The sequence below is a fragment of the Sipha flava genome, unplaced genomic scaffold, assembly GCF_003268045.1.
Source record: "Sipha flava isolate LNK unplaced genomic scaffold, YSA_version1 134_pilon_pilon, whole genome shotgun sequence".
NCBI lineage: Eukaryota > Metazoa > Arthropoda > Insecta > Hemiptera > Aphididae > Sipha > Sipha flava.
Window position 1 is genome coordinate 814613 of NW_020271760.1, and position 144179 is coordinate 958791.

The following is a 144179-nucleotide window of genomic DNA, read 5'->3' on the forward strand; positions in this document are numbered from 1 at the left end:
AACGTACAGCCAAAACTAGTTACGGGTGAAACTAGGTTCGGTGTTAGGTGTTGTCACCATGTCGTCGCCGTCGAGTCGCGTTGGATGAACTTCAAGCACGATATTTCGCGCAGGCCTTACTGTCGATCGGAACATAGTCTTACGCGATCGCTGCGGAACGCGTAAAAATTATTATTACGGTTAACGAACCTTATTTGTGCGGTTGTAGTCAATTTGCACCAAAATCGACCCAAAATATATACACCTTGTGTAATTTTCACCAAAATGTTTGAAATGCGTTTGCAATTTGCTCTAAAATCAGGATATATAATCTGCATTATCCTTAGGTGGTAAGAAATAGGAATTGTAATTTGTTCCAAAATTAATATCTATTATTTTTTCGATAGTATTTCGATAGTACCAACGTACAAGTTTCTATATATCGAGGTATAAGAAGCTAATTACACAGAATTTTAGGTTTTGCATTCTGAGCCGTTATTTAATTTATTTACACCGAGCTTTATACGGTACTTCAGTATTCATTTCGAAGCTACCTTATAAGAATAGTCAATAGTTAATGATAAGAATATAATAATTTCATTGTTTTAGACAAAAAATTATTATTATTATGCGAGTCTATCTAATTTCGATATCGATGAAGATACTGAGGAATAATCGAATATTATTATATCGAATATTCGCTAATCGATAAAATAGATTTTCATTTTGGTGCAATTTACAAATTCTACTTTTGACTACCTGAGGGTGGTGTAAATTATATATCTTTATTATGTTGAAAATTACAAACACTACTTTCCACTTCCTGGAGTGGTGCAAATTACAAACTCTCATTTATGCGCTCGAATTGTTTGAACGTTTTCGGAGGCAACGTTTTCGCGTAACAGTCCAGTGGAACATGGAAGAGTAACGATTAAAATTATAAGATGTTTTAAATACATCGGACTAAAGTTTTCTGTAAAACGTTTTATTAAATCGTGCAAAAAAAATTAAAAAAACTTACGACGAAACCAAACAAACACAAATTAATTTATTTTGTAGCACTATAATTAAAATAGTTTCCAATTTTTAAACGATGTATGAGCCAACGGTTATACGCATGAAAAATGTAAGTTATCACGATGAAAAATTAGAATTAAATCAGAATAAAAATAAAAATATATGTAACACGCGATATATTATTGTATGTTATGATAAAGAGTGACTTTGATAAAAAGAAGTAAGTATTTATAAATATAAATTATAATACTTGCATCGCAAAGAAAATTGTTGAAAAACGTATAGTTAGATTTCGTGAAAATGTGATTATCGTGAAATCTTGCCTACATGTATATCGATTTGCAATGTATGGGTCACAGGACTTTATAATGGCATTTTCGATGTAAAATAATTCCATAAAGTCTATATTTATGGGGATGAAAATATATTTAGCGAACTATAACGTCAAAACTGCAACGAATTATATACGCTTTAAATTAATTTAATTGTAAATAAAAAATAAAAATAAAAATGCTATAAACGTATAAAAGTTTCGTTATAAAAATAATACTACACAAGTCTAATACAAGTTGTACACTTAAACTGTAAGAAACAATTTTATTAAAACTACGAATGGAATTATAATGTTATCAAAGTAATAACAATTTAAATTTAAAATGAGCAATTCGAAAACATATTTGAAGCGTACTATACATAATGTCATTACAGTAATAATAATAATAATAATAATAATAATAATAATATGATAATTTATACATGTACACGTACACAAATGATTATAATTTTGAACATGTATAGTTTTATCACAATATCACAAGGTACGAATCTAGAAATTAGTCTCTAAGAAAAAAGAATTATAATAATAATAATAACACTACGACACGAACGTGCGCATCGGCGATAAGTTAAATAATACTAATCGAAAGAAAAGTACATTGTAATATAATAAATAAAACGAGAAATCGACCGCGTTTCTCGAGTCACCACACCGGCGGCGGAGGGTAAAACAATGTAAAAAATGAAACGGGATAGTGCAGCAGCAGAACACCGGGGCCCGGGAATCGCGTCGAATCATCGTCTCCGGAAGGACACGTTGTCCAGAATCTCGGTGGAACTGGCCGCGGACGAGCTGGCGGGCAGGAATTCGGCGGTCGGCACCGCCGTGGTGGACGATTTTTGACCCGGCGACCCTTCGTCAGCCGACTTGTTCGGTGATCGTCCGTCGGCTGATTTGTCAGGTGACCCTCCGTCGGCCGACTTGTCCGGTGATCTTTCGTCGTGGTCGTACGCAGTTGACACGGCCGCGGTCGCGGCGGCCACGGACGCGTCGACGGTGGGACCGCCCGCGTATGACGAGAAGAACGTTAATGCTTTCATCAGCTGGTAGCTCTTCGATATGGGTATGTTGCTGTCGTACAACTTCCTGGACGACTTGCAGTCCACGTAGAACCACCAGTTGCACTTCAGTATGGTCTGGTCGAACAGCGTCGACTCCGGGCACAGGAAGCTCTTCTGCGTCAGACCGTCATCGGTGAACGCACACACGTGGAACACCTGCGGGACGAAAACGCACACGTTCGTTAATTGTTCAAACGTGTAGATATATTTTAATAAACCAACTCCCCCGAATTGTAAATTCTAAAATCACTCCGAACCAGAATTTTGGATTACAAAACAATCGATTAGGATATTATTTTGTTAATTATAACGAAATGCGTTTAAATTAAGTTTATATGAATCAAAGCTATTTAGAATATTACTCTAAATAGTCTAAAACGGTTAGGTTCAACAATTCAAATTCAATTTAGTAGGTAAAAAGATACAGAACATGGATAACAAAATCCAAAAGTTTGGATTTTATGAACTTTTAGAAGATACAGATTTATATGACATGAATCACACACAAACCCATATAATGTACAGTGCAGTAGAAGTAGGGGCAATAACCGTTGTCAATGGATAACGAGTACTTATTTACACTAAAATTCGTCGAAGCGCCATACACGGTTTGTTCTGCCTCAAATCGTTTCAGTGCGCGTTGAAAATCCTAATAGGAAATCACCGTGTTCATTAACTTATACGATAAAGTTTATTATTGGATTGCTCTCGATTTCTTGAAACAAATAGTATTTACTTAACAATTTGAACCATTCCTAGACTAATTTACGTTCATCGCGGTTCGTATGCGATTGAGACGCGATCTGCAGTGTTATCACCGTGATGATAATATACACGCCGCAGATGATTGAATAAAAATGAGGAATCGCATCGTTTAATTATCCAAGTACTACGTCTCGCATCTATAACATCGGGCATTAGCAGTGAACGTGGTTATTATGTAAGATCGTTATGTTAAATTATTTAATTAACGTTTGCGATGATCCGTATAGATTACCAGCTACGAGTGCACGTAAAACAATACCGCAGTGCAAAAGTGTTATGTAGTAAAAAAATAAAAAAACCCCGAACAACCGAAGTCCCTGACGTACAATATTATAACGTTCACACGCTATTCCTACGCACGCAAATGTTATTATAGTGCACGCGCTGTGTTGCTTACTGTAATACGTGATATTATACTCGTATCATGTCATGATAATAATAATAATAACAATCATATTAATAATAATGCGCTGTAGTTATTGTTTTCTCAATATTATACCTCGTAGTTAACAATAATTGTACACTGTTGTGTATTGTAAAATCAATGGCACGAGGCAAAAATTGGAACTCAGATTTTATCACAACAAAAGACGGACTATCATAGTTAGTAAAAATAATAATTCGATTCCACAGGACGAGTAAAAATTTAATATCTCCGAAAAGTACTCAACATAAGCTAGCGGAATGTATCGTTTTCATATCATCGGCAATAAGCGCACCGAAAGCAACGGTTCGATCTGTGATTTCGTTTTCGTTTTTTTTTCATTCCCGCATCAATAATTCGTATTCGATTCATCGGACGGTACCGTATTGAAAACTATCTTTGCGACGTTGATAAGTATAAGAAGTATAATGCATGTCACACATGTTGCCACGTTACTTCTATCAATCGAGTCGCATGATCTTGTTACGCCTTCTTGTCGAAAAAGTTAACGTAAAACAATTCCGTAATATAGATATCCATACATTTGTTATATAATATAACCATACACAATCCCCTACGGATATTCACCCGAATCGCTTCGCGTCACCGACAGGGTTTAGTATACCGGAATGAAAATGCGCGTATTATGCGCGAACGCGGGTTTTCGGCTAACGCGAACGAAACAAATGTACATCGATAAATCCAGTACGATTAGCTCAATATATTATTTCTCGCTATTATTTTATTACGGTTTATGATATACCGCCGTACCTTATCACAATGCTCATCGGGCTACAGCACAACTCGCGAAAAGTTCGTGCGTCGGTTCAATCATTCACAGACACGCCGTCCTATCGTTAAAATCGGTGGCACCCATGTGGACGCAGCTACTAATCGTCGCTGTTTTGCGTTCACTCGACGAACACTTGATTTTCCACGGTGGGAAATCATTAACGTTCGTTGTTCCCATGTATATTTTTAAAATCAATCGCGATACGACGACGATTATGGGCGTGTACCGACCGAGTTCGTATTCGAAATCGTTATTGTCTATTATTACACAGGCACACGGCGGCGTCGCGTGTAGGCAAATCTGCCGCTCTTACGTGTACAACACATCCGACCGCAGTATCCGTCTTTCGACCGGCGCGCCGGCGGCGCGTTGACGCGCATTAACTAGAGGTTTTCAATCGTTAACTCGATCAATCACACGCTGGCATGAAAGTTAATAATCGAGAAATAAACGACGCGCTTCGGCGAACATCGAGTTGATAAAATATGCATCTGAACTCGAATGAAATAAGGAAACGTTGCCATTGCGAATGGGGAAAATAAAAAAAAAAAAACCAAACTTGCGTCTGGAACACGCCAGTAATTTACTTACTAGTAACTGCTCGGTAATCCCCGAGGCGATGACATATTTCGCAAACATTTGGCCTTCGAAAACGGGTCGAATGAAAAGAACGACACGAAAACAGTGTTGAAACATTCTCCACGTGCGACTGATTCGGAAAACATCGGCTACGCTAAAATTACGAATCGAGTTTTCACTGGGTATCTAAAAATGTAATGTTTACGGGACGAACAAAAATCACCGAGAATCGAAATGTACGAAATAAAAAAAAAAAAAACTGGATACATTTCAGCTTTCTGACTCTCGACTGTGATCTCGACTTCTGATCGGTAAACGATAAACGATAATAGTCAAGAATGTCCTATTACGACTTTTGAACTGAATACGGGTCGCTCGGCAAAAACGATGGTACACTAAAAACGTAATAACGAGAGTGCGAATAAATACACATAAACAATAATCGCTATTGGAAAACAACGGCGATTGATAGTAATTGTTGGCCATGACGGTCAGGACGGGGTAAAATGCGGTAAAATATGTTAAGATCCACCGAGGAAAATCATCTCGAATTGTGTTTCCGGAGACAAGACGGGACCAACGTTGCAGCCCGCCCCTGTGTCATTATCGTTTTTCGTTATTATTATGATCGCGATGATTACCACCGTTTGTTACCACACGCGACGTTGTAACCAACAGCGGTGCACAAGGCCAACGCGGGTGCGTGTACATCCCTGTTATCTTCGCGAAACACGCGCGTTTGCCGAGTGCTCAACCGCGTCCAACATTTACGACGTACTCAAAGTTGCGGTACACGCTATGTTTACCCGTCGTACCGGGTTGTGTGTGAGATTTGAATTTTCGTTCGTCGGGAGACCGTGCATTATCTACGCCGACCGAAGTAATATTCATCCGACCGTTTTCCGTTTAATCCAGGGACGAATAGGCTCGAAGTTACTGGAGGCTCGATTTTTAGGAAACTAAAATCTAGCGGGCCAGAGCAAGGAAAGCAAAAAAATTAAAAATATGTATTTTGATTAGCATTTATGTACACGAAAATCATAAATTCAACACACACGAATGATACGAAGGCACTGATACAGTTAAATAGTTCGGTACACACAGCTATGGTATACGTATTGTACATGACATTTAAACATTTAACGGTGTCTTAAACCAGATAACAATTATTGTGTCGATAGACGATAACTTTAAAACTGTATGATATTATTTAAAAACATAGCATGGGCCAGATGAAATGCCCCCAGTTGCCCACCCCTGGTTAGCGTTTCCCACAATACCGTACATCTTTTCTATTAAAATCGCACGTTATTACCCGCGGACGTGTCCTATTAACGCTACGACGTTGATCCGGGTGTGGTGCGAAAAAAATTATAATTATTATGATAAATATTACGCGTACGAAACACTACTGCTCAACATGCGTATACTTATCGGATAGCGTAGCCCTTCCCTCCTCACGCGTCGATGATTTATCTACCGACGTGAGAACCATAATGTCCCGTTTTAAATTAATTTCGTCCGTTTAGAACGCTCTTTATTAATACCCGCTACAGCGAATTTAATGAACATCGCACTAACCGGGATTGTGAACTTTTGAGTGCCGCTCGTACTGCAATAATTTAGCCGTAACAAATGTACAGACGTTATTTTTTTTATTTTTATTTTTTCCGCCGTCGATAATTGTAGTTTCATATTTTTCATTAAAACGGAAACTGTCGAACGCTTTAACGGTGAATTTATCACTGAAAAAAAACTAGATATGTCAATATGTTATTATTTTCTGGTGCGAATCGTTCGTTTGATTATTATTTATATAATTGCTATTAGTTTTGGTTCATTTATTTAGTTATGTACGCGTAATCGAAGGTAAATAAATAACTCCGTAGTAAATATCGTAAATCCGAAAACGAGAAATTTCTGCTATGGATATTCTTTGTTTAAACAATAAACTGAACGAGGCGAGGAAGAAATCAAATAATGTTTTTATGAAGTAAGTTACAATCGGTTCAGCTAATATGCATTTAAACATTCCATTTCATAATTAATGTTGTACAAAATTAATTGAACCTATATTATAGAAGTATAATCATAACACATTTTTGGATTGTTGTGAATATTAAAGGACAATCCTAAACTTCTCATTGGGTTATCATTAGTATAAGTGGATAGTTTGGGGTTAGCGATAATTCAGTCTCTATGAAAACCATTATCTACGTAAATATGTATTTACCTCAATTAGTATACTAATTACAGTTTAGTTAAAATTTAACATATAAACACGAAAATAATTTAACTATACACTGTCTTCTACATCAGCCCTTGATTGAACACAGTCATATTAACATTACGCAGTTTTATCAGATTATCAAAAACGTTCAGATTCAAAAAAAGTTATAGAAAGTTTGTAGTGCCTCATATGTTTAATGTTTATTTAATTTATATGAAGTGAAATTTTCAATTTTGTTTGTTACAACATTGGTTTCTCATTAAGTGATATGAAAATTATGATTGATTGTTAATATCAAAATTTATATTTAGTATCAGTAATGATTTAAACGAAATTATTATAAATAAAGATTACGAACAAAAATTTGATGGATCAGAAACGTATTTAAAAACTGCATTTTCATAACTATGGCTTATTTAAGATTATATTTTGAAAGAAATTATATTTTAAGGCAATCTTTAATAAATTTTAAAGTATATTTTATGAATTCAATATAATTAAGAAAAATGTTTTTGATTTTTATATTTTGAATATTTTAAATTTTCATAGTTCATTTTTTTTTGTAATGATAAAATGTAAATAATTACGCCATAAAATATATTATGTATAATGTTACAACTACAATTTATTAATTTATATAAAGTTTACCTCTAAATATCATTAAAGTGATTTATTTGCTATCAGTTCAATATTTTATGAAATAATATTTAATAAAATAATAATGTCTGTATAAGTAATTTTTAGTAGTGGTTAAAATACGAATGCATTAAATGTTAATAAAATCCAGAAAATATACAACATTTTAACTAATAATGTACTGTTAAAGTTTGACTATCGAATAATTGTTTAAAAAAATGAGAGCTAGAAATAATATTATATATCAAAGTATAAATTATTAATTCATAAAGTAATTCTTACTATTTATAGTTTTATATTGATAAAAATAAAATCGCACGATAAAATGTTCAAAAACATAAAACGAAAAAATTGTTATAATTTCTACGAATGGACTTTGTTTAAACTTTTAAATCCCGTTTGTTAAAACAATAAGAATTATAATAGTATAAGACATAGGAGGATCTAGATACGTGGTAGTCTCTGAGTGGAATAATAGTGGTTTCTTATGCATAAACTGGAAACTATATTTTTTACTTGTCAAATAAAATATATCACACTAAGTATTAGTAACAATTAACTCCTTATTAATAATAAAAATCATAAATTAATGAAAACGAGTATAAGTAAAATCATTATGATAGTTTTATAAGAATACGAATCTTTTAAACTGTGTAAGTATAAGTAGATAATTAAATAATAAATAATAAAAATAAACAGCTTATGCTCAAAGTGACAAATATAAAATCAACCAGATTGGGTAATTTTAGCATCGATGTTTTTGTTGATATTTTTACGAAAAAAACTTATTTTAATAAAATTATTAGTATACCGATCTTATTGAACACCTATCGTTACTAAAACTGAAATTATTAGTGCCTATGAATATTACTGCTATAAGGAACAATACATATTAATATGTGAATGTCAACGTCGTGTCGTCTACTTAAATGAAGGTAGGTTAAATTTAGTAATCGACTTTCTATTTGTCCTCACAAGGTCAGTTAAAAGTGCTATTCGGAGCAATTTGCGATTTTGTAGTGAAATCATTTTCTTTAATTCTAGATATTATAAGACTATAATTGGTGTTGAATATGGTTTGTTTTCGATTTGTACTTATAGGTTTAACAAGAACCGTTTTATTATACATAATAACAGTAATCTCGTGAATGTAACTATTAATCGTATTCCCTTTTATCTAGAATATGTTATTTATTTTACCTCTTTATCGTACAAAATCAATTTAATGTTAAAGTGAGTAATAAAAAAAAAAAAAAAAAAAATCCAATAAATTACTACTTATAATATTTTTAATATTCTACTTAGTATGCCGTAATTTTAGTTTTAGTTGTAGAATCTGATAAAAGGTTATACGTAACAGACGATAAGAACTCATAGTTTCAATTTAGATGATTTTTTTTCAGTTGCATATATTATTTTTAGATATTTTAGATAGTGTATTTTACTGAATAAAAATATTTATAACTTAATTTTTACTAAAATTATTTTGGTCGTAAAATATTATCAAAAGATCTATGAAACAATGTATGTGTATATATATATATATATATATATATATATATATATTATTATTATTATTACTATTATCTCTCTCTAAAATTAGTTATCCATTATTTTCATCCCACAACATCATTATTATTTTCTTTTAACCGTATCATTATTATATAAATAATACCTTGTAATAACATGTAATATGTTGACACATTGTAAGTTTAAATAAATAAAAAAAAAAAAAAAAACTTCCATATCATATATATCACATTTTAACTTTGAATTTTTTCATTGATAAACTTGATTTTATTTTTTAAATTTAAATTTAGAAAAAGCTATCTCTACTTCAGTAGTTATATTTTAAACTGTTCAATATTTGTTTTTATAATCTTCATTCTTTTAAAAGGGTTTTTTGTGAATACGTTTTGTTTTACACTTTGCCTATGTAAGTATTATAATGCAGGTCACGGTTATACATTGTACTGAATTATAAAAACACCTTTGTCGTTTTAAATTTAAATTTACAGTTCTAGATCATTATAAAGTGAATGCGCGATTGCTGAAAACGTAAATAATCTTGTAACTTATATTCAAACACTTTAATTTATTTATACTACTCAAATCGATTTAATTTTTGTATTCATAGAACTAAAATATATTATATTAAAATATATCATATGTTTAATTATTGTATATATTCAATTTCTATTTATAAACAATAACATTATACCTACCGGCATGTCATAAGAAAAAAAATTATTGTCATTTATATATTTATATAAATTGTATTTGTATATTTTTTAACTTATAAACTTTGATTGACAATTTAAATAAAAATTTCAAATTTTTGTTTGATCAATTCTGGCGTTTTTGATCAATAAAAAATATACCTAGATGACCTTATTTAGAATAACAAAATATTAATCTAAGATAAATCTAGACAAGTGAACACTTGTCAACATTGTGAGCATTAGTTAATATTTAACACATATTTTTTTTTCAATATTTGTTATTATTTCAAAAATAAGTAAAATAATGCATTAAATGTGCACACTAATCGTTTTTCTTCGAACAAGGTGTTCGATTATCGGAAACGCGTTCGTCTGTCATTTATTTCAATTTATTATCGCTCCATTACGAATGCCTTTGAATGTAGACTGTGACGGGAGAAGGAAAATAATTGTCGAAAATCAAACCAACACGAAGTGTTACAATAGAAAAGGAACTATAAGATGATGATGTCCGTAAAACTTTTCAACGAATACGTGATTCAACATTACATTTGATTGTTCAAAATTAAAATCGATTTGTTCGAGATCGTGCACGCGTTCGCACACTACAGTCGATCAATTGTTGTCACACATTCGTTATTTTTTACCCTCGCGCATTCACCACGATGGCACGTGCGCTCATTTATCACGCACATGATTACGTGTCATCGGCACGACGAATAAAATACACTTTTCCGTTCGCAATCCCTTAAGGAATCGTCGTCGAACAACACAGGCTCCGTGAAAAAATATGCAGACAAATTCGAAACACGTCATCGACGTGACAAACAAAATGCACTTCTATTTGCAGTTCGTTAAGCAATCATTTTCGACCGACCCGTCGCGACGTGACGTTCACAGAAAACAGACCTGTACAGTCGAATTCGAAACGTGGCGTCGGTCCGAAGAATATAATACACTTCCGTTCACAATCCCTTATTAAACCGTCATCGGTTAGGGCTAAGGGGGAGGCGAATAAATCGGTGTTGACAAAGTGGAGGTGTCACGGTGAGATGGTGAGCACTATCGTTCTTTGGACTCGAAATAAATTTAATAAGAGATACGTAGATGTATCCATATTAGGGATAGGCAATGAAAATTGTTTGAGCAATTTATTGATTTCTAAAATATCGATGTGTTCGATGCAGGGCCATGCCTAGGGGGATGCGAGAGGTGCCTGTGTACTGGGCGCCATGAACACTGGGGTGCCAAAAGATTTTTCACAAGTAATTCTAAGTAATATTACTAATAGTGAACTATATAATTTAACTTAAAATATTTAACACGTGTAATGCCATGGTATCGGTGCGTATTCGACATCATTAACATTGTCTTGATCGGCGGCGTTGCTAGTTCATTTTTAGTATTAGTATTTATTTTTGCCCTCTTTGATCGAGTTGTACGATTTTATTTTGAACCCGCCTATGATAGATAGTTTTCACATCATAGTTCATGAATGCAGAAGTTGCAAAGGTACCCAATTATTTTTCATTAGCAATTATTTAAAAACGTAAGTTATTTTTTGTACAATCGAATAAATTTAATTCGTAAATAAATTATACCGGTTTAAAATGATAAGTTATTATCTACATGTTTTGTTCTACCTATAAAGTTATTCTTTTATTTATAGAGCTTTTCAGATATACTGTTAAGCTCGACAATTATAATAAAATACATCGATTAATTAATTAAAATACAATAGATAAAACATATGACATAAAAATATTAAAATAATAAAATATTATATACAGAAACCAGTCCCGTGAATGAAGAAAATAATTAGAATGAGAGCAGATTTTTAAATTTAGAATGCTGAAGGTATTGAATGTGTTATTGAGAGACTAATAAAGATATTAAATTTGGTAGGTAAGAAAGGACAATCAAAGAGAATATAAGATAGGATACAGAATTTTTTTCTTCTAAATGGAGTGAGTAGAAAAGGGCGTAACTTGATCATAAGGGGCCAATGTGAAAATTTCCAGACTTATATTATTATTTATTGTTATTATATTAATAAAAATAATATAATATGTGTATATTATAGATTATAATAGGAATATTGTAAGGGAAGAAAAAGATAATATTAGAAGATATCTTAGAGCCCTCCAAAACTGGGGGTCTCTGTGAATTTTACACCCAACACTCCCGATAATTTCACCACTGGAAGTGAATCATTAAGATTTAAATTACAAACAAGAAGGTAATAGATGATGGCTTATGCGTAATCGGTTAAATTTGATTATTAGGGATTTGGATAGAGTAAGATCGTTGAATCATAATTTGTCTGGTATAACGGGAACTATAGATTTAAATCTAGAGTCGAAATTTCAGGGTTACTTGTTCAATCAAGTAGACCAGGGTGAGAAAACATGGCGTCAAATTATCAGTTTGAGTTATATTACTTATATTGTTCTTTAGTCGTTGATTATTTGTTTTATTAATTTAATAAATACAAAATAAGTAGTTATATAAAATCCTCTATTCTTAAGTACTCTCCTTATAGTTTTAGCTTAACTATAATTATATGGTCCAAAAAAATTTTGTAGAGGGGTCAGGGAGCTAAAATTTATATTTGTAACCGGGCGCTAATTATGATAGGCACGATACTGGTTCGATGTATCGATGAAAAAGATGTTAAGAACATCGAATTTTAAAAACATCGAAAAAATGTTTTTCCCTCTAGATCTATCATTTATTGCACATCTTTTTATCTGTATAGTGTACTATTTGCCTTATTAAATAATCAAGTCAAGAGTTAAAATATTATTGTTTAACTTATATTTTTTAAATACATATTAGATACTTATAATCTGGGCTTGTAAGTTCATACATTTACATGTGTTATTGCTACATCGGAAAATATGCTAATTGAGATAAAAATCCGTTTCATAACAATGGTAATAAAAAATTTAAAGTTTAATAGAGAATGTTTTTGCATGTTTTGTGTTTATTGATATATTTGGAATATAGTTGATTTTTTTTTTTGAGTTATTATTGCATATTATTTTATGTAAATTCAGCAAAATTATTTTTTGTGAAACTCAAAAAAAAAATTAGATAAATAAATGTTGAATTCATTCTTATTTATTTTTCCGAATTTATTTGAAGGTCTTAGTATATTATCAATAATTTATTTTTTTTTTATGACTTAAGTTTTATAAATTAAAAGCAGTACCACGGAAACAATGTTATTGCACACCAATACCAATCTCCTCTCATTTTGGTCGTAGAGTGTGTTCATTAGTTATAATTTTAATACAATGTAATGGAAGAAATAAAATAAAAATTTTAAAAATATGAATGGATAATTCTTATTGTTTTAAAAAAAAATACTTATACATTTTTTTCGTGCATAAATAAGGATTTTTAATTCATATTTGAATTCATATTTGATCAAATGTTGGTGCATAATTGCATTCTTATTTATGCAGTTTTTAGTGCATGAACATAGGATTCTGATTATAACTGTATAGTGTATAGCGTATACTATATAGCGATTGATGTACTGCATACTAAAATAATACAAACAAAAAAAATTTGAAAATTTCAAATATAAATATCGATGTTTAATCGATTAATCAAAAACAAAATATCGGTATATCGACCTAAAATATCGTTGTTTTTTTCCCATCCCTAATCCATATACACCGTTTTCGGATGCTGTGAATAGGAATCGGTGGCGGGTGTGTTCGCCGTATGCAATTTTTCACTTGCGTCGCTTACGTGCACTTTGGTAGATGAATATATATATATATATATATTTACTTCTATCAAAACTAATACTAATACATTTCGATATTCTACGGATAACTATGCGTAACGGACGGGTTTTTCCGTTTTGGATCTGAAATACTAAACTTTTCCCTCGACATCGAATGTTTATGTTTCATTAATTCACGGGCAGTTTTGATGGAACTTCAATGGTTACCTTAAGGTGAACTTAAGTGTTCGTGATAACTCGTCCGTCCTATTCCTACGAAATGATTCGCGGACGAAGCGTAAACAGCAAATCATTATGTTAACGAGTAAAAGTTCACTATGACGCTATTTCAAAACATTTTATTTATTTTTTTCCTCGAAAATAAAAATTTCCAAAGTCGATTTGAACGCACGAGTTCACAATCGCACTACGGATAATAGCCGAATGATTTACACGAATTCGTGATGAAACGAGTCTGATAACGTACAATACCATCATAATGGCGCGGATAATGATAATTTTCGTTTAAACGTTTCAGCTTTCGGAACTGCGATAAAGATGGAACTGTTTTGAGTAAGATTTTTTGAACCATTATTATTATTTTTTTTTTTTTAGATTTTTTTTGAAACGTTCACTCTCGACGTCAATGTCGCCCTCCCCCTAGCGAAACGGTCATGAAAACCCGTCGTCCGGTCCTAGCGAAAACGGACATCGGTGACTAAGACTAACCGGTTGGTTGTTTTTACTCACCATGCAGCCCAAGTCCTCGTCACCGTACAGACCGGGGAAATGCTTTTGTTCGCCGCAGCTAAAGCTGGTGTCGGGCAAGTCCACTTTGGACACGAAGTGATCGTCGAAGTTCTTGTCGTACCCGACGGGGTAGTACTCGTTGGGCGCGTTCATCACTTTGTGGCCGCTCGCATGCCCGTACCTGTACGGTTTAATGGCGATCTTCTTAGTTGCCGGCGGCTCATCCGGCATGTCGTATACCGCAGTCGTGGTCGTGGTCGGCGGTGGCGGCGCTGCGGTGGTCGTGGTACTGGTCGTGCTGGTCGTGGCGGTGGTGGTCGTCGCCGGTTGCGTGTCCGTGGACGCCGAGTAGAACGACGGCCACTGTTGCCGGTGTCTCAGTGCCATGGCCAGTTGCTCGACGCTCACGTTGTTGGCCGCGGCCACGTTGAACAGCGACATCATGGACCCGGGGTCCACGTCGTTGGTCAGCACCGCGTTCTCGGGTCGCAACTTCCGGTTGTCCGCCGTCGGCGTCGGCAACACGATTATCGGCCGCACGTCCGACGCGTTCTGTTGGCTCGACGCGAACGCCTAAAACACAACCGCACCTATCCGTTGAATCTTTCATCAAATATAAATATACATATATTTCTCGTTGAAACCATACGATTGGGATGTGTTTCGATTTGTTTCACATTTTTATTTGAGAAATCTGAAATCGATTATTGTTGTAAACTTAATTAAAAAAAAAAAACCCTATGAAATGTCAATAACGATTAACTGCGATTTTCTCCGATAATGATTTGACTTTGATTCGATTACATTTTTTACTTGAGAGCATCGTTCACAGTCAAGTTACGTTTCATGAAAATTAATAGTAACGAATGAAAATCCAAACCAGATAAAAAAAACTTCATGCAAAATAAGGTGGAATTTTTATTTTTATTCTCTTAAATATGTAGAAATGCTCTTGTGGCAAGTGTACGTGATCGAATTTCGAGCTTAAAATTTTTGAATTCGTTAAACACACACTGCTCGCGGTTCTCCGATTAAAAACCATTATTAGTATAGGCCTTGTAAATAATACGATTTTTCGATTAACGCTGTATACGTGTACCAGTTTTACTATTCAATTATTTCTGAAACATGTACTTATGTGGGGCTTTGCCAATTATTATGTTATATGTTATCGATGTAAATTATCGTAGACTAATGATAACATGTTATTAATGTCTATGCGTCGATGAATGTAATAAAATCCTCGGCCCTTCGTACCGTATATTATTATCCGTTATTAATACACTGACCGATTGAAAAACACGTTCTATGTTTTTATGTGCATGTACGAGTATAATGCCGCACTTGAGGTAGCGGTTTATCAGTAGCGCAACTAAGATCTTGCGAATGCGAGGATAGGTCTGTGCCCCATAACTCTTTAACTATTCACAGTAAATTTTTTTGTTTCGATACTGAACACTTATCTGTACTACTTCCTGGTCGTTAAAATGCGCTACTCGATTCTTTCGCGTTACAAATACCCTCCAAATTTACTATTATTAGATTATGACGGGGTAACCGTAATGTGCGGAGGGGATGATGGAAGCTGCGATACGTCCTAATGGCCTAAAAAAAATAAAAATAAATTTGTATCATGTATTTTACGTTTTATTCCGTCGTACGGGCGATGGTTCTGAAAACGTGTCACGCAGCAGTCAGTAACCCGTTTGTAAACGCGAAAATTACGATGACAGTTTTCGTGCTCGCGGACGGGAACTGAACGCGGCCGACCCGACGAAAAGAAATCGTTCGCGAGAACGTGATTTCGAGAGGACCGAGTGCTACGGACACAACGATGATAATATCACGTATCGCGTATTACCGAGCAAAACGCGAAATCGCGTAGTGGATTGGATATTATTTTTGAATTTTTTTTTTTTTTTACCCCACTGGCCCTACGGACTCAACGGTCACGACGGTAATTGTATTCGGGTGTAACACGTGTGTTATTATACTGGACGCGTCCTACCGCCGAAGAACGTGTCTGTGCATCCCATTACGGCGACGAGTATTTAATCGAATTTTTTTCAGTGAGAACTGCAGCCTACGGTAACTATTGAAAAATTAAAAATTCGTTTTCCGACAAAACGTCAACGAAAATAACATCCGTGAAATGTTACATTTTTCCGAAAAGCTACAGGGGAGTTGAACAATTATTATTATTATCAGTTTGGTCTCTCTGCAGATGCCAATGGAAATATGAAAAATACCAAAGTTAGCGGCGTACACTACATATGTCCTGGAACGTACAATGTCGACTGGCAAAAAGTGATAAGCGATCGTTTGAGGCTATACCAGGGCTGACGTTAGGGATTGGCAAAACGGGGCATTTTTCCAGGGCTTCGCGTCTTCGAGGGCCTCGAGCTTAAAATTTTCATTGAAAAATATTTTTTACGGAAATCTCATAAAATAAAACATGAAATGTGTGGATCACCTGGCAAGTGCAATTTCTAGATAAATCCGTTGGCGTGTAATAAAAAACCAATTAACAAGACAAACAATATTATATTTAACGTGTAGAATTTTTTTTATTTTTTTTGTATAAGCAATTAACTTTGTTCATCAAACGACATATACGTAACGATTAATCGTAATTACGTCCAATTTCTCATCACTTACCACATTTTATAATGTTTATAAAACAAAATATATGCTTAAAATCTGCATCACACTAGATACTAAAATTTTATATTTTATCTTGAGTATTGAGAGCATTATTTAAAATTAAAAGTATTTGTATATGATTCGTATACATGTAGTGAAAAACCTAATATATACTTTCCTTCGCTATAACAAATTGTTATCTTAAAAAATGTTCTTAAAAAATTAAATCAGCCCATCAGTTGCAATAATGACGGGCTCAGTTTATATTCAATCGATTTCAAATCCCTAAAAAAAGAATACATTTGAATTTATACCCAAGTAACTAACTTAACCAACCCTTAGGAACAAGACAGACTTTAACTGCAATAAATGTATTGATGTTATAAAAGGAGATAAGCGTCAATAATATTGACCAAGAGCTATGCGTTTATCGGTTATTGAACATAATTTTCATTAGTGTAGCTCACGCTCCCTAAAAAAAAAAAAAAACACTTAGCCTATATTATATTCATAACATTATTCTGTTCATACATATAACTTTTGCTTTAGTTTATAAATAGCTGTTTCAAAACTAAACTGTTGCAATCAAATGCTTCAGTTGTCGATGGTCCCGTAGTGAATACATCAAAGTATCCGTTAGCTCTCTTTATCGATATACCTGTACACACACATGTATAGAGGAGCTACGGCGTAGTGTAAGGGCGGGCACAAAAGCTCACGTTAAACTTAAGCAACGGTACTTTTTTTATTTTTATTTTTTTCCGGAGTGGAAGTCACGCATAAATTACTATTTACCGTTGCTAGTCGTATTCGATTTTACACCATCATTTCATGTCGACAAAACGTTCTCTTGACGACCGTTTTGTGGGGCACTCACTTAAATTTATTCGCATAATACAAGTGCAACGGTCCACGGGCATCCGATTCGAATGGACGGGCATCGCCCATTTACGCCCAACAATTAAAAATATTAGATTTTTTTTTTCGACAGCCCGTTTGCGCAAAATGTACCTGGTATAATTATAATAAAGTAACATATATTTTTCTCGAGTGGATAATCAATTAAACAATTTTATTTAACTCATAGTCAGTACTACGGTTTTTTTTTATATATATATATTTATATATAAATAATCATAGTAAATAAATTATTATAAAATAGAAATTAAGACTTTTTTAACAAATTATCCTGATCTTTATCGTAACTATTATGCAACTATTTGTTCTTAACACGTATATTTTTGTTTTTATAATCTTGAAAATAATTTTACTACACGATACCAAGTTGAAAAATTGTAAAATTGTAAAATTCTTACGCGGTTAAATATGGCGCCGGTAAATTTGGTACCCGAAACGAATTATTTATTTATTTTTTTTTTTATACGAAAATAGATAACACCCAAATTAACACAATTTTGTTGTCATATATTATCGCGGTTCCCGTTTTTTGTAAACAGTCAAGAATCGTTACTTTGCCGGTGACGCGTTATGCTCCGGCGGACTGTCCCCTCTCATAATAGTTGCGTTTTCGGGTACGCATCGTTACCCTGTACATGATTTCCGTTCAAAACATTTGGTGAAATGACTTCACACCAACAATAGCTAAGGACAATAACTAGGTGCTTTTGTACCGTTTTGTAAAGTGATTTTACAGTTTGAATCAAGGGTGTCTATCATTTTTCTACGTTGTGGTAAATAAGAATCACAAAATCGAGAATTCGCCATAGAATAATTAACGCTTATTGTTTACTTTATAAAAATATATTTATTTCTTTATCGTAAAGTTAAATTTTACATTTTTTTTTTATAATGTTTTTATGACAATTTAATTGCACTGACTTTTTTTATTTTTAATGATAATATTAAATTTACGTTATTATTTCTTGAAGTTTAATTAAAGAAAGCAAAAGTATTACATTTTTAAATGAGAATTTGTGAGTGTGATCCTGTACTTATTTTTGATAAAAGTCATCCGAAAAATGTTTTTTTAATATATACTATATGTTAAGTCAAGTATAATAGTTTATTTCAATAATCAATTCTCATAATATTTTATACTATAATTTTACATAATTAATGATATTTTAATTAATGTTATTTTGACACAACAATATTTACAACTTTTATGATTTATTTGTAATCGGAAATCATTATCTTAGAAATATTTAAATATGATCTAAAGATGGAATGATTAAGGTTAGGTTATCGTTTCGGGTTGAAACTATATTTCATAGACAGTGTGGGACAAATTTGTGCACAAACGTGCGTGAGATATTTATTATGGTATTTTGTCGACACTTTTTATTGAACCATTTTGTCGCAATGGTTATAATTAAATTTTAAGTAGGTCGAAAAAAACCTGCAACTAGAGTGAAAAAATCTAAAAGGTAACCCTTGGAAACTTCTGTGATCGAGTGCATACAGCCCTAACGATTACGTTTTCTGTGTTTAGTAATTTTGTCAATGAGAGAAAAATATACACTAACGTAATTATGTTTTTCATTTTTTTTTTTTTTTTTTAATACGTTTTTATCAAATTATAGCTATCAAAATAAATACTTTATTTACCATTTCTCCCGATATTAAATCGACAGGGGTGTGCCTAAGGGGGATGGGTGTTTCACCTCCTCAAAATATAAACGAATTTAGAAAATAAGTATGACTTACCTAATATTTCTATACATATAAATATAAATATAAATTGAATATTATAAACATTTTCCAGGGTTATTTATATAATACATTTTTCTAGTACTATAAAATTAATTATTACCAAAATTATTCTCTTGTGAAATAAATACATTTGAAATATGTAGTTGTAAAAATATTTAACCCTCCTCCAAAAAAAAAAGAAAAAATGTTTAGGAACGCCCCTGAATATCGTGATACCCATACGTAACTGTATATAACCATCGCTTACATGGTATTTTAATTTGAAAATTAACTAGAAACTGTATTTTAATATTTTCAAACATAATCACTGAAAAATAATGTTGTCTCCTATTTTATGTTTTTTTTTCTTCAAAATTATGGTCATCAAACAAAAAAAAATTCTAGTTTTAATTATACTGCTATACAATGTAAATATAATTACACTGACACTAAACTTAATACCAAGAGATTTTGGTTTGCGTTTATTTCGTACATGCAATTTAAATTACATATTATGGTAAATCTCAATTATTTTTAGATGTAAGATGATATAATAACTTTTATACTATTATAAGGGCTTTATATCATACAAAAAAAAATCACTCAATTTATTTTGAACATTTAATGGATTGAATACCGACATCACCGTTGTATATATATTCGTATATAAAAGGTTTCTGCGTAATGATAAACTTTAAAAATATTTCAGTTGATAGAAATTTTTAATACATTTTATATTTTAATAATTTTATTGTAATTTTACGCAATGTTTATTTATAATAACATATTTAATTGAAAGTTCAATTTAAACTTTATGATGTTTTATGATATTAACATCAAGCACTTTCGATGATTCATTTTGTAATACTTTATCGATGTAATAATAGTGTACATATTAATTAAGTCATATTTAAGAAATCATATTTTTAACTGTTATGATATTTTTTTTCCAGTGCATATATACGACAATTAATAACTAATTACTTCATGTCTTAAAGATTAAACTAACGGCATGACTTTAAATAAAAAAAACAAAACACAATCTCGCACAACCGAGTTGATTCTTTAGTTTGTAAGTACCAGAACTGGTCAATGTAACTTACCCAAACGAAAGTAAACCAACCCGTTCAGGTGTCATCTCATTAATGTTTTTTTTTTTTTTTTTACTTTTATGTGCTGCTTAAATAGTCGTTTGTTTAATCGCTACACGATGATTTTAATAAGATACAATGCAACGAGTTACATAACAATTCTTAAAACTGTGATATTTTACAATATGGTTAATTGCATTAACGGTTAGATACAATAATTACTGTTACCTAATGTACATATAGTACTAATACTACAGTGGGTTTTTATAAACACCGTTTAAACTCTGTAATCACTATGAAATATACAGTTGTCAGTTGTATAGTATATATATTAACTGTTTTTCGAATAATTACATGTTATATCAATTATTACTTAGATTCTATGGTATTCAATCGATGAGCATAGTACGAAAAAAATATTTGAAAACCTAATAAAATGTTGTTCTGTACAACGAGAACATCTGCGTACAATGCGTTCTATAATTATTAATTGTCATTATTTGTTGTTCGCAATCCATAATGGAGTAGATAAATTCAATAAAATTAAGAACTCGAATTATCGGAATAACTTAAGCTTAAAAGCGAAACGAACTTGAAAAAAAAAAAATTCCCTAATATTTACGGTGGAAACCGTTAGAAATGTCATCGATTAAAACGGCAAATCATTTTAAAACCTGATATCATGTTAATGTAGTCCACACCGAAATCGATATATTCGTTTGTATCGTGTAAAGCAGCGGTTCCCAAACTATGCACCGTGATGCCCTAGGGGCATCACGACCGCTTTCTAAAGGCATAACAAATAGTTTAAAATGTATAAAATTGTTTTTCCTTATTGTTTTCGTAAAAACTTTATAGTAAATAATGTAATATTTTCTATTGTATATTCGGATACTCTCATTTTAACCTTATTATATTTTTATATAATAATCATAATCATAATTACAATAATTTTTATTTATTTATTTTCTAAGTTTAAAAATACATTAATTTATACTTGAGTTAAATTTTAATAAAATTAATAAAATTGATTATCAATAAGTTTTTTTTTTTTTGTTTTGTCTTAAATGTTATTCAAAGCTGGGCACCATGGCTAAATTGGGTCAAAAAAAAATCAACGCAGAAATAAAAGTTTGAGAACCGCTGGTGTAAAAAAAAATAACCGTACGGTAAAACTTACCGGCTAAAACCACATATTACTTTTATCGACCCCTTCAATGTCGTAGTAAACGGTTTACACGTATCATTTGTACTTATATCATTGGTCATTTTCAGAACTATTTATTATGCATTACCGCTGTCAAAACTATTCAGTTACATTCGCAATTAAAAATAATAACATTCCAAAAATACGTATGATTTATTGTTTTAAGAACGACATTATATTATTTTACCTCGTCATTTGTTATATTAAAGTTTCATTACGTATTCGTTTTTAATCGGAATACAAAGGCAACGGTTATTCATATATTTTAACGATAATATATCTTTTTGGCCTAATGCATGCATTTTACGGTATTATTGTTTAGTAATTAAACTCTTTTTTTTTAAAAAAAAAAAAAAAGAACTAAATAAATGTACATTTTTCGGTCATGGAAAGACTTTTCTTTATTGTCGTAAATAAAATCGCAATAGTCTCAAATTTACCGAAAAACGTTAACACCATTTCCGTATTGTAATTTATTCAACTAATTTCAAATATTATACTAGTAGTTAAAAGTTTTTCAAGTCGACATACTTTCCAAGGACAATAATTCATCATTAAGCATTTACGGTCGAAATAAAATGTAAAAGATATCCGATCTTCGAAACTTAATGTTTTGACGGGAACAAACTTTGTTATAGACCGCAAAAATAATAATAACAATCATTTTTTTCCCTAATGGAATTTTCGTATTCATATTTCACGAAAACAAACTATGAAATGGCACATCCTGCTGCAGCAGTTTACGAATTGATTTATGCTCCGTTTAAGCTGAAAAATGAATATTATATTTAAATAAGGTAGATTTAACGATATACACTCGAGGGGGATTATATTCTAGTGTACACACGACGGGGGTATATATTATTATAATATGTCATTATGCGTAACAGTACATCCCGTTGTATGGTAATATTGCGTTTTCGTTCGGTGTACTGTCAACAATGCAAACCGCCAAAGCGATCGGTTTCGTATAAAAGTGCGCAGCATACGCAGTTACCGCGGTTCGCGTTAGTTGGCCGTCCAACGGATCTCTTACACCGTGTTCACAATCGTCCGGGCCAGAGGTCCCCAAACTACGGCAAGTTATAACCGACCTACACGAAGAGCGGTAAATAATTTATACACATACGTACATGTATTTTTATAAAATTAAAAATTATACGTGTTAATAACGGTCAGCTAAGAGTTTTTGATACTCCACGTGGCCCTCGAATAAATAAGTTTGGAGACCACTGGACTAGGCGCACGGTAGCGTAATGATTTCCAAGCTGTATAACAGTACCGCCGTGCGCGTCTACGACAATGCGAATCGATTGATGGTTTTATAGGTTTCAAAAAAAAAAAAAATAAATAAATAAATAAATAAAAATATAAAACCATCCGAAATACTCGTACAATACGAATCGTTCGATATGACGACGACGAAAACCGAAACGGAAGTGCGTACCAGTACGTGGCAAAAGTAGATACCTGTTACACATAGGCAGTCATTCATGAACATTAACATAAAACGTTATACTTTACCGTGAAGTTAAATGCCCCCACGTTTAGTTTGCGCGTGTATTACTACCGTCGTCGTTATTACACTAAAGCTCGTGAACTGCGACGCCACACCCACACGCATACACTTGCGCGTACAAACTCAATTAATCGTTATTAGACCTAATCTTACGAAAATTGCTCGCTCGGCGCATCGGGGTCATTATACTGTTTTTACTCTGCTGGTTGAAATCGCAATGCCGCACCCGACTGTCTGCGAATGAATTATCCGTACGCTATTGCAAATTGCCGGTCGCCAAACGGACAGTCCGTGCAGTTGTATAAGCAATTTACAAACACGTTAATTATAACTGTTACGATATTTCGTTTGGATCAAAGACGTTCAATCATCATCCGACCGCTTCAGCATCCGTGTGTGTTAGCAAAACGTCTACAACTGTTCCTCGAATATTTTAAAAACTATCACGGCTTGTATGTTCTGAAAATAATATAACGTTTTGTTTTTACTCGAACACACTTATGGTCACCGATCGTCGCGGAATCCCGTATGTGAAATGCGTAACATTCGTTTTATTATATGTGTAATACCAAAGTGAACGCTTCCAGACGGAGAAATATATGTTCGCTATTAGAAAGTATCAGCTGTATTTGGGTGGTCGTCGAAAGAATAGCATTTTACGGAATCGTTTTACGGTTACAAAATCCAAAACATACGCGTTTATTTATTTCCGATACCCTAGACTACACATTAGCTTGCATAGTTTAATTATGTGACTAGATTAATGTACACGTTCTAAGTGCTTTTATTTTTATTTTCATAGAACTAATTTGAATCGATGAATTTCCGAATGCTGTTTTTATTTTCTGTTCTCTGTGTTCTGTTTATTCTTTTAAATTACAAAAGTGACGTACATAAAAATAAACCAAGGTAAAATGTTTAATGTGTTACATATATTTCCTACAGAAACATATAACAATGTAATTTAATTCAGTTTTCGCTTATTATATTTCGAACGTTCAATGTAATATATTTTAATTTTACATTTTATGTAATACATTATTTTAACGGGGCCTAAAATATACATTTTATGTTAATTTTAACATTTTAATATCCACATTCATAACTATAAAAAAATATAAAAGAATGTGTTAATGGCTATAGTATAACTTGTTATTCGAAGTGCATTTTGATTTTTAACTTTTACTCCGACTACTTATAATACATGTATACTCTTATATATTAATTCATTTTTATTTGTAATTTGTAGATAAAATACGACTACCTTGCCATCAAATACATATCTGTTGTATTATCTGATATTTTTATTATTTAATTTTTGTGTATTACAAAATCGACACTGATTAATTAACATTTTTGTTACATTAGATCTGAAAGTCATCGATTCTGAGGCAGAATATTGTGCAAATACTATTTCCGACGTTTTCGGTTCAATCAGGAAAAAAAATTGCTCGCCAATTGGTTTTTACAACGTTTTAAAACTTTTCGGACTTCCGTTGTTCTATAGACTCTCGCAATTATTTAAACTCGAAGGCCCATGTACACGAATATCAGATTAATTTAAAAATTTATTGAAAACTTATTTAACTTATTAATTATGAAAATCAAAACGTCGTGTTCCTGGCAATTAAAATGCGAAACCTTTTGACTAGGTTAATTTAACAGTAATAAGAACAGAACGTAAATAGTTGACCCAGAAACTGTGGTGAAAACAAAACAAGCTGCCGTGTTGGAAACATGTTTACCGTTGGTTACAAAATAGAACTATGACGACATTTTTATATTGAAAACTATTTTATCGAGATCAGTATAAAAATGTGATTTTGTTCTTAATTTGTACCTGTACTTGATAGTAAATAAAAATAAAAAATAAAAATACTGAACAACACACGGTGTATGTACATTCTGAGAACATTATTATATAAAACACAATTTTAAAAATGGCTAAAAAATGTTCGTAAATTTTAAAACTTATCATACGACCGCATTGTCTTTTTCGTTCTTCCAATTATAACAGTATATTTCCTCGGACCCGGGACAGCAGATATCTACATCATCCAGGGCCCTACATAAATCTATCTGTATACATAAATCAATTATGTTGTCAAGAGTCAACATTTTTATTGACGACACATTATTGTCCGGTCCGAGACGTAATCCCGTAGAACGATATTCCTCAAAGTGACCCGTATCCAACACATTGTGAAAGTAATATTAACGGTCTTGGAAATGCATTGCGGTCCAGTGTTTTCGAGCGACGTGTTTCGACGTACTTCGCCAAGCACCGTTCGACGTCTGCGTGCATCGAATCAAACTGAACACTTAAATGGTCTTGCAAGATCGAAAACCGTTTATGTGGTCGTTCAGGATTACGATTCTTCTTGACGATGTCCGTTGTTTTCAATCCCAACACTCGAAACCCGCGTTCGATGGAAATGTTTCTAGATCACACGTGCGCACGTTCGTCGGACGGAAATGCGTCGATAGTGCAGACGCGATTGTCCGACTGAGTGCGAAACGAGAACGAATGCGTGTAAAACTACTAGTGCGCGGAAGCTTTTTGAACACGCAACAAGGCAGTGGGGTCGATTTGCTTAAGGCTAAACGGACAATCCGTGAATACTTGCGAACCGACTTCGATATGATTGTCACGTCGGACCGATTCGAAACCATACGCGTTGGTCGTGAATTTCCACGGAGCGCGCTAATACGGTTCGTTATGGACAGCGTACGATCAGTGGCAGAAATAGAGGATGGAAGACGGGGATTCATCCCCGGGCGTAAAATTTTAGAGGGTGTAATTTTTGTAATTATTAACAACCGATTTGATATTTTTAATTTTACTAAATACTGACACTAGGTTAAAACTCAATAAGTATGATTGTACATTAATTATTATAAAAAAAATTCTCGAGAAGAGTATTTGACTATTGGTCTATGGTAGGGCGTAATTTTAACATTTTCCCCAGGCGTAAAAATTTCTAGTTCACCCATTGCGTACAACGAATATATAACGAAAGCGTTGTGATCAGTTGCTTTTTATCTCTACATTTTTTTTTTCCTATAACGCCTCTCGGCCGATACGTCAGGGAAAGTGTTTTGCGCGTTTTTTCCTTTTTTTTTTTTTACCGGCCAGCTTAATTGTTTGCTCGACGGTACAGTTGAATGTATTTTCTCGTCGAATACAAACACATGGTGCACGGTGAACGGAATAAAAACAAATGTTTGAAAAAAAAAAAACAGTCATCGATCGAGTGTAATGTCGTAGTCGTTAATAGAACGCGTCGCGCGTCCGTCTGCCGATAAATTCAGAGCGATTTGTTTGGCTGTGCAGCGTTTTATTCATAAACAATGTGTGCGCACGGTGAGCGGTCCCCGTTCCGTAGCGGTCTTGGGTCTGCTAAAACCGAAAATATTCAAACGTTCGTCGAGCACCGGGACGAGACTCGAAATCAATGTTGCTATCATAGCATGTTTCATATAATTTCCTCGAAACCGACATCAGTTTCACGGAGATAAATTTTCTGGAAATAAGTTTCACAACTTTTTGGAATTCCGATCGTTATGTTATGTAGAATAACTACAAACTGTTGAAAAGCAAAATAAAATAAACATTCATTTCTCTATTTTAAAACTGTTTTCAGTAATATCAACCTCGTTTTGCATGGTTCTGAGAATAAATTTGTTTTTACACTGGAATATTGTAAAACGTGTTTTTTTAAAGTACCACGTGCATTTACAATTATAATGAAATATATTATAAAATAATATTATGTAATAAAAATGTAATACTTTTAATTTAAAATTCCGAGTTAAACAAAGTTTGTATTTGTTATGAGATGATTGTTTTTTTTTTTTTTTTTTAATTAACGTTCATTAAGAATTCTTTCCTCTGGTTTTATTTTTTTTTTTTTCTATCGACACTTGTGCGAAAAGTAAGAAATCAAAATAATCAAACATCACTTTTTAGATGTAAAATTGACTATATTATATATCTTATCCACGGTGGTATTACTATCTTGGAACTTATACATGTTTTTATTTATTTTAAAGAATTAGTATTATTTTTGATTTTGAAAGCTTTCTAATTGTACCATTTGTAAAATCTAGGGTATTTTACACTGTGCTAACAATGTAGAACTCTTTATCGAGCCATAACAGATATTATATGTTATACCGAACTTCACTTAAGTTTGTTTTTCAAATACACATATTGGAACCATTTTATGAATTTTAAATTTAAACAAATTGCGTAATATTAATACAGTTAAACCAAATACACGTCAACATCATCATGTCACTTTAAATTTTAGTTCTTACAGTTGCTTTAACCAAATTCATATACTTCAGCGAATAATTCATACTTGACAATTATATTTTAAAAATATTAAGTCTTGGAAAGATAATAATGAAAATCCATTTTTTTGTTCTCAAATATTTCAATATATACGTATATAATAAGTATAGTAGTTTTTTGTTTATTCATATGTTCATCCTATTTGTATTGGTATTTATATTTATTTAAATAAATCGGCATTTCTTATCCTGAGTACAGAAATACAATTGTTTGATATTTAATAATAATCCGAATAATGGAAAAACAAATTATTGTGTCCAAAAGTATAAGTTAACGACTGAAATCCATCCAGAAAATTAAATTTAAAATGAATGGTTGTGAATCTTTTAATACTAGTTATCGAAATCATATATATATTGGTCTGATGTAGTATTATATTGTTAGTAAATAAATAAGTAAATAAATAAATTGAAAATTACAATCATCTCTGACTTCAATGATTACTTCAATTCCGACCAGTATTCCATTCAATAATAATATATTGTACCCTACCAATATGCTTTTAGAAATTATTTGTATCCATTGTTTTCGTTTCTTCTTTTCTTTTAATAGGATTAGTTAATAAACTACTATTAATATCAAATTCTTCGCGAAAATTGGCAAAAACAAAAACCCATCATGGTTTGAAATCTAAACTAGTAATTTGTTATATCATTGATTTGGTAAAAATATATATATTGAGTTAAAATCGGTATACTATCTATAATATCATAGAAATATTATTTATCGTGTAAATATGAGAAAATTAAAACGGAATAACATACAATTTACCTATTAAATATCGTAGAGTAAATTTTCGGCAAAATCCACATAAATGTAACCGTAAAGTTAGAGATACAAACAATTAATACCGAGCAGATTTTTTTGATTTTTAATAAACTGAAATTATTTGTCAATAATATGTGTGTAAAATGATATATTTATGATAGGTCATCGTAACTAATAAGTTACATAAATATCTTCTTAAACAACCATAATATGGTTGAAAATACATCGACCTGAGTTGTCGAAAATTAGAGTGGGGCACGTAAGTGACTATCGATTTTCAAAATAATTCTTCCGGCATTGACTAAAAGTCTTCTAGAAACATTATAAACGCCTTAAAATAACAAACCTCCGAGAATAAAAAAATATCTAGTTGTTAAACGTTGGAAATTTTATTGTTAAAAACAAACGGGAATCGATACGAATTTCTTTTTGAATACTAATAAAAAATTATATTATTAATAAATTTAAAAAATAAAAGTGTAACATTGAAATATATTTATAGTATTTAAATGCTCGAATTATTTGTCTTATATTCTAATTGCAGTGAAAACAGTTTATCGTATTCAACTTTAGTCGTGACTTTTACGATAAAACGCTATTTAAATTAGACTGACATTAAATAATCATGGTAAAAATTCTAAAGTGTTATATCAAATATATTGGAAACGATTTTTACAAGATGAGTTATTGGAAAGCAAACCCCGTGTGTTTTTCACACAATCATCAACAACCACAGTGGTGTAATCACGAGTGTGGAGGGAGGGTTATGGTTTATAATCTTCTTACCCCCGACATTTTTCTCTTATTTTGAAGGATATACAGTTACTTTAAGACACAGGTATAATTTAATATCATGTTAACGTCAAGAAATGTTCACAGTTTCAACATGCTAAATGATAATAAAATATTATACTTTAACTTATGTTTAATGGACTCGTTAGAGTCAGATAGTCAGTACTTAATGAGGAGAGAGAACTGAAAATATAAAACGGCTCCAAAATATTTTTTCGGGCGCACCGCTGAACAATCATATCGATTACGTCTGAACCGGCCATCTAGACGACGTGGAGTTCAGGCGATAACGGACAACCCGACGGCTGCATACGAGTCGATTCCCGGGCCATTATTTATTCAATATTCAGTATATTATTAGAATAATCTAAGAAACACCACGATGAGGTCGTTAGCTGACAAGTTTCTCAAAAATGTTGTTCTTTTTAGTTTTTTCATTAAAATTAAAATTTGATTAAAATTCGCGAGTGGTCTCGATGAACATAAGAGCGAGTTATGTGTGACGATCGAACTCTAAAGAGTCAATTACGGTCGTAAACCCTTTACTTGAAAAATCTATTGATAATTGATTTACAGCATTATTGAATCAACTCGTACGTACCTCTTAATGACCCGGAAATCAACTTGTACATGCCTAATAATGGCCCATGAATCAACTAATATACAAAATAAGTCTCGAGAATTAATTCGCTTATTGCAAACCCGACGTGACTCGCTCGTAACCGTTGATTAAGAACAGTATTTAAAATCAATGCCCGTAACATAATGGGTTACACGTTAACCGTGAGACCCTAAAAAAGGTGTGAAATAATAAATGAAAAACGCTCACATTATATCGTCTGTTGGCCACCTGCTGCATGGCGTTGTGATGATAAACGGGCGACAACTTCGGTTGCTGGACGATCTGCTGTTGCGGCTGGAAATTCTGAGGAAGCTGCACCAACTGGACGAGCTTCTGCTGCTGGTTTTGTCCGTGGTGTAGCTGGATATTCTGCGGGACCTGCACCACCTGAACGAGCTGCGGCTGAGGGATCTGCGGCTGGACAATGGCGACCGGTTGCCGGAGGGTGGCAAACGCGGAAGTTGTCATCGGTTGCATGTGCGCGGGCGACTGTGGCTGCCTGTGGCCGGCGGCCAAAGGCTGCTGCGGCTTGGGCGTCTCGACGGCGATCTTCGCTATTGACTCGGGGAGCGCGGCGAATGCGGGCACCGGCAGCGGCTTCAAGGGCAGTTGTTGTTGTTGCTGTTGGGTGGCCAGTCGGACGTTGCGAACCATGTTGTTGGTCGCGGCCACCAGTGGACGGAATGGAGGCACGGTCACCGACTTGCCGGTCACCGTTCGGCCGTTCATTTTCGCGTACGCCGACCGGTCCAGTAGGTTGTTGGTCGCTGATGTGGTCTGAGGAGAAAAGAAAAAATGATAATAACAGATTAGTACGATTATATTTTTGGATCGTTTGATTTCCGTTTGACCGAATCGTCCAACAGTGCAACATCAATCATTGTCGGACCGATTTGAACGTTTCGAACGTTCGACACGTGTCCGGATATGTGTTTAGAGTTTGACGCCCCTGGTAAAGTTCTATTGCCATTCCTGAACGGGTTTTATGTGATTTTTCAACAAAAATAATATTTATTATCTATAGATTTCACGTGGTCAACTTTTGATAAAATTATCGTGAAAACAAAATCGCGGTTTGGTCGCTATGTAAAAACTTAAGATATTAAAATATTCCGATCGATGGAAGAAAATGGATGATTGATTATAGTTACAAAAAAAATGCTGCCACCCTTTAGTTGCAAAAAAATTTGCCACCAACCATGGGGACCCCCTCGTCTCGGTTAAGTCATAACCTATGACGCGTTCGACTGCACCAGCTGTAAACTGCATAACTGGCTAGTAGATCTCGTAAGTAGTGAGACGGATATTTAGTAAATACAACATGCAATATACATTTTTTCAAGGTATTAGGATCTTTATCTCTTTTGATGATTCATGCATTTTAACACTTCTAGCTAGATTTTTTAAATCATAATAGCCATCAGTAACCCAAACATTTTTAACTTAACCAAGTAAAATGCAAGGCCAGCAAAACAGTCGCTGTTTATAAAAACTACCACACAGCCACTTAAGGTTATTGAAAGGCCAAGAACTAACTTTAGTTTTAGTTTTCTAAGTGTGTATACAAATTTTATCTAACATTTCTGTAGGACGAGACGTGCGGTACTTTACTCTTTCGCGGCCAAATTGTATGTTATCGGTTTTTTACCATTAACTTTTGTCTTTTACGATTTAAAATAAAATTAAAAATTTTGTTAATTTTAATATTTTGAAAGATAATTAGATTATTACTAATAATCTATTAAATACTGATAATAGGCTTATAATAAATTATTAGAATGTTAAATTTCAAATGAGGCTGTGCGAGCTACCTCTTTTATAGTATACGGCTGAATTTTAGCGTTAATGCTCCACATGAACGGACAATAAGAGTTTGACGTAAAACAATGGTCGGTGACCAGCGGCTCATGTTAAATTCTGAAAACTATCGAATTTCGTCGTATTGTCTGGCACCCATGAACCCTTTTCGATTTGTCGACGTGGTCCAAAGTTCTAAAAATGTTGCCACTGACGTGATACGAACGAGCGAATTCGATCAACGCGTATGGCAGCGAAAAATCGGTATGCGATGGGTTACTGAAATCCTAACGAAATCTTGAATTCGATGGTCTCGCGCGCCCATCCGTTGATGATCAATATTGTTGCAGGGCTCGATCAAAATCGCGTGCTGTGAACATTACCGCTATTGGCGTCACGGTTTTGTTGGTGCGATAGGAGTAAAAATATGATCGTGCACGCACGGATAACGCTATAAAATATAGAGATGTGACGTCGCTGTTTAACGACCAAGGAAAATATTTTTAATTAAACAAATAGTGTGCGTGCAAAGGCACCACTGACGACTTTATTTTTTTAATCACCAACGGTCGCGTCACCTTTTACCAAACGAAGATATTAAGACAAGAAGAAAAAAAAAGAAGCTATTACACAGGACACGTTTTGAATAAGAAACCTCTGTGGGGAGTATCACAATTATTTATTTGAATACCAAAATATATACTGGGGATCGTAGAAGAACTTTATTTTGTGTTTTCAGTGCATTTACGTGACGTCTATACTATTGATTTTTGAGCTTATGATTGTGCACTGACATAAAACCAGTCAAATTAAAATATCTCAATTTACAACACAATTAAAATATATATTCTGGTCGTCAGTTTATGAAATAGAAAAAGAAAATCATTTAAGAAACATGTCAGGCGTTTAAAAAATCTTACCGGTGCATATTCAATTCGATTAAAGAATATTAAAATTATTTGTAATGCTTATGAAGTAATAACGGTAACATTAGGTTTGCTTTGTATGGAGATAATGTCGACAGAATCGTGATACGTCAAATCTGCAATATTTGCATGTTCTCGAATACCAATTTACTAAATATACAAAATACAATATTGTTATAGGTATTAATTTTGTTTCGTCTGAAATTCAAAAAATCATGGTAAATACGTGTCATTACGAGCAGTTGTAAAAGGTGTCCTACCACCATTTTTTTTAGTTTTACATTTTTCATCGTTGTATTTTGTTTTCTCGAAATCATGCAAATCCAAAATAAAAATAAAATTATACCAAATTTTTAAAATTGAACACATTTAAATGTGGTTTTTGTGGAATCAGTACTCAGTAAAATATACATATATTTATTCATAACCAAAAACGTATTTATTGGCCATTTGCCCGTATGAATTTTTTTATAAAATCATATTCGGGAATTGGTGGGATCGATGTATAACATGAAATTCTTTAACAGTTCGGAGTAAAACTTTAACATGAGTATACGTATAATATATGTTTAAATTAATGTAAGTGTACATGTATATTAATATTACAGGGCGTTGGTTAAAGGTGTTTCCGGTCAATTGTATGGAATCGAAAAATAATATCGATTGAATCATAAAAAAGGTATTAAAATTGCTAATTTCCAACATATTATTGCTGATGTGTTGTGTTGTAATGTTTATTATTATTGTTAACCGATTAAAATTATTTACTCATTAAGTGGCCCAAAAGTGGTGAGATGCTGGTTACACGAATTGCGTAAGATTCACGTGTATTTAATTGCGCGTTATTAACACGCTGTGTGATATTTATCCGACGTATATACGAGTGTACAGTATCATGGCGAACTCAAAAATGTTCAGAGGAAAATATGTCATATCGATACCCCGTCGAAAACTGAAAGGTGACCGCCTCTCGATTAACCACATCGCCACGCCACAGCGAGTATAATATTATATATTATATATTTTACTATAGCAAAACACGTATCCGCATGCGAAATCGACAACATTGGCAATCCGTTTGGGAATTAATGTTTATTTTTCTTCCCTGTGAACGCACACAATCGCCAACTGATGTGGCCAACCGATATCGACCCTTTTATTACGAGCATTGTGTACAATATTTACCGATTCCAAGCGGTAACGCGTGGTACATTGGATTAGATCCGAAACGAAATTCACGGAAAACGTTACCGCGTTCTATGAACACGTGTACAGCGTCGGTTGTCCATTTTTTGATATTTAATTCGATCATGCCGTAGAATTTACGCCACAGCGTGGGAGCAGGTTTAAGGGGGTGGCTAAGGAGGTATTAGCTACCCCCCCCCCTTGGGCTTAAGCTAAATATTTTACAAAGCCAAGTATTACGATATATTGATATATTTATAATTATTATAAAATATCGGCAATCGTCATTGATGAACATGATACATATTTTATATATTTTTTATAAATAGATAGCTCATTTTTGTTGTTAATTATATTAGTATACCTATATTTTTAAAATGATTTCAGATTAAAATTGATACCAATAATTCAACTATTTAAAATTTGTCACCATCGTGAAAAAAATTACTTTCTTTCGAGGGACTCAAAAACATATTCTGTAAATTCAATGTTTTATAGATATAAAAAACAACCAAAAAAATTCTTAAACCTCCGTTAGTCCCTCCCTTGGTGAATGATAAAAAACCTACCCCTGCTCATTGCATTGCATGTTACGACGGTCGTTTCCAAGTACGGATCCCCTGAAGAAACTGTTATGATAACGCGTTAGGATTTATAGCCGTGTAAGTCTTCGTCGGAAAGCCATCACGGACAGCACTGTACGATTTTGGTTAGCGTGGCGCAATTCACGCCAATGCTGAGAAGAGTTCCCTCTCCCGGTCACCCCCAACCATCGTTTGAGATTTGTCTATGAACTTTTTAACGTATAAAAATACTATAAATATAGTCGACGATTATATACGCGGTACGAAACCTTTTTACAGTCCTGTATACGATATTGTGTATGTATATATTATATTCGAGGTACTTATGGTTTTTTGACTTTTAGCCGGAATCGGGTACCCGACAAGTATTTACAAATGTTTCGGGATACTTCCGAAATAACAGAGGAGCAAGAAGGATTGTGTTTGATATTTATAGTCTATTATTCGTCGTCAGCAGTCATATCGAACTATTCATTTGACGAGGAAAATATGTTTTCATGGTTAGTCGATTTACGTGTGCAACTTAGTTTGGAGACAAACTATTGTGTAATATTTTATATTTATTACCAATGCGCTTAGTCTTCGGCGGATACGTTGGTGGTTTACTTGAATGATTCATGCAATAATCGGTTTTCTCACAATTAGCTGAGTAACAGCGGGTTCGTCATAATTATTTAAATTACATAATTAATTATCACCACGGATATTCCTATCAGAATGACAAATGTGTCCTAATTAACTAGCTACATTTTAGTGCACGTATTTGAATACAAAATATAAGTTGGGTACGTTGCACAGGCTGTAAAACGTCCGGGGATCGTTTTACTAGGTTCAGAAAGCCAGCTTTAATTACTGTTTCATATTTTGTTTTGAAACGGAATGATAAATCATGGTTTTCGAAAACTGTCCAGAAAGGAACTCGTTTCACTATGTTGCATAATGTTTATGAGATATTGTTCGGATTTTGAGTTCTGACAAGAAATACGCCAATAACAAAGTTTTTGCGAAAACCGTTTTATTTTTATATTTAATATTTTTTAATGTTTTAAAATATTAGAAGTTATATGTTCTGTAAAATATGGGTTGATGTTTTAGAGAATCAAATTCTGTCATACGTGTAATTATGGACATAATATTTTTTTTTCTTTGGACTTGAAAATATCGTTATGTATGCATTGCATACACATATAAAATAAATAAGTGTATTCTACATCGTATACACATATTTTGTAAGTCTCTTCTACATCACTTTATTTAAAAACTACATGGTGTAGAGGAATATTTTTGATTTTCGAAATATTGTGACGGTGCCAATGGCCAAATACTAAAATTTGGCACGTTTTGATGATTTTTTTTGAAAATTGAATTTTCCGTTTGGCGCACCAATTATAATGTTGTTATGTGCGTGTGGTTGGCATCCGTAGCTGTTTACGCCCAGGCAACGATGTACTCGGGTTGTATTATTATCGGGAGATAGGAAATATTTTTATAAAAATATAAATCATTTGTCTACCTTTAACCTGACTGCAAGATGTTTCACGGGAAAGAGGAGACAATTCTAAATTTGGAGATATTTGTTAAATAATATCGTGGCATCAAATTTCCAATCAAATATCAGATAAATAGAACTGTAAAATAAGTAATATACTCCTTTTGTTAAAATTACTGTAATTGCAAACACTACAAAGTAAATCAATATCACTGTAAAATAAATGGATTCAATTAAAATTATTATACATTTTACGTTAGTTGTGTTCATTATTTTTTGAATTGTTTGTTTTAAACTAGACCATTAGATAGAAATGAAATGCATACCTTTTTAATGGATATTATTATTAAAAATGTTTAATTTAATATTGTATTATATTTTTAATAAAATATTGTCATTCATGTGATTGATATGTACACGTATAAAAAAAAATTCAAATAGAAATTTGCATATTTGGTTGTATTGAATGTATATATACTTTACATTAAGTAATTTAATTTCCGGGTTGTACAAACATTATGACTGGAAATGGGTGAAAATTACAAAACTTTTGATCACTTAAATTTGGAATTAGAAACAACAGATACAGTTTTTGTCACTTTTTTGACCACTATGGTTGTAATTTACTTTCACTATCAGGGAAACGATATTAAATTCCACTTACAACTTTATGCAATTCAAAATTTTTATTAGAATTCCAATATACAAATACAGAATACAAATATTTATAAAACCTATTTAATGTAGCATATTTACATTAAATAAGATGTTTATGCCAATTATTTTAAAACTGTCAGTGATTAATTAAAAACATTTTGTAGTCAGAGGTTCTTTGGAAAATAGTAAATAGTAACGTATTAACGAATACGTTCAGTGTAATCTATTAGTACTTTGTGGATTTTATAAAGGTTTTCGAATTAAAATTTGGTTGATTAGTAATATATTTCTATTGTAAATTAATGATAAAACGAAAAAACTGTATCGATTGTACACCAACCGTTAAATGCTCTATAATTAAATCGTATATTTGTAAATTAGACGACTTTATTTTATATCAATTTGATTAAAAAAAAAAAAAATAAAAAAATAACATTAAGAAAAAAAAAGAAATTTTGACTATATGTTATTTATGCGTTTTATTTTTTGTTGTAAACAAAATGAGAATACAATTTCATTGAAACACACGGGAAATTAATATAGAATAAATAATATTTAATACCAGCAGTTATATTACACAACGAATTATTACCAAAAAAATGTTAAAACGCAGCTTAATTATAAATTGTGATTATACAAAATGAAAATATAATCACCTTTCTCTCATTTATTGCTTGACAAATATTTAATACCCAAACCATACGAACTATAATTTAATTTTAATCTGTCTGCTCGCAACACTAAAATAAAATAACATTCGGATGAAACAGAATACTGCAGTGAAATAAGTTTGTTATTTAAACAATTACATGATCCAGTAGGCGGACGAGATAACATTTTGTTGTTTATCATTCGTTCGAGATTAAAACGTCTTCAGTGTACCCGTGTGCGTATGTTTTCGATTACCTAGATAGTATATAAAAATAATAACTGTGAATCACGTTTTGCGATTTTTAAGAAAGTTAATTCGTTTACACCTCTAGCAGCAATAGTAGTAATAATAATGATAATAATAATAAAAATAATATAAATAAAAATGACTTCAAAAAAAATAAAAATAAATGCAACGTCACAACTCACAATACACGATCGGATCACGACGAACGTATTGCAAAGTGTGTCGTCGAATAATTTATATTACAAACACCGTTCAGATGCTGTACAGTGTTCCACCTGGACCGTGAGCGCATCGCGTATATTGCATACGCACGTCATACTTTTCAAAGCCTACTGAATAATTTAAGACGTCCCGGACAGCACCGTGCGCTGCCGTGACTGAAATACCGAACGGGAATGAATGCGAATTGTTGGAGAACAATTGCGAGTGGTGCGATAATGGCGACGGAAGATTTTCCAGAAATCAAGACGCAAAACGACATAATCATGGTTTATTGCACGTTCTGCAACCGATCACGACGCGATCAATGTAGGTAAAATAATCCTTCGCGTTCACAGCTGTCACAACACCATCTTGGGGTTGCCATTGATAAAACAGTTACAAGCCGGGACGCTATAATAGCCCCCTACCCAACACATTCGTCGGAATTTTCAGTCCAACGTTATGTAATATTTTAAAATTACCAATTAATTAAAAAGGTCAAAAATCAGAAATACAACAAAATGTAATATTATAATTATTATTTTATTATGTAAATATATATATGCTTATATTCAAGAGGCCATAGGTACTATAAGAGAGAGAATAGAGCTAGGAATAAAAGTAAACGGTTACAGAATAGACATGTTGAGATTCGCAGATGATATTGCATTAATAGTGGAGAACGAAAAAGAACTAAAAAATATTTTAGAAACATTGGAACAGGTGATGGAAAAAGATTTACATATGAGAATTAACATAAAGAAAACGAAAATACTTGTATGTAGTAGATACAACAACATAAGAACAAGAATAAAATTAAAGGATGGTGAAACTATAGAACAAGTAGAAGACTTTATATATTTAGGTAGTACTATAAGCTCAGATGGGAGATGCAAAAAAAAAATTATAAAAATAATATGCATAGCTAAAGTGGTATTTAATAAGAAAAAAAATATTTTTATTTCAAAAAGCATTGACCTTAATATCAGGAAGAATCTACGAAAAACGTACATCTGGAGCATTATGTTATATGGGTGTGAAACATGGACTATTGCAAGAGAAAAAATTAGAACTATAAAGGCATTCGAAATGTGGTGCTATAGAAGGATGCAAAAGATAAGTTGGACTGATAGAATCACTAATGAAGAAGTTTTAGAAAGGGTATCGGAGAGAAAATCAATGAGTATACAAAAAAGGCGAAATGAATTCATAGGTCATATTTTAAGATACAATGGGCTACTATTATTAATCTTAGAAGGTATAATCGACGAAAAAAACCATAGAGGAAGACCATAATTGCAATACATAAGTCAGATAATGGAAGATCAAGAATATAACTCATATCAAGAATTGAAGATGAAGGCTTATTTATCAATATGTTTTTTCTTAATGTATTCATCATCAGTTATCAATTTAATCATACTCTTCATTTTCCGAATCTTTTGATATTTTATATCCAGAAGCTACTATTTCTGATTTTTGATTTGTGGATGAATATTTTATAGTTTTATAAACTTGATCTTTATTTTTTGAAAATTCTTCATAGAATTTTTGACAGGCTTTATTTTTCAAATTCGTTTTTAATACATAAATTATCTCGAGACTTTGTCCAATAACTATTCATCAATGAAATTATTTTCTTCCCTGCGGCGTTAGAACCAGGCAATGCTAGAGTAAATTCTACAGTTTTTAATAACATAGGTTAATCAACATTATTCTCTGTAAATCAGGAACTGGAACTTATAGGTTTTTTCGGCTCCGGTTGTTCAATTAATTTTTTAAGGGTTCCAGTTAAAATTTCGGTTTTTAAAAAGAGTAAGTGTTCTAAAACCGGTTAATTTTGGTTAATTCTGATTATTAAGAATTTATTAAAAAATAATATGAAATTATTTATTTATTCTTGTTTAAATTGTTTCATTTTATGAAAATAGAAGGTATTATGAAGAGTTAAAAAACATAATTATAAATATATTAAATACATATATTATATAAGCCTATTATATTTCTTTGAGTTAGGTTAAGTTATTTTATTCCAACTCATAGTAAGAATTTGTAAAATATTTTGTAATATTGTGAAATATTATGATTTGATGAAATAAGTATCTTTAATTTAAAATTTTATTTTATTTAGAAATTAAAGTTAATACTGGCTACTGTTGTAGCTACAATTTTTTTATAAAACATGAATTATATTTAATACTTAATAGACAAGATAGATGATATATTCATTGTAAATTGTAATATATTAATAAACATATAAAAATAATAATAATAATAATATTATACATTTATTTATTATATAAATTACACTATTACAGTTTACAACACAAAATAATAAAAACATAAAAAGATTTAACTTTTATTTTTCTGAACCGACAAATGGACAAACAAAATACTCATTAGCATATTTTTACAAGTCTAAATAACTGACCTAAATTAACCCTTTTATAATTAAGGTTACTGTTTTTAATTTTTCGAAATATAGGTTCCGGTTTCAGTTACGGTTCCTAAATTTTAAAGGTTAACCGGTTCCAGTATCGGTTCTTTTCGGTTACTGCTGTAAATAATTTAAAAATTGACAAACATTTTTCTTCAGATTTTTTGCATTGTCTGTCATTCATTGGTTTTTTTTCTTTAGAGTTGTTCAATCATTTTAAATTGTTCGTACAGTTCTTCTTTGTTTAAATTAATTTTAAAATTTAATTTTAGAAAAGAAATCGACGGACTTATATTTGACCAATTTATTTTATCTTTGACAAACACACTCATGTTTATGAATTTAATTTATGTATGTATTGGTTTGAAGCAGACCAATCTTTTATATAATTTATACATAAGTTATAAAACTTAGTACATGTTTTTTTAAACTCTGATTTAATTATTTCATCACTTTCTTTTACATGAACAAGTTATGTCCCAATATCACTTGGTAAAAATTAATCATCTGTTTTGTTTTTTAATTTTTCAGTTAATTTTTCCATGATTAGTATAATTTCCACCACACAAAGTTTTTGGTTTCAATTATTTTAATGTAAATATTAATAGTTTCCAATTAATTTTGTAAGAAGTTAAGCCATAAAATAGAAGTTTCATCTTAAAGAAAGGTTTTTAAAACGTTTTAACAGTTATTTTGAAATAAAAAATACGATTTGAGTGCACTAAACATTAATATTATTCTTTCAATTGCCGGATATAACGATAACCATCTTGTTTTGGATTGTTATAATATTTATTTATACTGAATATCAACAAACGAACAAAATTATTTTAATGTTTCAACCAGTGTTGGAACTTATCTAGATAGATTTTTTGTCATCTTTTATCTTATCTAGATAAATAACGCTAAGTTATCTAATTACTTATCTAAGATAAAATGTTTACTTATCTAGATAATTGTCTGAATTCTTGCCAAGATTAGAGTTATTTTATTCTTGTGTGGAGACGAATCCAATAAATCAGAGATCATCAAAACCGGTCCAACCGTTCTTGAATTATAAATTTTGTAACCAACCCGACTTTTATATACATATAGATTTTGTATTCATAATTATAATTCGTGTATTATTAATAAGTAATTATTATTCCTTGGTATGACATTTTGTTTGTATTTTCATGTCGGAAAAATATCTTTGGTATTTTTAAACTTAATTTTTATTTTTCCATGGAAGTTAAAAATATAGTTATTATTATTATATATATTTTATTTTAGTATACACACGTAACTCATACACTGAATAGTCAATACTTCACTCTTGGAATCCGTAAAATCGTAACTACTTTTAAAATAATGAAAATCATCAAATTGAGATTATATGGAAAAAAATATTGTTAACTTAAAATAATCTTTTATGTATTCTGTATTCATCCTGATACTAAGCTATTTTTTGTTTTTTTTTTTTTTTGTGTCACATTTTAGTGATTAATTATCATTAAATACTCTACTTTATATATAAATACTGCTTAATGTTACATTTCATTACTACAATAAACATTAAACACTTAGGTACCTATTGATAATAATGATTATAATTGTGTCTTCATAGATATTATTACAAATAATATGAAATATTGACCATCAAATAAAATTTTTTGAAAATATCTTTTTTTTTATCTAGATATTTTAATTTTTTTTTATCTATTATCTTTATATAGATAAATTTTGCATTATCTATTCCCAACACTGGTTTCAACACTGAATACTGTAATGTATTACCTGTGCACAGCAAACTAGTTCCAAAATATTACGCTTTAATTTACAGTCGAGTCGCGATAACTCGAAGTTGAAGGAGGATAAAAATTCACTTCGAGATATGTATTATTCGAGATATCTAACTAATTTATAGGGGAAGAATTTTCTAGGGGAATAAAACACAATTTGAGTTGTCAAGTTTTTCGAGTTACCGAGGTTCGAATTATCGCGACTTGACTGTATTTTTTAATTTTAAAAATACATTATTTTCCTTTTTCTTGCAATACCACCAACATTTGTGTTTGTATTATGTCCTGAGAAACTTATTATTTTTCTTTGAATTAAATATTTTTACAATTTTATTGTGAATTGATTCTACCGTTTCTCCGGGTAGGTTTGAATAGTTCAAAATATCATATTTATCTCCATTTTCTGGATTAAAGTATCTTACAGGTAGTACTAAATAGGACTTTATTTAGTGATTTGAGGCATCAACCAGCACAGAATTATATAATTAACTTTTTTTCAAAACTTCAATAGTATTTATACCTCCATAACGATGGAGGCTAAAATATTTACTATTAGATTACGGGTTTTTAATGCACTAAAATCCCTTAGTATTTAATACTTAGTACTTAGTACTTTAATACTCAATTTTTAATAAAAAATTCTCAACTGTCATTAAAATTGTAATTTCATTTATATTGAATAGCTTAATTATATAATTGTATATTATAATTTATTATGTATTTTATTTATTGTATAATAATTAATTGTTGAGCTATCATAGTTGTACACTAGATGTTAATAAAAAAAAATAAATTAAAAAAATCACGGGTTTTTGTTTTAGCACAAATAAACTTTTTTTCATTAAATAATTGACGAATAATACTTGCTATATAAGTCATAGAGTTAAAGCTATGATTATGTATAACAGTATGAAAAACTAAGATTACTTCTTTGGCCGCTAATTTCAATGATTCTTCGTTAACTCTTAATGGTTTAAAAAAATAAATATTTACTTTGTTTGATGTCGATGCATTTTTTTGTGCTATTTTATGTTTATTAGATTTCATATGATAAGTTATACAATATGTAAAATATGTTATTACAATTTATTGCACATCAAAATTAGTGTTGATTTTTACCTTTTTAATGAATGGAAATTTATTTTGGAGTTTGTCATTGAAGCTGCATAATCGTTTTGGAGTCATAATGTATGCATATAATGTAAATTAGATATAATAGCATGAAAATAAAAATTCGTAACTGTAAACAACAGATTCACAGTAAGTTATTAAATTTAAATGCAAGAACAGTACAAGTTCACAATATATAGAACGTTTGACGTAAGGCTGAAGGCTGATAGTCGTCAATTCTATAAATTGTATACGCTATGTTGCTACGAAACACTAAATTATCGGTCCTCGGTTAACTCCGAAATTTCCGACATTTGTTTATTTATAGTTATTCACGTGTGACAGTAATTCGACACTAACTTTAAGGAACCGGTACATATTCATGTTCCGTCCGGGAGTTGAAAAATATCAGGACTGTGTAATGAAAACCAGTAGTGTCCCGACGAAATCGGGATAAATGGTAACCCTACGCTATCCATTTTTGCGAACGATAAAAAGATAAAAAAATCCAATCTGGGTTCAGGAGGAAATGCAAAGGATAAATTAGCAGTAGCCACCGTTCGAACGACATCAACAATGGTAAGGCCATTACACATATATATACAACTACAAATAATTACACTCACGGCTTGATTGTCGTTGTTATGCGGCACGGCCAGAGGCTCGAACGATCCTGGTGCGAGGAACCCGTTGACGGAACGGCGTTTGTTGCTCTGTTCTAGGGATGAGAGTGACTCCTTGAAACCCAGTTCGTCGGCCAGTTGAATACCTGCGAACGTAACACAATGCAATTAACGACGACAGAAAATGTTAATCGATTATGTGTCTACGCGAATGATCAATACGTGAGATGCGGACGATGTTTTCGACAGCTTACCGCATGAGCTGATAGGCACTTAAACATCGAGCGGTCCTTTACGGGCGATCGGCGGGGAACGTTTGGTTGAAACAATTAAAACTTAACTAATTTGTTTTTTTTTTTTGTTCATATACTGATGTACAATTAGTATAGAGACGTATTCGGAAGAAAAAATATAATTTTTTTTTTTTTTTTTTTTACACTTTTTACGCGATATAATATCAATTAATTGAATTGTGAAATGAACGAACAACCATCGTTCTATTGCCTACGCGTTAAATATTTAAATCAATTATATGCACCGAAGGTACTGATGAATGGAATATTCATTAACATTTATCGAACATATTAAAAATTCCTATTGAATTACTTTTTATTTGGTTAGTCATTAGTTGTACGAATACTACGAGCTACTACGGTTTGATTTGAACTGAATATTAAAAATATCCCATTGTATTTTGGATAATTAAAATATCAGGAGGCACTGCGAAGGAGACTAATAACTTATAATTAATACCTAGGTAACATTGGAAAAAAAAAGACGTTTTAAATAAGGGGACTCGGATTCAAATAACTTACATTTTTTCTGCTTGAAGGTATTAAAAACATATTAAACTACTCGACGAAACATTGTAAATTTATCAGTGATTATTTAAACACTTAAATTTAAAAGATTAAAAAATTAATTATCATACCGTATACCAAAGGGCAGCGTTAGACTAATCGATGTTTAAGATAAATGGGGGAATGGGTTCCATCAGGATCGTGAGAGATCTTAGGAAATATACGAGTATATGAAAGTGTCCCATGAAACTGTTCATCGATTTTCCCTCATTAATCTGACGATACCTGTAAAGGGTAGGTACATTCATACTTCTATATAGGTTTTCGAAAATCCAAAATTTTAAAATACTCATTTTAGGTACGGTTATTGCATTTTTAAATACGAATGAATATTTTACCAAAGCGTAAATAATTTAAAAGAATAAATTTCTACCATTAAAATAAAAAATTACGCATTATTTCGCGTTTTAAAAACGCAATAGGCATTTTCACTATTCTTGAGCATCTGAGAATAAACTATATTGAATTACAAGAGATTATTCAATTATTATTTTAATTTATGAATTTCAGATAGCAAACAACCTAATTTTAAACTAAAACTGAAAATGTAAAATATTATAAAATTATAATATTTTATACTTCATTAAATTTTTGACTCAGTTGTATTTCTTCATAAATCGTAGTTATTTTAATTTGTTTATTCGAAATTCAACAATTTAATAGGTTTTTGTATTTTAACATATTCAAAAACTGAAGTTTAAATTATTTTTTTCACGAATATATATTTTTCTCTAATTATTATTTTTTTTTTTTTAATATAATTTTTGAACTGAATAAAGAATTAGATTTATTGCATTTTATAGAATCAATTTTTTCAGTTTATTTTTTTTTTAATTTTTCATCCATTCGCATCTGTTACTTTATTATTTATGCTACTCAAAAATGTCGCTTTTATTATTCAGAGTTTCAATATTTTACTATTCCCAAATGATACAATTCTTCCAGAGATTTTATAAATATTTTCAAGGATTTTGCGGTAACTATTTATGGTTAAACGAGATTAACATTTACGGATTTTTTTTTTATTTAAAAAATGGAAATTCAATTTTGATTTTTAACATCACGATAAATACTAATTTTTACAACTTTTTACATAAACATAAAGATGATATGAAAATAATAATTCCTTGCAGTTAGTATGACTAAACAGTAAATAAATTATAATTTGCGATCGTGGTTTAATTAAATTTAAAATTAAAAATCTATATGAAAATATTAATATGACTGTTTGTCATAATCTTATGTGAATTATATTTTGGAAAACTCCAAAGCTCTCTGTATATATTACTCGTTAATGTAGCGAAATCAATTTCTAGCTTTAAAAGTATATAATTTAAATAAATTAAGTACAATTTTAATAGTAATTCCATAGTATACTTTCTAAAATAAAGAAATCAGTATTAATAAATTGAACACCTAATAAAAATTGTTTCAAGAATAAACACATACCTAGTCCGACGTATCCTTTAAAGCCACCAAGGTTTCTTACGCGGAACATTCCAGTTTTTTTTAATCCACAGTTGATCGAAAGTCCAAAATCCGTTTCTAAAACGCATGTGGATTGCACGCATCTCCACGTCATTCCTGTAACCAAATATTTTACCATATAAATATAAACGTGTAATGTGATGTTTATATGTATGTAGTTTTAAGATTCAGCAAAAAATCTACGTACTACAACATTACAATAATATCGAAATCATAAATATTAGCATTATATCGTTGTTTCGAATGTCATTATTTAAATTAATGTTTTTTCCAAGCGTATTGGCATTTCGACGTATCTAATTAATTTCAAATATCACTACACGGCGACAGTAATATCAAAATAAACGGATACAAAATATGAATATAGTGAATACGTTTGGAGCGAGTGAAAGCTGCTACGTAAAACCATGACCAATGAATGAATTGACAATTATACTATTATAGTATATTCACACTGCGTTTAATTTGTGCATAATATTATGCTTCTTACACGGTTCCGTGTAACTGTAATTAATATGTTTTCATATATAGTGTCATAACATAGGGTGTCCCGCGTACAATCGGTACCTACACGATTATTGTTATATTTATGATATGTTCGGAATTCTCATACGCTCGTTTGCCGACGACTTTCCATCCTGACTGATAATTAAACGATGACAACTTTTCATTAAAAATTACAGCAGTGCACTAGGTGGCTTTACATATTACCATAATTAGAAACTGTTCGATAGTCTTCATACGAGAACAAAATAAAATTATATACTGTAACAACATGAAATTATATAATTACGTGGCCGTTTCGCCATGATATAATATATTCAAGGCGTTTGTGTAATGACATTTTCATTATTCTACAGAAGGGCAAAAACAAAATTTAACTTCTTGTTGAAAACTTTATACATGGCCAATGCGTCTTTGTAGTACTTTTACCGGTTATAACACGATATTTTGGATATTGTTAAATGTTAAAATATTATTTAATGATATGTGATTTTGATTTGTTTTTTTTTTTTATTTTTCTTTCTTATTGATTTTTGTTTGATCGAACGCAATATTTTCAAAATGTTTTGATAAAATTATGGAGATATTTTAATATAACTATAAAATTTAATTTACCTTCGTACATAGCCTAGACTTATTGCAATACACACATTACATCGTTCATTGATTGACCTATGATCAATTGATCAAGATGAGCCATAAAATTTGTAACTATGGATCTTACAAATTGGTTTGATCATACTATCTATGTTTTAAATTAAGTTTAGGTAAATATAGTTTCGGTTGTTTCAACATTCCCATGAATCAAAGAAGGACGTAGTTATAATTATACACGTGTTTGATGTACGCCATACCGTGGGAACGCAAATCAAATTGTTCATCGTTAATATTTGTAATTGTGTTCAAGGTGATTAAAATCACAACGATTAGTGAAATATTAAAGTCGTGATTGAAGAATGAAAAATCGTTGGTTGGTTTGTATTCTAATCCTCTTCAGGAAAGGGGGCTTCAGTAACCATAGAAGTTATTAATTATCATTTGGTCTGGTGATGATGTTAGAAATAAATCAAACGATGCTAGAGTTTACCAACCACATATCACTTCTCATACATGATAATGTAACACGATTTACTAGATGAATGTTGCGAGTAAGTTAATCAAATGTGGTTAGTGTAGTGGAAAAATTATGTACCCAGTACACGCTATTTCGTCTAAGTGACGTAGATTACAAAAACGGCGCATCAAGAAAATGGCTAAAATTGTTTGTCCCGCAATGTTACCGGATCCAGTTGTCAACTCTGTTAAAGAGCAAAATCCTTCTCGTATAAAAGAAACGTTTGAATGACAATAATAATATATTGTTATATCTCGTTTAGTGACAATGTGTTATAATCAAACTTCTATAATGATTAGAACAACCCTTTACAACCGTACAAAAGGTCAGACGATAACAAATGATCGAGCGTTGTACCGTTTTCAAGTCTGATATAATTTCCTATTGGACTATTAGAAGTATTTTCAATTGAATACACACACACATGCAACAATACACTTGTAAGTCGTATTTATAATTGACGATCGTTAGGTGCACAATATCAAGTACGCTGCGACGCCAACAACAATACGTGTTTAATGTTTGCACCACTAGATGATAAGACGTACTCGAGTATTATTATCCTTGTCACCGAGCCTGACAATACGACGCGCCGATGATAATATGTATTGTACATATCGTACACGGATTTATACGTTGAGCAATAACAATAATTAACCACGTGAAGGATTGCACACGATCGTTCACAGTGAACAAATAAGTGCCGAAATGGTTGGACGCTGAAAACGCTATACGGTTTCGCACCAAGTGTGTAAATGTTGTTCTAGGTCTCAGTGGCATATTTTTTTTTTCTGAGAGGAGGAGACATTCAAATTTACTTAAACATTTTCCACAGTCCAGAGTTTAAATCTTCCAAAGTCAGCACAACATCAAAATATAAATAGATTTTTTATAAAGCCATTGATGTGTTGCAAATCGAAAAATGAGACGTGTACTGTACTCGTACATATGTACCAAGTACAAATCATAATATTTTGAATTGATTTGACGTCCTCTTTCCACCTTGTTTATCGAAATATCGGAATAATGGCAAAACGAGCCGTCAAGTAAGAGCATTTTGATTTTATTACTCTAGAAAAAACCTGAAATTACGCCACTGTTGGGTTATAACATCTATGAAGATATAATGGTACGCAATGCGGGTTATACGGCCGGAACAGGCAATTAGCAGTATGCATACCATTTAGATCTAGTCTGTGTTACCATTTAAAATCAAAACACTTTTAAATATAAAAACTAATTGATAAAATTTTGAGAAAACAATAATCTACGTTATAAATTTATATAAAGCATAATATTTTACTATAGTTTTAGTGAAATCTTGATGAAAATTATCTTCATTTTCTATCAAATTCATTTAAGTTTTGATCGCTAAACGTCTTAAACATAACATGTCCATAGTTGATTCTTATTTTTTACCATCCGGTAACTTAAAGCTGCACATCTTTGCTATACGCCATTCGTGTAGATATTCTTAGGTACTAGGCGATCTGGGTTGGATGATTTAGAATCGGAAATAATATTTGTCCATTATTATTTATTAAGGAACGGAAAGCCCAATTTTTTTTTTTTTTTTTTTTTGTAAAATGTACAAGAAACATTATCATAACATCACGCACGCTAAACTTTAATGTTATACCCGACCACGAATTGATACCAAATATTTTTCTAAACTAATTTGCAATTATTTGATTAGTTTTAAATCGCCGGACACAACCTGATATGATTGTTAAGAGATGATTTTAAACGATTCGGCGCACCTATGAATAGTAAAAAAAAATATACTTAATTATATAATTTTCTTAATTTTTATTAATCTTGATTTTAAAAATCCATAAACGAAATTCGTAACGTTATTATAGTTGTTCACCTGAAACAGTTCGGATATTGGTGATATTTATAAACAAGTTTAAGATATACGCAGTGATGTGTAGTTCAATTACGGCTGATGGTTTGACGGGATAAGAACATATTAAATAATATTATGATCGAAGCTGTATCCGCCGTTTCACGTTGTACGACGTGATCGTATACTTGAACCTTAGAATTTACGTCACGGTTATCGATTTCGGTTCATTTGGCCGTTGAAAATAAATCACTTAACGCGTTATGACCCGACACGTTTCAATATTGTTTATATCCCGAACGCGGTGTAAAACGCGACGTGCGAGAGCCGGAGATTAATCTCTTACTTAATACGCTCCGACTCGATACGACACATGCCCGGATAAAATGCATACGTATACGCGCGTAGCCCGACCCTAACCGTGCACGACGGTCGTTTTCGAATGTCTCAGGGACAAACTGTGGATTGGGCTATTTCTAGAGGCCACTTAGGCCAGGGACGAAACTGAATTATGAATGTACTCGTATACCTTGTAACAAAAAAAAAAAAAAACCACATAATGATCGTTTAGTATGTGTTTTTAAGTTTATTCGTAATTGATAACCATTATGTTTATTTTATTTATGGAGGATTTCGTTTTACACGAGATTCGGCATAGAGATGTTTTACTTCGAGGGCCAATTTTGTTAAAAAATATTAACAATGGATCAGGTGACCTCCTGAAGCCCCTGGAATGACTGTCTATGACGGCGATGTAGGGAGCACATCGTCTGCCTCCTCGGTCATACCGTATACTTTTATCCGAATCGTTTCTGATCCATCGTCTGAAATGTCACGTACTTGCGCCATACGGTCAACCTCGATCGTTGAACAACTGCAGTGAACAGGTTCTCTAATTTCAGTCCGGGAGAACATTTCGGGCATTAAAAGAGCGTACGTGCATTTTTATTTTTTCGTTTCTTGTCATTCTAGTCGGATTAACTGTTTGTAACATTTACGACATGACTTTGTAGTCGAACAAGTATCGGAACCATTGCTACAGAAAACATGATGGAGATCATAATCAAGAATTTATAAAAAAAAATTATTCGGCAAATCTACTCGCCGTAACGAATACCGTAATAACGTTACAAGTTAATCGGTAACACGACTTGAAGTATGCAAACCAGTCGAAATCATATTTAGTTCAAACGCACATAGTTTTATATTACTATTATTAATATTATTATTATTATTACTGTGTTGCACCACACGCTGTTCACACGATCAATGCACGGGCTTATCCGTACAGCGACTACAGCGGCAGTATTTAGAAATTATATTTCCACAAAATATCGTGTCGAATGCGTTGAATATTTACGACGGACGTATTCGTCATTTTTAGCGTACTGAATTATTCATAAAATATTTTTCACCATAAAAGCATCCAGCTACTTTCGTCGAAGTGTGCGTTTTAGCAAAATGAATAAAGCGTATATAAAATCATTAGTTAGTTTCACTGGAATAAAAACAAAATTGGACATGCAAGTACCTAGGTAGTTTTATTAATGCATTTTTTTTTATTATTATTATCATTAATATAAGAGTGACTGTTAGAAAAAATTAGCACTATTAAACACAATGTGGGTTTATTAGTTAGAAAGTATAAAAAGTTATATCATTCCGTCGTCAAGCCAACGAAGAGGCAGTTAAATTTCTTTAAAATTAAACCATGTACCGAGGTTCGATATCACAAAACGCGCATTTGCGTTACTACAAACGACGCGAAATATGAAATTAAATACGCCTCTCTTAGTGCACAAGCGCTAATCGAAACAGTAATCACCGTGCCGAACCGATACCTGACGGTAGGAGCAGGTACAACGGTCGCGCGACGAAACGCTCGTGACGGGAGGTGAGAATCAGTTATTTTAATAGTAAAATCATACGATCTAATAGCGGCGCTGTACGTGTATACGAATGCATTAAAATCCCTAGAAATACATTCAGCGGTCGTGAAATCGACTGGTGCGCATTGTCATCGTTTGTTCGCTACACCGATATTCGGGTTTTGGATTGTTTTTAAGATTGTTCAGTATTTACATCACATATTAAACGATCGAGACTTCATGACGTGCACGGGCACGCACTAGCGTTCGAAACGATACCGAACGTAGGGATTTCAACGATATATCGATAATTTTTTTCATTTGTACGAATAATTATAAAAAGTTAAAACTAAATTAAATATATTGATCAAGCAACCCAAAGTGAAGGAAAACGTTGATTCCCCATCTGGCTCGTGACAAGCTGTCATTGCAGGCGAAGACTCCGGCCGAGGGCCGCGTTTGCTTAGTTCTTGACTCCAGACCTTTGTGTATTGCGTGGGTTTTTTCCGTTCTACTCCTGTATGGCTGCTATATACAGCCACGAGGTTTTCGGCTATTTTAGAACTTTTTCCATCAATATATGTACTAATATCGATTTTTATCTATACTATCGTGATAACTATCGTGATCGACGATAGTGATTGCTTGTATCGATGTATTAAATATCGCATTTTTGGTCGATATTGACTTCCCTCACCGAACGATTGGTGCGCGTTTCTTCCCATCTCCCGTGAGCAAGAGACAAGTAGACGACGTTTCGGCAATGAACCGCACGCGATTGAATCAATGACGAAGCCATATTGATAATTTATGTACATCGTGCGTATCATAACGTACATTTATTACAGTGTATATAAATCGGTGCATGCGCGGCCCCGAGAATTGTTACAAAAACGAACTCGCATCGCATCGTGCGCCATCGTAATTAGCTCAGGAAAATCCATAATAATAATACATGGTGCGGTTAAAATGCTCGGCAAACGTTACGCTGTACCAGGGGTCGGCAATCTTTCCGCAGCAATGAGTCGTGTTTGTAAAAAGTTACAATACCACATGATATCCACCATATGCCCAGTGGCGGATTTAAGAGTAAAATATTGGTCGGCATACTGATACGAAGGCCCCGATCTAGGGGGCTATAACTGCTACATTTTAACCTTTATTCATTGACACACTAGGAGGACTAGGGGCAGGGAGCTTAAAACCATAATAAGCTCCTCCGAATATGTGTAAAATCTTCATGTGTCTGATAAAAATAGACTCTCATAATAAAATATTTTTTAGCTCCCAATTTTTTTATTAAATGCCAAGACGCTAATATCTTTATGTAAGTACTACATTTTTGATATGCACAAGAAGCGAAAAAACATAAATTCATAAATTATTTTTTTCATCTAATTGGTCATAAATATAATACATACAAAATAAGTTTATATACATGTTTAATACAATATTTTAGTATTTTTATATTTATGTAATAAAAGTTTTTCCTTGTATAATAATGAGTTAACAACACTAAAAAAAATCTGTATTTTATTTTTTGATTTTTATGATAATGGCGATCCTCTTCACACTTTTGCTTTGGCAAAAGTATCGATAATTTCATCTGTATTAAGATTAAGTGCTTCGTAATACTCTATGCAGAGTAAAGCTACGTACGGTTTTGTACCATGGTTGACCGTTAATAGTTTTTTAGTCTTCGTAGCACACTCATTATACGTTCAGAACCAGCACTTCCGATTGGTAATGTCAAAAATAGTTTTAAAATGTTTAAAACTTTATACATACGATTTATATATTGTGTATTATAAAATTATAGAAATAGGATTGATTAAATATAATTTTAAACTATATAGTATAATATACTGTTAAATATATTTAATCAATGGTACCTGTGTAGAGTAAAATATATAAGATAACTCATAACGCAGTACTCACGTAGTCACATCACCAATGGTTGAAACACCTAACTCAAATTATTGTAAATCGTTATTGTTTGCTGTTAGATAACATTTTCAAATATATTTGTGAAGATATAAAATATTATCAATGGTCAGTTTAATCTAAAGCTTAAGATAGGTAGACCTTAAATAGTAGATAGTAGATTGTAGATACCGATTACAGACCCGTTGGGTTATTCGCAATCAGCTAACAATAATATTACGTACAATGAAATAATAATATTATCAACTCATTTTATTTTTACATTGGGTATTTTAATAAGAATCCTATCACTGGATAGCTTCCTTACTCACTATTTTCCTTACTCACTAATTGATTTAGATTTTTTTATAATAAAAACAAAAAAAACAATCTTTGTGTATTCCAAAATTTTATTTAAATATACTTAAATATAGCTAGAGGCCCCGTCGTTATTTGCTGACTAAACGATCGTAAGATCCACCACTGCATGTGCCACATCGGTGTGAACATTTTTTTTCATTCCAGTCGTCGTTCACTTACTTCCCCGACACTTTCCTAATTAAATTTGTTTCAAGTCCCTATTCACTGGCCAGTAAGTTGGGTACAATTAAACCAAGCGATTTTATAACGAATCGAATTATCGTGTATACATATTTTTTATGTTTTATAAATATATTTTTGTAACGGTACAGAAGAGAAAAAAACTATGTTGAACAGGCTATCCCGAAGAGCCGCAGATTTCAAGCTAAATATCCGCTAGGGTTCCGGGGTCGTAGGTCACAAACCCCTGCGTTATGTGACGATGTACTGAATACGACTGAAAGAGTCACGACCGATGTCACGAAATTATGCGCTCCTCTTCGATGAACTTATATTAATGAAGTAGCGCACTTGTTCAAAACGAGTACGAGTACATGTAGTTCTTACGTATTTTAGTTAATGTAGTAGTTTTTTTACGATCCGCCTTGTTAAAAAAAAAAGCTAAAATTATTATCTTACCAAATGCCTGCAGATTTAAAAATATTCCAGAGAAGAATCTTAGTTTAATAAAAAAAAAAAATAATAATGCCAAGTACTACGATGTGCATACTAAGAACACGCATACGTACATACTAGCCGTGACAAAATATTACAGCAATTCAATTTATCGAAGCAACGGTATTTGCATTAATCTCTGGAAAACAATATCCGCGACGTATTATAATAATATCGTTTACGTATCGACGATGTCGGTAAATCGGAAAACAATACGACTTCCGAATTGTACGCATACATTATACTCAATGAAAATGTGGAAAACACAATTCCCACTCATCCTTCTCTTTCATTTTCAATACAATGTCCTAACCGCATGATGACATGGCATTATTTCTACTCGAATGAGTTGTACCGCGGTCGTTTCGAATGCTCACGTGTGTACACGCATTATTGAGAGGATGTGGTCACCACAATTGGTTAGACGAAAGTCCCGTATACACACATATACACACATACACACATACATACACGAATAGCAGAGAAAGTGAAACGATGTGGATGTTTGCGCAGTTGTTTAAATTCATATCAGTGGATTTTTTTTTCATTTTCCCCGATGGCGGAAAAGTGCGGGGATAACGATAGAGGATTGGAATTCGGTTCAGTGCCGAGGATTGTAGCTTATTGTAGGCTGGGCATGTGTTCGTGTACCGTATCCCAGGGATTATTGGCCAAGCCCCCAGAATACATGGAACGAGTATGTACGCCAACGGAAGTGAGTCATAAAGGAAAGCGGAGGCGTACGCGACCACGAGGACAGGGGAAAAAATGAAAAAAATACATTTTATTAAGCAACGCGTGGTATTAGATGTAAATGTATTATTATTTTTATTATACATACCACGTGTAGGTATTTGCATAATTCATCGAGCCAAAATCCCGATTCAATCGGAGTAATATTTCGAATATTTATACTTTCCACGTCAACGACATCAAAGTCAACGGAAAACTCGTTAACTTCGGCCGGACTTGTAAGGAAACTAGTTAACGCGTGGTGATCGTATCCGGACGTAGGCGCGTATAATATAGTGTTTTTAGAGGTAAAACATTAGTTAAATTAGACACGTCAAATATGTTGACTTCATGGGTCCCCATATAATAAGAGTATGATCAGTGGGCCCTCAATGTACAGTTGGGATAAGTATAAATAAAAAAAATTAAGAAATCAGGCACGGATGTTATCAGTTCCGGGATAATATTTTATACATTTCACAGAATATTCCTCGGCCGACCACTCAACTACGTTTTTTTTGAACATCCATATCCTGTTTGTGACTTTAGTTTCGTCCAAAACATTACGTAAACATGACGTGAAAAAGTTTCACTTTCTACAGATAAACGAGTAAATGACAATCGAAAATCTAATAAAAGACCAGTTTCGATTGAAAAAGTTTTCAAAAATAATTTTCAGTTTGTATTAGCTATTCAATAATAATAATTCATATTGGTAATAATAACAACTAATATATAAGGAATAATGGAAGTGTGTTCACCACGAGAACAATTATACAATATCCACTAAGTGCTCGGACGTGGTGTTTCGCGAAATTTGTTGAATGTTATCGTCGGTCGAATCACGAGGTCCGACCGAATTTCGAGTACGATTAATAAACACATTCACACGCTATACCGAGTCCTAAATGACTAATATCGGAGGACTAATAACTAACTGCTTTCACGAACGTTATTGTTCATCGACGGGATATTTTAAAATAAACCGTATTCGCCGCGGTAAGATTTATAATTATTTTATACGTTGAGCTGTAAAAATATTTTTTTTTATTATTATTATTGAATATAAAACGTGACAGGATCCGAAGTCAAAGACAACATCACGGAATTTATTATCTATACAAACGAGTTACCTATGTTAGGTTAAGCTTTTATATATATATTTTTTTAACAATACTAATTACGTGTAAAAACGCATTCGCGTTAAAACTCAGACAACTTTAAAATGATTCACGATACTAAATATTGATCGGTAACGATTGTTATTTGTCTAAAATTAGTTTTCAGAAAAAATTTAATATAATTACACCGACCAAACAATAAGTGCAGAACTGGTTATTTGTTTTAATTGACTGATATCTTCGCTCTAACAACGTAAATGTTTTACGAGTAAATTTTAAGGCTTCGGCGAAAATAATATTACGATTAATGTCTGGGAACAAAAGATTGGCGAATATTATATTTTTTTCTTATTGTTTAATTTGAAAAACATCTGTTTCACCATTGTTCGACAAAAATTGTTTGAAAAACATAAGTGTAGTGCAACGCATTATTACGACGAAAATCTGGTTTTACCGAATTACCTATATACTTCATTGCGTTGTATATATACTACACGTGAACGCCGTCGCATCTGTGTTTTAACTATGTACGTTATAACAGTATACGTTCACAATAACCTGAATTTGAATACACAACATGCGGATTGCGTTACACCAATAGATAAACAGGACGAATGTCTTATTTCGTTCATTGGAAATTTCAGAAAATATTTTGAGAGGGAAATTATATCCTGTAACTTTCCATTTGCCGTGTTGGCGCGTTCCAGTGTTGAAGACAAACCGTAAAATATGATACCACAAAACAGGTACCTATACTGCACCACTCCGACTGTTTTATTGAAGTCTAGCCGCCGTAACATTATATTGTTCTTTGCATATGAAACTGGTTTTCGGATGTCCGCAACGGTCACATTTTTATTTTCCTTTTTTTTTTTTTTCTTTCCGAATCGTTATACGGTTAGTTGTACGTGCATTGTTGCTATAAGCCAAAAGCCATATTAGTTTGTTTCGAACTCGGTTCAAGTATCGTTGTTATAGTATCGCAAGACATGACTAGGTTAGAATTTTGTAAAGCGCGTCTGAATTATTAAGAAACTGTTAACCAACTTATTTGGAATAGGATGACGTAGGTACGATGGTGAACTATTTAAGGACAGCGTTATCGTTGCCTAGCATCCTAATATGATTTAAAATACTTATAGCGTATTATCATATTATACTGAAATGTCATGTCCGGTAGTTATTCAAAACGGACATTTGTATGGCTTACGATACATTTGTTCGTTGCCAAAAATTCATTAGGTTTTTTTGTTCCGTTTTTTTTTTTAACTTTATGTAAAAAAATAAAAAAAATAAAAATCGATTACATCAACTGCAGTATAAGTACTTCAATTTAAGTTGATTAATAACAATAATAATGATGAACACGGAACATTAGTAGTAGTAGTAGTAGTAGTAAGTATACTACTATTACAGTGTACAGCTATAAAAGAAAACATCTCTCATTAATGATTTATTTCGAGAAAAGTGTTCAGCATTGTAAGCAAAAATAATTTTAATAATTTTTTGACGTTATAATTTTTCATTCATTTTACACAAAAATAATCCGAGAACAAATTAGGATAATTGTGTAAGACAATGTTATTTTTGTTTGCTGCAATAGCGTGTTAAGTATACGGTGGTTCATTCCAAAATTGTGTTATTAATAGTGAATCCAATCTTTTTCTAACTCATTTTTTTGAACGAAAAAGTTAATACTGAAAGCTTTGTAGTCTTAATAAATAAATACCTCCGAGTTGTATTAACATTTTTGTTTTGATTCAAAAATAATTCATCTTTGCAAAATGTACATAAGCGCTTATTATTTATTCGACCGTTTTAAAACTGTTCATTTTCTTCGCAGTTAGTTGTGGTGATGATGACACTCAAATCAACGAACAGCTTAAGTTCTACAAATTTAAAGATATGATGTACCATGTGGTATATGATTTAGAGATGTATATTCGCATTGGAAATTGGATCTCAGAAATATAATCAATGAAAAAAAAAAATGTTTTACATTTTTGCACTAAGAGTATACCGTATTCAAGTACGCTTAAAAATTAAAAACATTTTTTTTTTCAATTGTTGAGCATTAGAATTGTTGTGCACGTTCTATTATAAATTGCCCAATTACACGATAAATACAATGAATACTGTTCAAGAGCAAGCGCTTATCTAAGGGAAGAGTGCTAAGGGACTTTAGCTTCCCCTCCTTTGGTCGTGACATATATTATGTAAGTATGTAATAAACACTCAATGAAACACTTTAATTGAAAACTAATGAAAAGGACAAACGAACTCATTAATTTTTCATATTTTATCATTTTATAATATATTACACCTAATGTGCATATTATGTATGAACTAAAATAATGTATTTGGTCTTATGAAATACAATTTAAATAACAATTAGCACCTTTCCTCCCTTTTCATTTTTCTAGATCCATCCCCTGTCTATGATGAATATGAAATTATTTTACAGGGACAATCATCATATTATTTTCAACGGAAATAATCGAAAAGCGACCATCAAATTCCCGTGATGCACCTATGCGATGCCTGCGGTACATTTCCCATCGTGTCGCGTTGAAATAATGCACGTGCAGTCGACTTTGGTAGATCGTAAAGTACGAAAAATATCGGCAACACCAACGGTCGCAACACTCGTGGCAAAATGACCTGACCCCACTGACCCCACAAACGCTTTATGGGCTATAAATACAATTAACAATATTAACTTTATACGCCACCCGGATTACATTTGTTACACCTTACTTTCTTCTTTACTCCTCTACCGACTCTCGATAACTGCCCGAGCGCGCGATGTACATACGACGCGGCGGCGTGTGTGACGGACGCTAACAAAATCGAGACCTTGGGACCGCACGCTACTCATCTGCACTGCAAGGTCAACAATCTTAATTTTTCGTGTTTTTTTTTTTCTTCTCTCTTCTTTCCCTCGAAACAGTTATACACCGGCGACCACCGTGTACAGGAACACGAGTAGTGCATTATTATGTTAGGCGAAACAACCGGATCGGTGTGTTTGATCGGAGTACGACGAATAAACTGTTACGAGTACAGAATATGTTTTAAGAAAAACAAATCGTCCGAAAAATGATGGAAAAATGGGTAATTTTCAAGTTTACCTAGAACGAAAAAATCGTAAACGGTGCTGTTAGAATTAAACTTGTAACTTATGATTTTCTGAACGATCACTTGTAACATTTACCGTTCCGAGTAAGAAAACGAATCTTATAATTTCTCACTTTCTCGTATATATCGTGAAAATGAAAAAAAATAATGGTGATGCATTAGGGTTGTGATATTTGGAGAAGGAATGATATTTAAAAATATATTGATGTAAGACATTGTTCACAATTGTTATAATTTATTTATAAACAACGTCTATAAGTTACAAGACACAATATTATAGTATAGTTTATGAGAACGAATGAGATGCAAATCACTGTAATCTAGAATACATTTATTATACATTTATCGATTTTAATTATTATTTTTTATTTTTTTTTTTTTGTAAATTAATAAATAATAAATACGTGACAAATTCACATATTGGAATACCGGAACAGAGCTACAATCAAACATCCGTTTACTGTTTAGACACAATTGAATGGTTATGATACAGATATATTGTCGATCGGTGAAGTCTCCCGAAGTCTGAATCAAAAATGAAGACAATACGATGATAACTGCGATAACTAAGTACGCGGTATGACATTCAATCAGCTGCTCGGGCAGTGATATTATAATAACCGGGTCACCACGGACGTACACGCGTGAGTGTTAGGTGATTTTCGTCGATAAACAGTCTGATTAATCGTTTCTGTTTTTTGTATCAACAGTTATTGACGTACAACGGTCTGTAACAGATATTTTACGACGATTACCATCGGCAGGAAACACGCGTTTATTATCATGGGTACCGGAATTATTGTTGTACTCGACGATTATTATTTATTGTTCCGAAACAAACGTGAGTACACGCACATTAATACTTCAAAACTCTCAATGTTTATAATATACTTTAAATGCAAGCAGATGCACGTGGTCTTAATTTGAATGTATAAAATGTACATTCATTCATTCGGGTGGGCATACGAACGAATTACGTTTGGATCTTTCATATATTTCGTTTCGTATAGTTTTCTACGGTATATGTAATAAATCGTTCGATAAAAACTTAATACGTACGATAAATTATTAGTCTATAGTTGTTATCTACACACCTAGCCATATGAATATGTTCTCATTGGTAATAAAATATATTATAATGTATGTTTTTTCTAACAGTCAATAAATAATGTAAAAATATTTTCGATTCTTGGCGAGAAAATGCAACGTTACTTTTACTATCGTGCTCTTTGTATCGCTACTTTTAACGCATTTATCTCTCTGAATGAACATTTGAACTCTACACAAAGGCTAAGAGTCGCAGAGAGCACGATTACAATTTAAAAATGTATTACATCAAATTCTTACGAGCGTGAAATCTGTTTTTGAATTAACTGAAATATATTGTATTCGCAAAAACCATAAAACTGTAATATCAATGAGTGAATTAATTTCTTCGTTTATTTATTTATATTGAGCGAAAAAAATGATAGTAGTGTTGACCGGGCTAATAGAACTATATTATTTTAAACTAAAACATTATCACGCCCAAAATTAAAGAACTATTAAAACTATTACTGTGCCAAGGTCAGTGAAGTGTGGCCGTGTTTTGACGCCCAGTTAATAATCTGTATCCAGCGATACATTTATTATTTGTCGAAGGTAATCGAAAAATAATTACAAAACGTGTACATATATACTTTTTGATTCGTCTTGTCTCAAAATAATTATAATTAATAAACCATTAACCTCACGTTATATTTACATACATATTTAACATACGATTGAACCGAAAGATCGTGTTAGTTGTTAATTGATACTGTTTGGACACAATAATATCATAGATAATACGACCGTTGTGAAATAACACAAAATAAATCACAGTTGTATAATTATAAAATAAAGGTATAATTATTCCAACTTTAAGATAAAAGTTTGTACAGCTCAAATAATTGAAAAATAAATATATATAGCACTACAAACATTTTAACATATTTTTTTATTTATATTAAAAGATTGTACAAACTGTAAGTAAGATATTTCGAAAATGATGAGAATGACTGATAACATAATTTATTTGAAGTTATAGATTATACTACATTATTTTAAACCGATCAAAAGAATAGGGTATGACAATATTAACGCTGGATATGGAGAGCTAGTGAATGGATCATTACATAAAGTTCCATATTCCCTTCGATAATTTTCGTATATATAGTACGTCGCACAACTTTAAATATTTGCGTGGTTACAAAATGATAAGCCCCTAATCATAACGGTTTTAATGACTTCCGAACAGATAAATATGAATCGTTGGGACATCCGTCGACCGCATTGACATTTTATATATTAATCTGATAACGAAAATGTTGATGCAGCTCGTACTAATTTATGGAAATTTTTGTTAATACTGAAAAAACGATACGGGACGTACTATATAAGCCATAAATATTCTCCCAAATCTCAATAATATCGCGTGCCGAAAAAAAACTATACCAGTAAAATATTCGTTTGCAATGATAACACTATTCCGTCGATAACGTTCAATTGCGTGTATACACTAGAAATAAGATATCCGAACGTTTTCTAAGCGTATTTCGGGTTGTGTACCAAACTAATAGGTTATTGCTTACCTACGGTTTGTCCATAGATACTATTGGCAATTTTTCCGTGTAGTAAAATAGACTAGTAAATATCTGTCGGGCTTAGGTAGTGTCCCGAAGAGTGAAACATTATTGAACGGCAAGGACATTACGGTTGGCGGCACCAAGTTTAAAAAAAGGTACCCACACGCATCCGTAACCCGTTACCAGTCCCGCAGGTTTAGCATTAAAAATATCGATTCGATACAATATTGAAAATGATAGTAACCGAAATTTAAACGTGGAGCTTTCACTCGAGTTCATTTTAACGATTATTATTATTTCTTTCCCCTCTATTTCCCTCCCTCTTTTCCCATAAAATCTCCATCTCTTTCGGTTACTCTCTTTTCTACCCGTTACATAAATAATTATCAAACATACGTCTTGGAATGCACTGCTATGTTCTGAATACAAACGCATAGCCACTTTCTCCGATATTCAATCGGATACCTACGAACCAATTATATTGGCCTTGATCGTTTTGATAATCGTTTCAACCTAACGAATAGTGGCTACTCGTAATCACTTATGAGCTTATTCATTTTCACATATTACGTCCATGGTGAGCTATTCATAAACACTATAATGTAATCCTACCATAACGAAATCAATATTCGGTCATGTTAGTTTAAAAATAAATAAAAAACTGTGTTTTTCAATTTTGATGTTGTTGAATATAAATGGAAAATTGTTAAATTTTAAACCATCCTAGTGTTGGGAATAAAACATTTTTTTCTCGTCTGACGTCAACGAAACCAATTTATTGCTATCCAATGTAAATAAAATTAATAATAATAATAATAATAATAATAAACTTATATGATGTAATCAAACGATTTTTTCTAAATGTATTATAATTGATTTGTTTAAAAATACTCGTAGCTTTCTATTTAAACATGGTCAAATACGTTCATATCAATAATAATATATATGATGTACCATAAATACCTTAAATACATCAAACAATAAACACTATAATCCAAAAGCGAACCACGCATTTGTGTATCAAACACCGATTACATATTACGTATATATGTGTTGACATTAAATTCATATAAATTGCGTTTGTAAATATTATGGAAATAAATGCAAGTAAAAGTATTAAATGGATTTTATGTAAATAAGTTGAACATGAATGTGTAAATAATACTTGTTGATTGGAAAGTAATTATATGTGATATAATGGAAAAGTTTCGAAAGTATGTAAATTTTAAATAATTAGCATTTGAAGTACAAAAAATTCTATAATTTTTCCGAAATAAATTTGTTTTGTTGATCAAGTATAATAAAACGTCAGCGCGTGTTTAGGGATTCAAGACAATGAGTTTTTATGTACAATAAATAACGAATAATCACGTAAAACTATTCAAAACCAGAAGTATGATATTATTTATTTTCATTGTTGAGTTTATAATCTCTTCAGGGGTGTATTGGTACTTATACGTGGGTATACGGCGTATACTCATTAGCAGATTTTCGATTTTCGGCGTACACTTAAGGTAAAACATTATTTTACGGATATACGCTTCTAAAATAACTCGAAAACAAACAAAAATAAAAAAATAAATAATAATAATTTAATAGTTCATTGGAAAAAATTGTTATAAACTATGAAATATTTATCTGTTGAAGATTACAGTGTATGCTGTGTGCTGTGTTTTATGTATTTTGTTAAATGTAGTAATTAATATTGAATAAAATAATATGCAGTGTGGACATTCAGCCCATGGTTTTTAAATCTACATCATGCAATTTATAACGCGCGGCAATTGTATATCTTATGGTGTTATATTTTATAGTCTTATTAAAAGTTATAAACATGTAGGGACAAAGGATTAATTTAGCTTTTTCGAACTTATCGAGAGAAAAAAATTATTGAGCGAAACGAGAAAATTTATTTTAAGATTAATATCCACATTCTTTTAGTGCGTATACCCACAAATATATTTAAATTATCATTACCAATACATCACTAATTCTCTTTTCTTTCTTAGTTACGGCCTTTAGTTTTTTTTTTTGAGGAATTAGTCAATTCATTCCAATGAATTTCGAACTCGTATGTTGTTAATTTAAATACGCAATATTATAATATTTTATACTCGCACAGTATCCCATATGATAACAAAGTGTGACTTTATTAAGTATACGTATAGACGTCATAAACTAATACATATTTAACATAAACGACGTGTACTTAACCTAGCTATTTAATTGGGACGGCAAGTACCTACTAATTGAACGCTATGAATTCATTATTTTTTCTCGGCAGAATATAATGTTAACTCTACCGTAATCTCAAGCTATACAGTTATTGAACTACAACGCGTAACAGACAAAATTATGATTGACAACGTCGGCTTTCAAATATAGTAACGTACTTAATCAATAAGATAAATTATACGGCTTGACTATCCCTGGTATTATTATTTGTATTCGTTTTTTTTTTTCTAAATAAATATATCACGACCATTAGTGTTTATTCTAACAATGAACTCACATCGAACCACTTTCAAATAGTGCACTAATTAGACCTAATCAGAAAACATCAGTAATTATAAAAATATCGTTACTATGTCGTGCTACTTTCTCTGTAAAACCATAGTAACACAAAATCAATCATGTTACATTGCACTATATTTTCATCCGGGACCGTTAAAAATCCTTCATCGTTATAACAAGCGTTTAGTCAGTGCCAATAACCGTGCTAAGCGAAGTCTTATGATATAATATATGATTAAGTGATTTCTACCGTGTAGATACTTTTCATAATGCATAAAATGTTCTTACATTTTACATACATTTTTCAATATACACACACACACACACACTAATATCCGATGTCCTACAACTTGAGGGATAAACCTACCCTCCCATCAAAAGTATCCATTTAATTTTTTATTTTACATGCGAGTGGAAATCATATTCCGAAAATCATATTGCAATGCATTGACGGATAGTACTGATGGCAATAGAAAATTATTTTCATTCTTCTCGATTGTACCGACTTTTACTTATGCACATGTCTAATAGGTCACACAAGTCGCGTTGGTCATGTTTGTACACGTATAATGTATGACCATAAACCTGTATGTAAATTATCTACTCTAAATAAATTAACAGTTTAAGGGTGTTGACCTTTATATTTCTTACAACACTTCGCAATTACACCCCCCGAAAAAGTATTATGCACTATACTGCATATTATTACTTATACGCTATTGTTCTATTATACATATGTACAATATTTCGTACATTTTTAACGATGGCTTGTACCTACTGATGTTTTGTTAGAACGAACATAATGGTAATTGATCGAACTTTTCAGTATTTAACAATTGTACAATTGTACGCTGCAGTAAATGCAGTAAATGGTTTGATGTCTTAATTATGTGATGCGCTTGTAGATGGTATCTCTACATGACGTTAATTTTCCTAAATCTTAACCGCGCGAATTTATTTGTTCATATATATTCTGAAGGTTTTTTGTTATTCGATCACTTTGATAACTCTTAACATTGTCTCCAATGATACAAAACATACAAGTTAGAATAATGATTTTTGTCGAAATCGGCACGTGGGTCACGTTTTCAAACCATTGACACAGTTTCGTGTGATAACTGCAACAACGAATCAGAAATTTTTCATGGGTACTTTGTTGACTTTCATCGGTCCCTTATATTTCTTTTATTATTTGTGAATGGTGCATTTATTACGATTACAATTATTTGCATATGAATTTTATTCTCGAAATTGTGATTAGATTTGTTAACCTAGATTAAAATCGGTTCCTTAAATACATTTAAAGATATATGTCATGGCACGACCTTGTTGAAAATCACAAATACAATACTAGAGCTAAAGAATATTAAACTGATTGAGGAGAAGCACGTTTAATACGTAGAGATTTAATGCAAAATGTAGAATCACGCAATTGTTTGTCGAACAACAAGCATACAATATATTTTTTTGGCATGAAATATTCGTTTATATCCAATTAAAATTATTACAGTAAATATTTATATTTTATATACGCGTTTAATATTTAATGTAATTTTTAGTTTTAAATATTATTACACACACACACACACATATATATATATATATATATATACATTTGAACGAAAAAAAGTGAAGTTCAAAAGGTGAAAAGAAAAATGTTGATTGATAACAGTTAAAATAATGTTTTAAAAAAAACCTCCTACACATTTCGTTTATGGTTTATGAAAATTATGTTTCCCTCGAATTTTATTATATTATTGACTTATGAATAAAATATAATATAAAAACCATATCGATATACAAGTGTTGTAATAATACATCAAATAATATTTAAAAAATGTAGGAAGTAAAATTATTAATCTCGACAACCTGTCAAACTACATACGATTATCGCTATTTTACGTTTAGAATTATTAATGATATTTTCAGTTACTACCCAATTTATATTATATTTTAACTTAAAATGCCATACCACATGCAACCACTATGCGAGATAGAAAACTAGGCGCAATAAAAAAACTATGAACCGAAAATGTTTCTATTAAAAGTAGTTTTTTATTTTAAAACCGTCGAAGTGAATTATTATACAATATAATTTTCCTCAAAGATGATTTAATAAAATTCTTTAACGTTACAACAAAATAAAATGTGGTTTATATTTATGTATTTACACTAATAAATAATTTGTCAATAATTAACTTTTGATTTTTGTATTAACTTTTTGTAGTTTACTAATATTTATGTACATTTTTTATTTTATTTTATTGTTGCAAAATCAATCTCAAAAAATGAAACCTACAAATTGTATCTAAATGATATATTGCATTAGCAATTAGATAACGATTTTTTAAAATAAATGTTAGTATAATGTTTCGTTGATAGATCATCAAAACTATCTATGTCATAGATTTGAGTAAATTAAATTTTAAATTGGACGTAGAGTTTTTCACGGTGACGATAATGTGAATTTAACTTAATGTTTTCAATTCCAATAACACAAACCCTCTTAACCTAACTCATCAATTTGATTGGACGTACTGTCAATTACACGAAATATCGCACGAATCGATTCGACGACGACTAGTGATGTGTAAACACGAAATAAATACGAATTACAATAATACAAGTACATAATGATACACTGTCTTCACTCTAACATTCTAAAAAACATAATGCGATTTATTATAGCACACCATATATCTTTTCACTTGCATTCATGTTGCGATCCAAAAAAACAACAGCAGCGAACCCATATCGTCATGCTAATCACGTGACTTGATATCAGTACCAATATGGCAGTTATTATATACTACATTTATAATACAGTTATAATATTTTATAACTGTAGTTCAAGACCAAGTTATTTTTCTAAAGAAAATAGAGATTGTAATATAATTTACTTGAAATGTTCGTTTTATTATTATTATCGTTATCGTCGTTTTTCCCTTGAGGACTGTGATAGGAATATAAAATTGACGTCGATATAGGAACTCGCGAAAATTCGCTTGTCCGTAGGGTGTACAGGGTGATTATTTGAACAGCATAAACTAGATGCTTATCTATATTTTATTTTAAATTTAATAGTTCGTGAAAAAATAGTTTCAATTTTCAATCTGTGATTATAGTTGTGATAGGAGCCATAATGATGTTTTTCTAGCTAGAATCCGGTGGTTTGAAGTATCATCTAGTATTGTAGGTACAATCACCTGCTGATTATTGTTTTGGACAAACCGTTAACGATCGGTGTTTTCTAAATGTTGTGCGACTCTCGTCGACATAAGTAACACGAGTGATAAATAATTGGACATAATAAGTCCAATTTAAGACACGAAAACATGCATTCGGAGAGCTGGAATGATTTAGTGACCACTACCGCAAGTCAGCTAGACTAAATCTTACGAGACGAAAACACATTATGGTATACACCTACGATATACATAATACTAAACATTTCGAAACCACTCCAAACGAACAGAGTTTTAATGATCCCTCTCCTCTTCCACTTTCGTTCAATTTTACATTGATAATTATAAATATAACAAGATTACTGTCACTAGCGAGTTATACGAGCGTTTGCAAAGTTATCTCTCCGATACTCACGTTAACGATGACGTATTGTATATTATTATAACTACGACAATGATAATGATGATGATGATAATAATAAAATTGAGGTGTACAGTGTACATTCAAATCGTTTTTTTTTTTTTTTTTTTTTATTGCACACAACGTGAGACAATAATATTAAATTATATTGCCACGCAAAATACTATTATTATAACTGTTTATCGTTCGTTGTCGACCCAACGGTACACTGCAGTAACCACACATCGGCATATATTTGCGGATATGCGGACGTCACCGAACGACCAGCACCGAATGTCGTATTAATACTGCACGGGAACATATTTCGGGCACTGGGCCAGTGTGACTCGGCCAACAAAATATCGTTTCCGATAACATCTTGACGGGTGCGGTCAGGACACCGGTTAAACAAGGTCAACGGTGAGAATGTAAAAGGACACTGGGTTTTGACTAATCGGAATCATCTCCGAGTGCTAACAGGTTTCGTACATCTTTTATTTTTTTTTTAACACTTCCGGATCATTATATTTGAAGCTTTATATTAGATTTTTATGGTTTTATTATCTAAAATGTTATAATTTAAGTGAATCTGACAAGAGTTTTATATTTTACCTCCAGCTTCCTTCCATTAAAAAAAACAAAAACTATGAACAAATATTTTTTTTTATTACTCTGTTGATTAGCATTCTCACATTAAGCAGAGTACCTAGAATCTAGGTTCTAGGTAATTCAAAAATCAGCAAAGCACGTTGTCTTTTGATGCACCAATTAGGTTAATTTCTTCAATTTAAAATTTTAAAATCGACTGTTTAAAAAATTATTGAAAAAATCTCGAAAATAATAATATTTGAAATGTTTTTTTTTTCAAAAAGTTACAATGATAATTTATTTTTGGATAGTCCTACAATGCACTGATTATGTGAGTAACTATACTATATATTTATTCAACATATGCATAAAAATATTGATTGAATCCTATTTTTAAATATTAAATCAAAATCAAAATTAAGAAGTTCACGTTCATCATTGCATTTTGGTATTATTTGAATATAATACTTCATGCTATTTATTCGGTAATAACAAGAAAACTGGTTAGGCAAAATACCAAAGAAATATAACTAGGTAATTATTTTAGAGTACATTAAATAGGTTAATTATATATCCCAACTTTTAAAAATACAATTTATCTAAATCAAAGGTTACCGAAGACATTTTCATTAAGTGTCAGCATAGTATTAAATTTTTTTATTAAAGGATAAAAATTAATAATATATTAGAATAATTCATTATGTCGTGATTTAGAAAAATTAACAGCATTAGTATGATTTGTTAAATAATTAAACTTGTAAAACCACCTATTTAAAATGAAAAATAAAAATAACTATCACGATTATCTATCTTATTTTTCTGAGACATATATTCACCTAGATCAGTGGTCGACAGTAACCTACAAGCCGTTTGTCTAAAACTATGAAATTTCATTGAATTTCATGTCAATTTTTTGTATTGTCTAGGCCATGAACGATTTTTAATTTGTGAATGTAGCCCAAGAGTCTAAGAAGGTTGCCGCCCATTGATCTAGATGATATGAATTTTCTATATGAGTAGTTATGAGTCTTTCGCAGGCTAAACACGAATGATTCAGAAACCACAGGTTAATGACCTTCAATCTAAATAAATTATAATTTGAGTAGGTGCTTTAATTAACGGAATTATTATGATATATTAGTTCTACACATTTCAAAATAGCAAATATTATTTTGGTAAGATTACTATAAGTGAATTTAATTTTAACAGGAACTGATGTTTTAATTAATGGAACATTCGATGATTATACATAATTATGTACTCATATAAAACATAAATGTTATTATATTAGGTAACATTGTGTTGTATTAAACATTTTTATTTTTAATTCAGAAATTAATTTAAACAACATTTAAACAAGAGACAACAAGACAAAATGTACATCGACAAACTCAAAGAAATAATCTTATTAGAGTATTTTCTCAAACTATAATTGTAAAACTACTGTCTTATTTTAGCGTACATGAGTTTCACCTACAGTGGCATAAACTGGGTGGTGCAAAGATATGTTTTTGCACCACCAGAAAATCATTGAAATTTGTATACTTATAATATTACTTTCAAGAGCCAAGGAAATCAGCATACTAAAAACAAAATTTGACTATTTTTTTTTTTATTTTTTTTTATTAATATTATAATATTAAAGATTTTAATGCTAAAATAATTCATAATTTATTTGTTATTTAAAGAAATATATGGGAAAATATATAGTTTATTGGGAAGAATTTTACTTAGGTGATTGGAAAATTGACGTGTTGGATTGAAATTATAAGTAATAAATAAGAGAATATATCTCTGCTCCACCAGAAATTGGATACAATTTACGCCACTGTTCACCTATATACAAATATTCTAGTAAAGGGACATCGTGATTGCCGAATAATCAGCCAAACTGCAGAATGTACAATAATCGACGTTAGTGATTCCAACAATAATTGTAATCATCGACTAGGATGGTTGAAGTAACGATATTATTGCTTTCGATTTAATTTAATAGTTGAACTATTTGCACAAATTCGGGTCAACATTTTATGATTGATTGCTTTTGTTTATTTTACTTTTATGTTATGAACTCATATTCTAGTCGTGTGTCTAAAAAAGAGCACTAAGAATTTATGCAGTTGTGTACATGATATAATACGGTATAATAAGATTCGCATAATATCGTCGACTTGCAACTTATAAATGCACATTGTTTCTCGTGTGGTTGAACCTTACGCATACGCATAATTAATAATATATGCGCGGTTGGATATGTTCATAAGTTTTTTTTTTACTCTACACATAAATGTACATTACCTATTATACAGCTTGATGTTGTATAGAGTATTTTTGTGTAAATAAATAATTTTTCGAAATTATTAAAAATCTGTGCTCGAATAATTGAAGTTTTTTCACCGCACAATATACAATACAATTCAGGATCGTATATGAATATATACATTAAACCAGCACACGTGTTATCCATAAATTTCAATGTAAAGGTACCTTTGGGCGTTCGTTTCAAAATGTTTATACTTCGTAAATTTCGGGTAGACGTGTGCGTTTGTTTTATCTTCTTTCCACGCTTGTCGGATAATTGTACAAAGATCACAGCACATCACTGTATTATTAAATAAAACAGGCCCGGTACGTAACTTGGTTCAAACTAAAATAAAGTTTAATTCTGAGTTTGTGTGATGGACTACTGCAGCATTGTTGTACGTTATAATACACCATAATAACCATAGTGTTAATCTTTTATAATTTCTATTGTCTGAAATATTGTATACCTACGTACATACAATTGTTATTGTTATACGTTTAAATTCTGAATATTAGTCTCCGTATAAAATGCCCATAAACAATCTAGTGTTAAATCTAATCCCGAGTCGTTGTTTATTGTCAAATCGCATGTATTATACTTGAACGATTTTTCAACTAAACTTGGAGCGTCATGATTATTATTGATTTTTTAATGAAAAGTATGCTGTTAAAAAAATATTGAATTCCAAAACTCAAAAACAAACAGTACAAATAATGTTTACATATTCGTCGGTTCATTATTAGCATCAGACAACATGGTATGCATTGTTAAGTGGATACCTATAAAGGAGTGAAACTTCCGTTTACGAAGACCTGTCTACTACATATTACTTGCGGTTAACGAAATATCACGATTTTAATTGTTCATAACACAACGAGTTCACCAAAAATAAAACAAACGCAATACTTCCCACCCACTATTACTTATCAACAAATTTTTGCATTTACCACATTGGTATTACCTATAGGTACCAAATAATTAATTGACATAATGAATGAAACATAAAATTAACATAGTTTTATTAATAATGAACAAAAATAATAAAATTATGTCAACGAACATATAGTATTACCGATATAACATAACTTACATTGTAATTGTCATGTATACAATGAAAAGGTTTATAATTCCGAGTATAAAAAAAACTTGATAAACGAGTATAAATCATTTACCAACATAATATGGCTATTATAGACTGTAATTTATATTGATTTTAATGATGGAAGTTATCTTAAAATTGCAAAAATCTAAAAATATAATATGATAGTATTGAAGTATTTTTATTTTTTAAACTTTCCAGTTTTTAGTTATGAAAGAAAACTAGTTAAAAATACAGAAAAAAAAAATGTACTTATAACTTGATCACTTGAATTCACGTATGTGTCCAACCGTATCCACCCTACTAGATCATATTTTGATGATAATATTATAAATTATCCTCAAATATTTATTTCGATATGAAACGAATACGTTATAAGATAAACAATAAAATATAATGATGTACGAGGGCTCTCTGTGTATGCGTTATATACATACGTAAATGCATTCGCATATCCGGTACCGTTATTGCTGGCGTTGAAATTATTCCTGGAGTATTATTCATAGTCGTCTTACGATTCTTTTACAGTCTTCATATTTTGTCGCAATATCAAATAATGCGTTTCCTCGACAGAAGCCGAAAATCGACCCGACCCGATTATCATTAGCTTATTGTTGAATTTAAGTCGTAGTATTACGATTGTAAATCAAAAATTAAAGAAAAAAAAGTTGTAAAATTCACCGGAGAGAAATATTTTGAATATCTAAGAGTGCAGCGAATTGCGATATTTTACAAAATAGTACAACATACATGTGTTCAGTTTGTTTGACCTATATTTTGAGAAAAACAAGTAAAAAACTGGTATTAATTGGATAGCAGTCGATCTTATAACGCGGTGCGTTGGTTGAACTAAAGTGAACGAACCAGTTTTCGATGACCCGAACAAAAAGTGGAAGAATGGTTACAACATATAAACATACCTCATGACAATAAAACACGATAGCTAGTCTAGTATTGCCATGACATTGGATATGATGTAAAAAATAATTGAATTCAAATGTTAATAAATATGTGGAAATGTACATGTACACAAGCATTTAACTTACTAAATGGAAATCTTAATGAAGATTCTCGAATGAAAATCGTGTTTAAATTGACTCGCTATAGGTGGTAAATATATTATAATATATTTGTTGCTTATATTATTGAGAAACGTATTACTTATTAAACTTATTAAACAATATTAATTGAATTTGGTTTTAAGAACCCTGGAGGAACTAACAAAAAATATAAAATTATATTCTTTTTTAGTTAGGTAAAACATCGAAGATTATGTCTTTTTAAATAATTGTTTTTGTATTTCTATTATATATTAAAAAATACAAAAATGTACGCACAAAAACAAATTTTTTTTCATCGATTTTTATAATATAATATTAATAATAGTGATGTAAAATGTAATTTTTTCAATTATTATCAAATAAATTCATACTCATTCCAATCGTTTCATTTATTTCATCCAATTATTATAATTCGAAACATTTTGTTATCAACTTATCTCATTATTATATTAAATGAAATTTACTGATTTATTTTGTTTTAACTTAATAATTATTTTAACAAGTTTTTGTCGGATATTATGCATTGAGTATAAAATATGAAATGTATTACAAAAACAATAATTATTGATGTTTTAATTATATAGTTTATATAATTTAAAGAAAAAATTGTTTACTTTCAATTTTTTTATTTTATGTTTACAAAGTCTTATTAAAAAATATTATTAGTTACTTAAAGAAGTGAATAAATAATAAAAAAAATAGAAAAATAAAATAAATAATGCTCTAAAAAGCATTCAAATTTCAAATTATGTAATTTGCACTATCAAAATAACTTAATTTATTATCTATGGGTAATAAAGTTAGTTCGTTTTTTAAATTATGGATATTAAAAGTTCTTGGATAAGATTTTTATAGAAGGTTGATGAGTTATAGATATTGTTTAAAAATAAATAATAATTTGGTAAAATTAATGATTTATATTTATTATAAAGTATAATGTACTCGTAGATTAATATACTAATAAAAATATAATAAAAAATATAAAATATAATATATGGATATTGAGGTAAAAAAAATGTTCAATAACTACAAAAAAAAAAAAAAAAATGAAAAATACTGAAAATTATACAAGCAATACAAATAATCTATGTAAATAATAACAAAATGAAATAATATTCTTGACGGGTAAAGTTATATTAAAATAAATACACCTAATAAATTGTAATAATTCTAACCTTTTTATTTCATTTTTGGCAATGAAAATGTTATTTAAATATTATTTCCAAATGTCAAAATGATTAATAAATTGCGGAGTTAATGCTGAAAATTCACTGCACACATCCATATTCTACGAAAGCTAATAAGAATTTCAATAATTTATAAATACTATTTATAAATAATTGAATTTATATTACAAAACACAAGAAATTCACTACAAATAATAAGAATACTAATAATTAACCTAAAGCATTCCACACAAATGTATATTGTGATGAATTTTATTATTTTATTTCGTAAAATTTTGTATATATATATAATGGAACATTTTTCTCAGTAAACACAGAAATTATCGAAATATTAAATTGTATATAAATATTTTTGGTGTAAACACCTAACGTTAAGTTATAGTGTTTGTTTAACGAGAGAGAAAAATTAAACAAAGTTAAAGTTTAATTGTTGATTCGTGAGCATACGCTAAACTTGTACTCGTATTGAACTACGTCACAAATGAGAATAAAAATATTTAAAAATATACTTGACATCAAGGAAAGTGTTCGAAATATATTTCTTAGGATAAGTACATTTCAACATTGATGAATTATGGAGTGAATCGTGCACGACACGAGCACTCAAAGTAAACTAGGTATTCATACATTTTACTGGTGTAAAAACGTGTGCCATAGACAAGTGCATATCACATCAGATGTCTTATGATCGAGTGAAAAATAGTTTTTCGGTCTCTGTAGGCGTATGAGAAGTGTCACATTGCAAGTAATAATAATCGTCTCAGTCATTAGAATGATTAGGGTTGAGTAAAATAAATTACTACAAATATTATCTACAAAAAGTGTGCAGTGGATAACTTATGGATAAACTTAATAACTTTTGCAGAAATTAAATATTTTACAGTTATCTGGTTAAAAAATTTAATTAAAATGTAATCAATATTTATTTTATTTTATTACGCTCGAAAACGAAAAAATTTGGTTATAAAAAAAAAAAAAAAAAAAAACAGGTACCTATTGCCTAAAAACACAAATTTTTATTAGCTGAGGTAAGCGATAAAAAATTAAGTACTATTTTAAACTGATTTAAGTTATTTTCCTCGTAAATAGTTATAAATATATTTTATAAATACGCTCGCAGTTTTATCTTAACTCAAAATAGATTCATGTTGAATTTTCATCATTAAATGTTGCTCAATTTTGCTCATAGATATAATTAAAATTCCAACATACAAGTATAATGGGGCGTTATTTAGTGAAAATAGTGCACATCTCATTATTAAATGAATAAATGTGACTTTAATTGTTTGAGTGTCGTTGTGATAGTTAGATACATTATATTAGCACTGATTACATTAAATATTAAACCTGACCTGTGGTACATGAATACGTTTGTTGGTATGATTATATAAGAATTAACAACAACAAAAAAATAATTGAAGAAAAGTAATAAATTGCACAACATACCATTTTTACTATAACATTAAATTTATTTTTCATTTGTTTATCCTAAACTTAGATTGGTTTTTTTCTATATGTTTAAGTTGTTTTATGATTAATAATAACTCTATATATAATAATTCTATTAAGACTTAATTATACTGTAGCTATATTATTTTTGGACATATTAAACTATTTGTTATATAAGTGTAATTTTGATTTATTACACACTTATACGTTTAATCAATACTTTGTGTAGTTTCAAAGTTATGTCCAGATATTAATATTTTTCAGGAGACCTTTTAGGTTCATGCAATACAATACTATATGACATTCGTCTGTGGTCTGTCTCGACCAATTGAATTAAAGCAAATACCAACTCAATGGCAGATACTGTACAGTAATTAAGTAAATACATCCTCCTGGGCATCGTTATTGTTACAGAACATTTCGCGAGAATCAAATACGTTAAATAAAATTACATTCAAATTTATAAACAAACACAATCAATGGAAATTTAGTGTCGGAAAATGAGTTAACTAGCACGTCCCGAATACATAAACTAAAAATAACCATAAATATAAGTGAAGTCACCCGGACGACATACTGTAATGACAACCGAAATGCAAAATCAATTAACAAGGTCTTTTGTTATTTATTCACCAATTTCAATGTTTAAACTTTAAACAAATTACTGGGCTCGAGAATTATTATAGCGTAAAGTGACACAAAGATAGTACGAGTATATCCAGGCCAGTGGTTTTAGATTCTTAGCGGGTGCGGTGTATTGAATTTCCGAAATAAAGAAATAAAAATACGCTAACTATATTTTTTCTCTTTTTACCGACTGCAAGATGGACCGAGGCTAAAGAAAATCGTTGAGACGAAAAAATACGTTGCCGTTCAAATCGTGTACAATTCAATTTATTTTTAAAATTCGATTTAACGTGTTTCCATTTTTACCTCCGACTGGCAAATTTATCCAAAAGCACATTTTATACGATTCTGCTGTTAAAAATGTTCTGAAATACAAATTTCTATTTTATTTTTGTCGTAATGGATAAATAAATAAAAAAATACCTGCATATAACTTATTTATCGATTCGCTATTATTAAACTAATGGACATACAGTATAATTATTTCATAGAAAAAAATGTCAGTTCGAAATCGAAATTTTGTTTCCTTGTCTAGCGCGTGTAATGTACATACGCGAGCGTCTTCGTCAAATCGGTAGTACCTCCGGTGACACTTTCACAATTGGAAATCGTCAAAAATATTAAACATTTATAACAGTTGTAAAATCTTTGAACTCGATTATGATCACGTTGTGCACAGGGAGCACGTGATTCAGACATGACCATCAACTAGTTTTATTACTTCTCACGTGTGTACGTTTGTGTATATATATATATATATATATATATGTATATATACTATTTTCAAATAATTCTATTTAGATTTTTTTCAGTTCAATTGTTGATTATTAGATTTATATCATTATTATTGCTGTTATTCAAGTTTCTTTTGAGTAAAATCCGCACAGAGTAACACACATAGAAATGGTTGAAAACAAAACCGGTTTTTCGTCTCACCTTATACCCATATAAATACGTAAATAACGGTGATACCCGATTGAGCACGGGTTTATTTTACCTTTAGTTTATTTTGATGACCGATTGAGCAGGATAAAAAAAAAAAAACAAATATTGTGTACAACATTATCAGATTTTCACTAGGACGTATGTTGCGTTGATAACTAGTAGGTAACTGACATATTAGTTAAAAAATATTTTGGTTTTGATTGATAGGTACCCACGGAAGTTGTAAATAGCTGGGATAGATAGGAAACTAGAATTTTATCAACAATGGTTGCACTAAATTATGATTAACTGTTATTGTAAGTATCTATGATATTAAAAAAAAACTTGGTCATAGTCAGTCTGTTCTATTGTTGTCTCGTGCTTGTGTTTCTTTCAAATTAATATGCATTTTGCAAATTTTACAATTTTATGATGGAAAATAATGAAATACAAATGATTTTATTCGAGAAAGACAAAGAGTTGGCAAATTTCAAGTGCAGGGTTAGAAAATTTGCTCGAGAAAAAATCAATAATAGATTTAAATTTTTAAATTTTTATATTCAAATTTTTAATTATATTCAATTTTTTAATATTAATAATATTCTTCAGTACTAAGTGGCAACGTCGCACCTATTTGAATGCTCAATTGTGTTGTTTTTTGGGATTTTTTCGCGTTCCTATTGTTTGATCGCAACCGTGGTCAATCGGGTTCCAGCCGTAAATAAATACGGAAACTGTATAATCTGAAATTATTAACATATCCAGGGCCGGAGAAAAATTTGAGGGCTCCGGGGCCCCCTTTACTTGCACTTGTTTGACTTAGATATTCATACTACTTGTACATATCTTAGTTCAATAAAAATATTGTATAAAAGGCTAAGACGATGGGACCTCTCAGACGTACGGGTCCCTCCCTGCCCCACCCTCTCACCGACTCTGAACATATCCAACATCCTAATGTGCCTGCTATCAGAGTGCACTAGTTTATATCGATCGATTCCCGGTCGGGTACCCGTGGTTGAGACTATTACGTTACTCCTTTGTAAAACGACGTTTTCTAATAATTATTGTTCACACTTCGTATTGAATATTTTACGACGGTAAATCGATTCGGAGTGAGTAAAAGTAACAACAATAAGGTTTGATTTCAGCTATTCTCTTGAGGTAGCACATTAAAAACTATGCATTACTGTATGGTAATCATTAGCGATGAGTTCTATTATGATTATACCGGTGACATCAAACGGTAGTGATTTCAACGTTTCCCGGACCGATTGTTTCAGACGCCGTAGGTAGCACTATTACCAAGTATGAATTGGAAAGATGCACAAACAAAAGTAAAAAAAAGACAATTATAAATTTACTTATAACATTATTTGATTATAATTTGGAATAAACGCAATAGACACAAAGCTGCGGATCTTATATGATGACTTCAATCTTAATTTTATATAGAAGTAAGTTAAACACGCACGCAACGGTTGTTTTGTACATGATTTGTAGAATTTAACTATTGGGAAAAAAAATTAAACAAAATAAAAATCCGTCAAAGTATATATGCACATATACTCACGCAATTACATTAAACAATTCGTAAATGAAATAAAATAACCGTAAATTATACTTTTGCAACCATTTTGTAAAAAAAATTATAAAGAAATTGTTTATGTTTATATTTATTCGTTTACCTACTTTCGAATAATAAACACATACCGTCTTGTCTCTAGTATACAGATATTTATACAACTAAAAATTATAAAAAGTATTCTTTACAATTTTATACATATAATCACAAGCAAATTTTCTAAATTTGATGTATAATTAAATTAATCGATTTAAGTACTCCCTAAAACTTCATTTTTGTTAAAATGAACAAATAACTTTTCAAAAAGTTAATCGATACTAACTTTCTTATTTTTTTCTAAGTGGGAATGACATGTAAGTATCCATAAATTAACCCAAAATTGAAAATAATTGTATATATATATATATTTTTTTTCTTTTTATGGAGACTTTATAATGCATAAGACAACACTGATAAAAACTGAACATTTTAACGATAAAATGATGGTACATATTTTTATTTTTCTTTTTCTTTTCCTTTACCTTTCTCATACTTATTCATATTTCTTTTTCTAAAAGGATAAATCATCACAAAATGATTATTTAACTGTATTTTTTTTTTTTTTTTACATTTTATACAATAAATTATAAATCAACTTATTCACTTTTAAGATCCTTGGTTGATTTAATTGTAATCAAAAATAGATTTGGCAATAATGTATCTTAATTTACTAAAAATATTAATTCATTAGTATCTAGTATCTATTAATATTTTATTATTTCTATCAACTGACTATTGTCAATTTGCACAGAGCAAACTATAAACATCAACTGCAGTATAGGTTTTACAATAATAAATAAAATGCCAATCAAATCAAATTTTACTGCGTAGAATTCTAAAACTGTTTTTATGTATTTATGGAATAAAAAATTAAATATTTGCAATTAAAAATATTAATTCATGATTAACATATTATACTATACATAATATTTGCATATTAAAAATAATATTTTAGATTTTATCTTTATGAAATGTATCTATTATTATGAAGAATAATAAATTTTTCAACGTTACAATTATAATTTTATTCACTGATTATTTTCTAAGTCAGTTTTGAAAATATAACAAACAATTAAGATTTTAGTATTTCACACATTTCATTGTGTACCGTTTATTATTATACCGTTTTAGTTATTATGCTATGCTGTTATAATAATAATATGCTAATTGTTCATCATTAAAATACAAGCCGAAACAGGTAAATGATTAATGTAGACCTAATTCTACATAACAGTATTTTATTAGTGATTTACATAACAAAATATTTTATATTCAAAATTTTCTAACAATACAGATCCCTATGAAATAATATAAACGGCAATTATTAGTATGAGTACACTTAAATACTTTACCTGGTAAATAACTACTATGGAAAATTGTTTTGTTGATGTATAATGGATACAATAGAAGTTCGATTAAGTATATTTTATTTTTGAAAAAACGTGTTTTTACCGCATTGCTACGCGATAGATGATATAAATATAATTTTAATTATGCGTTACGAAGTACAAGGTATAGATTGAAATTTCACAATAGATACTGTTCCAGACCAACGGACGACTCGTGGTGACTCGATTTATTCGTCCTTAATATTAGACGTCGATATAACGTCCCGACGTATTTCCATGACATTTTACCGATCGAAAATACGAATAAAAACCGCCATCTCCTCGGATTCGACCGTGCACCCAGTTTCGTAAGACCTGACGGTTTACTGCGTGAAGACTATTATCGGTGCTACTATTGTCATTAAAATAATTTACAGTTACATTGCTTTTACGAATCGGGTCGTTAACATCAAACCGGAATATGTGTGTTAATTTTTTCGGTGTTTTCGTACGAATCCAATGTCCACCTTCGTTATTCTGTTCAAAACGTTTCCTTACGTTACCTCACGAGTTTTTCCAACACCCCCTCCCGCCACAGCTCCCCGTTGTTCGATTCGAAAACTCACCCATGAGCAGGAGGAAAACGAACGGCAAGATCCTCATGGCGCGGACGGTTTCGCCGGTCGGGCAAAGGTGTTGCGCGAGCTCCGGCGAAAACGCGATCGCACACGGTCGGTTCGATCGGTCGGACGGTCGGTCGGCGGTAGGTCGCACTCGCAGGCAACGGGTTTCGATTGCGGGCACGATAACGCGACACGCGCTGCACTGGCACTGACGCGCAGGAGGAACGTTGGGATGCACCGTCGGTCTTCGGCAACCCGGTCGACGTCGTTGTTGTCGGGTCAGCGTGGCCAGTACCGTGGTGGCGGTAACGACACCGGGGCCGGTCGTCCTTTCACCGCGTTTCGTCTGCCCGCACGGCCGGTACGCTCGGCTACGCTTGTGCGTCGGTGCGCCGAACATTCGAACGTTCCGAACGCCGTCCGAACCTTATTCGCGAGACCCGTTGTACGTACACGTACCTCAGGGCTGGGCCGCCGGCGATTTCGATCGCACGTACGGCTCTAGAGAAAGAAAAAAAAGTCATTTATTTCCGCACACCGAGTGACGTTTTCAAAAGGAACAAAAAATATTGATCTTTCCTACGAAAACGTTGCCGAACCTTACCCTGCCTCGTGTGATTTTCGTGGGTCGGCAAGCCTTTTCTTTCAGTGAATTGTAAACAAACACGATTGTGTTTATCATCAGTCTTATGGTTTGAATTACGTGTCTTATTTGTTCATTTATATTTTCCGTGTCTGACAATCATAATGACGTTCTTAGTCCAGCCGTGGATTGGTGCGGTTTCTCGTAACCTTATAAGTATGCCCTGTCTGAATTTTTCGGTTTCGGCACCTCTGGCATCGTGTCGATATTACATCGCGAATAATCGTAGTTTTGCTTATATGGGGCCGTACACGGTTATAAATTATACGATCGAACTGCAGAACCGTAACGAGCCATTTTTTGTGCAAGTGCCTCGCTCGCTTCACCCTAGTTAGGGCTTTGTCTAACAGTTACGATATTCCCTAATAATGGAAATATTATCAGTAGTTATCATGTGCTACTGCGGTTGTGTGTCGATCAGTGGATGTTAATTGCAATGCTATATTTTTACGGGTGCATCGGCTTACGATGCAAAATGCGATTACGGTGCACGATCTGGCACGACTACCACGTGCGAGAGCTTATGCGAATTGATTTCGGTTCCGATTATAAGGGACTAACGTATTGGTTTAACCGTGATGTGTTTTTGCGTCCCAGCGATAATATTTCCGACGGTAATTTTTATCCAGATTTCGTACCACGCAAAAATGTCGTGATACATATGTACGTAGATCTTCATCAACGCGCTTCCGAATAATCACCGAAGAGAGGATTTAACAAATAATCTTATAACCATAGTAATTGAACCGTCACGGTCGCGTTCAATAAGGTTTTGATTAAACACGCGTTTAAAAAAAAAAATAATAATAAAAACATAGACCAGTTCAATATCATAGTATAGGTACGTTTTGACAAGCTCCACGTGGATTCTGTTTTGTTTTTTTATTTTAATTTTCACGCGTCGTTACTAACATTTCTTTTCAGTCAATTAATCATAATACAATATAATATGTACAGTCTAACTATATAAACGTGAAACTACTTTCTTTGAAATGGCTAATCTCAAATACTACGTGACCAATTTTATTGACTTTTTGCTTTGTTGTGTAGACAATTCTCCATCAATTCGATGGTTTTTAGCTTTTTATTTTTTCAATATCTTACATAATAACTTTGCAAATATAAGGTAAGATTCGAGTGAAACTCAATGGAATAGCTATCACTCAAATTTCAAAATACAGTGGTCGCTACTAAATGTAATCACTTTGATACGGCAAATAACTGATAACATAATCTGATTGATAACACAAAACGAAAATTAAAAATATAATAAAACATATGATAAATCAAAAAATAATAATATTATGTTGCATTCAATTTAATACATACATAATTATTAAAAAATATTATGTAATATATCATTTATAATTTATTATTAATATTTAAATTTTATAGATACACAAAATTTAAAATTGTTTAAAAAAAAAAAATAAAATGTAAAATGTAAATACATATGTAATATATGTATACATATTTACTACAACTAACTTGAAAAATATTTTTTTATTGATGACTTTTTTTTTTTTCGTTAAAAGATCATTGATGGAATTTCCTCAAAATACCTCAAACTGATAACATTATGCGACGTATTGATTAAAAAACCTGACATAATTTACACATATAAATATACCTCCAGCTTTATTGCCTCTATTTGATAAAAATAAAGGATTGATAACATTAACTGTGATTATATTAAGCGGCAACCCCAGGAGATATACACATAAGCTATCTTTTTATTAAATTATTTGATTTTAAATATACGTTAGCATTGGGGTTTTTTGCCTAACGGAAATTTCGAAAAATTTTTATTTGTATAGGATTGTCATTGGTTACAGAAAAAATTAGTGTTTGGCAGAACATTTTTATTACAATTGATATATATATATATATATATATAAACGTGGAAATTAGTAAGATATTATAAACGGATTTGGAGATGGGGACGAGAACGAGGACGTTATGTCTCGGACATTATAACGAGTCCCTAATGGGATTTCGACGAGTAAATACGTAGGGAGGTGTATGCTGTTACACAAATATTTTTCACTCGGAAAAAGTCGAGTAATTCAGCTAGTGATATTGCAATTTTAAGAAATCGATCCGTATTTAACATTTTTTAGATCCACCGGCCGTCATCCACCTCACTGTATAGTCGGGTAATCTTTAATGGTTTCGTAATGATAAATAATTTTAAATTAACGTCAATATTAAATAGTGTTGTTTTTTATAATTCGCTGGTACTCGATTTATAATACATAAGAGTATGTAAGTAACAAATTATGTATATTATATAGGTGTTATAGATTTTTTTTGGGATCTTTAGTGCTCGAAAACTGTTATAACTATTTAATTAAATCAAAATATCCTTCTAAATTGAATTATTGTTTATTTTAGTTATCTATGTGTAACCATTACCGTTGATTGCTGAAACCTTTGAAAAGCTAGTAAACAACCAATATAGGTAAATGAGTTTTACAGGATTCGTGAGTTTTATAAATAAAACTTCAAATAAAATACATAAAATATAATTGAATAACAATCAAACATTTTATATTAAAGGATATGGTTTTATTAATGTTCAAATTAATTTAACATTTATTCTTTATATTCAATCTATATTTTTTTTCAGTATTTAAATGTATAATTTAAATCAGTCAAACCATGTACTAAGAATATTTTCAAAATAAAAGCGTCCCTACGCATTTTCCAGATCACGACCATAAGTTTCTAAATTAACTCTAAACTAAAACTTACTCCTCCGTTTCATTCCATTTAAGGCGTTAGTAGCAATGCAATTCGAGATCGTTATGCTTATGATTACAATACTTTTTTGTTGCTTATGATTTAAAAACTACTATTGTAATAATTGAGGATCAAAAATATAAATTGATCTTATGCTCGACTTATTTGCAGACTAATTATGATTTCGTCAAACTTGATCATAGAATAATGCATACATACACAATTTATAATTTATTCATTTAATGAAAAACAAGCTTATCAATTTTTTTTTTTTTTTCAATATGGCTCCTTTAAAAAATATTTTCACATTACCCTTATCTATTTAACCGTATCTGATTAATAATAAATAATAATTAAAATCTATTCGGATTCAAGATCGGTTACGTATACATTGTTCTCGATACATGATGTTTAGCGTTTACGGTATGAAAGTTTAATTAAAATATAATTAATAGGCTATATTTGATCGTCGACATAAATATGAAAGCTTATCCACGCTAAATAAAATGGGCGTTGTATCTTAATGTGAAACAGGTATAGTAAGTATGTATAACTTAAACATATATTATTTGTCTATTATTATTTTACTATAATTGTCAACCTAATCAGTTTTACCCACGACTCACTGCATAATATCACGCATCGTTGGACTTCACTGCATTTGTTCGGGCCGTGATTAATATACCATGTAACCGATTAAAAGTAATATTAAAAGTGAAATCAACTTGTCAACTTTCAATGTTTTCTATTCTCGTTATTTGTATTACATGTTATTACTAAGACTTTATTTTTATCAAATAATTGATTGTTTCTCTATAGGCACATAAAAACTAGACGAATTCATTATGCAAATAAAGTGTAAAAAAGGCTTAAAGTGTTTTAATATTGTAGATTTTATATATATATATATATATATATATATATATATGTATGTAGCTTTAAGAAAATAAATTATTTTGTGTTTAAAGTGTGAAATAGAAAAGTTTTATTTTCGGTAAACACATATTTTCCGACATTTAGACCAAAAATTAGTAAAAAATGAATTTTAATTAATATATTACATATAAATTATTTGATTATTAGTAAATACATTTACATTTACTGTTAATATAAATATAAATATTTATAATATTTTTGCACATAAATATGTGCAAAAAGTTTTATTTCAACTAAAAATAAATGTTTTGAAACAGCAATTCTCAATATTTTTGAGGCCGTGACCCCATATAATACACCAAGTTTTTAGCGACACTTTTACTATGATAATAATAAAAATAATGATAAATGAATATTATTAATATAATTAACATAACGTTTTCATTTGCCATCGTAAACTTTTATCGATCTTAATTCTAAACAATTATTATGATGATGATATTTACAAAAACATATTACTAGTTATTTTATGTATTAGCGACCTCGAAGGGGAACGTGATTCCCAATTTGAAAATCTCTATTTTATAAATCGTTCTTTAATAATATTTTGTGTATTTATTATTTTTGTTTAATGAAAAAAAATCTTATGCTAAATGTACTAACTTTTTGTAAGTAATTTTATCAAGTGTTAAAATTCGAACGAATAAAACTATTAATTTTATATTATTTTATATACTTGTATAATATTTATTATATTTTATAAATATTATATGCAATATTTTAGTCATAAACATGAAATGTATGAATATTTTACAAATACTAAAGACTGATTTATCGAGGAAATAAATAATGACTTAAGTGGTATTAAGATTTAAGTCACGCTTCTACAAGAAAGTATTTTAAACACTTTAAAATTTCGTATTACATAAACCTTAATTCAAAATTATAAAACGTATAATCTGTACTTCACTGAATATATTATTTCTTTCTATTTTGTATTCAATTGTGTATTTTATTGTTAATATTATAACAGCATTTATTTAACTGAATGTCTAAGATACGTTTTATTGTATTCTTCAGCTTATTATTTTATTTATTTATATCTATTAAATGTGTATTATCTGATGATATGAGGATCTTAACAAAAAAATAATAATAATAATAATAAATAAACTATTTTAAAAGCAATATTCAATATACGTATTTGAATATCTTTTGAAATGTTCGTGTATTTCAAAAACAAATTTAAATATAAATATAACCCAACATATTTTCACATAGTAGGATTTTTTTTTTTTTGCGGGGGGGGAGGGCAAATTATTGCAAGAAACATTAAACACCTAGTTACCTATTGATAATAATGATTATAATTAAGCTTTCATAGATATTATTACAATTATGAAATATTGACCAAATAATAAATTTTTTTGAAAATATCTTTTTTTTTATCTAAATAAAAATGAAATTATTTTTTATCTTTATCTAGATATTTTAATTTTTTTATCTATTATTTTTATCTAGAAGCATTTGGATATATTATCTTTCATCTTTATCTAGATAATTTTTGTATTATCTATTCAAACACTGATGGCAAGAAATAAAACAAATACTATTAAACCAAAACACTAGAGAGAGAAAAAAAATATGAAAATATAATATTGAATCATAAATTATTTAACTGCTTACTAAAAAAATTAACTCGTTCTTTTATTCAAGAATTTCGGAACTAGCTTCGGTTAGTTTAAACACTATGCCATTTAGAATATGACAAACACATAAGTGTATGTTCATATAACGTAAGTAATATAAAAATTATAATTGTATATGTATAGAATGCCATCAAGAAGCACACAAAACACTGAATATTGTACCCACATGCATTTAGATCCGTCGTAAAATATTTTCCTCCCTAAAGCGTAGATGAAGCGTACATGCATAATATTGCGATTTTTTATTTTTTTTTTTTTTTATAAATGTGTTGATTTAAGTTGCTGTCTTTTTTGGAAATTTTATATTACAATTTGCCGCCTCAATTTCTTTAAAATGTTATGTCACCCTAAAGCAATGGCTTGCTTGTACCCTAGCGACGGGTCTGTATACATTGCAATTAACAATTAACTTAATCTTATGAACATACGAAATCTAGTAAAAAATATGTTACATATTTTTGTCTTACTAAAATAATGCATGTAAATGTACTAGACATTATCTATAAAGTATAGGTATACACAGTATTTTATAAGCTTGTACGTATTAGTAAGTAGGTAGGTAGAATTGTGATGAATTAAAATGGTTATTCGTTTGGATTATTACAATTTAAAAAATAATAATATGGATTTTTATCTAGTCCGATGGAACTCCGAAAGAGTACTTTCCGGTAGATCATTTTGCATAAATCGGTTTTTTTCTGTCTGTCATTGCGGTAACTGAAGTGCAATGTTCTATTTCCATCCACATATGGTCGCGCATAATCGAGGTCGATACACGTCAGTCGTTGGTACTTATAATGTCCTCGCGTGTTTAATACGAATGCTATTAGTTCGCTGCGGACACCCACAATTGCGAACGAATGATATAGGAATATTTAAAACACGAGGCCATTAACATTATCTTGGGAAATGCACAGCTCGTGTTAACAGCGATGGCAAAAGGAAACGTGTGGTAATGCTCAAACAAGTGTTTTCGACCGTTAAAAGCACTCGTATGGCTTTGCGATCTGACCGGTGCTACGGTGCGATCAGCTTCCGCCGGTTGTGCACGTAAAACACTATAGTTTTCAATATGCGTGTGTACGGTACACGTGATGTGTAAATGTTTGTTTTATTTTCGAGGTTAATTCGGTGGACAGCTGTTCGGACGTTTCAATACGATTTGAACCTGTAAGTATAATGTTATTTAAAACAATGGAAATAGCGAAAAGATTCGCGCTCGTGCATACAAACTTTTCGGTTTCGCTTGAACGCTCGGGACACGCGGTAAACTTAAAAGTCGCATCGCGTGGTCGTCGTGAGACTTTGAAAAATCATCCGATCGATACTGTAACGTCACCGTAGCAAAAACACATCTGAAAACACGTTGGGCTTAATCGATTGGACAACAACGCCAATCGAATATTTTTTCAACATGACTGTTCGTAAAACCGTAAGGCGTCTACGGATTTCCGCGCGTGAACCAAACAAACAGTTTCGCGCTACTATATACCACATTAATATATTTATATGTTTTAGATTCTGCACCAAGTGGGATTTACTGCAATGTGTCTTTTTTTGTATGTGACAATATTTTGAGTTAAGTATGCTGTATGCGGTATGCCATGTATAACATGGAATATTTATGGGGGACTAAATCTTGGTCCGGAGTTGCTAAGTCCCCCTATCCTTCCCTGGTTGCGCCTATGGTAACATCATGAAAACATTACCACCGCACGTTTCTGAACGACTCTGCGCGGTAAAGATGTGTCGTTCACGAACGATTTAGTTCAATTGAACTATTCATTTTAGTGAACAATATAAACTAGTTCACGTTTAAATGAACAAGTCGTCCATCGTTAATTTCGTTCATATTGTTCACATCATAAACTACTATACACTATACAGTATGCACTACCGTGAACGATGAACGATTTAAAGTTCGGATTGATTAGTTCATTATTTTTTTTTATTTTGTCTGTATGTATTGTGTTATCACACTATGTGTTTATGTGTAATCAATTGAAAAATACCCACGTCATGTTACTTAAATTGATTTGCTTACTTTTACTCAACGTACTCAACTATCTAACCGATACATACATATGTCTGTCCATGCACCCGTATGTACGGAGAACGCAATATGAACACTACGTAATACAATATATTAATATATGAACGATGAAACGACTGAATCACTGAATCGTTCATTTATGTGAAAGATTAGTTCCCCGTGTCGTTGATCGAACGATAAACAATAAGTAATACACATGAACGATACGTAATAAATATGAACGATGAACAAGTTCTGTGAACCAGTTAATTTTGGTGAATGATTAATCCCATATCTACTGCGTAGTGTTTTACGCGCAGTATCACCAAAAGGTACCAGGTGAATCGCTTCGATTTTCGGGAACGTTGAACGAAAATGTCGCTGTCGAAGAAGACAATGATCGACTCGAAAAACGCATCGATCATGATGTTCCTGGCCGAGCGGTCAGCTTTTTGTCGTAACCTTTCGAATTATTTTCCGCTATTTTTCCGTCCGTACGTTCGGTCATGTCTGGTTGACGCATACTTGGCGCGTTCATAATGCGATTAGTGCGACCATCGATCTGGCTCGTGCGATTCGCGACCGTTGTCTTGTTCGAGTTTAAGATAAATACACGTTCAACACGTTACATTATGAGTCCGACGTGTGAAAACGTTATTTTACGCGTTACGCAGTGCAACGAGACCGGTTTTGAACAGTTTTTCAAGACGAATGTATTGCAAAACAAATAAAATTTTAGATTTTCGGCCATGGTTATGTTATCAACGTAAACAAATTAAGATGACTCGTGTAAACATCGACTTCCCAACATTAATTTTTTTCCAGAAATTACTGTTCATGTGACGGTCTAGTTCAAGGCCTGAAATATTACTTTAAATTAAACTTATTCTACAGTCGAGTCATTTGTTGTGAAATACATGCGTACTGCATACTTAATTTGACAGGTTTTTTCTTTTTATGCAGTCATTTTTCGTGGAATCAAATACCTGTGCATGTCATCTTATGTGTGGGTAACATTTTTATTCAATACGGTACCGAGTGAATCAAGTTTTTACAACTTTTGTGATGTGACTGAATTCATATATTTCAAACGTTAATCCGGGATTTTCGACTGAACAATATGAAACGTGTAGTATTGTTATATATTTGAAGCGCATGCGAAAATTTATGATGGTACAAAAAGAAAATTTCGAACAACGTGAAAACTTTTATTTCGTAATTTTGAATGATTGGTGATTACGTAACACACATTTTACGGCTTTTTCAGATCATGGGTATTAGTATATGGACCATGGACTAACAATTGAAAAGATAGACAACCTCTTGGGTATAAGTCCTTCCGGAAATTTGAAATATCAAAAATCCATAAAAGTATGTTTAACATCCCATCTCTGTAAACCACAACGATAATTTTCAATACAATTTGTTGAAAAAATTTAATTTTAAATGTTTTTTTGCACAACTCTTTTCAAAATACCCACTATACATCATAATTATATTATGGTATATGGATTCTTATGTTGACAAACATTTCATAGATGTTGCGAAGTAACCATTTTTGTACAGTATGGTAAAAATTGTTTATCCATTCATCCTGGGATCATGAGCATTAATACAGTTGGTTAATTCATTATGTATGTAAACACATAAACGTGTGCAGAAAATCTAATTTAGAAATGTGTTTAAAATTAAATGTAAATTTATGCTATGGAATTGACAAAACAAAAAATAATTATTATGTCATATAATAATATATTATCTTAACATTTTAATGAAATGTAGATTGTGGTATATGTTTATACTTGAGTAGAGGATAATATAAAAAAAAAATTAACACAGAACCACCAACAACTTAAAATACACATTGTTACCCTGCAATATAAAACTGCATTACGAGCCGAGTATTATTAAACACGGATGGAGTGTAAAAATACATAAAATATTGTTCAAATTTAAATCTTGTCTAATGTAGGAAACTTAATCAAAAAAATCGTCGAGCAGGCGTCATCATTTTGTATTTTTCCTAAGACTTCATTTCCAGTAGGTGACAGAATTCGAATAGTATTCGAAATTCAACAGGTTTTACGCTTTACTCGCAACAGTAGTGGAAACGATCTGCATGAGTTAAAAAAGAAAGAGGCGTAAAATATTCTGAGTTTTTATTGCACTTAAAAAATGTGTAAACCATCAAAATGCACCCCTTAAATTGAGAGAAATGTATCGCTATAAGTTGCAATCTTCGAGCGAGATACACTCGTTCACTATAATAACTTTTGAGTGTAATGGAGAAAGCATTTATGAATATAATAAATATTTACTCGCATATGTAAATTCAGTAGTCGATCAGAGCCGAAATCGAGTTTGAACTATAATAATTGCGTAATGTACAATTGATAAAAGTAATTTACATGAACGTATGTGATTTAAGAAAAATAATATTCCATGGTTATTTTTTTTGATATTTTTCCTATTGTTTTAATCTATTGAAACGAATAATCAATTCGTTCATAAGATCACACGGATGAATTCCAGTAAACGCTACTAAACAAAAAAAAAATTGCATTTTAATTTTAGTCTATTGAAGTTAATTATCAAAATAAAACGTTGATGTTGTATTATAAACATTAATATGGAATATATAGCTGTATTTTAAATGTATTATTCCCCAAAAGCTTGATATTTGTTTAATTTCGATGATGATATAAAATTAAAATAATACGGAATAACAAAAAACTAAAAGTTACAATGATAAAATTATGCTAAACTTAAGAGCAAAAAAGTATAGTGAATATTATACACGTTAAATTAATTCAATAACTCTGAATTAACAAATAAAAAATATAAAATGTAACGTTTGTATAAATATATAAATAAAGTCAAGTGGTAAATTATCTTGAATAAGTTTTTTACTAATCTTAAAGTTTCGAATGAGTAACATTAACTACGACCATAAAAAAAACCATAGAAATAAAATTAACCTATAAAAAAAATATATGGTTTTAGCAATTTCTATTAGTATAAAAATATTTTTGCAAATGGAATCCAATTCAATCCGTTATAATAGTCGTTTCACCTGTTAATTACGGTTATTAAATTATTAAAATCGTTTTTATTATATTTTGGGGATTATTTTCCTTATTATACATTCAGCTAAATATTATAAAGTCGTACGAAAACAAATTTGTGTAATATTCATAAATACATTTACATATTATCACAACAAAATTTAAATTAAATTCAATATTCGATATTTACATGTTTTCTAATTTTTCATTATCATGTTTTCACCCTTACAGCTTCTAATCGTTTCAGAATACATGCATGTGTATAATTTTTTTTTTAAATAAATTAATATAGTGCTTTGTGTAAACGTGTTTCATTAATACTAAACAAAGAGTTTTGTAATTTTAGCTCACGTTAAAATTAAATTAAAGTTGTGCATAAACAAAATAATAAAAGTATCTCCTACAAATAACACCGAAAACGTAATATTATCTTTTTTCATTGGAAAGTCGAAATACTAAAGACTATGTTAACGTTGATTACACTTTGAACGTTGTTACGAATTTATGCATTTTATATATATATATATATATATATATACATATTAAGGTTAAATGATTTGCAGTAACCATCGAAATCTTATATGGTACAAATACAAACTAAATTAGGTGTCATGTAAATAATCATTATTTAATTTACCGAGGATATTGCTTAATATTTTCGGCATTTTACCACGTGCTAATTTGTATTTATTTTATTTTGTCCCGTGTAGATCATTTGATGGCATATCTCTGAAAAAATATCAAACTGTTTACATAATCAATTAAAAAAACCAAAAACGAAAATGCAAAGAACGTATTTGAACGTTATTATATTTAAAATTGATTAAGTGATCAAGGTTTGACCGTATTACTTTCATATTTTGCAACCGTATGTAAATATACATAAGAAAACGCATTAATTTAGATAAATACGTTTTGAAAACAAGGTGATACGTTTAAAAAACATGTAACTATAAAACATTGGTTAGATTAAAATAATTCGAACTAACTAATAATTATTGTAAATTATTTAAATTCGATTAAATGGACTCACCCAGTGTTCGTTTGTTTGCTAAATGATAATAATCGAAAGTAAACGTTACATTTTTAATCGCTATAGTCATTACATTAACTTATTACTGAAAAATAATACTTGAAATTGAATGATAGATTGAATGAAGACTAACAGTAATTATAAGGAAACTAGTTTTTTTTGGATTATATTGTCAAATTATGCGATTAACAGTTGATGAGTTAATAATAAAGCTCTTAAAACACGTGTCACTAAATTCACGGGTCACGTGAAATACGTGTTTATCTAAAATATAAATCCATTCTTACAATGGTAAAATTAGTAATATTATGTCATGTACATGAAGTTTTAATAAAATATTATTAGTACAGTATTAAGTTAAGGTTATATGTTTTTATTTTGGATTTGACACAAAACACGTGAATTCCATGCATTAAGAGCTCTAGTTACTAATGATACTTATCGCAGAAGTACGAAATGGCTAGGGACACATTTGAATCCGTTGAAATCAACTCAATATATCCTGTACGGAAGGTATAAGAAATAAAAACGATATAATTGCGTGGGCCTTACGTCTATGATTAGTATAAAATTAATTTAAAATTTAAAATGTACACCAGTAACAGAAACAAATTAAAGGCACCGTAATTACGTAGATTATCACCATATCATTTAGAGATTGAAGTTATGAAGCACTGTTATGAATCGATGCCATCAAACGAAATAGTCATAAACAATAAAGACGTAAAACGCAAGTTTAAGTGCGCTCGGTGGAGTCCGGGTTTATCTCTTATCACCGTTCGACAGCTCTCGAAAGTCGGAACACGACGTAGAATTTCACCAAGAAGCCACGAACACAGCAGCTGTTGTAGGAAGTTATGAGACACAACGGTTTATACATTATCCTACTATATCTTAATAAGATTTATACGTGCGGAGACTACATGTAGACGCTTTTAAACCGTTTCAAATGAAGAATAATTAATAATAAGTAAGTCTGTTCGAACGGATCGACATACCTCGGTCTTATACACCAACGGAGTTACACGTATACGCGATATGTATTAATATTTGACATAGAAAAATAAACATTATTCACATTCAACATTGTCATCTTTCATTGTTGGTCATGAACGGACGAAGGAATATTAGTTTACAACACGACTTACGAGACGAATATAGTGGTTTAAAGTAACCGTTCAGGAAATGGTTCTTTTTGGAAACTAGATGGTAGTTGTCAATCACTCAAGTCCATATATTAAAATAGTATGCTTCGTCACCAATAATCAATGAGCAATTTTTAATAGTAAAATTAAATTTAAGGGCTTCAAACTCCATAACGTTTTTTAAAAACGTAAATTTGTTTTTTTTTATCTTAAAAATCGAAATTTATCAGTAATTCAGCATTTTTAGTTTTTCACTAATAAAAATGAATTCAGAGTTATTTACATATTAGCGTTTGTAAATGTTTTAATTAAAACATGGTACATAATCAAAAATAAAAAAACGCTATATCATAGATAACGTTCTTTTTTTTAAAAAAAAAAAAAAAAATAAAAAAAATTGCCTGTACTTTCATTTAACACTGCGTGGTTGTCCTCCATAACATAGTTTTCTTGATTAAAAATCGTAAATAAATAATCATTTTATTCATAGATTCACGAACACGATCACGATCACACGTCATGTAATCGCGTGGATGTGTCCGCATCGCATTTTGCGGAGCGTTAAACCAGGGGCACACTTCTTGAGTATCATGTTCTTCCAACGATTAATTGTATACGTTATCGCTGTTATTAATGTCGAAAACTAAATGCACGATAGTATTCAAAATTTAAATAGATTGCACAAACAAATGTACAACGGTAGGCAATGTTTAGTACTAAATTTCAAGGTAACTGATCCACTGGTAATCCCATCATTATTTATGACTACGTCGCATTTTACCGTTAAGAACAAAAAGTACATTGGCCCGCCAGACGTATTCGTGTGTGCGCAGGTTAGGGAGAACGTCAACAGCTATTTCGTTTTCCCAGCTTTACTCGGACGGAATAAAATAGCCGCTACAAGAAGGCACCGTAGAAACAATAATATCCGACTATAAAGGTCTAGTATTGGAACAGTTTTGAAGAAAAAAAAAAAAGGTGGGTTTTGTTTTCTCTTCTTCTTACGCGATCTTTTTCGATCAATGTCCACCGTGAAAGACAACCCGTAAGCGATTTCATTACGCGCACTCGATACGGATAGGCAATAGCTGCCCGGTGTGAAGAGTCGAGCCGATTTACGCGCATCATCACCGCCAATGGGATTGTAGTCGATTTTACGGTTGACGTTTGATCGTATAGGAGCAATACAAATGGCTTTTGGCGCACCGGGGGCACGAATATTGAACAGTTTCAAATATAAATTTTCTACCGGTTCCTCGTATTCGCTGTCGATAAGTTAAGGTTAATAAATCGGATTTGAATACGGTAAACGTTATGTTGGGAATTTTGCAATATGCTCGTCCATCTACTTCACTCTTCCTCGTGATTATCAATGACCCCCCCCCCCAAAAAAAAAACGAATGTTTAATTACTTGTAAATTCTTACCATTTGCGGATGATATGAAAACATTCACGCCTATGTATTTTTCCGACGATGTAAGTAAATGATTTAGATTAACTTTCTGTGCGGTTGATCGGTGACGTTACATTAAAATGTGTCCAAATTTTATTTCACCGCTCCAAATCTTATATTAAATCTCAATATTATATTTAAAGTATCTCCCACCACTCTACTGATCAAGTATAGGTAATTTAGCCATTATTTTCTGAAATCTGAATCATCATTTAATGTCCATATAATTGCGATATATGGAGAAGTTCATCGGGTTCTAGGGTTCATCAAGCGTACCTGCCACGGCTTTAATGATCCTGTGTATCTAAAAGTGTCGTTCTCTTTTAAAAATGTCCCTTGAATTTTGTATAGTGTTATGGAACTTTCATCAGCTGTATTTAAATAATAAACTGGAGAAGGTCCAGAAAAATATTCTACATTTTTACGCTTTTATAAGTTAATTAATTTATCAAAACACCAATGTCATTGCTAATTTTGCGGATTTAAAGTCACCAAACGATTAGTATTTTGATGTTACTTTTTTTGTATAATCTAAAACGGACTGCGTAGAATTATTACACGAAATTGGTCTTAAAGTACCCTTATTCAAATCTAGAACATAACCATGTTTTTGTTATTCTTAAGTCAAAGTATAATTATTTCACTAATTGTCCGTTGTGTCGTTTACCAATAATGTGTAATTTAATTAATTTAATAAATGACGTTATTTTTTTCTTTTTGATTCATGTTCTTATTTCAACATATGTGTTTATAATCCAAATAACTGATGTATATTTTTCATTTTTATATAATATACTCCTTTATATATATTGTACATTGTTAATACTGTATAATAATTGTTTTTTCTGTTAATAAATTATTCAACTATGTTCGAAAAGTATTTTTATTTGTAACTCAAAAATGGATTTGATCATATCGGGTGGTATAGAAAAGGAAAACCGTTATACCGTTACACTCTTCTAGCTATCCTAAATCGTCATCGCTCGTTCAACTGGTCAGCAATAGGGGAAACGTTCGTGTATTCAGTATCACATGTGCCTACTACTTAAAGATGTACAATATGGCAAAATTTACTTTTGATTCATATTCGTAGTGCTGCAGATTTTCAACACGCGAAAAGTATATAGCGTTTTAGTTCGTTTAGCTGTTTAAAGATTCAACTATAAACATTTGACATATTACCACTGGATGTCAAGTGTTACATAACAATATAAATTTTGTTTCCAAGAAACGTCACTTTTTCTCGTTTTTGTCTATACTACTCAATATTATCCATTTGTGTAACTCGACTACCGTCATATCTTTTAATCTTCGAGTACAATATAAAATAGTAATAGATAAAAGCTCTTTGGAAGTAAACCACCAAAAAGTTACTCTTTAAGTTACGTGACACATCTCAGCTATTACGCTCACTTGATGAAATTGTTGTTGATTTCAATAGTTAATCTCTATACCGAACAATCGTCAAACACGACCCTGTACAGTCTTTAGAGTTTAAATTAAAAATTAAATTAAACAATGTAAAAATAAAACAACTTTAACAAAAAGTAACTATCATTAGGTTTTTATTGATATTTTGATAATTTTAAGTGCTATTTTTGGGTATATTTTCACATAATATAGGGAATAATCTCATATTATTAAAAATAACAATTTACTTGGTTATATTTTTAAAAATATTTAAATTATTATAAATAAATAGACTTCAGCGATTGTTCAATTTCAACGACCTTTGACATTAAGCTGTAATTTTTGTAATGGTTTTACAATGATGTTGATATCTTTTTCTTTTTCTTTTTCTTTTTCATTTTTTTATTCTGTAAACACTTTTTCTCCCTCTAAACTTTCTTAAAAGTATCAAATGCAGCATCTTTTCTGAAAGGTAATATTCTTGAGTTGGTACTTTAGAAAGGTAATTTTTCGATTTTCGAAACGGTACTCGAAATAAAAGTGGTTAAAGAAAAAAAAACGTACGATTTAACGATTTTATAATATTAAAATATTATAGACGACATTTTCTACCAAACATTTTTGTTCAAATAAAATATGACAAGAAATTTTTTTGTTGTATTTTGAATTTCGTTTCTTACGGTTTAAAGTTCGGAAAATTTTAGCCATTTTTGAGCTATTTATAGACATTTTAATTTTGATAGTTTCTTTTATTGTAATTCGGTGAAAAATATTCGTAAGAACTTGAAATTTGGGTTATTTACTTATATTATTCTTACCTAGACATGGTAAAATTTTCAAAACATTTGAGCGTTTTTTGAGCTTTTTTTTTATTTTATATTTTTTTTCAATTTTAATATATTTTCTAAATATAAATTATAATTATAATTATATAAATTACCTATTTATATAAATCGTTCTTAATTTGATCTTAAAACGCTTTATTTATCACCTTAGAAACGAATATAATTAAATAAAAACGATTCCCTCGTCCGCTCATAATCGTTTTTTATCAAATGCAATCATTACATTCAAATCAAATACGGTAAAATTACACTATCTTATCCGAGTTATTTATTTACTAATAATACTATATTATCAGATGACTACAAAGTTTTAAAATTCAAAATATAAGAACAAAGCTTAGTAAGCTTTCTAAGCTAAGTATATAAAATAATTTAATAGTAAGTACACTTTTACAAACATATTAAAGTAATTTAACATTTTTGTTTAAAGTTTATAATTCAACCAGTCCACATCTATGAGACCAAAATATTTATAAAATTGTAAAATTGCATTTAATTTTTATTGTGATATATAATTGTACAAGCTAAATGCTTATTTTTTTGTTGTTCGTACAAATAATAGTGTATACTTTAGAATTTTTAAGTACATATTTTAGAGGTAAAAGTAACATTACCAGTGCTATAAATTCCAATCCCTAGTTATAAGTATTAATAAAATCTGTTATCATATAATTGAAACTCAAATGCATCATGTAATCAAATAATTGTTAGAGTTTGTATAAAAACCAATAATGTTCAAAAACAAAGTTTAATTGTATATTTTTTGAATCTAAAATATCAAAAAAATTTTGAATTTAAGGTTATAAAATTATATTTAATTATATTATGTATTATATTTTATAAAACCTAATCGTAGGTTACCAAAAAAAAAAAAATATTCGTCTTTTAAATATATATCTTAATACGATTAAAAAAAATTAAATACAATCAAATTTTCTACGTGTTATAAAACTACAGTATATTATTTAAAAACTACTTTAACCTATAAAATATCATTTGTTTTCAGTTTTCTAATCTTTTATGTTATTGCGTGTATTTTTTAAAGCAAATTTAACATTCGAAATAATCTTTTTTTAAAAAAACAGTAAAAGAAAAATCATTCTTTACAATTAAGTTTTTTAGGGAATTTAAAATTTATTGTCATATAATGTAACACTCGGTGGAAAATATTAGATATTTTTATTACAAATGTACTCGAATATTTAACAAAAAGTTTAAAACAAAAATATTTTTTTTCCAAATGTCCTTTGTTTATTATAAAAACTGTAGTAATTAGAGAAATAATAAAGTAGTGTGCGTACAAGTTTAAGAACAATTATTTGATTACGAAGAAATCATAATTTATATTATACATACAATTAGTGAAGCTTTTTTCTTTTTATAATATTTACAATGTATTAGCTTAAATAAATATTTTTAATTTTATATATTTTAGTTGTAAACATTACATTGAAAAAGTTTGATATAAGAAATAATCTTAGGTGTGCACTATACGAGTAGGTCGTGGACTGAAATAACATATTTGTATACTTTTATCATTTTATCAATATGGTTTCAACTGTTCAACAAATGATCCCGAAAACATACAAGTATATTTTTATCATTATGAAATTTGAAAACAACCGTACAGTTTGCGTTTGAAAGTTTAACTCATTTTAATATGCGAATCTATTTGAAATACCTATGTCAAACAAACCAGAGCAAAATTTACATTGGAAACACCTCAACCGACAAGTATCGGTAGTGCTACGAATTATGTAAACCAAGGTAAAGTAACTATTCATGAACTTATACGCATTGAAAAACGAAACTCCGACGCGGTATTGGGTATGACGATCATACATCTGCACCAATATACGAGTATATTTGCTCCGGCGAGAATGTACAGGACTGCGGCGCATTGTGCGGTGACGTAAATTTTTCGCGAAACGATCCTCCGAATCGGTGTTTGCGACGGGGTGCAACGAGTCTATATTTAATTATTTATTAAATATTATTTATATATAACAAAACTATTCTATTCACTCTTGAGCTGTTATTTTCACGTTTCAATATTCAAACAAAGTATCTATCTAAAATATCAAATAAATACAATTTTTTACATCATAAATCTTATAAAAAAAAGTAATTTAAGTACCTAATAATGATTAACGATCAAATATATTTCTTATAATATCATCTATGATACATAAATTAACAAATTAACATTCATAAAACAAGTTAAAACATTAAATTAACATCTATGCTCAATAAGTACAAATCATAAAATTAATCTTCTTTGTTTAGGAATTATAACTTTAAAATCTTCAACGACATGATTTATATGTACCGAATTTGTTAATTTTGATCCGCAAAAAAAATAACAAAGATTCCTAGCGATCTTGAAACATTGAAACATTGTGGAACTCAAAAAAGATTAAACAATATTAATTTTTGAAAGAATTTGTTCATGTCTATAGCTCAGCTATTTATCGGTTAGTATGAAATATATAATACACTTTTGTTCTCGATACACTATATCGTTTATACGACAGACGTTCTAGTATGAAACGGTCGTAACTGGTATCACAACAAACATTGACAGTACTTGATAAAAGTAATACATTTTGTTGGTTTTTATTTATTTATAACACTCTTTTGAGTGATCACTTGCATTAATGACTTTATTGACATGGTCGAATCAAGACAAAATTCAAGACCGAATAATTATTACATTTTTTTATACATTTTATATACAGAGTGTAACAAAAATAACTGTCTGATATAATTTTAATCAACTATGTAATAACATTTATTCGTCGATATTTATGAATATTTTTCTTTTTTTCTTTGGTATTATATAATTTTTATTAATTATATATTTGAAATAAAAATATAACTTTGATAAAAAACACAAGTTAACGTATATTTTCGTTATATATCGGTCAGTTTTTTCGATTCACCTTGCATACAACTATCCAAATATTAATTAATGTATTATAATTATATAACTGTATACAAATACAGGTACATGATTACATTTCAATAGTGTTAATATCAACTGCGAGTATTATTCTTCATTATTGTTTTATAAAAAAAATTTTCTACTTACCAAATTTAATATTTAATGGAACACAATATTATTCCGTTCATTCATAAGTATTGAATTGAAAAAATAAATGATTTATTAAGTTTTAACTATTATTTTTGCTATCGAAATCTACCCCAAACAAATGTAAACATTCCAAATACTCGATGAATACTATATTCATAAAGAGAATTGGAATATGTATTTTAAATAACTTTTTTTTAGTATTCAGAATATGTATCTGTTCGAACTGAGTTATAAGAATATGAGTTCTATACTTCCACAAAAACTGACTCTCACACATGCGTCAATAAAAATTACTGCGGTTAATGCATAATTCATTGTATAATCATTTTACATTTACGAGTTTAAACATTATAATAACTAAATTACACGCATATTTTAATTAAAAATTAATTACATTTTTGATGAATATTATAAATAAACGCGTGCTGTAAACATTACAGTTTTATAATAATATCACGTGTGTGTGTGTGTGTGTGTGTGTGTGTGTGTGTGTGTGTGTGTGTATTGTAATATTACGATCATCCCGTTGAAAATATGAAACGTTATTACATTTTACCAAGTGTATTCAGTGGCGTATTTGAGGATTTTTTGTGGAAGGGGATCCACCTAATTTTCCAAACACATTTAAGGGGGGACTCTGCTCCCATTTCTACCACAGTATAACACTTAAAAATAAATTCAATTTATTACAATGCATTAACATAAAACCATTTTGATATTTATACTTATTTATTTTTGAACGTATAAAACCACATTTATAAAACAAAATCCAATTTTATATGACAATGCCTTTTCATTACTGATTTTATAACATTTAGATTTATGTCGCGATGAATAGACATCATTGCTTATACATTTAGTCTCTTCTACACAATAATAAATTTAAAAATACAGTTATAAGTTATATTTTTATACATTAGTTATTATATATTTTCAAAAAAATTAAAAGATTACTTTATTAATATTTGATCTGAGCTATGTTTTTAGCCTTGTCAAAGTTAAAAAGGATTGTTATTGACACATTATTATATGCAAAATAATTGAATTAAAAAATATTTATTAAGAAAATTAGTTTTTAAAAGCGCTTCTATCCACTTTTAATGTTAACATCTTGACTGGTTATTTTTATTTTCCATAATTTTATTTTGACAAAAGCATTATCATTTTCAACTGGTGGTAAATTTAACTCAACTATATTCTTAAATAATAACCTTTCTATATTTGTAAATGTGGTACTAAATAAACATTCAAACTTTTTAAAATGAACACAAAATATAATATTTAATACTGGTTTTTATTTTAACATAGATAAATCAAAATGTATACCATCAAAAACGGATTTATGATTTAAAAATCGAGTTGTTAGTTGATACAATTGTCAAAAATTGGCATAAAAACTGTCACTCGATTATAATCTTCTACAGAAACCACTTGAGAATTCGCTCAAATCGTTTTTTTTCTTGTTGTGCATTTTTTGGATTTTTCTGTACCAATAACATTTGCTATATTCTATACAAATATTAGATTTTTTTTTATATCCAGACTTTATTTATTTTAATTTTCCTTTTTTATAAACAAAAATAATTGGAATTAATAAATAAAATAAATAACAGGTATTTATGAGGCCAATAGGGAGGGTCCGGACTCCATGGATCCTCACCCCGTAAAAACTCCACTGATTACGTCATTAAAATCTTATAGTACTGAAATTAATAATGTTGAATAAAATAGTTTTTAGATGATTTCAAGGTCACTATACGAGTAGTAGTACATCTCATTGTATTATAAATACAACATATGAGGCAGTTAAAAGTAAATCTATTATTCTAGTCACAGCTATGGTAATGAATAGTAATATTTAAGTTAACCAAACTTCTGTTAAACATTATGTATATGATATACGGTATCTAACTTTAGATCGTTTAACATTTTTAAACCATACACTTTTTTTTTATTTATTAGAACTTAAAAAATATATTATTTATTTATTTATATTTAACACACAATACGGGTGTGAGGCCAATTTGCATTTAATAATAGTGGAATAGAATTATAAAAGTGATAACAGGTAAATAATTGTAAATACATGATTAGGTTATGAAATTGAGAAGGAGGGGTTTGAATTGGCAATAGACATACAGCCCCTAAGTGGTTCATTTAAACCATAATTAGTAGAGGAGGTAGATAAATTAAAAGTTGTATGTTGAAGAGTGGAGCGATGAGGGACATTTAAAGGAATTAGTGGCAGTAGATGCGGTGAGTCAATCCGTCCAGTTAATAATTTAGATAACATTTTACGGTTAGCAGCACGTCTACTATCTGCCAGTGAATCAAGTTTGAGATACATGATTACAGGTAAATAATTATAAGAAGGACATTCAATCTTGAGTACATGACTGACATATTTTAAAAATTTATTTTGAACTCGCTCAAGCATCATTGTGTTCTGAGCAGTATTGGAGTCCCGGATGACAGAGTCGTATTCAAGGATAGGCCTATCATATTATTTTACTTATTATTATATATTATATATTATATATTATTTTACAATTCTAATTTAATAAAAATATTTGAGCAATGATTCTTAATTTTTTAAATCTCAAAATCAGTTTCAATTATATTTGCATATTTCACGTTAATTAAAATCCCTGTAAAATATCTGTGATTTGTGAGTAAATTAATTTTTAAGAAAACAGACATATTTAAAAGTAATATGATATTGAAAAATACAGAAAATAAAGCAATTTAACTACCTATAAAAAAAAAAAAAAGATCAAGGTGTGGATCTATCTATCATACCAACCCTCCCTTCGCAAATACAACAGTGAGTGTATTAACCACTTTATATAAAAATTATCGCGAAATGGTTATGGATAAAATATGTGCAAACTCGTGCGCAGAGTTCCGACGACGATCGTGGTTTTATTTTTGTTTTTTCCTTCAAAGAGGTAGCGTAGCTCCCTTTTCGGTCCCGTCTAGGAAAAACAGGAAAAACAGCAATAAAACACGATTTCCGAGAACGTTCTTGCGCATTATAATTATGTCGAGACCACACGGGTGATCGTGTAGATAGCCTCGTGTAGGGATCATTCGGTTATACTTGGGCAACCGCGACTCGATTTATGTTACGTTCAACCGACAATGGCAGGCGTATGACCGTCGTGGTCCCCGAGTCCAGAATTCGACCGTCGAGCGGCCAATTCGTATATGCTCCGGGGTACGGTTGGATCCTTTTGCCGCCGCAAGGACGAAACAGTTTCGACGGGATCGTGGTGGTGCCCCACCGCCCACAGTGTACAAAACTCGCTGGCCGACAACGAGGGTACTCTATGGACTCTCGAAAACATAAAACCACACGCGAGATAAATCATTGCACACGAACGAGTAGCAACAATGGTTCGTTGGACCGGCGCGGCACAGAAACAAACCGTTTTCCGGGGTACCACCTTGGCCCATTGCGGTTGTCTTACGAACAGCGATGTTGGCGATGAAGGTTTTGGAGGTTCAACTCTCATCCCGTTGCCGAAATCGCAGTTAGTAAACAAATGGTTTATAAGCAAAAATAACTATTACCTAAATATATCATCAACCCATAAATCATTTTTACCTACGCCCTTGCCGAAGAAACACCATATTTTTCAATACTCGAGTGTGTTCAGTTGTGTGGAGATTGGATATTTTTTCCGGTGCCGTTGTATCAGCGGCGTGGCGGTCGGTACTCTTCAGTGTTCGACCATAAAGTTTGTTTGGACCGAAGGACGGCGAAACAAGCGCAGATCTAGAACTATAGTTGAGGTCGCGGACAAGCCGATTTTCAAACTTCAAAACCTATTCAGTATTCTGTTTCGGCAATGGTACCGAATATTTATTTTTTTTACTTGGTGCAAATTGTAATATTGTATCTCAACCGCACCAACCACCCTTTCAGAACATTCAGTTCAGTTTTAGTACTCGACTATTATTATAAGCTAAGTACAGTTGTTCTAAGTTATGTAATTAGTATAAAACACACAGCGTTATTATTACGCGTTACAAGTAAACCGTTTTATTTTAACCACCCACGTGACACACGGTACCCACGCATAGTTCAAGGTGGTGCAATATTGCATGACGTTCAATACGTGTCCGGTGACAATGGTTTTCATGATTTTCAGGAACAGTGACGGCATCAGTTTTTCGAAAACTTCGCCGCAAAAATCGGTGATTCAATTGCCTACGCATAATTTGGTGATGCAGACATTAATAAAATGAATCATCCGACGCATAATACGTACGCGGTTCATAACAATTTCTTTTCTGGACCAACCGACATTCTTCATCCGAAGGTCCCGCCAACGATTGAAACGAAAGTTACTGGCGAATACAAACATTTTTAATTCTCCTTCTATCCGACGATTGTCGTAATCGTAATATTCGTACACAGGAACATCATCGTTTCGTCCGACGGGTCTTTCGTGCAGGTGTTTATTCGAATAAAACGCGTTACAATAACACAAAATCGTTATTGTTAAAGCCGCGCAAACGCCGTGCGCCGAGAGCAGCAGTACTACACCACTCAAACCAGGGCCGTAGCAAAAGTATGGTGAGAAGTGCCTGCGTCCTGGGCGCAATTCCTGAGAAAGCGCAAAAATTAAAATCTTGCATTTAATGTTAACAATTACTTCACGATAAATGTCGAATATTTTGTTTACAAAATCATTAACATCCATCATTGAAAATATTGTCTAATAAGCATAATATTTTTAAATTAAATATGCATAAGGGCGCATTTTGAAGTTTCGCCCCTGGCGCAATGTTTTTAACTAGCTCGAACGCATTAGAATTCCAATATATATTCGTGTCGGTGCGCGCGAAGAGTTTTCGCGGCGCGAATGTTTGGTTATCGTTTCGAATTTCCGGTTTTCGACGACCTAACCTCAACGGAGCGCATGCTGAATCTTCGCTAACGGAAATCGTCACGATTGACCTTGTTCAAAGATGTTGATTGAGTGTGTAAGGCCAACAGTTTACTGCGGTACGGACCGAAGGAGAAATCCAATTTAAAAAATGATTTTCCCAGAGACGTCTTTGACTACGTACGCGCGCTCGTGTATGCCGCGAATACATTTACGGCGGAAAAAATTGGCTGGACGCAATTTACTCGCAATGTTTTATGTCTTTCGTCCATTTACGACATGTCCTCGGGTCCGAATATATTTTTCGCGAAAACTTAAGCTTAACGAACTACTGCCCGCGCGACGCTGCTGTGCGACGAATGCGATTGAGCGTCGTCGGTGTTTTGTGACTTTTAACTGGGTGGAACACGATTATCGTACGTTTGTACTTTTTGGCAACAAGATTGCGTATCTTTATAGTTGGGTAACAAAAAAGTAGATAAGAAAAATAAATAAACACGATTGCGTATGAAATTGAATGCAACGTAACCAAATTTAATAATTTCACTAATAATAGTATAAAAATATTTAGAATCATAATAGAATCATAATCTAAATTGATTTAGATTATCAATTTAGATATCAACAAAAAAAAAAAAAACATAAATAATAAAAATAAACATAAACAATAAATATAACAGTTCTATAACAATTCATAGAAAAAATTATTAATAAAATAATAAATAAAATATGGATGGATAAATAAAAGAAAAGTAATTAATAAATAAATGAAATCGATAGTTTTTATTTTAATAAAATTATTGTTAATAAATTATTTGAAAATGTTTAAACTTGGATTTCCTGACATCTCTAATCTACTACTTCTACTGAAACTCAGAAAATACTGTATAATATAATGGAAATAACGAAATTTCTTTATATCTGATATATTAAATGTATCATTAAAACGCAAAGTATTTATTAACTTTTTCAAGTTTGCACATTGTGTAGTTAAAAAACAGGTAAAATCATCAGGAACAATCGTGTTTTACCCTTTTAACTGAATACGTGGTGTCCGCGTATTCGTTCATCATTTATGGTAGTGGTTTTCAACCTTTTTCGAATCGCGACCCTCCATTTTTATTTATGTGTAATGCGACTCCTTTAAAAATAAAAAATAAATATTTTTATTCATCAAAATTTAATTTAATTACCGATAAAATATTTACATAATAAACAATTTTGATTAATTAACACTTAAAAATTTCACAAGATAAATAATTTACTTTTTATTTAAAAATAATATGAAAAAACCATTTCGTCCATTATTTTCGGTCACCCCCAAACCTATGATTTGTGACCTCCAGGTCGAAAACAACTGGTTTACGGTAATCGGAAGTATTGAAATGTCAACTGAACCAAGCAAATATCTAAGGTTTATTGGTCGCCCGGTCGATTGTTAAACTTAAATTTAAATTTCCACTGCATGTTGAAACTTTGTTTTTGTGTTTAAGTTGACTTTTGGCCTACAACGGTTGACGTGAAAACGATGTTTCTAAATTGACAACCAATTTTTGTTCGCTATTTTAATATCGTAATTTAATACGCATCGACCTGTGTAACACGTATACTGAAATCCCTGCAAAGTATATTTACGTTTAAATTAATGTTATAATATACGTATTAATGTAGATGTAAATATTTTTATTTATTTTTCATGTATTAGTTGAAAATCAGTTTTTTATGTTGAATATTTGAAATTATGACATCACGCAATATAAGTGTAAAACGCTCAAACTGACCTATAAAATTAGAAATGAACATAAAGCAATCATACCAAACATATAACTTAGAGTCCGTAAACTTACAGATAGTTGTATTTAATTTTAATAGGTATATTTTATATCCGAGCTGCAAATTGGATAGAAGAAATAAAATCATATTAAACTTTTAGCAGAAAAAAAAATGATTATATCCAAAACTGATTAACAAGTTTAACAAGTCGCTGTCTGGTTTCCAGGATTATATGCATTGTAAAATGATAAAAGAATTAATCATTCTTTATCCATTACCACTAAAAGTGCAAGCCATAAAGCAATCAGTTTTTGGTAGTTTACAGTTTTTTCTGCGAAATTTAAAAAACTTTTAATACATTCCCATCTAAATTTACCATTTATAATATAGTTCCAATTAAAAAAAATACCATATAAAACTTTTGGCTAGTTTTATTTTCCGAAACGTTTTTTACGGACATATTGTCTGAGTGCCTCACTGAAAGGAAATACCCGTTTTATTGCTAACATATTTCACGTTGCTACCAATGATTATATAACGCATAAGTATTTCACCAATATATCATACGTTGAGTGAGAAATGATATTTTAAGTTTACCGTTTAAATGGATCCTTTCTATTATAAAAACACACGTGTACCTGCTCGGTAAAAAATAAAAAGTAAATTAGAAAAGTTCACAAGTGGTTTTGTACATATATATATTTTTTTATTTGCAGATTGTTGTAGAAAAATTTCGTAAATATTTTTTTAATGGTTTTCGGTTATATAAAAAAAAAAAAAAATAAATAAATAAATAAATAAAATAAAAGGTTTATAAATATTGGAACATTATTTTGGTATTTTACTTTGTTGTTCATATACTTTAGCATAACATTGCTATATCTCACTATCAATAATAATATACAGCTATACAAGTACATTATATCATAAGTTATATTTTTCATATTTATTATTATAAATTGTGTTGTACTTTTGGGCTCCTAGCCTGTTCATATATATAAATAAGTGTACTATAAAATAGCATATTATTGCATACAATATGTATTGTAAATATTTTTTTAAATTAGATTTTGATTTTCAATTAATTTTTTAAAAGTTATTTAAATATAACGCATTCATGTGTATAATATATTTATATTTTAAAAAAATGTTGATTGAAAAAAATAAATAAGAATGAAAAAATGTTATTTATCATATTTTAAAATATATATATATGAATAATTTTCCTTTCGTCTCGGTTAAGTCGGTTTTAAAAAGTTATCAAATAAAATATAAAAAGTTTCATATAGAACGGGAATTGAACTCAAGCAAAAGAACTTTATTTGTTTTCGATTGTATTCGAATTGTTTCAAGAAAATTATAAAATAACAATAAACTATTGGGAAATCGAAAACACGACAAATTTTCTAAAATGTCCTTTTTCTAATTGAAAATATCAATTTAAACTTCAATAGCTTTTTTAGCTACTTTTACCCAAGAAGTGTACAACAGACTACAAAAGTAAATTTTTATAAAGCCAATACATTTTTTATCTATTACACTGTGTTCGAAAACGAAAACTCACCAATGTACTACGCTATTTGTTTTCGTGTTAAATTTTACAAACATGTTGTTTAAAAACAGTTCTTTATTAGAACGGAAACCAATAAAATATGATTGTAAATATGATTGGGCATTTATGTTTAAATAAGGAACACGTCATTATATGTATAATCAAAAATATGCTAATTTCCTGTTAAACTATAAAATATACGAACCAAGCATATGATTTTTAGGATCTATTTATTATAAAAATAATATTGGTTACGAAGACAATTAATATGTTAATGCCACGTTAAGAAAATAAAATGTCATTCCGTTTTGAATGAATCCACAAATAAGCCGAATGACCGTGAAAAGCAATTAAGTTATAAATGATACACTAGGTGTGGCTTTGTAATTGCAATCGATTAATGCAGAGCTCGTTAGGTGTCGTAATAATAATCGTTTCATATTGTTCTCCATCGCTTGAGTACGGCGAACAAACTCTTACCAATACGCATAGTTAATCAAAACCCCAATGCGCAACACAAACAATCGGCGGTATATCCAATTTAAATTTAAATACACCTTTGTCCAGTAATCGTTCGGTCCGCACACAGATAAAAACCGAAAAGACATTGCGCATCTCGTTGCCAACTATCCGTGTTAACGCTGCAGGACGATATCGATAATTCGTTCCGCTAGATTCCAGAGATTAAGGAAACTAAAAGCATCCATCATCCGATGTTATCGGAACGATAGGCAATCGGCAACTACGCCAACAACCCAAGTTCGATTAGTCCGCACCTGTAAGCTGTGCGCCCAGAGACGTCACCAACTTTTAGTTTTTTTTACAAAACTTATAAAGAATATTTACGTTTTCAAAACCCTCAACGGTATTATTGTCTTGCGTTCGAATTCTGCTCGCCGACAATCTAGATGTATTTCACGTCTGCCCCGAGTGGTTGTCAATCAAATGTGTCAAGGTGTAACGCAGACGCTGACTGAGCGATAAGTTTTTTTCCCCCAGTTAATTACAGCATAGTTTTCAAAAATCTATCGAAAATAAACATGTAACAGATCTGCCTGTGCGATAACTGTGTAATACGTTATAAGGTGCAATACAATATGTTCGCAGACCATGATCGCCGAACGTGCTGACTAAAGTGTGACGAAACCGATTCCATTTATCAAAGACTACGGTGTCTACGGGAATTATCCGTACAATTACAGAAAAATATGCATCTCACAAAAAACCTCTGTTTTCAACAATCGACAAAGTATTAACGCTACAATGGTGTTCTATCAATTGTTCCGAATTAATTTATTTTGAATGTTTCATTATTTTAAATTCAGTCTAATATAAAATTGCATACAATCTTTTACTTCCAATAAAAAACAACGCATTTAACTCCTTGCATAAAGTATTAAGTTCTTATTACTTTTCATTATGATTTCATTAATTGTAAAAACTTCTTTTTCATTTACTACTAAAAGTTCTTAAAAGACTTTACATGTTTTCATGTTATCATTGAATAATGTCTTTTACGTATTTTATATTGCTTTATTTCTTTCGAATCTCAACAGTTTAATTATGAATTGAATAATGAAATAATTACTTTATTTAAATATAAACGAGTTTCAATTACATAATTTATCAAGTTCTTGATATAACAAATAATAATTGTTTTCAACAAATCAATAGAAACATTTAAAGTTGTATTAAAAGAACTAGGCTAAAACAAATATACAAATAAAAGTTATGAAATAAAAAATAAAATGGAAAAAAATCAGAAGAGTTGTTATTTATGTACCTCATTAATAAATAGTATCACGAATCAATAATACCAATTTTGAATATAAAAATGTTCATTCAAAATGTATGAAAAGACAAAAAACAAATATTTCGCCAACTAAAATTCATAGCTACCTAATAGTTTGAAAACTATATAATCCCTCGTTCAATGTAATATTTTACCGAACATATAATAATCACTCTAAACGCAAAGCGTGTTTAATTAAATGTATGTTATGATGTCTATAGATATAGCGTGACTACATAGAACTCGTTGTTTTTGAAGTACCAATTCTGCAGCTCAGTAATAATATAATTTCTTAATACTAAGACCTGATAATAAGAAATAATACTAATACAAAAACACGCCATAACATAGTTAGAATTATCTGATTTTTTTTACACATGATTTGTCTCAAAATCCAATGAAGGTACGGTAAATGCTGCTACACCATGGGAAATGATACAGTGCATATAACTTCGAACAACGATCGTACCGCGATTTTGTAATCAAAAAACGTTAGAAAATACCTGTTAAATTTGTAAACAATTTTCAGACTAACCACACGTAGGTAAAACCGGAACAAGCAATATTTGAATTTATGATTGCAAAGGCGAGTTTTCATAAATTCAGTCATTACATGCGTGTCATATGTTAAGTGGTGGTCACGGTGATATTAGTGATTACTGTTTATGGATCAATATTATGTTCGAAAACATGTGCGTTCTCCAATACAGTTATAAACCGAAGGACAGGTATCTTACATTCTACACACAGATCTTTCTTATAGATTTGTATTTGTGTTACTTATCCTTGATTCGTATACTTTCACTCAAGTTTTGAGTCATTTGTTTTTCCCCACCCGTTATTTTTTTAATTTAATTATTTTTTTTCGTCCCAAGATATTGTTTAATCGTTCGAAATTCTAAACGTCCGACACAAGCGAACAACATTTTCTTTAGGTTTTCCACGGGAAATTACTAGCGAAACGTACGCAAACAATGTCACGTTTGTTCGGAATGCGGTTTATTTTATAATTGAGTAACTAACTCGCATATAAATACACTTTAAACAACATATTATGTAAATGTGATTCCTAGATTACGCTAAAATATTAACCATGTGTTATGAAAATATTACGACTGTATAGTAAGCGCACATGGTATTTATTTATTTTTTTCATGATTTGGAATTTATAATATTTATACAGAATATCCATTGTAAGTGAAAGGTAGTATAAAAATTATATAATAATGATAATTAGACCTTCAAAATTGAAAAATATCAATGAAAACAGAATAAATTAATAGTTAAAATTATACTGGTATTAAACAATAAGAAATTTATCGAAAAATAATGACTTATGATTTTAATTAAAGGAATATTCTTATTTCGTTGCTATTTAAAATATCTTAATCAATTATTGTGTTGAAGCAGTTTTAAAATTATCCTAAATATTGATAAAAACGTTTATATGCACTTAAGATTATGATTTTTACAGAAAATTATATTTGATAAAAAACATTTTCAGAAGTAAATGTCAAATTGAGTACAACAAAAATTAGTGGATTTATTATATAATTATGAAAAATAATGCAACGTTTTTAACATTGATTAAAATTATCCATTGTTAGTTGTTAAATATTTTTCGAAGTTTATTATGATGTGGAAAAAATAATAGTTTATTTACATAAAATCAAACGATTTCTTTGAATCCAATAAAATGTGCAAGTGCATTAATAACGTAGCATTCATCATAACGGTAAAATCTGCATTCACGGAATGCAGGTATAAAATTAAATTATTTATTCGAAAAATCAAGATTCCAACCGGCCTACAAACAAGGTGAAACATTAATCCATCGAGCTTTCTCCTATTATGTTAATGAAACAAATTTAAATGCAATCTTAAATCGTTTATAAACTAAAATTTATTATTTTAGCATAGATTAAAAATGAAAAAAAAACACAAGATTAAGTATTAATTGAAAATTAGTTAAAATGTTTAATAGCTGTTATAATTATTGTTTATGTGCTGAACATATCATTAAAGCGTTTTGGAAAGAAATAAATGAACAAACATAAATGAGAAATATTAAACTTATAGTTACTCAAAAATTAAAACGTCGAAAAATATATCCGATAATATATTATAGTATAATATCATCGAGTTAATCATTGATATGCTTTCGAAAAATGTAAAATATATTCGGGTTCTGTTTATTAATATTGTGTACTCGAGATAGTATAATCATCATTTTTTGTTATGTTTCGATTTAAAGAGAAAACAAAAGGTAATATATAAATATATATATTTATGTATATAATATTTGCATTTTTCATTAAACTTACATATTCAATCACTGTTTGAAAAAAAATGACATAGTAGTTAATATTGTTTTCAATATTTTTCAATTAAAATGATTATATAACATAAAAACAGAGAATATACACGAAACCCAACACGAACCAAAAAATAATTACTTTTATAGTGTTTCGTTTAAATTGAGAATATAAAAAAAAAAAAAATTGGTGAAAATGACATTTGAATTGAAAAAAACTAAAAATTCTAAAAACAGTTATATTAGGTTTTAATTCGAAATTAATTAATAAAAAGCTAGATATAGTTTTATATGTTAAAGCATAAGTCTGATATAAAGAAAATATGAATTAATCCAATTCCGACATTGGCGTTGGCCGCTATCTTGAAAAAAATCACAAAAACTACAAGTTTAATCAAAAAATGTAATTGGATCTAAAATATAAAATGCTAAATGATTCATAAAATAAAATTAAAAACAACGAATTAGTTTAGAACTAAGATAGATAATATACGTTGGAGATTGGCATTTATTATTAAGTGTTTACTTAAACTGGTAATAATACCATGTAAAATTAGTAAAGAGTCTTATAATATCAAACTCTAAAATATCCAATAACGAAAATGGATCAGTCTCGGAGTTATGGAAAACAAACATATTCTCAATAATAGAATGAACAATCTAACAATGTATGTGCAATTTCAAACACATGACTACTTACAGGTCTTGTCAAACCGCACCCAACAGTTTGATGTAGTGAAAAACTCGATTGACACGCTGGACAAGATCTTATATTTATATATATATATATGTGTGTGTTTATCAAGTTTCTTTGTCTTTTATGATAAAGTTATAATAATGCAATTGAATAATTTTTTGATTTTTTTTTTTTTTTATAGGTTTATCGGGGCAGTCGAATAATGGGGACAGATTGATATATCGACTGTATATATATATATATATATATATATATATGAGATGTGCATTATTAATATAAATAATTAACGTTTTGATAAAAGCAAATCTACAATACAAGGCACATCAAGACTACAAGGCATGGAATAAGGTGTGTTCTGTAATTATTTTTTTATTGATCTTCAAATACATCGACATCTAGGGTCATTAGTATGTGTACAAGTGTTTATTTATGTTTTAGTTTTACTTATTTAAATTAAATTATACAAATCAAATTTTTTTTAAAAAAAGATATCGTGATATCATGTGGGTTCAGTCTGAGAGCTTGGCAGAGTTGTTCAGAGATATGGAATTGTTTGCGGAGTTACCACTCTAGAGCAGCTGCAACCATAATCTCCCATTTTATAGAATTTAAAAAAGCGATAACTTGTGTTACAGAGGAAGATGATTGGGACTCAACAACTACAAGTACTTATAGTAAAATATATAAATAAATATTAAATATATTGTATCCGAAAATCAGAACTCAGCATTATGAGTAAAATTTTAAAAAAAAACCCGGTTTTCGTTCTTAGAGAAAGGACAATGTTGGGAATAGATAATCCAAAATTTATCTAGATAAAAATGAAAGATAAATATGTCAAAATTCATCAAGATAAAGATAATAGATAAAAAAAAGATATTTTCAAAAAATGTTACTTTTTAATCAATAATAAAATATTTGTAATAATATCTATGAAGGCTCAATTATAATCATTATTATCAATTGGTACCTCTAGGTATTAAATGTTTATTATAGTAATGTAGTGTACTATTGAGCAGTATTTATATATAATGTTCAATATTTAATGATAGTTAATCACTAAAATGTTACAAAAAAAAAAAAAAACAATGAAAATTGCTCTGTACGTATCAGAAAGAATATGGAATGCATAAGAAATTATTTTAAGTTAACAATATTGTTTTCTATGTAATCTTAATTTAATGATTTTCATCATTCTATAAGAAGTTACTACTTTACGGGTTCCAAAAGTGAAGTATTGACTATTCAGCGTATGAGTTACAAGTGTATACTAAAATCAAATACCTATTATAATATATTTGGAACTTCCATGGAAAAATATAAACAAAATACCATACCAAGAAATAATAATTACTTATTAATAATACACGAATTATGATAATGAATACAAAATCTATATGTATAAAAGAAATTCGGGTTAGTTACAGAATTTATAATTCAAGAACGGCTGGACCGATTTTGATGATCTCTAATTTGTTGGATTCGTCTCCGTACAAGAATAAAAATAACTCTAATCTTGGAAAGAATACAGATAAGTAATTAGATAACTTACCGTTATTTATCTAGATAAGATAAAATATGACAAAAAATCTATCTAGATAACTTAATCTAGATAATGCATAACACTGGGAAAATAACGTAGTAGTTTGTGTACTTCGTGGAATTTTTGGCGACTATTTCCTTATTCTATTTTTGCTTGTACGTATATCTATTACAGAGCCATCTCAAACAACTATTTTATATTTCATAAGACTTATATTAATATTTTTATTACCTAATTGTTAAAACAATTATTTTATAGGTTATATATTATGGTTTATATTACTATTTTCATTATATTCATCTTAGCAGTTAAATAAGAATTGTGTATTTTAATTCTGTTGTTGTTTGTCAAAAACTAAAAGCTTTGATGTTTTTCTTTGTTCTTAAGCTACCTTTTGGTACTACAAACATATTTTTATGTATACATAAGAGTTAAGTACCGTTTCCAAATTAGATACAATTTAAATTTTTAACTGGACAGTTGATGTGTATATGCTCAGCAGCCATACTCTATCTCAGTAAATAAAATACATTATTAACCTTTTAAATGTAATTATTTTACGTTCTTACACAATTTAAAAACATGTACAACATTTCAACAACGTCTATTAAAAGGGAACAAACGATAAAGGTAGAACTCGTAGTTAAATTTTTTTCAGTCGAACTTTCAAGGTCAGATCACTGAACGATGCTTGTTTACAACATTCAAAAGGTTATAATTTCACACATTTTTTCATCAAAAAGTACATTTGAAGCTCCATAACTTCTTGTTATTCGATCATGTTCTGCTGATTTAGTGCTCATAGTCAAGTTATCTGGATTTTTATCGAATATAATAATAGCACCAATTTTGAAACATTGTTTCACATAATCGGCGTACTTATTTAAAATTGAATAAAATTGTTCCTAAATTTGACGGAATTCAGAAAAACGACAAGAAACTAAAAAAAAATGATTAAAAACTTCAAATATACTATATTTCAACATCAACTTAATTTTGAATCAAGCTCATTACTCTCAACTTAATTTTATAAAAAATTAGCGCTTTATATTTTAAATCAAATCATGTTTTTTGATAAAACTCATATTTTTTGTGTTTGTATAGAAAAACTGAAAAACTCCGTTTTTTTCAAGATGACGGCTAATGCCGACCCCAGAGTTCGAGGAAAAATATATTTTCCTAATATCAGACCAACGAATAAGCAATTAAAACAATTTCCATATTTTGACCGATATTTAATTTAAACCATTCGCTGCGGATCTAGTCGCAATTCAATATATTTTTAGGGACTAATTTTCAGTGTGACATATTACTGCATCGTTTAATTGAAATCTACGAATATTTATCATTCCAAACAATTCAATCGAAATAATGCACTCGACTTCATCACGAAACGTTTATTATGTTTTACTGTTACCAAATAATATTATTGTGTCAATTGGTTTTTGATTTATGATTGTGACCTTCGAATTACATATCCTCTAGAAAACCTGACTAAAACTAAGACGAAAAATTTGAAAAAAATCTTGTCTTTCATGCATTCGAAAAAAATAATTAATTGGAAAATGTCAGATTACGATTGTAGTAGTAAATAATTTATTTTCATTTTTTTTTTTTCAATATTCAAAAGTAGAGTTTACAGAAACATACCTAATAATCATTTAATAATACGTGTTGCCAAGTGATAAAAAATATATTTCCACATAAAAGTTTGGATAGTATTATGATCGATGGCGAATAAAATATTTTAGCATATTACGTTTAATGCTATAGGCCATAACAAAACTGCCGGGTTGCATACTTCAATATTTTGAGATTTGATACTATTATTGATAGCATGTGGTTTCGAAGTCCAACACGTGTGATGGATGAGGTATTCATGTAGGTGATGTTTTTCGTAATACTTTATTGAGATGACATACATTTACAAGTAAAATTAGCTATTATTTTTAATATGCTATCGGACGTGGAAAACAGTCGTAATATGCAGACCAAAGCCATCGTCTCATGCCCATGGCCCCGACCAATGCAATATCAAACAAGTAATGATCATATAACAAAACTTTTGGAAAATTCAAGATCCAAATTACGCCAATGATAACTATTATTATTACAAGTGAAATAAATACATGGTATTGTAAATTATCAGTTTAGTGGATCAACAGTTCTTGAATAGTACATCTTATCTGGTGTATATAATATTACGTAACGTATATTATAGTTATAAATTGATTTACTTCAACGTATGGAATATAACTGGTACTAGTAATAATAATAAGACAACATGTAATTATTTTCCAAAAACTATGTGTGCAATAAGAATGTGCAGTTGAATATAAATTTATAAATGTGCGATTAATTACCTGTTTGACTTTTAATTAACTCTTAATGTCATAGGTGGATATTTGGTTTTATCTATGGGGAGGGGGGGGCTTAACATTTTTGTCTTATTCATTAACGGAAACAAATATTTTTAGTCACTTCTGACGCTTCCACCTATTAACAGTAGTGGCTACTCCTACTTGATTATAGCTGAGGTACCAGATATATATATATAGGTAATAGGAACATAAAAAAATAAAATATTGAATAGCTACTAAATTATTTTAATTTTAATTTTATATATCTATTTTTTTGTGCAAATATATATTACCTGTATTAATAATTGTTTCAGAATTAATAGATTTAGAAATTTATTTTTCAATATATAATATTCAGGTGTTGTTGAACCTTTCCTGCAACATAGAAGTTCGAAGCCAAGTTTTTATTCTACGCATGGCCAAAAAACTCCTTTCACAAGTGGAGGAACTTATAGGAATTGTTAAAGCAACTTGAAATAGTTTATATAAAATAGGGAAAGTCTGTTTTGTAAAACCATTTTCACAACATTCAAAGTTATATAATTTTCATCAGTAGGCTGCTTTGCCACTTCTAATTCTGACTGTAATATATATTTAGATATATTCATCAAATCTTGAAAAATATACAAAATACAGGTTTACTTTTAATAAAACTAGAAAACTAGAGCATAGGTAAGTAAAAATTAATTTTCAGAAACCGATATGATACTTACTTTATAATGATCTATAGAGAAAATACTTTCCTCGAAGTTTAATTGAAAAAATTGGTCAATAGCCATTTGGAAGCTTTCAGTAGAAAATTTTTTTCCAGGTTTATCAAGATTTTTTCTAAAATAATCTTCAATGGTTTCATTGGTGTTATTAATATTTTGTTCAGCACTTGTGGTTACAGTAATATCAAAATGTTTAAGATTGTGTGGCACTTGTCTTTTTCTTTTGCATCCTAGCTAAGTAAATATTAACTTAAAATTATTATAATTATAAATAAATATAATATGTTTATTAAGTCTTACCTTTAGTTGGCGTTTGTATTGATATTTCTTTGTCTTTAGCAAAGATTTCTATTTCACACTAAAGATTAAAAAAAATACTCTGTTGTTCTAGAATTTTTAAAATTTATCATCACACCTTCAATAATATTTTTAAATTCCTTTAAGGTTGCATCTTTTTCTTGAAATTTGTTAGAAACAATATTAATATTAATTAATACTTTATGTAAGATACATAAATCTATAAATCGTCCACTTTTTAAATTTATTAATATACCTAGAACAAATATATTGGAATTTAAATACTTTGAATCATTAATTATTAAATTATTACTTATTATACTATACCAATTGCTTCATTTACTCCTCTATCACCTTCATTTTCAATTTCTTCTTCTAAAGCTTGAATAATTGCTTTATAACTGTTTTTAACAGACTCTATATTTCGATAACAGTAATTACATCTAGTATCACTAAGTCTAATCATTGTCGTTATGTTTTATTCCTAGTTTAATTTGAATCTCAGCTAATTTTTAATTTTTTGACGGATGAGAAAAATATACGTACAGGGATTTCAAAGTGTTGAACACATGCTTTATTTCCTAATATTAATATAAGTAACAAATAAATTCATGAAATTCTAAGATGTATATAAATATTCATTACCTTTACATATTTACACATATAAATTACAATGAGGTTCATTTTATGAGCCATACAGTGGGTATAAATAGCATAAGGATATTGATTTTTTATTTTATTTTGTAATTCGTTAAATTTTCCAGACATAACATTTGCACCGTCATATGACTAAGCAACTATTTGTGATTTAGAACTATATTTACACGTTTTTAGGTACCATAATATTGAATGATATAAACTTTCAGCATCTTGATTTTTAGAACAATCTATAAAACCGAGAAATCTCTCAACAACATCTAGATTTTTAACATACCTTAACTGTGTAAGTTACACATAATACCATTTGTTCATGTTTGTAAAACCTATAAATTAATTTAATAAAAATAAATTAAGAAGTCCATGTATAAAACATAATTTATATTTCACCTTTCTTCATCACACATAATTCCAACCACTTCAACGTTTTCAATATTCTTTCACAACATCTGCACATATATTTATAGTTCATCTTGAATTATATGACTCGAGTAATTGGTTTTATAATCAATTTTTTTTCCATATTCTTCATTACTTTTTACTAACAATTTACATAACTCTTTAAAGTTTCCTAAAAATATATTAATTTTTTTACAAATAATTATCATAATTAGATATTTTACATTTAAGATCATTTAAGACTATTTGTAATATTAGTTATTAGTTATTACTTTTTAGTTGTTAGTTTAATACCTTGATTTAAAGAATCTTTTGTCTCGTCGTGTCTCCTTAAACCAATTCTTTGACAACTTACAAATAAAACAATATAAACTAACATTTTCATATATTATTTATACTTTCAACCACTAATGAATGCAGAAAAGATATTTGAAAATAAACATTACCAGTTTCTTTTCTTTTCTGATATGCTGACCATTTAACCATACATATAAGAAGTAAATTACTTTTAGCATATGCATCCAATTTATTGAGTTTACTTTTATTACCACTTTTAGATCCACTACAAACACTCAACTATAAATTATAATATACTTACATTAATAATTATAATTAAAAAATTATAAATAAAGCATAAATACAAAGCACATGCTTTATTCCAATTTCTAAAACCAACTAAAAAGCTATCTTCAAAATTGCCACTATTTCCAGTACTAAAATTTCTACTAGCAAAGCAAAAAATTGAATCTTTTAATATACTACATTCAAGCCATTCATATGTTTTGTAATGCTTATGATTGAAAAAGCGATTTTGAGTACCAAATTTAGTTAATGGATATGACTGCAATATATTTTATTTTAATATAATATAATAACTTAAACTATGTTTAGTGTTTACCTACATTTGTATTTACTGTTAAAATTGGTCGCACAGGCCTGTTATTTAAGTTCCCTAGTCGGAAATGACATTTTTATCTACAATATTTTCAACATTTTTTTGTGTAGTTATATTAATGTCTAAACCAATATTTAAATCTTCATTTTCAGATTCTAGTGTTGTTGTTGCGGAAGAATTAGTAACAACTAATTTTTGTTTCTTAATATTAAAGACATCAAACATTATTTTAGCCATTATTGAATTAATTACAATTGATAATTTAAAATTAATTGATTAATTCAGATAAATACACAATTCACACAAATAATATAAAATTACATTGTTTATTTGTTTAGCACGTTACTTACGGAAAACCGCGCGTAGGTATAAAAAAAAATAAAAATAAAGGCGATCACTGAACGCTCCAAAAACGTAATCGACACTAATGCTGTAGCTTTTTGCAGCTTGTGTATTTGTGACCTTACAGGTATCGCAAACAAGTTCTAGAATATTCGTGATTATCAATATATATATGTACAAAATATGATTTTCTCAACAACGATAAGCCGTGAATATTCCAGACCATTCTCGTATCTCAACAAAATAAAACAAAGACTATAAATATCAAATATTGAAACACATATTTTTTTATTTTGACGTTCACATTCTGGAGGGACTTAAGCCCCTCAACTCCCCTTCTCCCGATATCTGCCTATGCCTACTGTCCTTACGTGGCGTGTTCCGTCGGTGTTTTAATACAATTGTTTATGTATTTTATAAGTAATATTGGTTTCTAGATTTAGTCAAACTGTCTATTTCCATTATTATGATTTCAAATACTTCGATTTTTGAGAAATCATTTTTAGATTTTCGATCGATATATACTGCTAATTCGTCATAATTTCCAAATAAAAACAGTCATGATCTTACGACATAGTTTCTTATTACAATCACGTAATTAGTTGAATTTATATTCAATCGAGTTGCATGACTCAAAACGAATACAGTCTAAAATAATGTGATTCAGATTTTGAATGAAACGAGGAATTTATTGGTTTAAGAGCACCATAATTTGTGCACGCACGCACGCGTATGAGTATGTGTGTGTGTGTGTGTGTGTGTGTGTGTGTGTGTGTGTGTTTATGTACACAGTTTTGACCAAACGGGTTGCTGCACTCCATAAAATAAAATAAATAAAAAAGAAATGTTTTATAGTTAGTAGGTACTTATAGAAATTTTCCAATAGTTCTCTAAATAATTGCAACATACAGAAGAAACGTTAAAAGAAACAGCAAATATATGGCGTATCAGTTTTCGAAAAAATTACACTTTTGTTTTCTTTTTCACTTAAAAAATAATTATTATAGACTTAAAATTTTCACCAAATGCTTATATCACCATTTTCTATAAATGGTATAATTTAAAAACCTTTAGACTTCTTTCAAGCTATCTATAGATATTTGGAAATGTCATGTTTTCTTAGTTTTTTTCATAAAATATAGTTTTACAAAGTCTTTTTAGTATAATTTACACCTAGATGACTATTATTTTTTCCAGGGGTATAACATTAAAATTTTAATCAATCTTAAGAAAAAAATAGGTTCTACTACTGTATATACTATATTTATATGCAAAATGATCCACTTGACCTTTTTACTTACAATCGTTTTTTCAAGAGCAACGAAAAATGTTACAATGATTTCAAGTTTAAATCACTAATACAGCAGTATAATTTATACACTCCTGTATCTCTCCCAACCTTAGAGTGTCGCTCATTTTTTCTTAATATACTTTTTTAATTTCATTTGCATACTATTATTATACACAGGACATTATGTATCTGTATACCGTAGAAGCGGTTTTCTTTAATGTATATTAAACTAACCACATGTGCAATTAAATAATTAATTACTTAATGTAAGCCGAAAAAACGTGGCGATTGCGTTAAAGTTTGTACTGTTGGACAAATTATTTGTTGTAAAGCGTATATTTTATTTTTTTTGGACCCAACATTATTGCGATCAGTTTATTATTATATTCGATTAAAATGGGGATTTAGTAAAATGATTATCTAAATAATAGACTATATCGCGTTGACATTAATTGAGTGGTGAAATCAATCATATGGTTACATTTTGGAATATTTATGAATCAAGCCGGGGGAAATTGAGCGTATCGTTCAAACTATCATTCAAATAACGGTCACCGTAGGTTATTTGTCAAAAGATTCGTTCAATATGCACTATATGTTTTGTAATAATTATAACCACTAAAGTGTGCAATTAACTATACGTATGTGGAGATCATTCGAAAGACTCGATAATTGGTTATCTAAAAAAGTAAAATTAAACTATGCTGTCGAAAATTAGAAAAAAAATCAAATTAAACTGTGCAATAAAGAATATATATTGGCTGTGGTTAAAGTTACGGTTGCAACTATAGTTTGCACATACAGTAAGGTTTTCCGTTTAAGAATTACAAATATGGGCTTAAACAAAATATTAGATTTTGTTACACCATTTACTTGATCGTTATTCAACCAAAGACGATGAACGGAGCCGAACTTTACGTAGGCATTTCAATAATTTAATCCTACAGCTCTTGTCCACGTATGTACCAAGTCGCCGGTGTAATGTTTCGAACGTTCAATCGCGAACTGAACTTAAACTGAAATCCGTAAGTAATGGTGTTAACGATCATCGTCGAAAATAAATGATTTGAACAACCAAGTACACGAAAAATGTGCACGGAAGAAATTTCCAAATTCCGAAACGTATCGACTTAAGTATTTGAAACGTGTACGGGTAATCGCTTTCTAGTATGATTTCCGAACAATAAATCGCCAATCTTATAACGATCGATTACAATAATATTAAAACGATCACGTGTTTCAGAAGCACATTTTTGACTTCAGCTTTTAAGCTAAAATATTCACACACACTCGAACCCATAAGGTTGAGAATAAAAATATACTACCACGATTCGAGCGCAAACGAGAGCGACGAAACCGTTCACGCAGATAAGTTACAGTTTCAGTAAACGTGCGTAGACTAGCCAGGGCCGTGGGGAGAAATCAAGGGCCCTAAGGATAAATCAATATAACACAATCTCACACAAGGTATTCAACTAACCACTAACATTCAGTGTCATCTTCTAAAATGCGTATACCAAAAAGTGTCAAGTTGTTTTGTCGCGAAAATTGCGATGCGATGTTTCTCATACATTGTTCTTACTGGTGTGAAAAATCTCAAACATGTGCAGTTACAATTTTTAAAAATAAGTGTTTGAATTAGAAATGTTGATAAAAATCACGAAATCCGCTTGATTCTGGTAGTTAAGAGTTGATAAACATTTTGATATGTATAATTAAGACTTGAAAACTTAACGTACCAGAGATATCGAAACGATCAAAATATCATATTAATAATTTCGTAATAATAAAACAGTATTATCGTTTATAGATTAAAAAACGTTTGGGCGTTTGAAAGAATATGCGATGAACTGTAAGGGGTGCGCGGATCAATCTAATCCTTTGAACTGGCAGTTTCGATGTCTTTCAGCGTCGCGCGACGTACGCGTTTGCGGTTCTCCGACTGATCGTACCGACGAGCGACTTATGTGCTTGCCGGATCGATAACCGTCACGCAAACCTGGTCACCTGGACCGTTCGTTTGATTTGTCGGTATTCGGGAAAAAAAAAAATTAAAACGTTTTCGTCGCGCAAATGTTTCGGCGAACTTTTCCGTGTCACGTCACGTCGTTATGGGCCCTTACCGAGGGTTCGGGAAAACGAACATCGCACGTGTAATATATCACGTGCAGGCAAACACGACCGGTGTCCGCGGGCGTACTTATCCTCAAGCGCGTTCATACGTTACGGCTAATGGATGTGAAAAAAAAAAAAAAAATCCAAATATGAATACGTAACGCCCGACAGCGTTCGAAATCGTGTAAGTACATAACGGCGTGCAGGTGTCGCGTTATGAATGCGGTATTTTCCATTGCGCGCGGACGAAATCGATCAGATGCGCACCGCTTCGACTCCCACTTTTCGTTTTTCTTCGACGATATTCCGTTGTACCATTACGAATCTCATCGGAATTTCGAATTTATTAGTGAAACCTCTGAACAGCGGACGCTCTCGGTCACCGAAATTCGATCCGCTATTCGGACGTGTCCGCTATTCTTTTATGAAATATGTAAAAGAAAAATGTATGCACTAGGTTAAATTAAATTATAGTACAATTATTTAATGGTATAATAATAATAATAATCTTTATTACGGAAAAAAATATTCTAATTACAATTATTTATTATGAGACAGTTTTTTTTTTTTTTTTTTTTAATTCTAATCTCATTTAAATATTCAAATTCAATAATTTAAGGATTTAATTTAAACAAATAGAATATAAAATATATATAATAACTAATACAAACACTTAAAATTAAAATTAAATAAAAGTTAAAAATTTTAATTTACAAAAAATAAAATTACGCTGTTAAATTAGTGATAGGTGGTGTAATAAATCAATATTACACATAAAAATACCAAGTGACATGAGTTCATTAGATAGAGATTACATTTTACGTGTATAAGAAACAGTTAAAGGTGTAAATTAAATAGATTTATTTCTAGAATTAAAATAATTCATTTTAAAATTTAAACGTTGAATAAGTTCAGGCCAATCAATGTGATTATGAAGTAATTTGAATAAGACTTTCAATTCCAATAATCCAAACATATTATTTAATAATATTACTCGTATTTTAATATAACGACTAATATTTTCATATCCTAAATGAACAATTGTATGAAAACCACTTTTATAGCATAAAGATATTTATATAAAAAAATCTTCTCGGATTTGCTTAGCGTCATTTAAACATTTCATTTCTTTATATATTTTAGTATCATCTGCAAATAACAAGCTGTTGGAATTTCTTGTACTTAGTTAAGCCATTAATGAAATGAGCAAGTAATAATAACAGTAGTAGTGACAAATGATCCCCTTGAGGGACACCAGATGATACATTTATAGAATCAGATATGTATTTTTTATAATTTACAACTTGAGTTCGATTTGTTAAATAATAACTTAGCCATGATAAAAGTGGATCACTAATACCGTATGATTTAAGTTTAGAAATTAAAAGAAAGTGGTTGATATTATCAAACGCTTTTTCAAGCTCCGTATATATCACATCAAGTTGTGCGTTATCACTAAATGAGTCAATAACTGACTTCTTAGTAATACATAAATTAGTCATTGTCGAACGACAATTTTGTTCGTTACAAATAACACGTTCGCAAAGAGGAGATACGGTTTTTTTGGTTGATTTTGAAAAAAGTTTTGGATGATTTTAAGATAGATGTTGATAATTAGAAAAATTGGAAAGGGTGGATCACCTTTATTTTTAATAATTGGAATCACATACGAATAAATTGAGAAATATATCAAAATTGAAAGAGGAGTTATACAAATAAGTAATGATTGGGGAGGATATAAATGAACATTCTTTTAAGAATACACTTAAAATCCCATCGGGATCTATGGGTGTATTCCAATAGATTATAATTTATTAAAAACATCCATTACACTTATGTATATACACTATTAAGAAAGAGTTAAGAATTATTTAAATACTCAAAATTAAAATTAATTAACTGATGTGATTTATAGATATTTGAAAAACATAATAGATTAGCTAGGTATTAAAATTTAGAATTTCTATCTTATCTATAAACAATATAATGATGAAAACCCAAATCATATGATTCAATGTCACATGTTCGCCATGTTTCAGTAAATATAAATATTTCATATAGAGAATTAGAAATTTGAGTTTTTAAATGATTAATTTACGAACATTTTAATAGTAAACGAAAAGATTAATTTCAGAGAGATTTAATTTAATTTTTTTTATTTTGAATAATTGACAATAATAGATGTTTAATTTACACTGTATATTTTATTTACTCAATAATAAGATTTGAATCATTAACTTTTCGGCACTGTAATTCTTCCCGTAGTTGTTTCATGTGTTCATATTGAAGAACTGCACGATCAGACTAAATGCGAATATTAGTCCATGTTATGAAATCACGTAATTTAGATTATGAGCGTCTATACAAAATATATATCAACAGTGTTTGATAAAACAACTGATATGGGACGAAGCTTATCCAAATTCATTTTACTAGAAATTTCAAGATGTGAACATGTAAGTTTAGAAAGGTTAGTACTCATCTCTACAATTGATTTTAAAATTATTTAATGATAACTATTTGTTTTTTATAATTTTAAAATAATAATATTATTTGCACATACTTGTCTAACCATAATTTCTGTACGTTGCTAGGAAGATTTATGCAGGAAATTATTCTTCTTCTTTATAAGCAAAATATTATTTTCAAGAATATTTACCTCTTCTTTAATAATTTTTTTATCTTCTGTTTAAGTGGCTATTGTTTTAATTATTTTTTTTTTTATTTAATTTGACCATTCCAGTATTGGTATTATTCAAAGAAAACTAAAGTTTACTTTGGTTAGACATCAACTGTTCCATTGTCACTCTGATATTATCAATTGATCTATAAAATCATTTATAATTGTTAATTATTATTATTGTTATTTATATTTTACATATCATGTATTTTTAAAAAAAAATTATCAAAAAAAAAAAGAAAAATATACTTAAATAAAATTCAATTTTACAAGAAATAATCAGTTAGTAATTATGGATAGAACACGATTCCGTACGTTTGTCCTTTTTGGCAACGCGACTCCGTACGTTTGTAGATGGGTACCAAAATGGTAGATAAAAAAAATAAATAAACACTATTCCGTATGAAAATGTATATAATATTGCCAAATTTAATAATTTCACTAATAATAGTAAAAACATTAAGAGATTAATAAAGAAAATCAAAAAAAATAAAAGAAATCAAAAAATCAACAAAAAAAAAAAAACATAAACAACGAATAATAAATAATAAACATAAACAATAAATATAACAATTCTATACTAGTTCATAAAATAAATTAATAATAAAATAATAAATAAATAAAATTATTGTTAAAAAAATTATTTGAAAATGCTAAATTTGGATTCCTTGATATCTATAACCTACTACTTTTACTGAAACTCGGAAAATACCGTATAATATAACAGAAATAACGAAATTTCGTTATATCTGATATATTTGATATCATTAACAAAAGACGTGGGTAATAAAAGCAATAAAACACAAAGTATTTATTAACTTTTTTAAGTTCGTATAGGCAAATGGCATACACCAATACCGGCAAGAAAATTGTCATCAACGTTTAAAACTTCGTACGCAATCGTGTAGTTAAAAATCAGGTAAAATCGTATGGAATCGTGTAGCTTAAAAAGGTAGCGTCGATACTCAATTGTATACTCAAATTGTACTTAATCGTGTTTTATCCATAATTATACCATTTCTGTACATTGTCGTTAATAAGTTAATTTGCCTAAGTTATAGCTAAATTATAGTAGAAGAAAAAAGTTACTGATTTTTACTTTTATTGACGATATGAAACGATCCTACATCCTTTACAGCAGCTAATGCATCCCGCAAAATTATAATGGGGAAGTTTGAAGTTTCTTCTTCCTCAAGCACGTATTATTCTTTGTTGTCGTTCTCGTCAGCCTCATCAAGCCCATCGGGATTAACGGTCGTGGTTATCATTATTACATCATCATCTTCCGTGGAAATAATTTCACCCAAAATAACATAAGAGTTTGCAAGGCTATGTATTAACGAGTTAAATAGTTAAGTTACTTTTAACTAAAATACGTAACGAGTTACTTTTTTTTTAAACTAACTTATAATATAACGAGTTACCTTTTTTTGAAAGTAACTTAACAAGTTAATTTAATTTTTTAATCCCGTTAAATTATTTATTTTTCTTTATATACATATACCTAAAATAACATTTTGTGTAAGAAAAATCATATTAATTACCAGAAATATCAAATATTATTCATTATGGTACATTATTATGTAGGAATTTTAATTAATATGTTCTAAATTAATAATTATAGACCGTCAAACTATTTCGCACGATTCTTAGATTTCAATAGGGGAAATCATTAATGAGAAAACAGAAACACAATATATGATATTTCCAATTCACGTTTGTAAACTCATTACTAATTTTTAATTAAAATTATATATATATATATATATATATTAATAACATATTATTATATTCAATTATAAAAATAAGATTTACAGCGATAAATGGTGATAAAGTGGCGCTGCAAATTATTCAAGCAAGTAAGTTGTGTGTCGTCAAAAGTTATATTTTATTTGATTTTCATTTTACATCATAAGTGCTGAAAGTATTTCGATTAACGAGTTATTTTAATACTATTGAGTATTTATAGCCAGAATTTGATTATTAAAATGTAGTCAATATTACCAAAGAATAGTTCAAAAAAATCTATACAGCTGTCGATGAAAACTTTAGGAAAAAAAATATAATAAAATAATTTAAGTATTTTGTTGGATTACATAGTTTAGGCATGAAAGTACCCACAAAAATTAATATAATAACATACTCGTACAATTCTCTTAAAAAGTAACACCTATATTATATTATGTTATTGTACCATAAAAGGAATCATTCATTTTATGTCATGTTTTGAGGTCATTGTTTAATTTTAATTTTCGGCTGGTACCGAATTGGTTCCCGAGCTCCAAACCCACGCAACGAATTGGTTCCCACCTGAAAAAGTTTTTTTATTAGGTATAGCCGAATTGGTTCCCGTTTGAAAAAGGTATTTTATTAGGTATAACCAAATTGGTTCCCGTTTGAAAAAGGTATATTATTAGGTATAACCAAATTGGATCCCGTTTAATTACGCACATTTTCCTTCTTAATTTTATAGGCTTAGGACTGTCAACTTAAAAGTAGTTTTGATTAATAATGTGCGTTAATGTGTGTTAAAAAAAAAATGATAAAATATATACAATTTTAAATCGTTGATTTGGAAGTCATCACTTAGGTATACGAAATACAAATAATAAAATATAATAAATACAATTTAAAACCACTGATTTGCAAATTTGAAGCTAACTTTCTTTAAATATTCAATTCTCGTAATTTTCTCATTAATGTAATCTGTCATACAATTTTCCAAGTATTTGTTATTTCTTTCCTATTTGCTTGTAATTTCTAGTCTCTAGTAATCTATAGTCTTCTATATTTCTATACTCTATCTTATAGATATAATAATTGTGACTATTATTATGTCATAAATATAATTTTTAAAATTTTTTTTTTTTGCTCTTTATGCACTAGCCCGCTGGATTTTAATTTTCAATATTCTAAGTAAATTATTTTAAAAATTAAAATTGTCCTTATTTTACCTGTACACAAACGGGAACCAATTCAGCTATACCTAATAAAATGTATTTTTTAAACGGGAACCAATTCGGCTATACCTAATAAAAAACCTTTTTTAAACGAGAACCAATTCGGCTAAATGGGAACCAATTCGGTTACTCCCTAATTTTCAACTGAGATAAGTTATTTTTTTTTTTTTTTAAGTAAATTGTAATTTTTACTAGTTAACTAAAAATAAAATGAACTATGAACTTTTACTCAACTTAAATTTTTCCATATTAACTCAACTAAATGTGTTGAAAAAATTGGTTTACTTGCCTAGCCTTGGAACTTGAGCCTCAACGTGTGCTTGAGCAGAAGCCACGCAATATACAACAGCCAGAATATGAACAGCGCTGATTTAACAGTAACAGCTTTTTATAGCAGTTTGGTTGCTTAGTGAACTGAGTTTAGAGCTTTTTGAATTAATTTATTATCAATACCGGATAGTTAATGAACAAGTTCTTTAATGAGAGTGCATTTTTCTTTCATGGTTAGGTAAAAAAATTTTTAACTTGGATTAAAATAGCAATTCGGAGGTTTTCCTATCGAAAAGTTATAAAAATATCGCCGTTCTCAAAAAATCTTCTACTAATAGGAGGTATCCGTTAAAAGTAGTTAATTATGTTTGAAAAAATGTTTTTCTTCACTATTTTCATTTAAATTATAATATTTTGTTGTTAGATTCTTTTTATTGTAACACGTATTTATTAAGTTTACCGTTACTAACAGCGTTGAATTTCAAAATATGGTGTTTATTAATTCTTTAGATTGTAGCTATTTTCATAATTTCATAAAATGTGAGTTAACATTGAACTAATTCAAACACCAAATAGTTTGATTTCAATTTTTCAATAAATTTTCAGTGTTAATTTACTCACAAGTAATATAAAAATCATCATAATAAAATAAATATATTCATTGTTGAATCCATCTATTTTGAGACATCATAATTGATGTTATATTTTTTTCTTTAAATTATTTTAAAATCAATTTATGATTTTTAACAATGGATAATGTGAGTAGTATAAACCTTTTTATATTCTAACTTATTTTCGACAGATTTTATAAATTATTATTATTTTTAACATCATCAGCGACGTTCATTTACGTTATTTTTTTTTTTTTTTGGTATTGCACTTTTTAAAACTTTAATACCAAAACATTGAATAGTTTAACAATAGAAACTTATAAGAACGTACCGACAACTAATACCAAAATAATACCTTGACATCTTCCACAGTATAAGAAAACGATAACAATAAATTATTTTCTTGATTAAAATTATTATTGAGTTACTAACATTGATGTATAAATCGATTGACAAAATTAAATTTGTTTATATTCTTCTTTTATATTCAATTTTGAAATATTGGAAATATTAATGCCAACATTGTTACTGCATAGATTTTGCGGTGTTATACCAAAAATGTAAATTATTTTTAATTAAACTTTCAAACAACATATTAAGGGAATCGATCTAAAAGTTTTGAATATATTATAAACGTGTGCACTTAGTGATCAAACAACAAAAACAGCTTAACTATTGTTATAAGATTTGTAAAAAAATATATAAAAGTCAAAAATGCTGCTAAAAACTTTTAGGTTCCTAAATGTTGTAGTGCAAGACACTTTACTCATCCTCTATTTCTTTTTGGATTTTATAAACGCTTTTGCGATCCTTAATCTTATTTTATGTTAAGACTTATAGTACGTAATACTGTCTAAGTGTCTGAACAAAATAACTTTTTTTACCGAATTATATTGCTATAACATTTTTTATTAAATCGAAGACCACAACATTGTGGTCAACAAAACTATGTGTTTGTAGCTATTAATCTTTAAATACGTCGATAGAATGATTCAGTCATGTTCAGCGTAAGATATGAGCATTATTCCTAATATAGTGATATATTATTTTTCACGCCCAGCTTAAACGTTGTTGTGATCAATGATATTATTAATTAAATGCTAAAATAATCTGAAATACGAAGCTAATTATTAAGACTAAAAGCTAGCTTACATGTCAATATAATAAATAATAAACAATAATACTACGGAGAACAGTTGAACATAACATTTTGGAATTTACAGCTTCGTCATGTATCCGTTCAAGTTCAAAATATGTAACGGAATCGAACAGATGACTTTCTCAGAACAATTCGCGACTATTATATTCCGTTTAATTTATCCAAACAATGTGTAACTATAGCAAAAATAGCCAGTTGAGTATAAAAGTAATACTATTTGGTTTAAAAATATTTTCGGTGCGAATATTGAATGTAATAAAAATAATAAAATATTCGTTCGGTAGTGATTAAATAGAAAACTTAAAAATGTATACACGTGTTGTGTACGTTTGCATGAGGTATTTATTATTTTTATTGTTTTTTTCCCCTATTTTCTATTACAATTGTAAATTTCAATTATAATTTTTTGTAACTTATATCGAAATCCCGATATACGTACCAACGTACAAGCGCGTTTTAATTAAAAAAAAAAAAAAAAAAAAAAAATGTATTTATGATAATGATTCATTTCTCATTGAAAAAAAAAAAACCAAAAAATGCGTCCACGCGGAACTTTTGACGTGAACTATCGGTACGTTTATTTTATACCAAACGTAAGTTTATTTACATAATATAATCGTATCGTTTTGTAAAAAATCAACGGTCCATATAATTTCGAGACCGCGGCGGCAGGCATACGGAAAATACGTTAAAAACCGTGTACTTTTCTTCCGGGCTGCTGCAGCACATAGCGATTTTCCCCGGTCACGCCGCCCAGCGGTAAACCATATTCAAATCGCATTCCTTATTCACGGCGCACGGCCGGGTGACGGCAGCATCAGCGGATTCTACGGAATACTAAACACGGACGTGGTGATTGGTGTGAATAACGACGTTGTGTTCGATAAAATGTCGTTTTTTTTTTTTTTCTCTCCTAAGGATAAACGAGAGGCGTCTGAGCCTACCGCGGTGTGGCGGAAAAGGAAGAGACAGAATCGTCTCCAGCCGGACCGGAAGCAGCAGCACAAAGGGATCAGAGAGCAGGGTCGCAAAACAGAATTTACAGATCAAATAAGACACGTTTCCGCGTGGCAAACCCTCGTCTCATGGACCGGAAGTGATGCTATGTCCCGGAATAATATTTCCAAAGATTTCGTTCATCCCGTGCTGCACGGCCAATACGAACATTTACACGGGAATCCCGATCTCGTGCCGTAAAAACATTATCCGTTCGACTTTTATAACTTGCCTGCGAGCCGTCCCTGATCCTGCGCATTACTCTTTACACGTGCGACCAACGGACAATGCGAACGGTCATTTGTTATGCCCGAAATCGAGACTCACTCGCATTGTCATCGTGCCCGCGCGGCCGATCTAACGATCGAGTTCGGCTCGGGCGACTCGACCTCTCCATACAATGCTCTACCGCGGTCGGGTCATCGGGGTTGATTGCGTGTCGCCCGTCACCCGCGTCATCGGTACAATGCCGTGTTGGGGACGAGTCCCAAAATAATATAATAATAATTAATAACGTCGTCGCGCAATTGAGTGCGCTGTCAACGCAGCCGGGTGCGCGATCGATTTATCGCAAACAATTTACAACTGTGGTAGTGATGTACAATATATGGTATACATAATATATATATATTCGAATTGTGGCGGCCGCGTGACAGTCGACTAGACTGCGGTACGAGGTTTAACTTTATCCGATCTCTGACTGAAAAGTCATAATATTTATACATTTAACGCCTGCCGCTGGCCGAGAAACGTTGACCGTGTTGCAGGTAAGTGATCGAATGGTTTTGTTTTGTCGGCGATTTTCTATTGAAACTAATGTTGAGTCGATCCGTACAATTGTACATGTAAATGTTAGCGCGCTCTCCTAAGTGTTTAGGTTGAAAAGAGATTATTAATCACGTTGAGTGCATCGGCTATTAATCACGCATACAAATGCCAAATGATCTTTTTGTTCGTTTCACACGAGATTGTATTTATTCCACAACAAACCATAGCGATTATGCAGCACACGGAATCAGTTCTACTAATCGACGGCGAGAAGTGCGGCGTTGAATAATATCTTATGAGAGCCACGATGATGGATGTGATCATCCGTTATCCGGCTCTTAAACGGCTTTCCGATACGTTCCTATTCCTCTCTAATCGGAATCCATATAAATATGAACAACTATTGTTTTAACCAATGGGAACCGGACGTACATCTAATAACAAGCTTACAGTACAGTAAACACTACCATCGACCGGCACGCACCTCTAACATTAAATCGCAAAGATGAAGTAATTATCAATAGAATTCGAACAGGCCTTTCAGAATTGTCTCACGGTCATCTTGCACATATGAACCTACGAGTATAAGGTGCCAAATATTTGGAGAACTTTGCTCTATCACACATATTTTTATTAAGTGTCGAACCTATAGGGAATCAAGAATAAATTCCGTATAACCTCTTTGAAACTCTCGGTCCTAATAAAGACAACTTCAGAAAATTATATTTTCCTTAGATTTATTGATACGTATAATTATATTTAATAATCGCGTAAAATGTGCATGAACCTTTAAGAATACTGTAAGCCAATAACCTTTGTCATTGAAACTATACTACGAATAAAAAAAAAAAAAATTATTGATAAGAATCATTTTCAATGTTCGTGCAATTGTGACATGCTCAGTCGACAAAATTCGCGTAAAAATTACGTTCACGCCAAATTGCATGGCACTGATGTCTCGGATAAAGTCTAGATAATGGCAATTTGAATCAATTTCTGCAATCTGATATTTTCGATGAATCAACTAACATCCGGTTTAATCAAACAGTTGTTTTTTTCAGACTTAGTCCACTTTTAGTGTGATCCTTCACGTTATTTTAAATTTCTTATTTATCGTGTTTCTATATAATGAATGAAAATACGGAATTTTAGAATAGAAATATTAGATCGATTTTTTGGGAAATCGATTATATTTAAATACACGATCTGAATCGTTACCATCGGCAATGACTCACCAGTAACAAGAACAAAGTTCTGCATCACCATCGCACAATAATCATTATTATTATTATTATTATTATTATTATATTCGTATGTTTGCAATTAAACCCAGTGAAACACGTATCAGATCCAGGGGCGGAACAGCAGTTAGAGGACTGCGGGCGAGGCTATTTTAAGAAGCCATTTATTAGGATTGAAAGTGGGTTACGAATGGATACATTGTAACGAAAAAAAAAAACACAATACAGTCTCATAAGTGCCTATGAGTTTGTCGATAATTGTCATTGAAAACATTAACCTCGGTTTGGCGGAGGATTCCGAATTCCGCGAGGACCGGCAAAGACATGTTTTGCCACGCTGCACAATTGAATCAACGGCGTCGTTTGGAAGGGCGTTTACCAGTAGTCGGCACATGTGAGAAGTCATCAAGAGTCTGATTTCATCAACGAACTGCAAACCTCCCGAATCGTCCCTTTCGTCTGCGGCCCCCGACGTGCACGTAAAACGATCGTTTTGGCTCGCACACATGTTCTCGAACGCCGGGTGGATCGGATCGAACGTGATCGAATTACTAACGGACCGGCAGCGTCCGGCCACGACGGAACCCGAAATCATACGAAGTGTGCTCGTCCTACAGGTTCCCGGAAGTCGGGTTAGGCGTCGTCACACGCTCGTGTACCGGATCTAGGAGGATACAAGTAAATCACACTTTTACTCTAGAAAATACAAAACATTGTATGTAATATTTAATTTTGCCTATGATACATACATTAATTTAGTTTAAGTTATCCTTGTTTACCAGTGGCGTATATTGGAATTAATTTCGGGGGAGGGGGGGGGGGGTTATAAAAAAATATATACTAAATGAAGGTTATAAATTAACTTATTTTTAATAACTATGAAAATTAGAATACATAAATTTAATTACAGGACAAAGTCTAATTTTCGACGTAGATTTGCAAAATTATTTATCACTTCTTCAGTGTTTATTGAAATACTTCGATGAATTGACATGAGATAATCTTGTTAGTCGATTTTCGCTTGTACTATTTCTCAAGCACGACTTCAATCTTTTCAACATCGAAAACGATCTTTCTGATGACACTGTTGAGACTGGTAAAGTTACTAATATTGACATTAAGCACGATATATTTGAAAAAAAATCAATGGATAGTTTATTTAAAGTATCAATAGCAGATTTGGATTTCTGACAAACCACGGAACATTTGCAATTATTCTGAGGACTTTGTTTTGGACAATTTGCATTTTTTTGATGTGCGAGGATGCACAATTACCCCATACCGGGTAAGCGTAGGTAAGAATTGGGCGTATAATTTGCTTAAAAATTAGGAGAAAGCATTTTTTCCCATACTAGACAGTTTGGTTTAATACATAGATTAAAGAAATGCACACGTGGGTCGTACTAACCATAAATTTTGGGGAGGGGGGTGAACCCCCAACCCCCCCTATATACGCCACTGTTGTTTACTATCATGTACATTTTCAACATTTCTTAAGTTCGTGTGGTTGAAATTTTTGAAATTTTGTGGAATTCCGCATCAGATATATTTCCATGACTAGTGTAAGCTTAGGCATACATCATATTCAAATTTACAATATATTTTTAATAAAAAATGAATTAAAATACAAACGGTTGAATATAAATATATGTATATGTAAATTGTTACGAAAGTTATACTAATCAACTTTACTTTAATTCTGTTTTAATAAATTATATACGTAATCTTTTTTGAATTCACTATTTAAAATATATATTTATTTTATTTTTTAATAAAAAGTAAATGTGTCTTATTAAAATTTATCCAGTGGTATTTATTTGGTTATTAGAACTCTATTGAAATATTTTATCGTATATTTTCTATAATAAACAGTTTTGCCTAAATATTTTTTTATTATTTAAATAATAATATTATTAGACTTGTAATTTTTAAGCTCAGAACAACGTTGAATGTGATAACATAAATAATACATATCTGTCGAAATCATGGCGATGGATAAATTTTTTTTTTAATAATTTAAAACATGATTTAATAAATTAATAAGAATCCACAGATAAGATAAGAAGCGCAGCTCGTGTTATCGGTACTCTACCGACGTTACCGCGGTAGGACTGGCGGTATAAATTCGGTACACTGGTGTAACTATCGGTATTTAAAAAATGCCGATATCCGATATTTTTGACGACCGACAATACCCACCGGTATGTTTGGCAATCACTATTGTTACCGATAACATCGTAAACTATGATAATTGTACTAAATGATAATACAATAATACACGGCTCCGGTTTATTATTATTATTTTGCAAGAACACGAGACATTTTTAAAATCAAACATAATACAAGGCACAAAATCTTGGATTTGGTGATCAACGAGGTGTGATATTTTCGGTAATTACCGAAGCGCAGTATTTTCTGCAACTATCGAAAACACCAAATAACTGGTTACCAGTTATTATACCGTAGACACCGGTACCAATATTTGAAATTTCGCCAGCCCCAAACCCGTTGTGTTCGACAACGTCATTCCACGGCTACAACATTGTACAGCGCTGTTAAAAAAAAAAAAAAACTGTTGTGTACGCGATCGCGTGACGTCCAACGGATACGATACGATCTTGGAAGCGATCGTTTCGCGTGTCGTCTACAGATATTATTATTACTATTATTAATTATCGTTAATTATTATTTTAATTATTATTACGCGCACACAACACTTACAACAGCCGTCGTCAACTAATAATACAATTACGAACGTGACAACTTACAATATTCGTTTGTGTTGCGATCGGTGTTCAGTGTTCCCCAAACGGCTTAAGCTTAACTGATTAGGTTCGTTTACTTAACCGAACAGAACTACCGTCCCTTCCACCGCCTCGTTGAATGCACGTCTACTGACTGATCATTATTGTTTTTCCCACAATCGTGTGACATGATGGATACGACACATGTTGACCATCAACGCGGAATATTGTTGACGTGGTCATGAAACACGTATTCTGTGAGGTACGTTTCCCTGGCACCACAATGTTGAAAAATCCATAATTTTTTTGCGACATTAATTGTACCATAATTTGTATTAATTTGTACCACTAATTTCAGAATTTTTACCAACGAATTTCTTACAGAAAAATCAATTTCTCTTTAGGGGTGTCAGGGAAACGTTCCCTGGCACCCAAAATTACATCTAATGAACTATTCCACATTTTTTTTGCGAAATTAATTGTACCACAATTTGTATGAATTTGTACCACTCATTTAACAATTTGTACCAACCAATTTCCCCCGGAAAATCGATTTCTCTCTACGGGTGCCAAGGATAGTTTTCCAGGACAAATTAGATAATATATTATACTTTATTATAACATATTATTCCAGAGTGTATTTTTTTTTTTTTTTTTACATATTGAATAAAATCGTATTAACATCCAAATTTCGCACTCGTAGACCAACAAAATCAGGATTTATATGATCGTAAATAATGAGTACGGTCTGATATTTATTAATCAACGAATAATTTATCCGTGTAAAATGTTACAGAGAGATGTACTAAGCAGATTATCCGAATCAATACAATAATATTATACATTAATAGATTAAAATAAGTTTAGTTTTTATTAGTCAATAGTAAATTTCGATAGCATTCAAGTTGCTTGTTTATTTTTATTCCAGTTTATTTCCTAGAAAAATATACCAATAAGCGAGGGTGAGAAATCTCATAATCTTAATATTATACAATATCTATAATGTTTATTTTTATCTACCAGAAGGTGCCTAGTGGGCACAGCCACCCCCCCCTCCAAAAAAATATATATATATATTAAATAGTAAAGTACTACATCATACATCCTTTGTTCATAAATACAGGATTATACTTACTATAGGAAATACGTAAATAATGTGATCAGTTGAAACAATTTCCCTGACACCCCTAAAGATAAATCGATATTTTTAAGAGAAATACGTTGATACAAATTAGTACAAATTATGGTATAATTAATGGTACAAAAAAAAAATGTGGAATAGTTCATTAGATGTAATTTTGGGTGCCAGGGAAACGTTTCCCTGGTACCCGTAGAGATAAATCGATTTTTCCGTAAGAAATTCGTTGGTACAAATTCTGAAATTGAGTGACACAAATTGGTACAAATTATAGTACAATTAATAGCGCAAAAAATGATGGATTTTTCAATATTGCGGTGCCAGGGAAACGTACCTTATTCCGTGGTGAGATCACGTACTGATCGATCTCCGATCCAAAAATCGATTTTCGGTTTTCATTTTCGCGATAACAACACATCTGATTTTCATGTCGGCTTGCATGTTTCGTTCAACAAAAGATTTCGTCAAATATTTCATCTTCGATTCGTATTTGCTGTGTAATCGAACGTTGGAAATTATTCAACTGATAGTTCCTGATTGCAGTTGCCCAGCATCAACAGTTTTCGCGAGTATTTGTTATTCATATCTCATTACTGTTTAACTTATTATATTGGTTGTGCAGATATAGCAATATCGATCAATATCACTTTATCGGATATTTTTACTTATTGAACCAATTGGGCCGTCGGTTATTACCATTTTATTATTATGTTTATTATTTTTAAATTGTAATGTAAGATCTAATTATCATTTACCAGTTTATTTATTTGTATGACATAGACAATATAACAATATATATATAATTTATGTATAGTAATAAGCAGGTAGCAAAACAGAATATAATGACAAGTGGCATAAACAACAGAATAAAAATATAAAAGTATAATGACTATAGCATAATGTTCAGGCTTTTCACCCATTTAATAGCTTCAGGGGTCGCGTTAAAAATGTCCTCGAGCTTTTTCCGAACTTTCTCATTGGGCACACTATGACATGATATGATATGATATGATATGATATGGTCTATGTTCTGGTTGGGGGTTTCACAGCCACAACCTGGGTTAGGAATAATGCCCCATTTGCGCATAAAATATCCCACTCTTCCATGACCTGTACGTAATCGGCTTAAGGTTGTCCAGATTCTCCGTGGTAAATTGAAGCCAGGTTGTTTGTTTTTAGGGTTCTTAATGAGCGAAGAGTTACTTAATTTTGATTTTTCCCATTCATCTTTCCAGCATTGTACTGCGTCATATTTGGCAGTGTTGAGTTTAATAGCAATTTCCCACGAAGGTTTACGTGACTTAAGTCGGCGTATGCATAGGTTTTTACAAAATTTAGAGTGTTCATGAATTGAATAGGAGGTATTGTAACTGAGTTTTGATCACAATTTAAGTAACGCTGTTAGCCGGCGATGTTGGGGGAGAGATGATGTTACTGTGAACGGGTAGCCAGTCGAGGGGGGTAGTCTTGATTGTACCTGATATAATGTGCAAGCTGTGATGAGTTTGATATCCACCTTTTTGGTTCGTGTGCTATTTAACCATACTGGAGAACAGTTTTCAGCGACAAAGTAGACTAAAGCGATAGTGGAAGTTCTCAGCGTTAAGAAGTCAGTGCCCCAATCTGTACCTGTCAATTTTTGAATTATATAGATGCAACATTGGTTAGTGGGTTTAAAGGTCAGTGTCCTGTCCAGAGTGACGCCCAGATATTTTGGATGGGGCACATGCTTTAGTCTGGTTCCTTGGTAGGTAATTTCCAGGTTATAGTCTGCCATTTTATTATTGAGATGGAAAGCTGTGGTTTCAGTTTTACTGGGATTTGGGGTAAGTTTCCACTGTATTAAGAACTTATCTAAAGTTTGGAAATCTGAACTAAGCGTGTACACGCAATTATCAAGAAGTTTATCCTGGTTTGCAATATATATATCGTCTACATATATGAATTGCTTGGAGGCAGTCTTGGGTAGATCACTAATGTATAGGTTAAATAGTAGCGGAGCCAAAACAGATCCCTGGGGTAGTCCATTGTTCAGCGTTTTATTCTTGCTTTTTGTGTCGTTATTGAGGTGGATGACCAATTGACGATTACTTAACATATTATTTAGAAGATTTGTTAAAGTTTGGCAGGGAACTATTCGTAAGAACTTGAGGAACAGACCTTTTCTCCATACTATGTCGTATACCCTGGATAAGTCGATAAATGTAGCGGCTGTTTTCAAGCACTTTTCTAAGCCGTCTTCTATGAAAGTAGTGAGGGATAAAACTTGGTCACAACAGCTTCGATTAGGTCTAAATCCTGCTTGTTCATTAGGAACATGTTGGTTGATGATTGGTATTATGCGGTTGTAGATGAGCCTTTCAAGTAGTTTATAGCAAGTACAAAGCAGAGCGATTAACCTATAGCTTGCTGCGTCGTTAGGGAGCTTACCAGGCTTTAGAACTGCGATTATCTTCGATTTCTTAAAGATTGGTGGGAAATAGCCAGTGGATAAAATTTCATTGAAAAATCTTGTGAGCCAGGAGATTACGCGTGGGCCAAAGTTCTTTATGAATTCTGGAAAAATACGATCTATCCCAGATGCTTTCCCATTTTTTAAACTGTTTATTAACACTTCAACTTCCTTGGGCGAAAAATCGCGAACAAGTTCTGATTTGGATTCAGCTTTTTGTTTTAAGGTTCGTAGTTCAGCGTTTACACTCTTGCTAAATGGTTTGTCTATGGGCGCCTGGAGGTTTTTACTATTCGATTCGCTATAACATCAGGGTTTATGTTCGATGGTTTACTTTTGTTCTTATGGTAATTTGGATCCAATTTTCTTAGTAGTAGCCAGGCTTTTCTACTAAAATCCAAGCTTTCTATCGTGGTCAACCACCTTTCTTTGCGAGATGAATTTAGTGAATCCAATAGTTTTCTCGCTGTTTCACTAATTGGTGTTTTGTTAAAGAGGTTAAATAGTCTGGTGGATTCTTTATCCCAATACGGGATGTATTCTTTGCGATATCCTCTCGGAATATGTTTCTTTGCTGTTGCGATAACCAGGTTAGTGAAGCGAGAGTAGTTTTAAGGAACTGGAAGGATCCTTCTTATGTTATTATCAAGTTTTAGTTTGAAGTTAGTCCAATTACCTTTTCGGAAATTCCATCTAGGTTTTGGAATTGAGGGAATAATTGGTACTTGTAAACCTATGTTGAGAATAACTGGTCTATGTTGGCTAGGAGGAAATGCTGGTAAGACAGTTCTAATAGTACCTAGTGGTCTGTGTTCGGAGTCTCTTGTGACAAAACATAGATCAGGATTATATCCCTTATTCCAGCGGCCAGAATGGAAGGTCCCTATTTCTTTAACATCAAACACCAGATAGAAGTTGTTATGAAGACCTTTCATAGATTTTCTCGCCATTTTCATCGTTGTCAGAATAACACCATGATTGATGGCGACTGTTAAAATCACCCATGAAAACAGTTGAGTGTGCTAAAGTTGTAGGAGTGTTTGTTGGCCATCTTACATTTTGTTGTTTGTAAATATTCTGTATGTTAATTCCAGCAACTTTAGTTGTAATTATTGATATGTCGTGAGTTACAAGAGTGTTTGTGGGTTGCCAGTCTAGAATAGTTTCTCTTAAATATGTTGCTGATCCATACATGCGATCGTAAGTCGCATCAGCTAACAAGAAACCTGATATGTGTCCTCCAGCTCGTAATTGTTCTTTGTTTGAGTCATGTGTTTCCTCAAGTAATATCACATCAATTTTATGTATAGATAGCAGTTTAATAAGGTACTCTGTTTTTGCTCTGCTTATCCCTTCAATATTCAGTTGGAGAATGCAGATTTGAGGACCTACATTCCGAGTCCGGTAATCCTGAAAAGGACTGTTTTCTGGTGACATCGACCTATAAGGGTGGGAGTCCATTGTATATCGTGATGTGGGAAATCACAGGGACGATTGCCAAAAGTTGATAGAGCTTTAGCCGTATAGGACATTGCCCAGGGTGCACTACGTTGAAGCGCTCTATCTGAGCACCGCATTTACCAGTTGAGTTAACATTTTCTTTTTTAATAAAAAAAAGAAAAAAATTTACCAGTTGAATTAACATTTTTTTTTTTTTTTATTAATATCAAGTTTATCCATACACACGCACATATAGTTTATAACTATATACATTTATAACTCGAGAATTTACTAACAGTTTTAGTTTCAATTAATTTACAAAAGTATTTTATTACTTTAAGTGTTGTTTTTTAATTTAGAATATCGATAAAAAAAAAATCTAAGAAAAAAGAATCGTTTTGTTAATTAAAATTAGAAAAATCTAAAACATCAAAATCGTCTTTATTCTCTTACAATAAAACATCTACTGTCCCCCATAATAAAATTTCAAACAAAGAATGTAGTCATGAAACTTAAATTTTATCAAATAAAATGCATAAAACCGTTATTTATCTATCTAAAAAAACGTATATAAATAGATATTAGATCTATTTATATACATGTTTTTATCTTTAGTTCATTGAGTGTAAAAAATTATGTTATAAGATACATCTGGTATTTGATGTGGTAAAAATCTAAAAAAAAGATGAACAAATCAGTTTCGAAAAAGTAAGAAGAGAATGTGACGATTAAAAATTTTATCTTATGGTATTCATCGAACATATTGAATTACACTACAATTTTATCCATTTCAAAATTCCCTTTCTTCCATACTACCCGTACATTTTGGAAATCGAGTATTTTTATTTCAATCTTCATATTTTTACATTTTGTTAATGATTTCGGCAAAACACTAAAAAACATCATTTTAGATGTATACAGTAAACATATTTTACAGGATTTGGATTATAATATGAGCTTACATATATATATATAAACATTTATACTATGGGGCTTAATCTGTAAATGATTCCACGTT

At 30.6% G+C, this 144179-nt stretch overlaps 1 protein-coding gene across 1 annotated transcript; it reads right to left on the reverse strand.

Annotated features, from left to right (window-relative positions):
* Positions 1–1512: 1512 nt before the first annotated feature.
* Positions 1513–81267, reverse strand: LOC112679324. Its single transcript, XM_025549084.1, has 6 exons — positions 81024–81267; positions 46181–46315; positions 43875–44017; positions 30391–30960; positions 14533–15105; positions 1513–2550 (listed from the first exon to the last, which is right to left on the reverse strand). The coding sequence occupies exons 1-6, from the start codon at positions 81058–81060 to the stop codon at positions 2068–2070; spliced, it is 1941 nt and encodes a 646-aa protein (XP_025404869.1). The 5' UTR covers positions 81061–81267; the 3' UTR covers positions 1513–2067.
* Between the last annotated feature and the right edge of the window lie 62912 nt (positions 81268–144179).

What these genes read in the sequence shown, in the direction of transcription:
- LOC112679324 (XM_025549084.1), bottom strand. Translation starts at nt 81,060, where the DNA reads ATGAGGATCTTGCCGTTCGTTTTCCTCCTGCTCATGG. An exon ending in CGTTTTCCTCCTGCTCATGG is followed by an intron (nt 46,316 to 81,023) that starts GTGAGTTTTCGA and finishes ATTTGGTTACAG; the next exon opens with GAATGACGTGGAGATGCGTG. An exon ending in ATAACAACGACAATCAAGCC is followed by an intron (nt 30,961 to 43,874) that starts GTGAGTGTAATT and finishes TTTTCTCCTCAG; the next exon opens with ACCACATCAGCGACCAACAA.